The following is a 144,179-nucleotide window of genomic DNA, read 5'->3' as shown; positions in this document are numbered from 1 at the left end:
TTAAGCAGCAGTATCTCGCTTCACTTCATCCTTCCCATCCCCAGACTGTGGCAACATTAACCTCTTCTTATAAAAAGGCACATAAAATTATTATAATTACAGAGTTATTAATTTTAAAAAGAGGGTTAGCAGGATTTTTTATTATTATTAATAGAGCTCGCACACTACCCCTAGAAGTAAATCCCTCTGTGAAATGATGGAACCGATTGCTAATTCTATTATTAGATATTGCCTAGGAATTGCCTTTCGGGTTTTTAATTAGAGCCATTGAAACCCAAAGAGGGTGGGGCTAATTATTTTTATCCCCCCCTTTGTTGTTATTTAAAAGCCACTGATAATTCTCCTGCACTCAGAGTTTAGTGTCAGAAACAGATTTCCAGCAAAGGGGAAATCCGGTATAAAGATCGCTGCGTTTGTAGGTTTTTCTCCCAAGCAGCGTGTGTGGATTGCGTTAATTGGGTTCTGTGGGATCGCCTAGACAAAACTAGTTGGGCCAGGGATGCCGCTTTGCACCCGGCTCCGAGTGCCTCTGATCTGGGCTGAAATTTCACATCAAAAAGTCAACCAAATAAAAAAAAAGCCTCACCACAACTTTGGTAACATGAAATCAATGACCTGGCAGTTACACTCCAATTAGCGCCTCCTGCGAAGCAGCCCTGAGCCAGTGCAAGAAAATCAAACACAACACAGAACTAACATTCTTCAAAGGGTCTAGCCCCCAGTCTGGGCAACCCAGACTCAGCCAAAAACTCTCCGGATTCCTTTAAACTAAGTTCGCTACCAAAAAATGTATTTGCGCACACACAAACACACACACACCGAGTATTCAGCGCTATCATATTTGGGGCTGTGGATTGAAAATGAATCCGTTTAAACCAACAAAACAAGAATCAAACCCACTCCGATCCCTGCGAGGTAGCCACCAACTAGACCACGATTTTAGTGTCCTTTGCAGGGCTATTCCCCCTCGCCCCCGAAATACACAGACAAATTTTACATTCATCACGGGCTGAAATTTGGCGCTTGTGGTTAATTCAAAGTCGGATGATACAGGCCAAGAGCTGGAGACATCATTCAATATTGTTATTAGTATTTAGGGGACAAATCCCTGAAATAGGAGTTTCTTTGAGAAATAGGAGTGTTGTTTTAGCAACAACAAAATCATCTTGCGAAAGAGTAAAGAATTGTGCAGATCTTATCAATTCTTTATAGAAGACATCAAGTTAATATTTCATATACACATGCCCAGAGAAAGAGAGATCCATATAAACACACAGAGATATATACACATATGTCTATATACATGTGTACCTTTCTATATATGTATGTGAAATATTAACTTGGTGTCTTAAAATAATTGGTTATTTACAATAATACATTTATATATTAAATGTTTTATATTTTATAGAGAATTGGTTATTTATATATTGCACTGGACACATATTTACAGGTCTATACAGAGAATCAGAGAACTGGTAATACAGCGAGTTAGAATTGATAATATAAAGAACAGTCATAGATAGTCATATAAAAAGAATTGGTAATATATAATATAGTATATATATTCTAAATTCTTTATATAACTATATAAAACAATATACACAGAGACGAACATATGTATATGTATGTATGCGCGTATAATATATAAACACACACATATATAAAAATATATATTTATATATATTCTCGATTCTTGATATGACTATATAGAACTATATATACAGTTTTCCACTCCGAATTAGAGCAGTTGTAAGTTTCTGACTACTGTGCCATCGAGGCAATTACCAGAAGGGTTCAGTTGTCTGGTCACCCTCAGATCTGTATTCACGGCAATTAGAGAGCAGGTACCGCTTCAGAAAAATGGATATATTAAGGGGGGAAAGAGTTCAAATTATTGTAAAAAATGCACATAAACGATTCCAACAAAGTAGGGAAGCAGAAGCAGCTTGGCGTGCAAGGTTTCATATTGGAACTGCTTCTGCTTTAGACCTCGGGATTAATCAAAGAAATCGGTGCATTTGATGAGGAGTTATTCAGCAGCTGAGCTCTGGAAAACTGCATCCCTGCTCTCTTTATACATTTTATTATTTTCAATTGGGTTGAAAAATTAGGAGTGTTTAGAAAAAAGAAATACACATTTCTTCTTCCAGCGGGCTGGAAAGCTTTTATTTATATTCCCCCTCTTCTTGTCTTTCATTCCCTTTCTATTCCCCCACCTCCCCCTTCTTCCCTGATTGGGGGGGGGGATGCATTTGAGAATGTGAACTGGATGTTCATGTCCTAACTGATACTTCTTCCTGATTCTAGCCTCCCGCTCCAGCATTTGTTGTGCTGGTTTCTATTTAGAAGCCCAGCTCTCTGAGTGAGTAGCCAGATCTGCTTGGCCCCTCCATGCCAATGGGTGCCAGAGAGATGAAGATGGCACACTTCGGGCTAAGCATGTCAGCTTCCTTTCAAGTTTCCTTAAACTTCTCTCTCTCTTTAAAGGCTCGGGGAATATCTCTGTGTCTGGGTGGGTGAGGAATCCCTCCACGACTCTGCAAAACTTTAGTCTCAGGACTTGCCAGCAGATTGAACTCCTGGCATGGCGAGAAATTATCCCTACAGCCAGAGGTGCCCATCACACACCGCCCTTAGCAACTTTCTCTGCTGAAATGTGCTTCCAGGGCTGGTAGCCGTTGGGCGGGTTGTTTTCTTTTTCTAATGCAGCTGGTTGTTTGTGCGGGACCGCGCTCAGAAGCTGCCCCCGTCACTTGGCTGTGCTGGGGGTGCAGCTAAGGAGATCTTGGAAAGGGACACATACGAAGAGGCGATTCCTGCCGCGCCGTTGCTAAATCCTGTCCTTGCTTGCACAGGGATCGCTTCGGAAACAGGGGAGCTTTCCTATTGATTGGCTGGAGAAAAGCAGGGATTTTTTTTCCTTCCTGCTGCATGGGGGTGGGTGGAGATCTTGAGCCAATTTGTCAGTTATTAAAGGACCCTGCCTGGGCCTGGAGAGCTCAGGGGCATTTCTCATCTCAACTCCAAATAGGAGAGAAAAAAATGGCAGTCAGCTATCTGTGATCATTGACTCGAGGGCACATTTCACATCATCTCGCAAATCTGCATTTTGTATGAAGTGGCCAAAACGTGTGCTGGGTGCCTAATTTTCTCTCCCTTATAGGCGTTAAGGAGACTAATGAGAAATCGGCTTGAAATTAGCTTGTTCCTACCCCTGCAGCCTTTTCCCCCCATGGGGGAGATTGGAACCCCCCTTATATCAACTGGTTGAGAGCCGGCCGTAACAGAGTCAGGAGACAGACCTGCAACTTTCCTTTTCTCTGCAGCTCCCAGACCATAGCAGGGACACCCGGTGCTGGTCCTGGGCTAAGGTGGTTAAATTCCCCCCTGCCTCTTACAGTCTCTAGTGACGTTCTGAGCCGCCCCCTAAACACAAAAATCTTTGTCGCTCTCTGAATATGCAGAGAGGGGGTTTCACATAGCAGAGCTCAGCCAGTCCGGAGCGACCAGTGGGGCTATTATTACAATTATTTCTACTTATAATAATTTGTTTTCCTAGAGCATTTCTAATCCTCCTCCATTCAAAGCAGGCTGTCAGGGGAGGGTACATTTTATTTGGAACTTCTACAGTTCTCCACACCTCCAAATCTTCTTTTCCCCCGCTGGGAGGGGAGAATGGATTTCCGTCTATTGAAACTTCAAGTGTGGTCACATAAACCACCGAGGGTGAAATCCCGGCTCCATTCAAACCAGCAGCGGGCCCGGATTTCACCCCTGCTCTTTTAGAAATCAGTTCTCTATGGAAGGTGGCTGTTTATTCAGCTCTCTATTGTTTTTTAAACTGCTACTTCTACCAAGCTGATTTTTCCTCCTTGGGTGTAAGTCCCCTTGGGCGACTGATCTCGTAGTAGCAACGGTATCAGATGCGGGGATCTCTGTGTTAGCCACCCAGTTCTGGCTCCGGAGAGAGGCAAGCTACTGAGAAATACGAGACTGTGCCCAGCAATGTCCTCTGGTTATATGCAAAAGCAGAAGGCTGTAGTCAGTTCAAACCAAACTTCATGACAACATTTTCTGAGAGTCATACAGGGCGTTCGATTATCCATTATTATCGTGTATTATTGTTTAGTTGTGGAGGGTGGAAGAGGAGAAATGAACTAGAATAGATATAAACGGGAACTCCAGCGCTGCAGAAGGACAGTAGCAAGGCCCGATTCCCTAATCAAATCCCCAGTTCTTCTAAGAACTGTCAGGAGATCACTTTCTGGAAAAAATTGAGCGTTAAACGTGTGTGTGTGTGTGTCCCTCCCATAGGGGCGCGTGCACACAGACACACACACTCAAAGAATCCTAAACCGAAGAATAAACATTCAAGCTAAAAAAAAAAGTGTGGCAAAAAAATCTTAAACTTTAAAAACAATTTAAAACAGCGATTTAGGGGCTTCATAAAATTCCAGTGTAAAAACCACCCCGTCACGATGTGTGATAAATGTTGCTGCTTTTCCGTTTTCATGTTAATATCCACCAAGGGTTTGACTTGCTCTTAAAAAATCTCATCATGTCTCTGCTTCCGTCCTGCCTTTCTCTCGCTCCTCTTTTTCCTCATTCTCTTGGTTTGTCTTTTTCTTTCTTACAATACTCTAATCTATCCACCCTTTTTTTCATTTTCTCATTCAGTTTCTCCCCTTTTTTATTCTCCCCCTTTGTCTTTTGTTAGTAAAAAATCTCTCTCTCCTGATTTTCGTCCTATCATTCACTTTTATCCTTCTCTTATGTTCTCCTTTTCCTTTCTTTTTCATACTAATGAAATTTCCTCGCTCTCTTTATATCTCGCCCTCCTTTTGATTTTCTCTGTTTTCCCTTCCTTTTCTGCTAAGGACATTAGCCCCAACAAATTCACACCGACAAATCCAAGCTACTAACTCTATAGGAGGGGTTTCCCTCCACCCATCCCAGGCTATCCTTTACAGAGGGCAAACCCAGCCCACCCCAGCTGACAGCTCCTCACCTGGCAAACCCGATCTTTAGAAACTATTCAGAACCCACCAGGAAGAAAAATAATAATAGTTCACCAACCCATGTGCTTGCAACCCGCCCGCTTCTAGCAACTCCTCCTCACTTTCGTGCTCTGAGCAGCCACCTAGGGGAGTTTGATTGCATCTCAGAGCAACTTCGCTGGGTTTTGTTCTCGGCTGGGTGGGGGCTCTGTGCGGGGAGCGGCTGGGAATGGCTCTTGATTTATACCTGAGCTGCAGGGGGTGTCCAAAAATATCGCCCCCTCTCCTGTGCTCCAGGGCACCTGGCCTGGGAGAGACACCACAGAAGAGAGCTGCAGCCTGCAGAAGTTTCTGGGTGGGGAGAAGCTCCCCGCACAGGCCGGCTGCACTGTCCCCTCTGGTGAACGGATCCGCTCCCGTGCAATGCCCGAGCGGAGTTACTGCTGGGCGTTTTAGCCTGAAATAACAACCGGCTAGGGCAGGCGTCCTCCTCACAGTGCCTGGGTCATAATCGACAGGCATCAGGTATTGCTTTCGGTAGGAAGTTTAACCCGCGGTTGTTTCAGAAGGGAGAAACGTCTCCCTTTAGCAAGGATGGGTGGATAGAGCCGCTTCAACTTTGTGTGTGTGTGTAGGAGCTGGTTAAAATTCCCTTTGCGGGGGCAGGTGTTTGAATTGCAAATGTTCTGAACAGTTTGGTTAATCATTTCCTGGAGCTCCAAACTATGATGCTAATGATACCCGTCAGCCCAGTACTGAGCAACCTGGGCTGAATCCGCTCTGCTGTGGCTTCCAAATGGCCCTGCCCCACACGCCCATCTACTCCGACTGCAACTTTAACCCCCGGCCCAGACTGTTCGCTTTTTCGCTCCGTTTGGGTCCCTGCCTCGCACCCAGCCCTCCCAGCTATGTCACTTCACGTGTGTCTCAGGCACATCCCAGAATAATCCCCCACAGAACTCCCAGACACTCGGCCCAGCCCAGATCCTGGCCCCAGGGGGTCTAGTCACTGATCCCTGTCAGGAACAAAGCACTGAAATCCCCCCAGGCCAGGCCAGGCCAGGCCAGGCCCAGTTCACCCAGTAACCTGGCCTGCCTCGATCACATCTTGGTCCTGCCCCATGGCAGCTCCTGTACCAGTTCCCTAATCGCCCATTCCCTGTGGCTCCCTATTCCCTGGCCTACCCCAGACCCCATTGCAAACCACGTGCACCATCTCTGCATCTCTCTACAGTATCAGATGAGCATCCTCATCTATCCCACTCCTAAACCCGGCTCGCCCCACCCAAGAGCCATCCTCTTGCCGACCCTCTACAGCCCCAAAGCATTTCTATCCCTGAACCCTGGCGTTCCCCGCCCCGTCTCACTGCAACCCAAACCTTTGGCTCCATCCCAGCCCCGCAGCTAATTCCAACCCAGCCCAGTCTCGGCCAACCCAGCCCATGCATGAAGCCGGCCCAGCGCTAATCCCACAGCAAACCAGCTACAGTTGGATCCCAGTGCATTTTCACCCCCAACGGACTCCTCATCCCAAAACCCCTAATTCCACTCCCGCTGTAGGTGGGACCTACTGCAAACCTGGACCCCGTTCCCTCTGCAATGAATCCGGGGGCCAAGACAAAATCCCGCAGTTCCAGTCTGTCCTCAGCGCTCAGGAGCACCCCCTTCTTCCTTGCTACCCCCATCACACCAAACACCGCCCGGTTCACACTCAGCCCCTGAACCACAGCGAATCCCAAACCACTCTGCTCCAGAAAGCCTTATTCCAAACTCAGGCTCCTCTCAAACTACCCCTTACCCTGGGCGGTCAGTGCCCAACCCACCTTAAAGGCTCAATGGCAACCCCAGCACCCAGCTAACCTCCCTCCCTGCACCCCTGTACCAGCCCACCCCACTTCTAAACCCGGAGCCCATCCACTCTAGTCCCCTCGACCAGGCCAGCCCGAAGGTCATCCCAGTGCGCTCCAAAGCAGCGCCTGTCCCAAGCCAGCGCTCACCCCCAGCTACCTTCCTCCTCCGACACTCACTGCTCTGTGTCTCCGGGGCAAGCACCCAGAGGAGGTGGGGTGAGTGAGCCCTGGTTTGTGGAGTCTGGTTGCTAAAAGACCTATTCTGCATTGGACAAATCGGTAGGCAATGCCAGGAAAACGGAACGGTCCCGGCTTCCTGGCGATTCTCTACAGGAAAACAGGAGAGAAACCTGCATTTTTATTCTACACTAAAATGTACCAGACCCACCCCAAGGAAGCCAGTTGCTTGTGACTGTGTTGCCTGTTGCAGTGAAATCTTTCTTGACCTATGGAGAAGGTGATTTGTGCCATCACCCCCGTCTCCTCTGTTTCTTTAAATGTTGGCTCCGTGATTTATTTCCTAAAACGACCAGAGTCAGCTGGTGATCTGAGCCCGGAACTAAGGAGCAGATTTCTCCAAGAGGGGGTTTTATGAACTGAATTATCGCAGTTATAGGAATGAGTGCCAGGTGCTCACACTTTGCAGGGGAGGGTCGCTTCTCTCTCGCTGCACTTCCCTGGGAACTTTCTCTTCTAGAGTTAACTATTAACTGCTGGAAAGCAGGCAATTTTCTTCGGAATGTAAACTATTTCCTTTATACGGGAGATAGACGGAGTGACTGATTAATCTGAAAATAGATATTAAAATTAAATATGGCTAATATGTGTGTTCATTTTAGATATACCTCGCCCAGAGAAATACAAATGTAGATATATGCAGACCCCAGGAAAAGAAATTAATTCATGCATTCAAAGTGATTCTCTCTCTTATTTTTGTTTGCAGGGCGGTATTTTAATTGTTTAATATGTGCAATTACTAATGTAATTATGTACTATATGAGATTATGTACTACATGAATGTTATGACTTTTAAACTAAACTTAGTACTTTTGGATAATTTAAGCATTATACCCAGATGTACAGACACTCTTTCCTTAACCTGTGTATTAGATAATTTTAACATTAGCTTTATATTTAAAACAATATACACTTAGATAGATAAATAGATGTGTATAATACATTTTAAAGAAAAAGACTATGTATAAACGTATATAGAAATATAATTTTGTGTACTGTATGTTGCCTATATAGGGATAAAATATAGAGAATGTATATAGTACGTCTATAGTACGTCTATATAGTATGTCTGTTTCTAGCATCTAACTATATATTTATAAGCATATCGATTTGAATGTACGTATATCTATATACACACATACATATGTATATACATACATACACTATGTAGAAGTATATGCATGTGTATATACAATCTAACTAGATATTTACACACGTATAGATTTGAATGTACACAGCATATATATATTTATACATAGACACACCTGCTATATCCTTTATTTTCTTCCTATATATGAACATAGAGGGTACACACATATATATATTTATACATAGTGCGTGTATGTGTATATATATGTGTGTGTACCCTCTATGTTCATATATAGGAAGAAAATAAAGGGTATAACAGGTGTGTCTATATTTCTAGATTCTAATTAATTGTATATCCCTTTAGCAAATATAGCTGATATTTCTCTGTGTGTACATACATAGGTACATACGTACACACATACACATACGTATCTCGCACTCAGGGATTTACCGAAATTATTTCGGTAAGCACTTTTGCTTTTTGTTTAAGAACAAAGGATCTGTGCCCTCTTGCCTGACCCCAATGGGAAATGTTACATCCCGGAAATCTGGGAAGAGAGCGATCAACATAAATCCGGATCCTTCCATGTGTTGCTTTTATCCCTCCGCCAATCCCGCTCTAATTAAATGGTGCCTATTTGAATGAAGAGGAAGAAGTGGTCGCACACAAGGCGCTTTGCAAAGAAGCGCCCTGCCCCACGCCGCACCTGAGACAGGCGCGGGGCTCAGCTCCCCGGTCCTTGCCCTGCAGCGAGCTGGGACTGCCCCGGTACACAGCACAGCCGCACAGCCCCACAGCCCCGGGCGTGCGGGGACACCGCACGGGTCTCTCCGCGATACTTGGAGCCCCTCTCTCCCCTAGCCAGGCTTGGCACAAGGACTCCCCCCCCTTTGTCGTCCCATTCTGCCTACCTTTCTCCATTGCTCACCCTCTCGATCCCTCTCCCTCCTGTCCCACCCTCGCTCTTTTCCTGCCCCTGTTTCCTGTGTCTCTCCCGCGCCCTTTTATTTTTTTTTGCTCCCGCTATTTTTTTCTTTCATCGCCCTGAATTTCTCTTTCTCTCTGCCCTTGCCCTGGGATCTCCCCCTGCCCCGTTAGCCTCTCTTTCTCTCCCCCTTTCTCTCTCATTCCCCACAGACCCCGTTTCCCTTCCCTCGCGTTATTTGTGTTTCCCCATCTACACCCTCCAGAACCCCAACACACACCACACTCTCCCCCCCCCACACAGTTTGTCCGGGGGCCCGGACAATGACCGCGGTGTATGAAGTTCTAACTGGTTTGTGTCAGGCAGTTCTTTTTCACTCCGATGTAGCCTGGCGTGACGGATTAAACATCAACTAGTTAAATAAAAATTAATATCAACTGCCTCCAAACTTCTAATGTCATGTTGTTTATAACTAATGAACTGATTAGGGGATAAACACATCAGGAAGACATTTCTGCTTCCCTGCTCTTTTGAGAGAGGTTTGCAGAACTCAAAGTAAATCTCCCAGAGTCCCTTTTGTTGTTGTTTTTCCCCACACTAGCTGGGGAGGGGTATCCTTCGGCGGCTGTTGGGGGCAGGATTGGAGGAATCCGGGGTGCTTGTGTGTGTTGGGGGGAGGTATTTGGAATTATTTAAATATCTCCCCGTGGAGGCATGTTTCAAAGAAGCGGTTCTGCTTTGCTCGGAGCAGGATTCTGCCCGGGTGAGGGGAGCTGGTGAATTTCACTAGACAATGACACAAAGTAGCCTTTGTGATGATGACTTCGGAAAATAATCATTCCTGCGATCACTAACTTTTTATTGTCTCCTATTTTAATATTGAAAAGGAAACTTTTTTCTTTGCTTGAAGCTATAATCGATGATTTTTAAATGTGATGAAACCAACGTCTCATTCCAGCCCTGTATTTTATACAATCATCTACTTCGCTGCATTGTTCCCCCTGTATCTGATGTTAACATTTTCCTAAAGACGCTAGGGAAAAAACAACTCAGCCTCATTTTGGAGGGGAAAAAATCCCAAGCTTTTAAATACTGTTTGCCCAGTACTGTCGGCCCTGACAAGACAATAATATCAGGGGAAGCTTTTTAAAACCAATTTAGCAAATGCAGAAATGCAATTTTAATGAAGAATCGATAGGAGAATGGTTCATTTTTCCTGGGACTCCTTGTTGGAGCTGAGAGAGATTTTCAATCAATGCAGGGATGGAGGGGGGAAGCGAAAGAGAGAAAGAAAAATATTCGCTCAGGGGTGTCTTTACCACTGAGGATTTTTCTTCACAGCTCTTACGCTTTGAAACAGTGAGGTCTTTAGTAGGGCTTCCAAGATGTGACAATCATAGATAGATAGATAGATAGATAGATAGATAGATAGATAGATAGATAGATAGATAGATAGATAGATAGATAGATAGATTAAAACGTCTCACTGAAACACACAGCCAAAACTTCATCATAACAGACAGAGACTTTACAAAACTGCTTCTTCCTCTAAACGAGCGAGCCCCGGTATGTCTGGAGACTGAAGGGGCAGGGTAGCCCCTCAGGCCAACCTCCAGAGTTGGCCATCTGTTTAGATGAGCTGCATTGAACCCCGTCCTCCTTGTCCACTTCCCAGCCTCCCCACCCCCTTTCTCTCCGGCTGGAAAACCTGCCTGGCATCACTCTGCATTCCCCTCGCTTGGACCCAGTTCTCTCCCCTCCCCCGCTAGTCCAGCACCCCCCTGTAAACTTCCAGGAAGTTCCTCCGCAGCCCTGCCTCACCTCGCGCCCCTGTCCCTGCCCAGCCCCGCGGCTGCCCAGCCCCGATGCTGGGGTCAGGTGAGTCCTGCTGCACTTTGAGAAGCAGCAGCGCTGCATTGTCGTCGATTGTTATTTATTTCCCCCTCCTTCGCGCCTGTCCCGGCTCAGTAGAGCGGCGGCTCGCTCTCCGGGGCTGGCTCTTTCTGTGTGTGCGCGGGGCGGCTGGGTGCGCGCTCTTATCTAAACCGTTTAGTTTTGGGTGGTTGCGCCTAGATCCTGCGAGTCCGCGGGGGGAAGCGGGACACCCAAGCGGGGAGGAGACGCAGCAAGCCAAGGCCGCGGCCGATCTCCTGGGCTACAGCCGTCCCTGGGAGACGGACCATTAGGCAAAGGAGCCATGGCTCAGAGCTCAGGGAGAACAGGTAAGGGGGCGGGGGCGGGAGGGTGCAGTGAGGGGGCGAGCCCTGAATATTCAGGAGGGAGGGGATGAGCCAGTCACCCCAACTCCCTCCCTTGGCAGGAGGCAGCTGAGCTGCCTCACCGCCTGGGCCTCCTCTCCTCCACCAGGTCCCCCAACATTTCCATCCCACCTGCTAAATACCCCTTCCCCCGCACACTTCCTACAGCGTCCGCGCTTCGGACCACGTCAGGCTTGGTTTCTCACCTTGTATCTAGTGAGTGCTTTGCTGGCAACCCGCAATAGAACGGCCAGATGGGTGTGAGAGATATACACGCATGCACTCTGTGTGTGTGTGTGTGTGTGACATGCACTCTGTGTGTGTGTGTATGTGTGTGTGACATGCACTCTCTGTGTGTGTGTGACATGCTGTGTGTGTGTGTGTGTGAGAGAGAGAGAGAGAGAGAGAGAGAGAGAGAGAGAGAGAGAGAGAGAGAGATGCATGCATTGTGTGTGGCTGGCATGCTTGCACACTGTGTGTGTGACATGTATGTACTGCATGTGTGTGACATGCATGCACTCTGTGTGTGTCTGTGACATGCAGTGTGTGTGTGTGTGTGTGTGTGTGTGTGTGTGTGTGTGTGTGTGTGTGTGAAATGCATGAATTGTGTCTGGCTGGCATGCATTCACTCTGTGTGTGTGTGACATGCATGCACTGTTTGTGTGACATGCGCTCTCTGTGTGTGAGTCTGTGACATGCATTGTGTGTGTGTGTGCGTGTGTGCTCAGTACACTGCCTGGGCTCCTCGTATTTACTCTCGCTCGCTCTCCCCTTCCCAGATCAGCTGACTGCATCTGTTGCAAACTGAACCCCCGCCCTACCCCGTATATAATTTTACTTTTGAAACTTCTACTTTTCCTAGCACGAGTTTTGTCCCGCCTGGAGAAGGCTAAGGGCATTGTATCCATCTCCCCTCGGACGCTTTTCCCGTGGGCTGCTTGGTGCGTGTGTTGGGTTTCCCGCGTGTGCTGAAGGTTGTTTGCGCCTTGCCAGTGGGAGTGTGGGGTGTGAGGAGCGAGCAGTTCTCGCGTGTGTGTGTTGTGCGCCCTGGGTGTGCTGTGCGTGTTGTGAGTCAGTGCATTGGTTTGGGGGAGCGGCATTGGAGAGTCCAGGTCCCAGCGCTAGGATCTGGAGCTCGGAACAGGGATTGCGAGGTTTACACTGGGAGCTAATGATTTGGCTCCATTTAGCTACTTCACACCCACCTCCTGCCCCCAGACCATGCCCTGACGGGAAATCTCCCTTTCCCATTGACGGGTTTTTTTTTTTTTTTTTTTAATGATTTGCAAACAAAGCTTCAAACAACCCCTTCTGTGCAGGAGAATTTCCTCGGGGCTCCTGACCGGCTGATCACGGACTAGGCGCACAATTGTGCAGTTTGGTTCTTTCAAATTACATCTAGAGCTGGGATTTTTAATTTCATTGTGAAAAACAGAACCCTACTTGAGGTTTATGTGGCAAACCTTGCTGTGTGCAAGCGCTGACTCGTTTGCTGTCTTAGTGTCTAACTGCTGCTAAGAGCCGGGGGGGCGGGGGGGGATTCCATGTTACGTTTGGTAACTAATGTTTGCTGCTATGATTTTCTTTTGCCATTTCTGATCGAGTCACAAAATGCAATATCCACGAGCTAGGGACGTGGGAGTGCGCGCGCGCATGTATACAGATCTAGGCAGAGAGAGAGAGAGAGAGAGAGAGATACATATAGATATGCACACAGACATACATACATACATACATATGCACACACCCCTACCAGGCACCAGGTCTAGTACATATATATGAGTAGGGTTATATATATCCATAATATAGGCACGTTCATTGTGTATATATAGTGGATTTGATTGTGAATATATACCCGGTGTTCCTTTTCCCTTCTGTGTTTTTAAAGGGTCTGCTGAAGTCCCTTTGCATCTGAGGTTTAAGTAGGGAGATCAATAGCAAACAGTTGTAATGATCTAATTAATTATGGCAAAATTAAAAGCGAGTAGAAAATCAATCTCTGATGGTGTTGAAGATGGAATTAAATTGATAGTCCATCTGTTCACCTCCTAGACCGTATAAATATGCAACCCAAGGACGGAGCTAATGGGATCAGGCTGCCTGGGAGACTTCTCTCTCTCTCTCTCTCTCTCTCTCTCAATCTCTCTCTTCTTTTTTACTTCTCTCCTTTCTGAAGTGCAAACCTGCAAAATCAGCCTCCGCTGCGCTTTCCCCTCCGCTCTGTATTTCCACCGCACATTAGAGACTCGCAAAAGAGGCTTGTGCCCCACCACCAAAACCAGCAACAACCGCCACCGTCCCTGAGTGTAAAAAAATAAATCTCTATTTTCAGGGTGAAACCACGTGCAATAATATGAATTTTCTCGTTCGCTCCCCTTTATTAAGACAGGCGGCCGGGTTACTGTATTATTAATTATTATTATTATTATTATTATTATTATTATTATTATTATGCATTATTTATTTAGATAGATATTAGTACCCAGGTTTCTCGGGGATCTCGCGCTCTGTTTTAAGGGTCCTTTTGACTGGCTCAGGTTTGAGAAAAGTGATCAGTTCCTTTAGCACTATTAGTCTGAGTGTATGTGAGTGTTTCCCTGGAGGGAGGCGCAGGCTGGCAGGAAGGGAATATGCAGATAGTTGTTGTTTGATTTTGTTCTGGCCATATGGAGTAACCTGGAAATGAATCTAGTTAGGGGGGGCTTCACAACCCATAACTGCCCCGTAACCCACCCTCTCCCACCTCCACCACATACCTGCACCTGTCCCAGCTCCGCAATCCTCCGCCAAAGGGGCCGCTCGCCTGGCTGGAAACTTCCTGTGGCTTCCTACAGCTACACAAATATTCACAACATTTGTTTTGTTTTGCATTAGCAGCGTCATTTCAAAGAAAGGAGACCTGATGTCATGGCTACATTACAGAGCGAGCATCGAAGTCCTACGATACAATCCATTATGCGCTACGTGTAACCGTTTCTTTTAAAAATAATAATAAAGCCACTGTTTCCCTCCCATTTCCCCTCTGATTTGTATACATATGTGGAAAGCGTAGCAGCAGAAGAGAGAGCAACCCACCTAGGATGAATTGCCAGCTTGGAGGAGTTTTGTAGCTTCCTGGCCCCTTTTAATTATGAAAAATGAAACCTTGGGGCTGCAGTTCACTTTGAAATTAACCGAACAAAACCGATGATGTTTATTCCCCGGGTTAGAGTTGCGTGGCGTGGATTAGGGAGAGGGGGTGTAGTTTAAATAAGTGCAGGCTAAATATAAATCAAATAACGAGGGGAATTTACAGGCCCTGTTCTAATCGCGCATACACACACACACACACACACACACATATATACACACACACAAACAAACACAAACACACGCAGAGACAAAAAATATTCGCCACTGAGCTATCTCACTAAACTGTACTAATTTAACTACACAGGAGGCTTAGAGACACATCCTGAAGACTCCACTGAGGGAATTCTCTCTCCTTTTAATTTCCCCCTCTCTGTTTTCTTTCTTTCCCTTCTGTTCTTGTGTGTCCCCTTTTCTAACACCCGGCTTGTTTCCACAGGCCAGGGCTTTATACTGGCTCCCCAAACCTTTGCCTCGACTGAGATCTCATTCTGGTTTTGGCTGGGAGGTCCTTGTACTTATTTTTAAGCTCAGGATTTGAATGCTTCTCAGTTCATGTCTCGAGGAGGGGGGAAAGGTGTCTGGCTGCTATTTGAGGACAGTTTCCTTCTAACTTCACCGTCCCCACTCACTTACCCACCCACCCAGAGAGGTACCCTGGAGGCGCTATCACCAATCGGATTTATTAATTGGTGTATTGAAAAGGATTGATTGGCATTTCCTAAGGGAAAGTACAACCTAGTTTTCTGCCGGACGCTGCGCTCCCGGCTATCCCTTAATAAAGGAGCCCTGAAGGCGAAAGGTAGATTTTCATTTAAAGTGGCCCCAACCTCAATTTCACGGAGTAGATACATTTTAAACACACACACACACTGCAAATTAGAGCTAATTTAATTAGAAACCAAACCTGGGCATACATGTGTATTCGCCCCCAAAGATTGAATGCCAGTCTTCCCCCTCAGCCTGGTAAATTAAAGATTTCTTTCGGTTAATCACAATTTATATACATTTTTTTAAATTATTGATTCTGTATATTGTTAACAAAATCCAAGGGGCTGTTTTGTTTGCCCACTTTGGGGCGTCAAACCTGCGTGTCAGAAATTAACTGATCCCCTGCTGGTTGTTTCTCTGCCTCCGTCCCTCCCAGAGAAAGGATTCGCTTACAAAGAAAAGTTTGTATAGAAGTAGAAGGTTGTAATTCTGAACTTACAGGTAGTGAACGACTCGGGAGCAGCAGATTTGGGAGTCCGGCCGGTCAGGATCACACACACACACACACGCACGCACACACACACACACACTCAGCGAGAGGCTTATCGATTGGTGACGTTTTGTTTGCAAACCTCAGAGAGAGGAGAACGGAGGGAAGGGAGCAGGGTGCAAAGGAGAAGAGCGGCAGGCGAGGTGGGCAAAACCTTCCGCAGCTCAGTGGAGATCCTTTCTTCCTTTGCCTGGCTCTCTCTAGCCCGTGTGTTTTTCCCCCGATGTCTTTCTCGCTTCTCTGATCCTGCAGAGGCAAAGGGGAGATGGAAAGGGTTGGTGCCTGCTTACAGTTTAGTTCTGGGGAGCCGGAGTCTGCCCCCGCTCCCCCGCTTTTATCCAGTCACTCCTTTTGGGGGGTTCGTTTCTCTTTTTTCTCTCTTTCCCCTTCTCTTCTCTCCCCCCCCCCCCGTAAATTCTCCTTCCCTTTCCCAGTGGCTCTGACTAAATCCATTCTCGCCTGCTTCTCTCGGCTCCCCGCTCTCCCAGTCCTGTCCTCGGAGTCACTAGAACTCCGAGCCCGTTAGCAGCTGATGCTAAAGATGAATGACTCTCGCTGCCACTCTTTTTAATTAGGCGTCAGACTCGGGCTTTCGCTCTGACCGGTGGTGGGAATCGTCACCTTCAAAAAAATAAAGACGATCGAAAATCGTCATTTCTCGCTGCTTTCACAGAAGGAAAGTGTGTGTGGGGGGGTCCCCCCAGAAACTTACGGCCCGCTTGTGCCCGGTCCCTGAAAATGCCCCATATGCAAATAAACTCCCTAGACAAGAGCCCCTGACTGCTCCTGGCAAATTTCCCCAAGCCCTCTCCTCACCTGCGTCTCCCTCACTGGGGAGGGGGATCCTTTTGTTGGTGCATTTTCATTCTTTGTTCAGTGGCGAAAATGGGCCTTCCTTCCCCAAAGAAACTCCCTCTCAGATTCCCTCTGGTTATAAACCTAGCCAGTTCCGAAAGGGGACTGGGGGGGGGGGGGGAAGAAAAAGTGTATGTGTGTGTGTGCAGGGGGAGAGGTAGCGGCAGGGTTACAGAGAGACTGGAAAGAGCTGCTAGAAATGCCACATTTTGCAACTTTCTTTCTGTCTGATGGATTCATTTACCTAAAGAATTGGCCCTTACTTAGCTAAGAAAGAAAGAAAGAAAGAAAGAAAGAAAGAAAGAAAGAAAGAAAGAAGGAGGGAGAGCAGTTACTAGGAAATATGTTACTTTCTTACGAGTGTGAAGAAGTCTCCACCAAACTTGCCCGCCTGGCCCTGTAACATGGGGAACCGGCTGTGGTGCCGGACGCAGTCGCTGCCTTTCTGTCCTCAGGTCTCTTTATGAGATGATTTTTGGAAATGAATTCCAGGCAGTCATTACCCACCTCGGCCCCTGGGACTGCTGGAATTACCCTTTCCAGGGACTTTAATGGGAGAGCGAAGGGGTTTTCGCTGATCCGCAGCACTTTTCGCTCTCTCCCCGTTTTATGGGTGCATTATAGCGGGGTTATAGAAATGGGTTTGTGTGTGAGAGAACTGTAAATCCGAACATTTACAAATGGCCCTAAGGCAAACTAGCCTTGGACTGGCAGAGAGAGAAGGAGAGAGGAAGGGGAGAAAGGGAGGGTCTCCCCTTAGCGCTGATTAAAAGGAGACTTTAAAAAGCGTCTAATTCACTCGTCTGGAGTTTTATGGAGAAATTAGAGGAGGACAAAAAATATCTCCAGCAGGGGGGAAAAATCCCAGGCCCTACCCCTACCTCCTGCCCGGAGCAAAGGGAAACCCAGAACAGGCCGGCTTTATGGCTCCCAGAGCTCCATACCAAAATCAAGGTACATTTGGGCCCAGTTTGTCTGGGACAGCCAAGCAGTGTCCACCTCTCTCTCCCCGCACATACCTATTAAGAATCACCCTCCTCCCCCCTATGTCCCCAGGGAAAGAAGAAATGAACTAGGATTTCAAATATTCTGATATTCAGGGGAAATATGAGAGATCCGGCAGGGTTTTATCCCTACATCTCCAAATCCCACAGCGTTCTGACTGTGGCTATGCTGTCTGCCTCTGCATGCATGTTTTCTGAATGTATATGCAGGCAGGACAGGTGTCTGTCTAGATGCATGCAAGTTTGCAGTCTCTTTGCAGGTATGTCTGTTATCTGTAAACATGTCACCGCAGTCATGCTAAGTACACACGTGATCACGTCAGCACACGTCTCACATGCATGTGATGTCTGCCTGCATGTTTGCCATCTGTCCGTGTGCCGGTATATTGGTGGTGTGTTTGCATGGATGTTTGCAGTCCATCTGCATGCATGCACCATGACGAGGTGCACACGTGCATGAATATGTACAGTCTGTCTGTACACACGTGTGTTTGGTGGTGTATGTGCATAGTATTATTATCTGCAGACTGTATGCACGTTTGCAGTCTGTGTGCCTGCATGCTGGTGCTGTGCACGCAGGCATGTATTTCTGCTTTCTGGATGCATGCTTAAGAGGGGGTTATATCCATGCACGCATGTTTGCATTAAGGCTGTCCGTATGTCCATGGCCTGGGAAGCTACTTGCCGTGTTTTTTCAACTCTGGCCAGGGTCTGCCTCCAGCTCTGGACGACCCGGTGCGCTAAGAGGTGGCTTTGTTGCAAAAGAGTCTCTCCACAATGTTGGCTCTTCCCCCCACCCCCTCTCAATGAGGCTGTAAAAGGTCTCCGGCTTGTCTCGTTTTAGTGGCAAACGCTCTCTTGTAAAGAGGAGAGGTTAAAGTGTCGGTTACTGAATAAAGAGCAGCACACGTGGGCTATTACCATTCAGGGCAAACAAATGCAGAGAGGGGAAAGCCAACAGTAGCAGCGGCAGGCAGAGCAAAGGAGCAAAGCAAAGCCCCTTCCTTCCTTTTCTGCCCAGTGCCAGGATGCCCAAGGAGCCTGTCCCCCAGACATGGAATCCACCCATGAGTCACAAAAGAGAGAAAGAGAGAGGGGGAGAAACGAGGGGGTCTTAGATGGGAGGGGGAAAGAAAAAGAAAGAAAGTAGCTTTAGGGGGAATGTGCTGTGGAGTGTGAAATTGCAGCCCATGGTGCTCCATATTGTACCAGAAGCTCTCCAAAAAGCTCATCCTCCAACGTGACCAGAGGTGCTTAGAGAGAGGAGGGCTCGGAGACACACAGGGGGAGGGGCCGAGACAAATATTAGGCGTTTTTAATTGTTCGTTTGAAGCTAACTTTATTTCAAAAGGGAAAGGAAAAAAGCAGTGGCCTCTTGTCTCCCCGATGCATCGATTTCGGGGTGTGAGTGAGAGAGCGCCAGGGACTTTAACCAGCACCCCCTAATTCCTCTCCCAGCGCCCCTTCTCTGCTCGAGCTCTCCTGAAGTCCGGAGTCCTCCCTTTGAGCCGCCCTTAAATTTCGGAATTTCTTGAATGCAATACTCTCCTCCCCCCCCAAAAAAATCCCCCCGAGCGCAGCTCCCTAGTTGGGTTGTTGGAAAGAAAGAGGAGAAATCAGACAAAAAGTTTTGCGTTTGGGAGTTCTCACACACCCCTCCCCCGCATGTGTGAGGGGTATACAGGCCGCGGGGGGTATCAAGGACAGATCCAAGGTGTATCCTCATCACTACCCCCTCAAATCAGACTCTAACTCGGGGGATCAAATCCAAGTAGTCACATAATGGTTTCATAAACCCTCAAACACCTCACCTTGAGGCAACTCCCTTCCTCCAAATTGACTCTCCCCAGAAGCAACCTACAGGATCGGGTTTTCTTCTTCCTTGGGAATAAGGTTCTTGACCCACTTGGGGTGAAAGGAGTTTGCAGAGTTTGGGAGGGGGGGGATTGCCAGGGTGGATTTTAACGTAAAATCATAAGTGTGTGTGTGTGGGGGGGGGGGGCTGAAATAAACCACCTAAAAACGAAGGATATTTAGAATGAATCATTTCACAAGCCTGCAAAAAGAAAAAATGATTTTGTGACGCTCAGGAGTTAGCAACATTTTTAGATAACATAAATATGAGAATTATCCCCACAACAACCCAATTCTGTAGCAGTAGATTCGGTGCCTTTCCGGCCCTATAGATATGTATATAAAACGACCAGACAACATGGGTGCGGGCTATGGTTTTGGACGTAATGATCTCAGTCAAAACCATTTTTTTAAATAGGCCCGAATCCTAAAAAGAAATGAACATAAAGGCCCGGATCATAATTCCCACCACCCCTCCCCCTCCCCCGCTTTCAGATTCGGAAATCGCTTCCGCTCCCCACTTTTGCGGGACTGGGAAGAGGCGGTTGTTAAAACTAACATTTCATTCACTCCCTTCCAAGAGCGAATACAAACCTGTCAGGTCTGAAGAACAGCCCCAGAGCATTCAGCGAGAATTTGAGGGGAGCTGAGCAGGGCATTGGGGTGTGGGGGGGGGGGCGAGTGGGATCAATAGCAAAGATTTGGGCTTGATCAGTCGGCGAAAGGCAGCTAATGAAGCAAATCCAAAGATCGGTATCACCTCAACTCCTCCAAAAGTTTATTTTTCTTTAAATTTCCGCAGAGAGGCGGTCGCCTCTTTTGAAGTGTAAATGTTTCTAGCTGGGGGGGGGGGGATAAGGGGAAGGGGAGAGACTCTCTCTGGAATAAAAAAAAAAAGAAAGAAAGAGACAGAAAGGTTCATTTAAAGTAAAGTCGGACGGGAAAAAGCAGCCAAGCCTGACCGAATGGGAGCCGAGTTTGGGGGGTTCACCTAAAAAGAAGAGTGGGAGCTCCCAGCAGATCTTGCATTGTTCCTGATCTCGAATTATTAAGCGTGCGCGGGGAATATTCTCAGAGATCCTTGTGGTCTTGGATATTCCCCCCTCCGCCCGCAAATAGAAATTGTTCTGTGGATCTGAATGTTGACAAAGCAATTCTTCCAGGAAGCCGTGGGGAGGGAACGGGCGCCAGGTGACGGTGCGATATGGGGGGTGGGGGAGCTCTCTGAGATTATCTCCTCCCCTCTTGGGGAAGCAAAAGGCTTTCTTGTCCACATGGGAACATTGGCCCGATTTAACTGGATCAGACACTGGTTTCGTTAAACTGGGCGAGCCGCTGGCGCCGACGCGGCTCCAGAGTCATTGCGGGTTCCTGGACGCCTTTGCTAATGCGGGGACTGTAGTAGGGGAAGAGGGTCAAAGTGACAACTCCCGCAGGCTGGGGGGAAATTCGTCTTCTCCTCCCCCGGCCCCACCCGAGGAAAATTGCTGTCTCATTAACACACAACCAGGCGTTATAACGCCCCAAGAGCATCTGCGTCAAGGAAGCTCCCCCCAAAGGACTCCCCGAAGCGCTAATCTGGTCCAGGGTGTCCCCTAGCAGCGGAGGCCCCTGGGGCGGGGTAGTCAGGGAAAGGAGCTATCAGACTGGGAGCCAGCGGGCTACAGCTAGGACAGTTACTGGCTTTCCCAGTCCCCAATGCAAACCGAAGTTATTGGAGGGGGGAAGAGTTCATGGCAAATGTCTTTGTAATTGTGTGTGTTTATCAGTCTGTCTCCCTCTCCCCCTTCTCCCTTTCCTTCTGCCCAGCACTGGCCGGTGAGTGTCAGAGGTTTGTCAGCCATTTGCTAATATTTGCTGCGGCTGCTGGGTGGCGGATTAAGTTCAAATCCGGTTAATCTGAAACTTTCCCCCTGCGATAGAAGTTGATGTGTATCAGTTTGGAGCCGCAGACAAAAACCAAACCGGAGAGCGCCATCTACAGGCCTTGGGAGGGAAAGGAACGCCCGCCCCCTTCCCGCACACCTTACACAGGGTTTGATTCCGAGCAGTCAGGCCCGCTTCACCTGCAGCCGTCCAGTCCTGAACGCTGCCCCCTTCCTCCTCCCTGCCCGCCTCCCCCACCTGCTCCGTGCGTGAGCGGGGAAAGGATTCCTTTTTGATCTACCTCCTCAGCCGGGCGAGTGGAGAAAGGCAGCTAGCAAAGTAGGAGGCAATGAATAGAGGGGAGGGGGTAGGATGGATGGCGCGGGGGGTGGGGGAGGAGGTAGGTTCAGCATGGGGATCAGTGAGTTTGCCGATGGCAGACTAGGGCTATGTGAGTTGCAAAGGGGAGAAATGAATTTTCGAGAAAGGGGCACAGATGCCTCCCAAGCCCCCCCTCCCCCAAACCAGAAGCAATAATGCTCCGTACGGAGTATTTCCACACGCACACACAGGGGCTCTGAGCCAGAACCGCTCACAAGCCTCTTCCAAACTTTGCACCTGGTGGAAATTTAAAGTCCTGGGATTTTTCTCCAAAAATCAGGGAGGAAAATCACAGTCATGCCGGGCTTGATAACAATAATAATGAACATTAATAAACATTAGCATTAATTGTAACAGCAATAATAATTATTATTACAGATCCGACTACAAATACTCAAAACCTCCATTAAAAACGTAAGAAAAATGTAGCCTTCGGAGGGAGTGTTTGGATATTTTGGTTTCCACTGGCTTAGCTTTTTTTTTTTTTTTTTTTTTTTAATGTACACATTGAAAACAGGTATTGTTGTCTTTCTCTGCATTTAACCATATATAGTGTCGGGAAGATTTTTAAATCAGGGTTTGCAAACTCAGGGGAAAGAGAGAGATAAAACATCAGCTGAAGTGCCAAAATGATTTATGAGATGGTGGAAAATATTTCATAAAGATCTCTCGGAGATTCTTTACTTAACCAGTTAGAAAACAAAGGGGCTATTTTGTGACAGATAAGCAAAGAGGTGGGGAAGGAGGGACCAAGAAAGGAAGAGGAGAAACGAACAGTGTTTCATATGATGATAAACACATATGGAAACAAAATTTAGCTCACAGCAAATTGCCCCGTTTTCACGTGTGAATTTATTTATCCCCAGGTGGGCGTTTCTCTTCTGCTTTCTTGTTAGGTCAAAGCCGCCTCTTTTACTTTTCGACCCGTTTCCGAAATACTTTATAAATCCTCTGCCTGAAAACAAACAAACAAACAAACAAACGGGGAGGGGGGACACTCGGGATTATTTTATTTTCCTTATTTTGACACACGCGCGCGCAAAACCAGAGAAACTTTGTAACCCCCGGATTTGTCATCTCCCAGTCCCAAATATGCCACTTCAAAGCGATACAATAAGGAGGGTTTTTTTTAAAGTTAAACACCGAGAAAGCTTTGATGTGTATCAAATCCCAGCCGCTTTAGCTCGAGAGATCTCATGGATCCTGAAGGCGGAAAGCACTTTCATCGGCGGCTGAGGGTGCAAAAAAAAAGAAAAAGAAAAAAGGCCGATGAAACTGACAAGCGCCGTGTATGCGTGGGGGAGAGAATGTGCTTAAATAGGGGAGTTGGAGGCGCCGCAAACAAAGCAGGGAATTAGGCTGTTTAAGCTCAGCGCATCCTCCTGCGTCCCCTAAATATTTAGAGCCCCGTCCCCTCTGCAGCCCTTATCTAGAGTTTGTCTTATCTGCTAGTTTCGTTTTTCTCTGTAGTTTTAATCCCAACTCTCCCCCCCCCCCCCACCCCCGCTCCCAGCGCCCTGGCATTCCCCCCTCCCCCTCTCCTCTGCCCGAGTGACAGAAGCACGGACCTCCTCGCCCGGGCTCCGTCTCCGCGCGCTGGCGAATCAGAGAGTGTTGGAATCTATTGCCTTTGTCTGACAAGTCATCCATCTCCCGGCAAAGGGGAGGGCGAGGAGGGGTGGGGGTGGGGGAGAGAGATCTGGAGGGGGCTTTGCAGCTTTTAGAGAGACACACGCGGGGAGAGGAGGCTCCATTCTCCAGCCAAAGCTCCTCGCAAACACATCCCACCTTGCGAGAAAGTCTGCCAGGAGCGGGACCCTCTGCCTGGGGAGCAGGAGGAGGCGAGGGGACGCAGGGAGGGGGCTGCCGGTGCTCAGAGATCCCGGGGATTTCTACTCCACTTTGAACTTAAATGAACTAGCCCCAGACTTGGCGGAGGAAGAGGAAGGAAGCCGCATCATCCTCTGCCGCTGCTGCTTCACCACCGTCATCATCCTCACCTTGCTTTCGACGCGCTCTAGCCTCCAGCCCTTCACTGACCCGGCTGCCAGGGATGATCTGACCCGAGCGCTCCAGCCATGACATCCACCTGCCCCCCGGCCGCTGTCTCTCGCTGCCCGCTGGGACGCTGCTGACCAGAACCATCGGGCTCCGCTTGCTCTGCCCCAGCTCGAGCCAGCTCCCCGTCCACGGCCCCCGGAAAGTTCTCCGCTCCCCGGGCAGGGCCGAGCGCCCGCCTCCCCTCGCCCTGCTGGCTGTTTTTTTGTTTTTGTTTTCTCCCCTAAGTCTTGAAGTTGAGTTTTAGAGGCGACACGGCGGCTTCAGCCGACTTCTTCCCCTTCCTTTGCCTCCCCATGGATATGCACTGCAAGGCAGACCCCTTCTCGGCAATGCACCGTGAGTACCGGAGCCCAGCTCCTTCTGCTGCATCCCTCCATGCCTCCTTCCCCAACCCTTCTTCCTCACCTGACCCTCTTTCCAGGCCATCCTCCCAGCCGTCTGCCGCCTCCCACAGCCAAGGTGGGCTCCGAGCCCCCTGCCTTGCTTTGCCACCACCGGCCACAGCTGCTCCCTAGCTCCTTCGGGGTTAAGATCCCCATCAAAGGGGATCCGGGAGCCTGGGAAACCCCCAAACTTACTGGAGGGAATGAGTGTGTGTGTGAAAGGGAACAACAACAACAAAATCAGGTCTTGCTCCAAATCCACTTTGCAAATTGTGCCTCCGAGGGGGAGTAGTTGATTCCGACGCGTGTGTCCAATTGTATTTTTGATCGTTTATATTTTAATCTGCAACGTGGGTCAAAGCTTTATTTTTTAAAATTTAAATACATATATATGTGTGGAACCACAGTTCTCCCTGTATTTTTTTGTTTTTTAAACTGAAGAGGGGGTAAATGTCATTTTTAAATGACTGGGAAGGTGATTGTTTGTTTTAAGGATGAATTAGGGGAAGAAAGAGGACAATTACGTTGTTGGGAAATCTGGCATTTTCGAGGGTTATTAAGAAGTCACAGTCCTCCTTTTTTCTTTTTCTTTTAAATTTATTTATTTACAAGATCCCTGGGGTGCATTTTAAATACATTATTGACATACAAGAAAGTGGATTCCTGATATGTTTTCAGTCTAGAATCTCATTTCAATCGAAGGAGGGGGGAAAGGAAAAAAGAACCCATGACAATAATTGTAATAATGAAATTACAATTCATTTGAGCTAACCGCAGGCAGGAAAAATAATTCAGGGGTTTAAAAAGACAGAAAGAAAAATAAAAATCTGAGCTAGAGACCATACTGAGTCAGGAAATGAATAATTAAGAACAATTTGTAACTTTCCACGGCGAAACTTTTCAAGACGCTGCCCTGGCAGCTGTATAAAAATAACCCAATATTTAAAGGATACACTATACAATATTTGGGTTTTTAAAAATGATTTGCAAGAAGAAAAAGAGCAGAAATATAAAGCCCACGAAGAGGGTTGGCTGCAGCTTTATTTCTTTTTCAAAATTGCTGCTTTCTGAGCGATTTTGTTAGGGAAAAATATTGTTTCCCAAGTATATTCACTGAAAATACTCCCAGCGTTTGGAAATATTTTGTTTGCACCCCGGCGGCTTTCTTTTTAATTGATTGCAATACCTTTGCATTTAATTTAATTTGGAAAATATATTTAATCGATAGAAATATTTCACAACACAGCGGATGATTTAAAGAAAACCCAATGAGATTTGGGAACGTTTTATTTTTGCTGCCGAATTTTGAAAAAAAGCATGATTCAGTTTGGGCCATTTATATAATATATAATACATATATTAACAGGCAATTATAATACACATAAGCGCCGGTTTCCTCTCGCGCTCACACATGTATACAGACTATAGAATGTGTTCTGTTCAAAGGGACAGATGTGTGTATATATATATATATATATATATATATATATATATATATATATATATATATATATATATATATATATATATATATATATATATATATATATATATATATATATATATATATATATACAGAGAGAGAGAGAAATAAGGTTTGAAAGGGACCGATCTAAATTAAAACAAGCCCAGGGGGAAAAAAACACTGGGTGCAATAATTTGAATTATTAATTTTTTAATCTTTTTTGCATCTGATGCCTTTTAATATTCTGTAATGCGAGTTATCAATGGTGCCTTGAATTATTTATCAGTGAGGTGCTGAAGAAACTGCTGGCTTGTAACTTTAGAGGCAACATGTGCAAAAGGTGGTCTGGACAAATGAGGAAAAAACAGACACACGCACCATTCAAGAAAGACCCAAATGATACCGAGGGGTGGGGGGAGGTAGAGGGCAGGAAGAAATGTCCACTACCACCACCCAATAATCGCAAGCATTTTTTTCACAATGGGGTTTTAAAAAATAACGAACCGGGTCAAAAAGAACGGTCTAAAGAAACCATCCTGGGATTATGCTCAAGGCAGTTTGGAGGGTGTTTCTTAGGTGTTGGGGGTGGGGTGGGGGGGGGGGTTGTGAGAGATGAAAAAACTCTATTTGTGAAGAAGGACTTGGATCGATCGTAGGGCAATGAGAGTTCCCACTAAGTTCAGAGCCAATAAGTCAGTGTCAAAAGCAGGAGAGAAAAAAAAATCAGCAAAAATATAAACAGATCATTTTTCAGCAAACTGCAAAACCAGCTGAAGATCTCTTTCCAGGAGAAGCTGCAGCAGGTTAGCTCTGTGTGAAAGGAAGGCTCTAAACACAGTATACACACACTGCACAGTTCTATCGATACGGATACATAGGGATCATGGCAAATGAAGATATACCTTCTGTAAATATTTATGGGCACACATACATATCTACGAATGCGCATTTGTAGTATAACTCTCGCGCACACACTTAGGTGCAAGCGTCACAAATACAGCTCATATTTTGCTAATATCCGAATGAAGATATTTCCTCATTCCTGGCAGGCGTTTCCTGCCTGACAACATTTAGCAGGTGCAAAGCCCATCCTTTCCGTATTCATCCGAATTATTAGTGAAAAAAGGCAACCCAGGCGCCCCATGCAAGACAGAGCTGAAGGGGGCTGAATGGGGAATTTTTATTTCCCCTTGAACCAAATCCTTGTTTCAAAAAAATCAAGGCGAGGTTTTTTTTCTGGCGGATTTCCCCCCCCCCCCGAAAAGATCGAAAGCTTATGAGAGAGAGAGAGAGAGAGAGAGAGAGAGAAAGAGAGAGAGAGAGAGAGAGGTTTTGTTTATATAAACTGTAACCGTTTGCGGGACACAAAGACAGGTATCGTTCTTTCTTTCTTTCTTTCTTTCTTTCTTTCTTTCTTTCTTTCTTTTAGATCTATCCGAAAATAAATGGAGAAAACGAGCTAGACCAGGTAACAATTCTCCGGGGTGAGGGGTGCAGCAGGCAATGTGATGGAAAATCGTGGCACGGGAATGAAGTGAGAGAGGGAAAGGAGCAGCCGCAGAAAGGGGGAAAAATCCGAAAGGGCTCTGCCTGGAGCCGCTAGAAGCGAAACTCAGGAGTTCGGGAGAAAATCTCTTCCCAACTCCTGGAGCAGGCACGAGCCTGGGGATTGGTATTGTTCCCGTGCTCGTCCCCAGAATAATGCCCTGAAATTCTGCTGTTCCATCAGGCCGTTTTAGAGATCCTGGGAATAAAGGGGCACAATTGCCGCTGGAGAGTATCTGGGTGTGTGAAGGGAGGAAAGTGACATTCGTTAGAAATTCACTCCTCTGGGTTAGGGTGTGTTTAAGAGTCTTTCTTTCTTTCTTTCTTTCTTTCTTTCTTTCTTTCTTTCTTTCTTTCTTTCTTTCTTTCTTTCTTTCTTTCTTTCTTTCTTTCTTTCTTGTCCTTCCCCACACCCTCGCCCCCTCCATCGCCTCCATTCATAGCTAGTCACTGGAGATTTTACCCGCGGGTCGCTAACTGTCCCCGACTAACGGTCTGTTTCTGGGGTGCGTGGGTTGTTGTGTTTTTTATTCTCTCTCCCCAGCAGGGCATGGGGGAGTGAACCAGCTCGGGGGGGTGTTTGTGAATGGCAGGCCCCTACCTGACGTGGTGAGACAAAGGATAGTCGAGCTGGCTCACCAGGGAGTGCGACCCTGTGACATCTCCAGGCAGCTGCGGGTCAGCCACGGTTGTGTCAGCAAGATCTTGGGCAGGTAAGGCACGGGCGAGCAGCGTGTGCACCCCTTCCCCTCCTCCAAACAGCCTCCTCTCCCATCCCCCCGGGGTCCCCCTCTGCGCCCCCGGGTTGTCACGCAGCCCGAAAGGGGAGAAGTGCCATTTGCAGGACAACCCCTCCCCACCAATAGCCACCTCTCCCTCCCCTTTGCCTGGGAAACAACCTGAAGCAAGAACATTTTGTGAGTAGAAAAGAAAAGGGAAAAAATCCCCACCCCACCCCCACTCTGCCGAGCAGCCTTAAAAAACGGTCGCGACCAAATTTGGTGTGAAATCTCCCGGGAGGCAGATCGGGTGGGGGAACCTGCCTCAGCCCAGCCTTGGGGTTAAGGAAACAGGCTGTCTGTGTCTGAACCTCCCGGCCATCCTCCGACCTGCCCTTTGCAAAAGCGGTGTCCAAATCGTGCCGAGCTAATGGCCACGCGGGGACGTGGGGGTGCAAGGGCCAGAGATGAGCCGAGAGGGCAAGGAACCCCGAAATCCCCGCTGCGCACCCAGGCCAAGCAAATCGCTCTCCGCCTCCTGCGGCACAGCCAGGCCGTTCCAGCGGGGGAGAGAAAAGATGGGGGCTGGGGTGAGAATGGGGGGCCAGGGAGGGAGGAGAAAACATCCGCTAAAAGGGGTTGAGCTCAGCGATTCGGGCCCCTCACTGGCCCCCATCCCCCTGGATTTTATCCGGGGGACGGTTTCCGTTTTGTTTCCCCATCGCTGGCTGGGCCTGGCGTTCGGTGGAAAAGGGACCCCCCCATACACCCCGCTGCCGCACAAGGGCACAGCCCCACCTCCGCTGCCAACGAGCCCCCCAACACACCCCGCTGCCCAAGGGCACAGCCCCACCTCCGCTGCTCACACCCCGCTGCCGCACAAGGGCACAGGCCCCCCCCCTCCACTGTCCACGTCCCCCCACCCCAGCCAGGCGCCCCCGCGCCCCAGGGCGAGCAGCCCAGGAGGCAGGCAATGGCTCCCCGAAGCCGTGCGCCCACAGGCCCCAGGCGGGGGAGGCTCCGCTCGGCAGCAAGGGCAGCTAGATTTGCGGGGCTCGGGGGCGGTGCGGGGTCGCTGGCAGTGGGGAGGACATCGCATGGCAGCCGGTGGCCAGGTATGGATGAGCTCGGGCAGGGGAGCGCAGGCCCCGGGCACTGACAGCGCTCTGCTTTGGAGCAGGTATTACGAGACGGGCAGCATCAAGCCCGGCGTGATCGGCGGCTCCAAGCCCAAAGTGGCGACCCCCAAAGTAGTGGATAAAATCGCCGAGTACAAGAGACAAAACCCGACCATGTTCGCCTGGGAGATCCGGGACCGGCTCCTGGCCGAGGGCATCTGCGACAACGACACGGTGCCCAGCGTCTCCTCCATCAACAGGTAAGGGCGCCCCTCGGCCCGGCACCCAGCGCCCTGCCCCAGGGGCCGGCCATGCGCTCGCTGCCCCCGGGCCAGTCCCTCCGTGTCCGGCCCCCTCCCCTGCGCCCAGTCCGACCCACCTTTCCCACAGTTCCCCTCCCCCCACGCTACTTCCCTTTTATGGCCCCCATAAAGCTCTCCCAGCAGGCAGACAGCCAGTTCCTTTAGCCTACGGGTTACCCGGCCCTGGGGGCTCTAACATTTCCCCCTCTAAGGCGCCCGCTTCCTCTGCAGCACTGGAGTTCCCAGCCCTCCAACACGGAGCCTGCCGCTCCCCCAGGCCCGGCGTGACTGGGCTAGTCCCTGGAGGCAGCGCACCCCATCCGTGCCCCTACCCCCGCGGCGAACCCCCCCCGCCCGGGGCTTTCCTCTCCTGGGGCCTGCTGGTGTTGGAAACCTGCTTGGAGACAGCGCGCGTGGGCGGCCCTCGGAGGGGACCGGCTGGGCTGGGAGATGGGTGAAATTACTGGGTGAAAGTACGCGCCGCGGGGTGTTGCCTGGCTGTGCATGGCAGGGCTGGGAGTGCAAGGGTAGGCACCTGCCAGGAGACTTGCTTCCTTCTGTCCTGCTTCTCTAACGCTCTTTCCCTCGTGTCAGTGGATGCCAGTGTTTTCAGTAATTAAGACTGTGAGATTAAAAGCGCCCATATCTAAAGACAATCACAGCCCGCACTCCTGAGCCATTAAACCACCAAATGTTTGTTTATCTTAAACAAACAGACTTAGCTTCCCAAATGCGAGGCTCCTTCACCCCACCCCCAGGGGCAGCTGCTAAGCCAGCAAGGACGCCTCTTCTGAAGGCAGGGAAGAGCTCCATGAGGCGTCTAGCTGCTGTTTCAAACCTGCAGAGATCACAGCCCCTTGCAGAAGTTTTGATTGCAGCGGGATGAATGTAAAACAAACCACCCACCCCTCCCCAACACTTAGGGAAAGATCCTTTCTTTGGTGGCAAAATGGGGAATGCTGCAAGATGTTGTGATGCATATAAACGTGTATGAACAACACACACATTCATGTGTAGACACATGCACATTCACCTGCAGCATACATTGGCACACATTGGCAACACACAGGTAGACGCTTATGCACACACATACAAATATCACACCGGCCCAGGTAGAATAACACAAAGATACAAACATACACAAGACTGTACATACTTACACACACATATGCCACACTATTAGAAATATTGTAACACATCTAGTCAGGCACTTACAAAAACATACACATTTACACACTTGGATACAAATACTACCCCTATATGTGTATATATATATATACACTCACAAATACACACACTACATGGAGTATATATACACATACCTTATACACATGCACACTGACCAGCATGGTAGTATCTAGTGCGTGCATACATGCATATGTCTGTATATTTACACTTAGGCGTAGCCAGGATGTTGAAAAACACTGTATGTTCACACCAACATCAGGAAAAATAAACACTGGGGAAACACTACAGTATTTTTTGTCTTGTGCTATCCGTGGGAGATTTATCAAAATAAGTCTAATAACCCAGACAACCTATATTTATTGGCATCCTATATAAATAGCTTTAAATATTTTGCAAATGATATGAAATTATCCCAAATCATCTTGAAAACAGCAGGTAGAATTAGCTGGTAGAATGTACCTTGGCTAAAGAAGATTCCCTCAGACACACAGTCTCTGTAATATACTGCTCGGCTACCCCAGGAAATTATCCCTGTGTGTGCCATCTGTATTAAAATGGTTATTAAGTTATGAACAGGGTAACATAATACTGATCGGGTAATTATACACCCTCCTAAAAAACCTCCAGGTCCCTGTTACTCTCTCAGTCAGGTATTGAAATAATAACAGTTTGACATTCAGACACCTTACAAGGCAGCTGTGGAAGGACAGCCAGATATCCCTGAAAGGAATTAAGCCAATGCCCCAGAAGTCCAGAGGAAGGGTTTTAGGTTCTTTGAAGGAACAGCACATTCTTTCAGAGAGGAGCAAAGATGCAGTCTGCTTAGCTGGAACATGCATGCTAGGTTAGCTAGCCCAAAGCAAATTGACATCCAATAGCCACTGAAGGCAGGGACTTGTAACCTATTTGGGAAGAGTAGCACATTGCAGCGGGCTGCGCGGTGTCGTATTCATGCACAAGACCAGAGCCACATGCTTTCCAGCTCTAATCATATCTTTGCTGCTGACTTATTGTGCTGCCTTGACATTACTGTGCCTTAGTTTCCCCACTTCTAAAATGAAGATAATAATAATGACCTATCTCAGAGGGGTCGGGGACATTGTACTTAGCTAACGTTCGTAAAACTCTTTGGGGATGTAAATTGATTTATAAATGGTAAATATTATTATATCAAATAGGCCCAACTGTGATGCCCCAATTCTCACCACTGCGATATTTCAGTGTGAGATTGCCAAGGAAGAATGGGATCTTTTCAGTTTCTGGTGATTAAAACTCTCTTCAATCTCTTTCATAATGCAAGCATGACCTCCTTCCCGTTCACCCATTAACTTTGTGTGGGGATTCCAGAATCCCAGACTGGCAAGGAAATGATTCCTTTAATGGCTGCGGCCAATGATAGAAAAAGCACCATTTTAGGATGTGTGCTGGGGAGGAACACAGCAGTGTGTTGTGAGGGAACCACAGCAAAACAGGAAATAGAGAGAATACAAGGGCCCAATCCTGCTGCCATTAACAATGCAAGTTTCACCATTCACTTCAGTGGGAACAACACCGGGAAGATAGCAGAAAGAGTCAGGACTGCATTTATAATTAAAATGCAAATTCTCATTCTCTTCCATTGTCGAAGCAAACATTTCGAAATAACCAGATCATGTAGACATTGCATATGTGTGATAAATTGCCGAGTCATGTGACAAGCTGCATTTATCATGCATCTGTGTCCACCTCACCTGCCCTCTGATCACCAATTTGGCCCTCCCTGGATTTACTCTAACATTCCAACTCCCTGAACGGCTTCAGACAGACGCCATTTCTTAAAACCAACTTGCCACAAAAACATTTCATTACCCCTGCAATGTGGAATTTACCCCCAAAACTGTATTGGTCCAAAGTCCACCGTGGGCAGTTTTCAGACGTGCACTAATGACAGGTTTAAAGTCCAGTATCTAGGGGCTCTAGAAATGAGATCTTTGCAGAAATGGCAAAATCCCAGTTTTCTAACGGGAAATGAGAATAGCTTTTGTCCCTGGAAAGACCAAATATATTAGACTTTAAAGCCATGTGTGACATTTGTATGTATAAAAAAAAGCTATTCTAGGGCATTTTAAGAGGTTCTGAAAATGTATTAATTACATTTTGATTTTGCTTGTTCTGAATTCTGTACAGCTGGACTAAGATTAACAAAGGCACATGGGTTTCTAGGTGCAAGGATACAAAAAATAGTCAACGTGAAATTTTTAAAATCTTCCTAAAACCATTTCAAATAGATTTTCTGTTAAATGTGTGGCACCTACAGAATACATGTTGGACTGTAAAAGTTTGATCAGCATGCATTTGGGACAACACTTATAACTTACTCTCGGCTGGGCCACTTGTGAGTAACACGATCATCCTAAACGTATGCTGATGTAACCTGTATGCTGCAATGCTGTGTTTTAGCTCTACATATAGAGTACATTGAAAAACCTATTGTAACCCTCAAGACACCAGCAAAAATCATTTGCCTACCAGTTGGTGGTCTTCTGTTAACAGTGGTGAATAAATATGCACAATGCTTTAGTCAATGGACAAAATAGACTTCAACTGGTAGTCTCAAGATGGGAGATTTCTAGTACACATTTCATATATTATATAATAATAATTAGTACAGGTTTAATATATTATATACCTATAGGATAGATATTGTATATATCATTGAGAAGCAATTAAGTGACATAAAGTTCTAATTCCATCAACATAGCAAGCAATGAATGTTGATCTCAAATGACTAGAGAGAGTTTCCATTATCACATGGAAGCAGACTGGTTATCTTTGATCACTTAAACGTGGACTGTTTAAATTGGGTTTGCGTCCACATTGCTGTTAGCAGTACAGTGGCTTCTCTAGTATGAATTGGGGAGTCGGATATCACTTCCCACTGGGATCAGGCTATCTGATGTCAATAGGGATGTTGGCTTTGTTTTGCTGCTCTTGGAGAACCTTAAGAACCCAGGTTGTGCATGTTATGATAACCCACTGAGATCTGTACGAGCTATGCTGTGTGCTTTAGTGGGAACAGCACATCATGGAACCGTGTTCATAGTTCCGTAGTTAAGGATTCAACCCCCATTCTATTCTAAGCATTATTTTTTTACCTCCCTCTAACACTCAATATACTGTACAGTTTTCCAAGTGCGGAACCCAACAACCCAGCCCACAGACAAAGTGCCCCTCCATTCCAGTACTGAGGTGGCTTTCAGTACTATTAGATTTGCAGTTTGTGAGAAAACAGGCATGATCCCTATCTGAGGAATGCAGGAGTCACAGGCTTGTGGAATAATATTATAGTCAGTTTGCATGCTTACGGTTACTCTTTGGACTGTGTGTTTCTCTGATTCGTATAGCAGGGTGTGCAGTTTGCTGGACATGATAAACCTCAGTTGGGTTGTCACATGCTAGGTGGCAAGATAAAGCTTTTTCAGTCCCCTCCCAAGAAGTATCTAGTATACGTGCACTTCTAGAATTATGTGATTGGTTTTGGAAAATGTTTTCTGTTACGTTATGTAATAATTGGCCAATGATTCCTAGTTATTGTAGATCTTCACACGGCCTCCTTTTATGGTGTTCTTTTATAAATACAAATGGAAAGACAGACATTGATTCAGGTGATATCATCCCTGGAACTGTGTTTGTTGTATTGTGAAATATTGAGCATGTGGCTATAAACCATCAGTGTCCGCAGGCAGCCTTGTCTAACAGTCAGAGCAGGGGATTTCATGTCAGGAGACTTTGGTTCTCTTGCCGACTCTGCCACTGACTCGATATGTAATCTTGGGGAATTCATTTCATTTCTCTGTGTGTTAGTTTCACCCTCTGTAAAATTGAAATAAGATACTTAGTTACCTTTGTAAGCCACTGCTGTGTGTCTTTGCCTAAAACAGGGGTCGGCAACCTTTCAGAAGTGGTGTGCCGAGTCTTCATTTATTCACTCTAATTTAAGTTTTCGCGTGCCAGTAATACATTTTAACGTTTTTAGAAGGTCTCTTTCTATAAGTCTATAATATATAACTAAACTATTGTTGTCTGTAAAGTAAATAAGGTTTTTAAAATGTTTAAGAAGCTTCACTTAAAATTAAATTAAAAATGCAGAGCCCCCCGGACCAGTGGCCAGGACCTGGGCAGTGTGAGTGCCACTGAAAATCAGCTCGCGTGCCGCCTTCGGCACGCATGCCATAGGTTGCCTACCCCTGGCCTAAAAGATCCCATATAGCTCAAAGTAGAATTATTACAGATCCAATCCTGGAGTACTGCTGATTTACATCAGTCAAGGATTGATCCATCCATCCATCCCCATACACACCCATCATTTTATCTATCTATCTAATCTCTATACACACCCCTCTCTCTCTTCCTCTATAGTACACAACTTTTGTAATTCAATCTGTGAGTTATCCCAAAAGAACCCCGTACCCATCTTTGTCACTTGTGGCTGAGTCCTGGAGTCCCTGCCACCTTCCACATCCCACTAAGTAGATGTGAAATCTGGAGGATGGATAATGATTCTTCTGAGGACTCTGGATAGCTCAGAGCATCATTAATGTGAGCGAGGTCAATAGTGACCGAAAGTAACAACTATTGGATGGTCTATATCAAACGAGTTGGTGCCTCTCAGTCCAGTTCCTAATCAGCAAGTGTCCACATCACATAAACATAGTTTTGATAGCTGGTGCTTAATCCGCCACTTTCTTGGTTGTCTCAGCAGAGCGGCCAGGGATTAACCCGTCCAGGTACAGTGAACAAGCCTCTGACTCGAGGTGGGTTCCTGTAATCCAGTGACGGAGGGCATGGGTGGGGAATGCTTGCCCTAATGCTGTACCTGCAGTCTGGATAAATAGGGGCCGTGGCTTTCAGGTCTCTCAATCTGGCACCTCTCCTCACACACAAAAGAAACTCTTTCTGGATCCCAGCAAGGTGGCGGCACCTTTTACGATCTCCCCATTGATCTAATGCTGGATACCAGGTTTCCATTCAATTTTCCACCCCAGGGAGAGCAGCTCCTATTCCCAATTGCTTTCAACTGAGCAGAGAATGTGATTGGGTCATGTAGGACTTCGTTACATCCTCCTTTTAAGCCCAGATTCCCCTGTATTACCCACACAAACCCAGTATTACCTCCTTTCCATCATTGCAAATAAAGGACAGGCCGATAAAACTGAAGTCATAGACAATGTTGCTTCAGTTAAAAGACTACATTTTTGTTTGTGGCACCATTACTTGTTGTGTTCCTCACATCTGGCCATTGGCAGGTTGTATCATGATGCATGGACTGAGTTAATCATATTCCCTCTGATTTTCCTATCTGGCCCAATGAATGGGGCTGGAAAGGAGAGATCTTAGCTCCTGGCATTTATCTTCCCCGCTCTGCAACCCTATATGTTCAGAGACTGCATGTACCTTTTGCCTTTTAAAAATCCCAACCCTTTTAGTCTCGTATGGATGTCCCAGAAGGTGCATTGTTGTTGCGAGTTAAGCTTGTGCAAGTTTTTGCGTATAGCGAATGGCTGCTGTACTACACCCTAGAGGCAGCTGCATTTCAGTGCTGGGTGAATGAGTCCTATGCAGTCAAACCTCATTTATCAGAACCTCTGTTATCTGAAAAACTCATTTGACTTTGGGGGAATGAGTAAAGAAATAAGTAGTTTGGCTAAGAGACGAATAAATAGGGGGACAAGAAAATGATCTGCAAATATCTGAAGGGTTCAGACACTCTGAGGGAGAAAAGAAATTACTCAGGGTTGTACAAAGTGGTATACTAGGAGTAAAGGGATTAAATTAAGAAAGGAAACGTTTAAACGGAGTAGCAGAAGGAATTTCCTGGTAGTGAGATCTGTTAGGCTGTGGAATTGTCTGTCACAGGAATTCCTCACCGCTTAGGAATATTTAAAACTAGACGGGATAAAAACACAAGAAAATGGAGGGGACACTCCTGCCTTGGCTAGAGAAATGGACTGGATGCTCTAATCGTCCATCTGTAACCCTTATGATAGGATAATACGATTGATTCAAAAGGAAGTCATATAGCAAACACATGGAAAAGCCCCTGCTTCTCCATAACCCCATCTTACCAAATGACTTTCACGTTATAGCAAAAAAATCCAGGATTTGACTTTGAAAACAGTTAAACTAGGCCAGATCTTGACCTGAATTAAATTGGCATTGACTTCAAGGGAGAGGTGTCAGTGCTCCATCTGAGGGTCCGGCAGGCAGGGTTCAGTCAGCAAAGTACATGGGCATCCTTCTTGGTGCGAGGGGCCTCTTAAACATAAGTACTCAGCATTAGCCTAACTGTGCTCCCACTGAGGTCAATGGGGGTTGACGTCAATAGCAGTTGAGTTAAGCCAAGGTTGAATGCTGTAGAAGACCCCACCCAGAGTATGGATGATTATGACGATGATTAGGGGTAGTTAGAAAAGTTCTGCTTGGCTTTGTCAATCCATCATTCTTGAAATTGAAAAAGCTGATTAGAATGGCGGGGGAGGGTTCCCCCATCCCCAATTCATTTGTCATATGCTATCAATCTACAGGCAGATTTGTCAAGCCCAAGTGCTCAGAAATCATGAGTCAAGGCCCAAAAGTCATGAGAGTGGCTTAAAAATCCTGAGTTTTAAAAATAATAATAATCCAGTTGGGGGGTGTTTTTATTTGCCTTCTGGTTTCGGAGCCATCGGGTCACACTAGGGTCACTTTTTCAAGCTTCTCTCTGGGCAGGTCTACACTTAAAACACTGCAGCTGCCCTGCTCTAGCGCTCCAGTGAAGGCACTAGCTATGTCGGCGGGAGAAGCCCTCCGCCTGCATAGCGCTGTGTACACCAGAGGTTAGCTTGGTATAACTGTGTCACTAAAGGGTGTGGGGGTTTCGTGAGCTTATGTAGTTTTGCCGATGTAAGTTTATAGCGTAGACCTAGCCTGTGCAACCACAAGGACTAGAAACTTACTATTTTTAAAAACTGAGAGCTGAGCATCTCATGTAATCAACTGACCCCAGCAGCTGGAGCTTTAAGAAGAACAGCAAATACCCTGGCACTTCTGATAAAACACTACAGGGAGCGATTTTTCAGAAGCAACCTCCCGTTTTCACAGTGCAAATATCTGGGAGCACGTTTCATACCATGTAGACAGCCATCTACCTGATTGCAACCTGCAAATCAGATCACAGGGCACCCAAGTGCTTCAGAATATGCCCGGAAACGGTCGCACCCAGGAAATGTACACTTGCAATTATTTGTGGGCACCCAAATGTGGGTACCGAATAAGAGGCCGAGTTACTGTTATTATTTATCATTTGTATTACGTCCCATTCACAGATCAAGCCCCCATTGTGCTAGGCACTGTGCAAACACTGCATTTGCGTGGGTCTGAGTAGAGGTTCCTCTGGAAAATCAGCAAGTGGACCTCAACATTCCTCTCGCTGGCAGTCCAGAAAAAAATCTAGCATTTTAATGGTTAAACAAATATACATGGCTAGCTGCCAGTCAGACTTGCAGAATAAGGGAGCTGTTTGTGGCTAGGGCTTTCCCACCAAAGCATCATCAGCATCGGCCTATAGGGAAGAGCAAGATTGGAGGGGCCCTGCCATCCACTCCTGTTCCTGTAGGGCACATCTCAGAAAAAGATCAAAGGTGGACGTTGGCTAGTGCTACAAAATAAATAAATAAATGAGGTCCTAACTGTGCTGAGAACTCAATAAAACAATCACATCAAATACGAGGCAGTATAAATCCACGTCTGCACAGGTAACCCACTCAATTGCTTTTATTACGGCTCAGCCTGGCTCCATTTATTATTATCTGCGGTCTGGGTGAAGGATGCTGGCGTGGAGGGTGGTCTCTTTGTGCAATCCTATCCCCGGAGCTGCAACAATCAGCCCACAGAGAGGTGGGTTTCGATGGGCGACCAGGACGGATCCATCTGTCTGCATGAAAACCAATCAATAACCCTGTAACTAGACCCCTTGTCACTGGGAAATGGACAACACAATAGTTCAATACCGGGGCCATGGAGGAGATTAGCTCTTGTTGGGGGTGAGGGAGAAAAAAGAAAGAGACCATGTGTGATGTGTGGACAGCATATGTGCGTGTGTCCCTGTAGATATGTGTGAGGAAGAGTGAATGTGTGTGTGTGTGTGTGTGTGTGTGCATGCAGATGGGTACACTTGTGTATATGTTTATGTAAATTGTGGGTGGGTTTTTGGGGGTGTATGTCTGTTCAGTGAGCAGCATTGTGGGTATAGTAGACGTGTGTATAGGGACTGTATGTGGAGTGTGTTTGTGTTGATTGGATTATATGTGCGTATCTAAGTCTCTGTACGCAGGGAACATATAGTCCTTGGGAGGTATATATACATACGTATGGGGAGAGGGAGTGCGAGTAAATTGAGAGAAGTATATACCCGGGCTATGTATGCTTGTGGGGAGTGTATATGTGGCTGGATAAGTGTATTCCTTGGGGCTTTGGGTGTATGTGTGTGTCTGACGGTGGAGAATGTATGGCTGATGTTGTAGATAGTGTATGTGTGTGCAAAGCAAGAGGGAAGTGTAACTTGCTTGCAGGTATAACCCTGAGCTCATAGACTGTTACACAGAACATGCCGTTCAGAAACATCGCTGATGAAATCTTTACCCAAAGCTCTGAGTGAAATTGGGGAAAACCAGGGAAAGTAGGTTCTCATCTCATGTAATCCCCCTGTCCAAAGAGCAGAAATTTAACATTTCCTGCTGCTCTCATCCTATAGCAATGCCCCTCCCATAATCACTGGCTGTGGGCGGCATCTTCTCCCCAGGGCCCTTAGCAAGTCCCCCAACACACACATACACTGGGGTTTGCCTCCATTAGTTGTGATCTCTTTGGAGTCAATCACAGTCTTTACCTTGCATTCTCCCTGCCTTGTTCCTGGCCCCACCTGAACAGCTTTTCTTCATTTCCAAGGGTAATTCCCTTCCCTCTCTGTAGATTGCAGGGCACAGGATTAAACTTCCATCTCTGGCAGGGGGAGCAAATCCCACCAAGATTAGATGTGGGCCTAGGCCAAAACCCCAGAGCCAAACAGCCTCCAACTTTGGCTGAGGGAGAAGGTGTCCAAACTTTGCTGATTAGGCTCATCTCTAATCAAGATATAGAAGGAAAAGTGAATAAAGCAACAGAAAAAGGGGAAGAAGAGACAAAATAAACAAGCGAGGCACAAAATGTGTTAACTTATTCCGTAGCAAGTTTGCTCTACACAAAATCCTGACTCTCTGATTTAACAGTGGTTTAGCTTCTTCTGGCAACAACAACAAAAAACCCCTCCCCTTTAATTAGAAGGGTTAGCAGCTAGAACTGGTCAGAAAAATTTATTAAAACAGTTTTCCATCAGAAAATGCCATTGTTATGCAACTGACTTTTTTCAAAATTTTATTGATTTGGATGAAATTTTGTTTAGAAAAAATTGGAAAATAAACATTTAACATTTTCAGAATGAAAAGTTCCATTTGTTTTTGTTTTGAAACCACTTTTCAATTTGAAATTTACTTCATTTTATATTGGAAAAAAATAAAAAAGAAGGACTGAACTCAAAATGAAACATTTTGATTGACCCAAAACAATTTTTTTTTCAGAATTTTGTTTTGTAAAAAAATTCAAAATTTTGGCTTTTTGTCCCAAACTCAGATTGAAAAAAACCTTCAAAATCTCACCATTTTTTGTAGAACAGAAAACCCATTTTCTGACTGGGTCCTTTGACATCCCAATCCTTTGTTTGCTACAGAGAGCTCTAATTTTTGTGATGAACGATTAACAGATCTACCGTTTCCTTTGGTTGGGGCTGAGGTACAAGGCAGTGTGACCTCACACAGAGTCTAACTGATTCTCCTATGTGGGGCGGGAAAGAATTTTCCCCCAGGTCAGATTGGCAGAGACCTTGGGGTGGGGGGTTCGCCTTCCTCTGCCACATGGAGTACAGGTCACTTGCCAGGATTATCTGGGTATATCTCACTTAACCATTTCCCTGCCATAGCGGGGGCCTCAAGCACTGGTGCACCTCAGTCCCTCCTATTCTCTGTCTGTGGCGCATAATAGTCTAGTCTCCTGTGGGCTGTAAGATTTTGGTCTAATTTTAGTTGTTGGGTTTAGCATGGGGGTGATGGGTGGTGGTGGTGGCCTGTGAGATACGGGAGATCAGACTAGAATCTAGATCATCTGGTGGGCCCTCCTGGCCTTATACTCTAAACCAATGTCCATTTCCAAGCTTTTGATTTAAATTGCCATGGAACCTTCAGACATTAATATTTGGATGCCTCTTAAAGGGACCATCACCTTATAAAGAGCCATTGCTTTTCTAACAGTTTTTTAAAGGATCACTTCTGGCTTGTCTGCCTTTAGAAAACACTGCAGCCCAATGCAGCTGCATAATATTGTTTATGGCTAATATTTCCAAAGCATGGTGCCGGAAGCTAGGCTCTTAAATTCACATTTGGTTGCCTGAATATGGGTATAGAAGCCCAGCTTTAATTCTGCAGACTGAAAGTGTTGACCTTTATTTATAAAATGACCGGGGAGGCAGATGATATAGGGGGGATGTGGAGGGGGTTATTTTTGTGTGAAGAGGGATTTGTGGCAGGGGAAGAGAGAGTGTGTTTGTCTATGCACTGCCTACACAGGGACCACGCCTGTGGCAGTGGAAGAAGATTGGAATAGGAACAATGTGATGCAGGCCCTCCTCCCACTGATCAAACAGCAAATCAAAAGTTTGAAATAGACAAAGCATGTGGGGTGCTGTCCCTTTAACAGCCGCTAAATTGAACGTTGGGGTCTGATGGTTCCGTAGCAAGCAGGAGAAAGCAAAGGTGGCTGCTGGGTGGGATGGGCTGAGAGAAGAAAGAAGCATCTCATGAAGGCAAGGGGGTAGGAACAGAGTGAAAGACTAAGCAAAATTTGGCCTCATTATTATCACTGAAAATAAATCTGCGGTGTTTGTACATAGCGTTGCCGTGGCCACCATCCAGTTCATCTTAGGGATGCGTGCGATGCATAGAGGGAGTGTACACTATTGGCAAATGGAATGTTGGTGCCTGAGGGTTCCCAGGCAGCTGTAAGTGGCAGAGCTGGTGGGGACAGTAACCCTGCAGCTTACAGGTGAACATGTGTGCAGGGAATGACCCCTGAACTGGGTAGGCAGGGGGCAAAGTGATCCTTGGGAATGCAAAGGGTAAAGAAGCCCTGTAGGAGCAAGAGTGGAAGGAAGAGGCAGGGAGCATTCAGGCTAATCATTTGTATCAACTCAAAAGACCATCTTTGCCAAAGAGAAAATGCTGACTGCACCAGTCGTACATGCCACTGGGTACTTAGATGCACAGCTGACTGATCTGTGCATGCAAATGCAGCAGCGTGGGAACACGACAGACACGTGCATTTTTGAGGGCGCACCATGAGGCCTGTAATGTTTGATCAGATGTTCTTCCCTGTAATGGATATTTAGGTGAGGCATGACCTCTACACCACAACATGTAAGAGAAGGGGTGTGTGTGGGTCTATGAGGAAATGTGTCTGTGGGGGAGTGTTATGCTTGTTACTAGAATGTGACCGTAAGTATTGGGGTCTATATGAGGAATGGAGAGGATCATATCTGTGAGAGTGTATTGTGTGTCTGTGAGCATATGCCAGGAGTTGTGTTCATGTGGCGGTGCATGAATGGGCATAGATACATGCTAGGAGGATAGCTTTGTGGGGATCTGTTTGTGTTTCTGTCTGAGTATGTGTGTGATATCCTGTCATTTGGGCAGCAGTGTGAATGTATTTGAGAAGTTTGTTAGTGTATATCGGACCACAAATGTGTGTTTGGGGACAGCACATGCATAGCAGTGTACAATTAGCACTGGAAGTGTTTGGAATAGTCTCTGTGTGCATTTGGGGACAGTGTGTGCTGTAATATGGAAATCATATCACATATATGTGTTTGGGGAAAATATGTATGAGTGAGGTGAGTAGTGGGTATAATGCAAGTGTGTATGCATAGTAGTGTGTGCCTGGCAGTTTGAGATTGTATGGGTGAATTTGTGTATGCTAGTGGGCATGATAGAGTGTGTGTGAGAGAGAGACTGTATGAGTGAGTGTCTATGTATGCAGTTGTGAGCATGGTAGAGTGTGTGCATATTGAGATGATGTGGATGGATAAGTGTGTATAGCACAGCAGGTATGTATTCGTGGGAGATTGTGCATGAGGGAGAGTGTGTGAGTGGTAGTGTCTAGGACAGTGTGGGGGTGTTAGGGCATTACGTTTGGAAGAGTGTATATGTGTGGTACGGAATGCTTGTGTTGGTGGATTATTTGTGTATGGGGGGAGTGTCTTGGTGTTTGCAGGGAGGGTACAAATGAGGGTGGTGGCGGTATAAGATATATCAGACTCAGCCCCCCTCTCTCCTCTCCCCTCACACTCTCCTCCTCATTACCCAGGTTATCTTGTTTGGGTTAAGAGGCCAGTCTCAATAGACTATAATTGAAGAGTGAAGAGAAGCTGATAAGATAAGGAAAGGACATCATTCCTCAAGGGACCAATAGAGGTTTCATATTCCCCCTTTCTCTGCTGTGTCCCTAACACTGTCTATCTGTCCACAGGCCCAGTTTAATCACTCTGCGTGTCTGCAAGTCAGAGAGAGAGACATGGAAGTGTCTGTGTGTGGGGTGGTGGGGTGACTGCAAAGCCCCATCCGTCACAGAATTGGGGCAGGAAGTGGGAAGGAACAGTCAAGAATATCTGTGGCAGGTGATAAAAGGCGATTGGACAGGTGTAATACTCCTGGCTCCAGGAGGAGGCAGTGATGGTATAAGTGTGATTCCCTCCTGATGCTGGAGTGGGTCAGGGAGCATAGATTCACACAGTACTTAGGACAGGTGGAAATCTTTGACCCTTTACCTCTGTGTCTTACTCTGTCAGGTGAAGGTACTGAGCAAGGGCAAATAATCATCTATCTGACTGTCTCTCTACAGCTGGATTTCTAATGGGCCCATCACCATGGTTTTTAGGATCATTCTTCTAAAATGCCTTCCATCAGAGGATTTCAAAGCACTTTACAAACATTAATGAATTTCACTTCACAGTGCCCCTCTGAATTAGGGAAGTGCAGTTATTCCATTTACTAGAGATGGGCTGAGGAAGCAGTAACTGGACTCCAATCTGTACTAGATTTAGGTTAGGGTTTGGGGTTCAGGCAAGAGGCTGAATCAGCCCTATGGGGTTGGGAATGGATTTGATGTGCTGAAATCTCACAAGTTCTTCTTATCCAAAATGGCACAATTCTCATGAGGGGGGCTGCATTGGAAATATCTGGCCGACATTAGAACCAGAACCAGAATATAGGTCTCTTATGGTATAGGCTCCTACCTAGATCCCAAACCACCGAGCCAGGTTCAGATCCCGAGATCTGGATCCAAGATCCCCTGAAATGCAAAGGGCTTTGGATATGAGATTCCTTGTTTTGGCTCGTTTCTCTTTTAAAAAAGCACCTGGGGAAACGGACTCAGAGAGCAACTCAGTCACACAGCTAGCGTGCGGCAGAACTGGGAATATAACCCAGATCCCCTGACAACCAGCACTGCGTTTTAACCACTAGACTATGCTCCCTCCAAGCCACCTTGAACTTGTCTTGGTAAGTAGGGGCTGCTGAGCCTCTGAGGGCTGCAGTTTACCAAGCTGTCAGGAGTGTGCTCACTGGACCGCCTCACCAGAGACAGCCTTCCTCACACGCGCTAAAAAAGTTGAAAAGAAATTCATTTCATGGACGGTGGTTGCTTAAAAAAGGCGATTCCAGCATATGTATGTGATAAATGTTAACCGTGCATTAATCGCATTAAAGAGGGCCCTATAAACTTTTCATTTCTAATTAAATTCCGGCCGGTGATTCTGGTGAAGCCGGCACACACTGGGCCTTTGTTTATGTGGAAAATTAAAATGCAAATATAATGGAATTTATTTCCATTACCCGAGTGATATTCTGCGTTCTTCTGTTTAACAGCCTCCAATTATTTTCAACCAGGTCTCTTCCCCCTGCCCACCCACCCCCATGCTGCTCTTCCTGAGTGGGGTGAGGGGTGTGTGTGTGTGTGTGTGTGTGTGTGTGTGTGTGTGTGTGTGTGTGTGTGTGTGTGTGTTTAACAGGAGGGGGGGACTAAGGATACAGTTGCATGTTCAAGGTCAAATGCAGAAGGGAGGCAGGGAGAGTAGAGGCGGAAGGGAAAAAGAGAGTGGGAGAGAATGAAGAGGTGAGAGGGAGGTAGCAGAGACAGTCACAAGGACTTAGCTAATGCGAGGAGGAGTTGCCCTGTGAAAAATCTCACAGGGAAATATTAGCCAAACTTACTGGCCTGCTGAGTCCCTACACTGCAGATGGCTCCATGGGTAATCAGAGCAGGGTATAGGCTGTCTCCTGATGGGCTACCTCAGTGAAGGAATAAATCTGAGAACTCCCTCAAATGGTTTCCAGTCCTCTAATGCCCCTGTGATGACTTTGCCGCTAGACCGAACCCTGATGGCACCAAAATTAATGGGAAAACTCAGTGTCAAATGCATTGATAGTATGTAGCAAATAGACAAAATAAAAATACTCATCCTCGACATAAAAATAAACAATGGAGATCGCTCACTGATTTCCATGGGACCTAGATTTCAGCCCAGTCTGAGGCTAAGTTGTCATGGGACAATGGATCATAATATGTCTACAAAAGGGAAAACACATTGCATGCACACACACGCACACACATATCTACATTCATATATATTGCATCTTTTAAAACATACACACATACATACACACAACACAGGCTTGCAGACACAGAGACGAACACATGCATATACCTATAGTTCCCTACACAAATTTATACATATAGTTGTATATGTGTACACCCACAGTCAATCACACAGTCACTCTTGCCATGTAACACATGTGCAAACACATATGCATTCCTACATGTATGCACAGAGAAATACATATGCACGTGCACACACCGGGCCTAGAGACATCTGCAGCACGATGTACAGGCAGCCATACAGACCCACATATACACAAGACATACACACAATCATGCAGTTGCGCACAATTAAGTGACTTCACAATATTCATTGAAGCAAGCAGCTGCAAGCCATGTCCTTTCTCACACACAGTCCTATTTGTACACACATATGCAAGCACTGTAGTCCGAGCACAGCCCAATAAAGAGGACAAGTTGGGTGCTGAGGCAACATTTATACTTCATGTGAGCACCTTAAAGAATCATCTAGTGTAAATTAGCCAACCCCAGCAGAGACATGGAAACAGGAGAAGGACACATTCACTCACAGCACTGAAACGAGGCCATTAGTCAGTCAAACAACAACACAAGCCCTGTCATCATTATTCAATACACAGGAGCACCGAGATGCACACTAACTCAATCACGGAGACACACAATTACAAAATCATCCCGATCAAATCAATGAAACAGACATGCAGTCATACAAAGCGCACACCCGGGGATTAATACACAATAACGGCCGCCCAGCTGGCTAACGCGGAGCACAGCCATTCAAACACACAGTGCCAAACCATGTGGGCTACATTTTCAAAGGGAATCCTAAAGTGTGACCACAAAAGCCGACATAAGCACAGGGGCCTGTGGGTTAAAATTAGCGCCCTTGCAAAAGCAATACAAACAGTGACAGAGAGCCTGAGTGAGAAAGGTGCTGAGCACACACGACACAAACGTATCACAGCTACACCGTTATATAACACAAAAACAATCCCTCACAACACAGTAACACAGACATCCCCATGCCACTGTCTCCCCCAGGCACAACATCGGAATGCAACAGGCACCCCCACAAAACACGGTCACAATGACACAAGCCCACACTCCAATACAACAGCAGACCTCCCTTAAGCTCATCAATGCTCCCCGATGCTAACACAACCACTCGGGTGCCCTGGCCAGCGCACACCAGTGTAACCACATAACACAGAGCCAGCACATCCAGTCTTTGCAAGTCCTACATGGTCTTTGTGAGAGTGAGAGAAGGGAACCAGCCCCTGAGTCTCTTTTCAGGCACTGGACACATCAGCTGTAACCAGTTTTTGTGCATAAAAGGATTTTGCTGTTATTGGAGATGACAACAAGGACAGGGAGGAGCGGATGCTGTCGGGTGTGTGCGTGTGTGTGCGTGTGTGTAGGAATTCCCCTTCCTCTACCAAACACTTCTGTTCATAGCCATTAAAAAGCCAAGCTCCTCATGCTGGGTGTTCAGTGGGTATTGATTCAGTCTGCAAGCAATTTTAATATTTCTTCAGGGACTTTCCAGCAGCAGCACAAGTCATTAATTCACCCTCCCAAATTGCTTATTCAATAGCGGGAACATGGCTCCTGAATAAAGTCCCAGAATTTATGTGACTCGCCCGAGTCAGGAGGTCAAACAACTGTTATGGAGCGAAGTTAAAAATCCAAATAAAATATTGACACTTTTTTGGGGAGCGGGGGAGGCGTTGGGGGAGGGGAAGCAAAGGTATTTAAAATAGGGCTGTGGTGCAATGCCCCCAGGATAAAGAATGGAAGGAGATTGAAAACAAGTTGGAGTTTGTAAAATCAATGGGATTTATTGCCTATCCGCTTGGCATTTAATAACTCTTTGATTGCCATCTCCCCTTGCCCTGCACATACGCATAGGGAGATAAACACCGGCACAAAGCTATGAACACTCAGCCACAGGAATACACACACACACACACACACACACACACACACACACACACACACACACACACACACACACACACACACACACATTTACTGGTTTGTGAGTGCATATGCATTATTAGAATGCAATTACATTAGCACCTAGAGGCCCCTGTCAGGATCAGGATTCCACCGTGCGAGGCGCTGCACACGTGCAGTGAGATTCAGACTGTGCCCCAAAGATATTAGTCTACATAGACGAAAGGTGGGAGGAGAACCAGATTTGCTCAAGGTCATACAACAGATCACTGGCAGAGCTGCGCCTCCTGATTACCTGTTCTGAGCCCTGTCCACTAGGCCATGCTGCCTCTCAGAGCTGTGAAGGCTACGCAAAAACACAGAGATTAATGCAGAAGATCCCCCTCACAATACACACACCATCTATAAACCAGCAAATATAAGCCCATCCAGATGCATAACACAAGCGCACACATATACAGCTATATATGCACACAGAGAGAGATGTACACAAATATATAAACACATACATTAGCCCTATTCATAAAACACAGAGGCAGATTCCATACAGAGGTAGAAACATACACACAGATTGACACACAAACACAAATAGATGTGTATACAAATGCATATACAGATACAAATTAAATATATGCACATACAGATGTAAATACACACAAATACACTCAGATGTGCATGCAAACACATGAAATGATTCAAATACATATTTTATTTATTGCTATTTCTGTTCATGTAGATGCATATGTAGCTATAGATATATTGTACATACACATATGAACACAATGGACCAGATCCTCAGCTGGTATAAATTGGAGTAGTTCTGTTGGTTTCAATGGAGCTATGACAGTTTACACTACTCAGGATGTGACCATAATACTGAGCCTGCAAAACACACACTGGTATAAATCCATAAGCACATACACCTATAGAAACATAAGCACATATAAACATAACAACAGATATGCACAAAGGTTAATAGCCCTGTAAATAGAGAGCACATGATGGTGTGGATGATACAAAGGGTAATTTTTTCAGTCAGAGTTCAGGATGGATGCATTATTCATGAATAAAACTGGCTGACATTTTCTAGATTTTGTTTTTTAATGAAAATTTTCATTACAGTTTTGAATTCTTGATGAATTCCCTCCAAAATCCCTCTAACAGTTTGACAAAAAATTTCACGATTTGGTGGGTTTTGACCATTTTTGGAGTATGCAGAGAGGTTTTTTTTTAATTTCAAAAATCTCATGAAAAATGTCCAAAGTTTGATGGAAAAATATATAAAAAAGTGAAAATTTTTGCAAAAAAAAAAAAAAAGAAAAGAAAAGAAAAGTTTTTCTTTGTATTTCCCAACTCGCTCTGCTCATGGTTGATTTTGCACGTAAAATCTTCATGCCACCCTAGGCCATCAAGTATTCTCTTTAAACCACATATTTTGCAGAAAAAAACAAATGTAGAAATAACTTAGGGTGGTTTTACAAATGTCTTTGGCCCTGTTCTTTTATATCTCTTTACCTACCAAGCTATCTTCTCAGGGCCTGTCTACATGGTAAACGGACTAACTAACAAAATAACTAAATCAGTTCTCATTCACACCTGTAGTTATTTCAATTCAATTCTGTAAGCAAACACATATTTCAGAATAAAAGCGCCCCATTTGGAAATAACTGCATTAGGTAAAAATGACCTTATCCAGGTCCTCTACAATATCATGATTTTAAGAAGCAACTTCTTGTGACCTGTTGGGACTCAGAAACAAGTGCTGTATCCCACGGGCAATGGGACATTTTCAGCTCTTTGACAGTGAAAAGTTTACAAGCCAGATCTTCATCATGGAGCCAATACAGTCAAGATTTACACTTGTGAAGACTTAGACCCACAGAGCAGCCAGCCCATTATTTCTAGCCCTGGTGGCTTGTGACATATCAGACCTGATACCTGTTACAAGTACAGCATTGAGTATTACCTGTCGTGCGTCTCAGACCAATGTCATTTTGGGGGAGAAATGCCTCATTTTGGAGGAAGGAGGGGGAAAAGGAAACATTTTTGGAGTATGTAATGGGGTGGCCTGGAGCTGACCAGCCCAGTCTAATTAGCCCTGCCTCCATACCTTGGAGGGAGTGTGGGGCTTAATAGAACCAGTTGGGTGCCGGGGAGCTGATTACCCTATAAAGAGCAGCAGAAAGGTGCAAACCAGAGTGGCTGCTAGAAGTGAGTAAATCCTAATAAGGAACCCTGTGGTACTGGGGGGGAAATGAGAAAGGCTCTGCTGGGAGTGAGTAGGAGGATCCAGAGGTGAGCAACAAGGATGATCAAAGGGATGGAATGCAAGCCGTATGAGCAAAGGCTGAAGGAACTGGGTATGTTTAGTTTGGAAAAGATGAGATTAAGGAGGAACATGATAGTGTGAAAGCCGGCCATAAAAAAGATGGAGAAAAGTTGTGCCGTCTTGCCACAGAGGGCAGGACAAGAGGCAATGGGTCCAAACTACAGCATAGCAGATTTAGACTAAATCTCAGGAAAAACTTCCTAACTGTAAGAACAGTAGGACAATTGACCAGGCTGTCTAGGGAGGTTGTGGAAGCTCCTTCTCTGGACATTTTCAAAAGGAGGCTAGTCAGTCATCTGTCTTGGATGGTTTAGACCGGGGTGGGCAAACTTTTTGGCCTGAGGGCCACATCTGGGTATGGAAACTGTATGGTGGGCCATGAATGCTCATGAAATTGGAGGTTGGGGTGTGGGAGGAGGTGAGGGCTCCGGCTGGGGGTGCAAGCTCTGGGGTGGGGCCAGAAATGAGGAGGACAGGGTGCAGGAGGGGGCTCTGGGCAGGGGTGCAGGTGCGGGGGGTGAGGGTTCAGGGGGGTGCAGGCTCTGGATGAAGGAGGATGGGACTGAGGGGTTTGGAGGGTGGGAGGGGGATCAGGGCTGGGGCAAGGGGTTAGGGTGTGGGAGAGGGTCAGGGGTGCAGGCTCCGGGTGGCGCTTATCACAAGCAGCTCCTGGAGGCAGCGATATGTCCCCCCTCTGGCTCCTACATGAAGGCATGGCCAGGCAGCTTTGCGCGCCACCCCGTTCACAGGCGCCGACCCTGCAGCTCCCATTGGCTCCGTTTGCTGGGTTTGTGGGGGTGGCGCTTGGGGCGGGGGTAACGTGTGGAGCCCCCTGGCTGCCCCTACGCATAGGAGCCGGAGGGGGATGTGCCGCTGCTTCCAGGAGCCGTGCAGAGAAAGCCCCTGACCCCACTCCCCAGGCCATACTTTGCCCACTCCTGGTTTAGACCCAACAAATCCTGCATCTTGGCAGGGGGTTAGGCCTAGATGACTCTTGTGGTCCCTTCTAACCCTATGGCTCTATGAGGAGGAAACCCTGAGCCTTCCTGGAAAAGGCTCCATGCTGGGAGGGCCTGAGAGACTCCCAGTAGAAGCACAGACTTGATGTAGCTCCCAGAACTTTATTTTTGGGAGTGAGTTTGTTTTACTAAATCCAGCCCTAAGGAGGGGTATTGCTGAACCAGAAGAGTGTGTGTTTTGTTTTGTTGTGTGCGTGAGAGAACCATGAAGAAGGGAAACTGAGGCAGGACTGCTGTAGAGTGAGGCCATAAAGGGGTGCTCAGGAGTTGGCCAGCCCTATCACAAGGGAGGTTTTTATTTAAGTAAAACCTTGGCAACTGTGTTCAGAGGTTTGGCATTTTAGAAGTAGCTTCTGGTACGATGGCTGTGTTGGCAGAATGCAGTCTTGGACTGCAGACTCCTAGGGCTAGGGACTATGTTTATACAATGGCTAGCACAATAGGGCCCAGATCCAAATTGGGCCCTCTAGCTGCTACTGCAACTGGAACAAGATGTGATCTAAACAATAGCACAGTTGTCCAAGGTGCAAGTTGTTATATGGTTCTGCAAATTAGCAGAAGGATGCATTATATGCATACAAAAATGTATGCTCACAAATATCAGACCTTCTATATTAAGGTTCCATTTAGAGCTAGCACATAAAAGGCTAATAAATGACTTGGATGTTATAACCCTCTAGAACACTGAAATTCAAGTCTGTAACATGGTGATAAGGACGTCTGCATAAACTGCTCTTGATGATTATAAGACAGTTAGAAACAACCTATGGGCCTCTTGGACTCTGACAACTGAGCATTTAGTAAAGCATCTATTATCTGCAGTGTTGGTCCCAGGATATTAGAGGCAAGGTGGGCTTCTTATTGGACCAACTTCTGTTGGTGAGAGAGACAAGTTGGACTCAGACCTGAAGAAGAGTTCTGTGTAGTTCAAAAGCTTGTTCTTCTACCAATAGAAGTTGATCCAATAAGAGAGATTACCTCACCCACCTTCTCTGTTTAACTCTTTATAAAGGGGATTTTAATATAAAGTGTGACCCAAATGTCTAACTCTAGATAGACTTAGAGATCATGGAAATATAGGGCTGGAAGAGGTCATCAAGTCTAGCCCCCTACGCGGAGGCAGGGCTAAGTAATCCCAGACAACCCTGACAGGTGTGTTCAACTTGGAGTTGTTGTTTTTTAAACAACAGTGGTGAGAATTCCACAACCTCCCTTGGGTGCCTATTTCGAGAGTTTAGCTATCTCTAGAGTTGGAAAGTTTTTCCTAATATCTAACCTAAATTTCCCTTGCTACAGAGTAAGCCTACTACTTGTCCTACCCTCAATGGACATGAAGGAAAAAATGATCCCCGTCCTCTTTATAACTGCTCTGAACATATCTAATGACTGTTCTCAGGTGTCCCACTCTCCTCTCTTCTCCCCCCCCCCCATATCTAGTCATCATTAACCTTTTTAGTGAAGACTGAAGCAAAATAGGCATTAAACACCACAGCCTTCTTGATGCCATCAGTTTATTAGCTCTCCTTCCCTGCTAAGTAGAGGACCTTCACTTTACTTCATCATTCTTTTGCTCCTAATATATTAAGAACCTCTTCTTACTGCCTTTATGTCCCTTGCTAGGTATAACTTATTTTGTGCCTTAGCCTTTCTGACTTTGTTCCTACAGGCTTGTGCTATCCTTTTGTAAACATGTATGCCCAGATACACATGCATCCATATACACTACATAAAACACACACTGTTTTTTCTCCCTATGTAGCTCCATACACAAACACAGTGCATACTTCTCAACCTTCACTCCTACCAATGATTTCAATGGAGTGAGGCAGATTTCCATCAGCAGATGGATTTCCATCTGTCCCACAGCTATAAAAACTAGCGCTGGTTGAAACTCAGAATTTCTGTTCTGTGGGAAATTCTGACATTTCAAAATTTGTTTTTTCATTCTGAATTTTTTAAAAGTTTTCTGCAAAATGAAATTTTAAAATTTGTGGATCAATCAAGATATCCTGTTTTAAGACTATCAAAATGTTTCATTCTGATTTTGACTTTTTAAGGATAATATAAAATTTTGAACTGAATTTGTTTTAAAATGAAGAATTGACCTTGTCTAGATGCTTCATTTCAGTTATTTTTTCCCCCCAAAACAAACTTAGGTTGAAATCAACACATTCTGCATAAAAATTCTATTTTGATTTTGACAATGGCATTTTCTCACAGAAAAACACTTCATTGGAAACTCTTTGACCAAATCTATCAGTACTCAGACACGATCCCTTACATACACACAGAGATACAACCACATACAGAGATGGAGGTTACAAAATCAGCACGTGATCCAGCATGCAAAAATGCATAAACATTTATAATGTATCCACTGCCACCTATTTATAACCTGCAGTGTTCCAAACCACAAGCATTCAAAAGTCATGAGATTGGCTTAGAAATCATGAGATTTTGAACAATAAAAATTAATTTGGGTCTCTCTATCTTTGCTGTCTGGTTTGAGCTAAGTGTACCTAAGGGTACACTTAGGTCACATTTTCAAGTCTTTCTTTACAACCACGAGGGCTGGCCGTGTCTTTTCATATAATAATAATAATAATAAAACCCTCAGATTCACACAATCAGTCGCTTCCAGGGGCTGGGGCTTTATATAAAACACCAAATAGCGCGAGACTCAGAATAGAATTGCAAGAGTTGGTAGCATTTACCTGTTTCTTCCTAGTTCAGGACTCTCTTTGTAGCATGCACCTGTCTATGGTTAATCAAAATGAAATTTCCATGAGGAATTCAGCACTTTAAATGTGAACTTATTAATTGGAAATCGGTTGAATGCAAAAATATTCAGGTAATGTTCCAAGGCTCCATACCAAGGCATTTGATTTTGGAATGCCTCAGGACATCTGTAGGTCTTCTAAACTCACCTGCTGGCACAGCTACTGTCTGACACTTCCAGGCTGAGTCAGACTCTCCCAAATGAATTGACTCTTCATTCCTCAAAGACAAATCAGGAGCCAGCAAAGCCCATGTCATTTTTAAGAATTTCTTCAGTTTCTTTTATAGTAGGGATACCAACCACTCAGCCTTATGGCTGAATGCAGCTTGCTTCCTGTATTTTTGTGGCTTGCATGGCATTCTGTATGCTGTGAATATGGCCATTTATTTTTGTTTAATAGAAGTTTTCAGCATTCATGTTTGCAAAGAAAACTTCTCAAATGGGAACTGCGTGTAATCAAAGCACTGACTGCCTGAGTCTGCAGCCAGCCTGAAATAATCACTTTGAGAAGTGTGAACTCCCCTGCCCTCTATTGATCTCTGGGGTGTATCACCTCAAACCTCATCACAACACTAAATTAAACACAACATTAAAAAAAATTGTAATCGTTAACTACTGCACTGCTGGATCCTTGCACTGGATGGGGTGGGGATGGGAACTGGGTGCTGCTGAAGAGAAGGAAATGTAGACCAAAGAGCAGGGGGAATGTAAAAAGATGGGAGAGAGAGAAAACCAGCAAAAGGAATAGAGGGCAGAAATAGCCATGGATTGAAAGGAGAGCATACTTTCCCACTGAACAATACTAAAGGTACCAACCAAGCCACTAATAAGTAATGAGAGTAATTAAAAGTTAAGTTCCTGTACAAAACCAAAATATTCTATCCTGGGTCTTTGTGTAAACTACTGATTGACCCCAGTGGGAGTTCTGCAGTGGGTTGATGGACAGGGGTGGTCCTAAATTTATGTCCCAACCCATAACTAAAAATGTAACCCATCCTTCTCCCCAGAGTGACTTTGATACCCTGCTTTATCATCTGTCTTTCCCGGTAGTATCCCCCCATTGCCTGGATTCTCTAGCTGTTCTGTGTCCCAAGCCCTGGATGCTTTATAATACTTCAATGGAAATAAAGGGGCTGCTCGGCTGGTGATTCCAAGGGCTTGGTGTAGGGTGGGTCCCTTTTCCAGCTCCTGGCACAGAATTCACAGAAAATTAACCCAAAGCAAAACTACTCTGTAGGGCCAACTAGAGCCATGGGCATGGCCAGATAGGGCTGGATCCTTGCTGGTGTAAATCAGCATAGATCCATTGACTTCAGTTAGTGGAGTTATGCCTGTTTACACAGCTAAGCTTCTGGCTTATTGAGTGTATAAATACAAACATACCATGAGCTCGTCAGATAAAATAAAAAAACGTTGATGGCAGTTGTGGTAGCGAGAGCCTGTTTCCCATAATATAACACCACTGTCTGTTCAGCTAGACTAGTGGCTACATGGTGTAACCTTTACATGGCTTAGGCCATGTCTACACTACAGGTGCTGTAGCGCAGATGCTTCCTATGTGGATGGAAGGGGTTTTTCCATCAATGTGGTTAATCCACCTCTCCAAGCAGTTGTAACTAGGTTGATAGAATAATTTTTCCATTGACCAAATTGCATCTAAATCAGGGGTTAGATCATCTTAACTACGCAGCTCATGGGGGGTGAATTTTCCCTCACCCCTGAGCACTGTGGGTAGATTGATCTAAATGTGAAGTGTAGCCCAGGTCTTATGCTAACTAGATGCACTAAAGCCAATGGGATGGGCTTGGATCACTGCTCGCCCACATGAGTTAGAGCGCTCAAAATCCTGCCCTACAGAATTGCTTTCCCACCCCCAACCCCCTCCCTGATCTGGCTGCCGCTTTTCCTTCCCTCCACCAGTCTTCTCTACTTGGGGACCGCATAGTGCAGCGGAGCCAGGATGGACAAGGAGCTGCTACAAGCTGACGTTAATGCTCTGCTCAAATTAAATGAAATAAAACCGTATGGTGTCATCACGGGTCACCGATTTAAAACAACAACAAAACTCCAGCCCCTCTAAGCCCTTCAGATGGTAAAACTACTGCTGAGGATTCTGCCTGTCTCTGGCATGCCAGGAGCCTTCTCAGTCTGGGGAAAATCTCGTCAGAGACTTGCCGGGGGAGGGAAGGGATTGGGCTTCTCTCTTGCACACGGGTTGGGGCTGAGGCTAAGTTGGGAGAGTTTGGTTCCTTTTCCCCAGATCCTCAGCTGGTGTAAATCAGCGTAGTTCCAGTGAAGTCAGTGGAGCGACAGTGATTTACATCAGTCGGGGATCTGGCACCCAGAGCTTGTCTACACATTACTGTTTGCCAAGCCAGCGTGTGACTCTACAGTGCACCAGCTTGCCATGCGGTAACATCCTGTGTGGATACCGCCACAGTGCAGCGTCTTGGAGTGCAGTTCGGTGCACGACTAATTGCAAGTGTAGTAGGACACGCCGCATGGCGGGACTTTTGGTGTCCATGTGGAATGCTGCATGGAAAGCTGGTGGGTGTAGATTCACACCTTGGCTTGCCGCACAGTAACTCGCTGTGTAGACGATCCCCTAGTGTGCAAAGCAGGACAGGCAGCACGGTTTGACTGATGTGCACAAGGTAGAAGCTATGAAACCTGAGTGTGATGAACAGAGACCACTACTGAATTCCTTCCCCACCCTCAATCACCTCAAAGCTTCAAAAAAAAATCCATCCCCTCTGCCTATCCTTCCAGATCTAGTATCTAGTTACCCATTCTATGCTTACCATGGCAGTATCTGACCTCCCTTCTTTTCTCTCCCTGCCCCAAGAGTAGGAAAAGCTGTATTTGTTTTTCATTGTCAGGGAAAGTTTGGGTGAATACATGGGTCTTGTGTTTCCTCCGGAAAGCGCTGAACTTTGGGGGCATTCTGAACTCAGGGCAGGGTGCACCATAGCCTCAGGTTAGCTACCAACTTGTGTCTACTGCTCCTACCAGCATCACCCATTGTTCCTTGGATCATGGATGTCACAGTACATTTTAGCAGCAATGGGAGAGGCTATTATCCATGTCACAGGATGGTGGAAATTACATTATGGCTATAGTACACAGCAGCAAAATGGAGCAGCCACTTCTCTGGCTGCATCTACACTAGCAAATTCAAAGCCACAGTTCACCACCAATGCAGGTCCCCTACTGGGAGCTTGAGTGTAGACAGGGTGCAGATGTTCTTACCAACATCATGTCCAATCCTACCCTTAGAACACCCAAGCCCTGTCTACACTAGACATTCCGCTAAGCAGGGAAGCTACACCAATGCTGAATTACAGCTATTTATCGTAGCCTCCATCATTGTAGTATCTGAGCACTTCACAGTTTGTAATGGTATTGTGCTCACGACTGCACAGAAGCATGAGGATCTATCTATTCTATCATCTTACCCCATCTGACGTAACTGTGGATGTTTTCATTGTCTGTATAAAAGTGTAACGCATTTCTGAGTTGTTCTGTGAAGGAAAAGTCCTTACCCTCTACTTCCATAGAGCAGGGTCTCTGAGTGATGGCGATGGCTCAGTCTGCTGTGCGCTGTGTCGTACACACACAATACTGTTACACCCACCCTGGTAATAAATGGGGGAGGGAGAATGTGTTTGTTCATCCATTTTAAATCACTTAAAGGCAGGACGTGTGAGAGCTACGGTGATGTAACATGACCACAGTGCATGGCGTGCGGATTTTAGAATATAAATAGCCTAGTAAATTACTTACTTAGGCCTCAGTTTATGCAAGGTGCAAAGCACTGGCCTCTCAAGTCCTTGTTTAAAATAAATAATACTAATAATCCATAGTTGAGTGCCTAAATAAGTAAATTAATAAGCTGCTGAGTGTCTTTACTTTCCATGCAAGTAAATGGGAGCGGTGGGTGCTCACTGCTGCTGTAAGTCAGGCTATTTATTTAAATGCCTACATGAATGTATCAGAGGGGTAGCCGTGTTAGTCTGGATCTGTAAAAGCAGCAAAGAGTCCTGTGGCACCTTATAGACTAACAGACGTATTGGAGCATGAACTTTCGTGGGTGAATACATCTGACGAAGTGGGTATTCACCCACGAAAGCTCATGTTCCAATACGTCTGTTAGTCTATAAGGTGCCACAGGACTCTTTGCTGCTTTTACATGAATGTAGGCGCCTAGCTTTTGGCATCCAACTTTGAAAACATTGACCTTCAGTTCTGTAATGAAAAAGATTCTGAAGAATACTGTAGAATGTGGCACAAGCTGCAGAAACCCTGAAATTCTAGACTCCACAATTTTCTCCTGTGGCCAACGCTGTGTCAGTTTCTGGTGAGATTTGACAGGGTGTGTGTTTTCCACTGAGGCACTTACCCATTTCCTTTCACAAACCATCCCAAGCGGCAGTAAGATAGAAGTCCCAGGGCCTATCAGGCTGGGAAGTGAGAACATGTAATGATGTCACAAAACGGGGTAGGACCTTTCTTACAGTTGATCACAATCTTGGATTCTCACTGAACAGAAGGAATTTTTCAATCACTTGTTTATCAGGGGAAAAAATGCTCTGCAGGCTAAGCATGACTGCTATACTTGAGTGAGGATTATGTCCATGCTGCTAAACTTCACATTTTATACTTCATTTTTGTTGTGAAGCCTCAATCAGATAAGTGTCCTTAGCAGATTTATGTTTAATAACAGGAAAGGTGAATTTTTGTAACTCTCTGAACTCAAAATTAGCTGAAGGGACTTTCCAAAAATAAATTTAACCTAAACTTTAAACTTAAACTTTCCAAAAATAATCACCCTTGGGCAGAGGCCACACATGGAAAATTTCAGTCCAAACGATGAATGTTTCAGGAAGTTATGAGCATTTGAAAATGGGGTTGGTTTCAGTGGAAACTGTTTTGCAATATTAACTATGAGGGTGATACCAGGAACCAACTACAATAACTCACAGGTTCCTAAAAGAGACACTATTTCACAGTGTGATGTCATGTCCTGTAATGATATAATATACCATTACTTAACATAATATCGCATATTAAACTCAGTTGGCAAAATGAATTTGTTTCTTTATTGCCATCAAATGTCTTTAAATGTCCCACAATTTGAAGCTTCAGAAGCTTATATATTAAATCTTCTGCATATTCTACTAAACTCGAAGGAGCCGTGTTTTCAAAGATTAGTGTCAAAGTTGCATCTGTGCGATTTGCACACTCGCTGCTTGTGCAAAAGTCTCCCATTGGAAAATGAAAATGGGAATTTACAATAACTACCAATTTGCCCATGCACTGGTAGCCAGTTTGCCCTTAGTTAAACACAAATGCTATTACATCAGCCACTGAGTATGAGGGGGTGAAACCAGGGATGGATCTACCCCAGTGAGACATTGTCTAGATGAAAGAGCTTTGAAAGGATTCACATGTACTGCAAGGAAGTTTACTGCATTGGCTGGGTGACAACCACTGATTTGAGTTGTTGAGAATCGTGGCTTCTCCGCATTTGAGAAGGACTCAGGAAGTAGTTGCGCAAGAAGGTCAAAAGCATATCTATTTTCAACTTTTTGGCTAGGGAATGACAATGAGGCAGCAGCAGCAGCAGCAGGAGGTGAATTGGACTTCTGCTCTCCCATAGCAGTAATCCAGAAGGCCGAGGTTTCAGGGCCACCTAGGGATCACATGTGGAAGAAGTTTCAAAGTTCAGGAAAACCCTGGTGTTTGAGGGTTGCATTGTTATGCTGTGTGGGTTGCTGCAATGGCCAGGATTGGGTCAACTCTGTTCAGCTTTCATCTGCTGTTTGCCTGGGGAACATGCTTCAGGTGTTCTTGTTCACAGTGGGCTCACTTTACCTCTTAAAGTGACAGAAGTAGTTGTTAGTAGGGCTGGGCAAAATTTTTCGTACAAAAAACATTTGACAACACAAAAACATTTTGTGAATTTGTGTTCCCCCTCCCCCCCAAAAAAGTGAAAAAAGGAAACATTTCTTTATGATGTTTTCTAAATGGAACGTGTCAATGTTTTGGTTCAAGACAACTTTTTGTTTTCAAGTGTATTTCAATTTTATTAAAGGAACAATCAAAAATGTTAAAAAATGCTCCAAATCAAAACAAAACATTTTCAACACTTTTCAAATTCACTGAAAATTATGAAAAAAAAATCATTCAACCCGAGATGATATTTTCCTCCTGATTTTTTCAGAACTGGCAGAAAACTGGAAAAAAATCACTTATTCACCCAGCTCTAGTTGTTAGTGTGACTATTTAGCTCCATCCACAGATAGACTGCAAGGTAATGGAATGGCCACATTCTAAATTCCAAGTTAGAGTTACAGTCAAACCCACCCAAAAGCTCCATTCTTTCTTTTCCAACAGTGTCATTCATGATTGCAACATGAGGGTTCTTTTAGGGTGCCAGGCTGTTTTTAGCCATAGGAAATGTCTTCCATTCTGAGACTCCACTGGGTTTATCCCTTGTATGCCAATAATTATTATGTATGTAGCCTTGTTATAGCTGTGTTGGTCCCAGGATATTAGCGAGACAGGTGGGTGAGGTAATAGCTTTTATTGGCCCAACTTCTGTTAGTGAGAGAGACAAGCTTTGGAGCTGACACAGAGCTCTTCTCCAGGTCCTTCAGCGCTGTGTCAGCTTGAAAGTTTGTCTCTCTTACCAATAGAAGTTGGGCCAATAAAAGATATTACCTCACCCATCTTATCTCTCTAAGAATTACTTTGATCAGATTTATTAGTGGGTTGCAGAAACACAGCCTCAGTACTTCTACCCACTTCCTTGTGAGCCTGTGACACAAAACCAGCTTCATTCTTGAGACAGGAATATTTTCTACAGAGCCTGTCACCTTCAGGTCACTGACTGAATTCTGGTCCTGGTTGGTAGTGACCAAAAATTACCACCTGCTGGTGAGTCTAGATCCAGTTCCTAATGGACACATCTCAGCAACCACCATCCCAATTGGCCCTACTTGGCAACCTTGTAATGGCATTCCCAGTGGAAAGTCCAAGGTGTGGGTGGATATGGAGACTGAGCTTCCCTTCTCCCCCCTGCGTGGGTTGGTGGGACATAGCGGGGAATCTTGCATGGCTTTTACTCCTGTTCTGTGGATAAGGAGGCCTTTTGGCCCCTGGACTGTCAATCCAGAACCTTCACTGTGCTGAATTCACTAAAACCTCCCAGAGAGTGACGCAAATACCACATGTCCAACCAACCTACAAAGGTTGGTGTGGTAGGGCGGGCAAGGCGTAGTTCTCTGGAGACCTGGGTTCAATTCCGAGCTCTGCCATTGGTTCTGTGTGATTGTGGATAAATCACTTTGTCTGTCTGTGTCTCACTTCCCCCTCTGAGAATGGGGCTATAGCTTCCCTGCCTTCCAGGGGTGCTGTGAGGTTAAATATGCTAATGTTGTGAGGTGCCCAGGTAATATGGTGGTGAGGGAGGGAGATAAATTTCCCTGTAGAACAGCATCCCACCCTATGAGATCAGAGCTATTCACTGGTATGTTAAATGCCACCTCAACCTCATCCGCTCTTCCCCTCCACCCAGCTTTCATCAAGACTCTCTAGAGCAAGGTGAAAGTCTTGGGAATCAAACTGAATAGAAAACCAACCATGTAATACCAAGAGTTGGTGAACAGAGCTTGTGAGAGCAGCTGCCCTCAAATCAGAGGGGCTATATCTTATAACAGCAGGCCAGGATATTTCCGTTTTACATTTAATTTGTTTATATTTCTCACTTCAAAAAAGTCCTGCTGGCATCTCTGTGAATGGAAGCATCTCAGGTCATCTTAGTACAAATAAGGGCCTCTGATGTCACTTCAATGCTCTTCTAACTGTATTTAGGGTAAGACTCAAAAAGAATTGTCTTCATCTGTTCATTTCAGCACAGAATAACTTAGTATAGTATGAGGTCATCTCAAAGTATGAATGGGGATGTCTGATGTCATCTCCCTGCTAATAGGACTTTTTACAGTATGTCCTCTAAGGCTGCAGGGAATTCTTCTAACTCGCGCATTTCAATATAGTACAATACAACGTAACATAGTATAATGTGTAGGTTAACTCAGACCCCCCCTTGGGCAGAATTTGGATGGATGGATAGATGAATAGATACATTTATACTAAGCATACATACATTATATCACTCTATTGATTTTTTTAAAAAGTTCCAAGTCTGCCTGGCTGTAATGAGATTTTTTGAACTTTGTGTTGCGATCAATGAGAGGAATATTATTGGCCTGGAGAATTGATATACCCGCTCTGTGTGGCTTGTTCTGCTCCCAGCCTGCCCCTGCCCCCTAGGTGTACGATTCCATCAGACACTTAACCTCTTTTACAGTGTCATCAGGCTAAAAGGAATCTAATAGTGACACGGGACTTGTGCTCAGCTCTCTGGCACTATTGCTTTCCTGTCACAAATAATTTATAGCTTTCTATTTCCATCCCTGTGCCTGCACCCCAGCCCCACTTTCTGCTCTCTCTGGGCTGGGCTGAATCAATACACTCACACAAGCACAGTGGCACTTCAGGGTGCTTCAAGGGAATGGGGGAGAAGGGGGAAAGAAAGAAATTACAATACCTGCCCCTTCATGGACTTCTTAGGTGAGCTCCTCAGCTGGTGTAAATCAGCATAGCTCCAGGATCTGGCCCCATATGTACAAGGCTCTCAAATACCTCCTGACCAGATCCTCAATTGGTGTAAATCAGCACAGATCCATTGACATGAGTGGAGCTATGCCAGCTGGGCTTCTTCAGATACAAACCTTTACATTACCTGCCTCTACATACTTTCCAGGCACCATCCTCTGCAACACTTGCTCTTCCAGCACACTTCAGGCTCCATCACCTGCAACGCCTGAACATCCTGATGCTTCTGAGGTGCTCAGCCCTACAATACTGTTCTCTGGCCTGGGAACAGCCCCCAGAATCCCAGCCATACCTATGCTATCCTGGCCCTGGCCCTGGCCCGGCCTCCCCCAAGCCCTGTACTGCCCTGCCATGCTGGGCCGCAGAACATGCCTTTTCTCTTTGAAGTCTGGCCAGCTTGTTCTGTAGAAAGAGCTCTGCAGTGTATCTGCCTCCCACCTTAGGTGGAGCAGGGGAGGATGTCAGGCACCTTCAGTTATTTGCTTTCTCTTTTAGGAGGGACTTTAGGACAGAGCTTAAAGTGAATTTAATACAGGATTGACAGTCCTGGAAACCAATCCCTGAACAGCATGGGCAGCCCTCGTGCGGCCCCTCCACCCCATGCCTCAGCCCTGACCTGGAGGGACCCCATTTAGGGTCTGAGGGGGATTCGGCCTTCATGGCCTCTCCAATTCTTGGTGGCTTTGCTGAGCTCGCCAGCAAGAGGACTATTAGTGAAGGTGGTGCTTGGGTTGCAAACACTTGCCCATCAGCACAGGCTAGGGACCTCTCCAGCCCTTTTCACCAGCAGCCATCAGGAGGTAATGATTTTCTTTCATCACTGACCTCAGCTGGATTTGAACCAGTGACCTAGCAGCAAAAAACTTAATGTAACAAGGACAGGAACATAAACTGAGCTTTAACTTTCCATCTTCATGCTGGGATGTCTCCTCTGCTGTGTCACATTCCCCAACACACCTTCTCTATGCTTCTGAGTTATGTTAATTCACTGCCCGATAAATGCCGAAGCCGCACGCTTGTGGAAGCTTTGTCTTTGCTTATGATCTATGTCCCACTGTCAGTTCCTTCGGCTACCCTGTGCCCCCAGTTGCTCACTTATCCAGGGAAAAGTCCTTGGTAATGCTTAATCGGTTAATAAGTGCTTTACTTTCTTTAAAAAAACAAAGTGCTTTGTATTTCCAGTCTCTTGCTCTCTTGGGTGAGAGCTTCTTGATCATGTAGCATGATGTTGACACCAGTGGCGTAGCCAGGTGGAGGGAACAGGGGGAGCAATAAAAAAAAAAGGCGCCACCCGCTGCGGCGCATTTACTCACCCGGCAGCGCTCTGGGTATTCGGCGGCGGGCCCTTCACTCGCTCCGGGTGTCTTCGGCGGCACTGAAGGTCCTGCCGCCAAAATGCCGCTGAAGACCCGGAGCGCCGCCGGGTGAGTAAAATAAAAGCGCCGCAGTGGGTGGCGCCTTTTTTTTTTTATCGCTCCCCCGGGTGAGTAAAAAGGCGCCAAAAAATTGACAAGGCGCCACTTGTGCTCAGTGGGGGAGCGGCTGCTCCCCCGCTCCCTCCCTAGCTACGCTACTGGTTGACACCCAGATGGGTCATAATTACACACATTATTGGGTTCAATACAGGGGAAAGTGGGTGAAATTCTATGATCTATGACATACAGGAGGTCAGACTAGATGATTTAATGGTTCCTTCTGCCCTTTAACTCTATGAATCTAGGTCCTTGGGCCCTGTCACCCTTCACACGTATTTCCCTCTCAGTCACACTACAGATCAGATCTGCACCACTCACACATTACACAGTGATTCTGCGAGTTGCTAAGGCTGCCAAAGTCTGGCAACTGAGCTGGGTTCGTCCAACCTCTCCCAGCATCACCAGGAATAATGGTCCTGAACAGCCAGTATGTCAATGATAACCTAGCTGCTGACACATGGGACAGGCTGCTATTCCCGGTGATCGTTCTGAGCTGTGTTAGCTTTGCAGTGAAAACTCCCATCAGAGAAGGACTCAGAGGGACTCTCATTGACATGGCTGGCGAAACCCCCATGACCATGTTGTGGCCATGCTGAGTCAGAAGAAGCCATTGCACAGGGTTATTTTCTGCTGTGCTGCGCATTGACAGCAGATCAGGCCTCCTGGTTTGGCAGCTGGGGTTGGTGAGGGCAGTGCCAGAATTTGATGGGCTCTGAGGGGCTGGAGGAGCTGTGGAAGGAACTGAGTTCTGACCCAGTTTCACTCTTTTACAGGATTATCAGAACCAAAGTTCAGCAGCCTTTCCATCCGACACCAGATGGGACTGGGACAGGAGTGACTGCACCTGGACACACTATTGGTAAGAAGGCAGTGGAGGGGCTGGCACAATGAGGGATGGGGCCGTTGGATCTAGACACAAGGGAATAAGGATGAGGTTGGGGGAGTGAAGCAAGACGGACACTAGGGCAGACTAGCAAGAGAGAGGCACTAAACAGCGCAGCTAAAGGCAGAGGGTAAAATTCTCTGCTGGCCTAACTCCAATGGGGTCAGTGGGTTACGTCCAAGTCAGAATGCGACTCAGCATGTAGACGGGGTTGGAATCTCATATTGAGTCACTCTTTATCCTTCTACCTCCTTTTGTCTTTCCTCTCTCTCCTTTCCCTCCCTGTATATAAAGTGTCCATCACCAGAGTGTCCAAGCACATTTCTCCCTGTGCTTCCCTTTTCCTGCCTCCTTCACACTCTTCCTCTTCTTTCACCTCCCCCTCTCTGTTTATCCATCTCTCCCCTCCCTGGAATGAGCCCGTTTCTCAGGGACAAGGATACGCCTGTAGCAGGAAAAGACATTTCCGAGAGCTGGCCACTGAGTCCAGCAGTGCCGGGATGTATTTCACTGAGACGTTAATGGGAGATGGTTTGACTATGGTGTGCGCAGGATTCTGAGCCTGTAATAACGTCTACAGAGAGTTTGCTAGTCTATAGTGTTACAGACTCTGTGCTAAGGGCGTATAAGGCATTTTTTACTGTTGGCTCTGTGGTCTTGTGTGTATGTTCTGCTCCTGCTGGTACAGGGTGGGGTTACTAATCTGTGCTGGAAGAACAGTGCTGTATGCTGGGAAGCTGTGAAATGTGATGGCCTATCTAGGGAGGCGATTGTGGGTGTTTTGTTCCTGGAAATCAAGCACTGTACGGGGATCTCCTGGGAAGTGCTGGTCTATACTGGATGGGGCTGGTGGGTTCTGTTCTGTACTGGAAGAAAAGTGATGTGTCCTGCAATGTAGTAGAATGCATTGGCCTCTATGGAATGGTGTTTGTGGGTACTGTCACTGGAAGTGTGACACCATATTGGGCTGTACTGGGAAGTACTGGTCTGTACTAGATGGGGCTGGCAGAGTCTGTACTGTACTGGAAGGCTCCTATTGCACAGAGAGGTGTTGATCACATGAGTACAATGTTCGGGGGGGGGCAGAGGTGTGCAGGGGAGGTTGCACAGGGGAGCACCGATGTATATCTGGGCTGTGCTGCTAATTGCTAGGATGCATACAGGGATGGACTGGGAAGTGATGGCAAGCCTCCTGGAACGCATTGTACTACCCTGCACACCTGCACTTTCTTTCTTTCTTCTGAATGAGTTTTCTGAGCTGATACTGGGCTACACTGGAAACTGTTGAGAGATGATGGCCATGACTAGGTTGTAGTGGGAGACTTCTAGCCTATACTGGGAGATGGTCTGTACTGGGATGCACCACAATGGTGTTAATCTGTACCGGGATACATACTGTGAGCTCTTGATCTGCACTGGGAGATTGTAGAAGGCGTTGGCTTGTACTGAGATGCACTGAAATGCTGTGCACCTGTGCTGGGCTGTATCCTGGAGGGGAGGTTGTACTGGGAGGATGTCTGGGATATCATGTGACAGGTACCTCTTGAATGGGGCAAACTGGGAGAGAACGCTCTACACTAGGCTTTCCTGGGAGGCGCTTGGCTGAACCTGGACAAACTGGGCAGTCATTAGCTTGCGTGGCACATGCAGACCTTGCATGGGACTCCAGTGGAAGGCACTGGGGAGCTGTTGCTCTAGACTGGGATCTACTGGCAGGTTGTAGCTGCTTGGTGGTATGCACTGGGGTCTGTGGAGCTGCTGTATGGTGAGATATGTGGCAAGACTGAGAGGCAGCAAGAGGCGTTGTCAGTCTATGGAATATCAGTCTATGGCTCCTTCGCTGACACGAACTGGGGTCTGTTTGGTGCCAGAGGCTTTCCTAGGAGAGCGCGGGAAGGGGTAGCTTTCGGCTGGGTGCTCCCTGAGTGCTGTGCTGCTCTCCTCATGGCCCTTTTCCCTTTTCCTTTTGTCCAGTTCCCAGTACAGCATCCCCTCCCGTCTCCAGTGCCTCCAATGATCCAGTGGGTTCTTACTCCATTAACGGGATCCTGGGCATTCCTCGGTCGAATGGCGAGAAGAGGAAACGTGATGAAGGTAGGGGGAGGGGAGAGGCTCATCCTCCCCTTTTATATTCTTTGTCCCCATGCACAGGCTCCAATTTCAAACCAGGCCTTGCAGCTGCTCCGGGGCTAGATCAGTTTTAGCAGCAGCGGCTGATTTCTCGCACCGCCCTGCTGGCTTGGAATGTTCTTCTTCCGAGGCCTTTCGTGACAGGCTACATTCTCCAGACATCTGCTCAGCGGGCTGAGCAGCCGCTTCCATTCCTGGAGCTGATCCCAAGCCCATTCTCCACTGGAAAGGGCTGGAACCCAACTCCCCAGGTGCCAGCAGGTGCCCGGGCTTTGAACTGCGAGGAAACCAGGTCATTCTGACTCACTCGCTTCCTAACCTGACGCCATCTCAGCTCAGCACCTGCAGCGGGGTGGGAGGAAATGTGACTCTCAGGCTCTCGTTGCTAGCAGCCCTTTCCCTACGACCTGCCATCAGCCACTTATTTACAGTGACATTAAGGGCCCCGGTTTCATCTGGCCTCCTTCACAGCACCAAACAGACTTGCTTGCACAGTACAGGAGACCTACTAAGTATTTGGCCCTGGGGGTGGTATCTAACCCCCACCCCCAAACCCACAGAAATTAGGGATTAAGATTGTTCCTTCTTTTCCCCCTCCCCCCTTCCCACACCGGGGTGGAAGAATGGCTAAATAGATCTTGGAATGAGCAAAAAGCTGTAGAGCCAAGCCCACCCGCTGGCGTGTTTCCAGGTGGGCAGTGTAAGGAGTGGGAGTGGAGTCTCAGCATTCGTGGGGGTGGAGGGGCATAAGGCTTGCATACTTGTTGCCTTAAATCTGTTCTTGTATTTGGATGCACTCAAAATTGGGGAGGGGCTGTTCAGAGTGTGAGGCCTGAGTTGTTTGACCCGTTCAATCCTGCCTTCATTGAGTGGTTCTCAACCTTTCCAGACTACTGTACCCCATCAGGAGTCTGATTTCAGCCCTGGGCAGCGGGCTCAGGCTTTGGCATGTATCTTAGCTTCGTGGGGCCCCTGCTTGCCACTCCCTAATGCTGGCCCTGCACTTGAGACTCCTCTAAACCCATCCCATAACCCCGCGTTGACACCCCCAGGTGGAGAAATACTGGTATAGTAGATAGAGCAGTATAAACAAGTTGTTGTCTGTATGAAATTTCAGTTTGTACTGACTTTGCTAGTGCTTTCTATGTAGCCTGTTGTAAAACTAGGCAAATATCTAGATGAGTTGATGTACCCCATGGAAGACCTCCGCAGACCCCCAGGGATACGCGTATCCCTGATTGAGAACCACTGCCTTAATCTGTCACTTCCCACTCTTGTCTGTTGTGTGGATGGCGCCTCCTAGCAGTAGGAGGCTGACTTGCCTGCAACCCCCAGTCCAAATGGGGGTAAGTTAATGGCAGGGAGCCTGTGTTATCTGGTGGGTTAGGGGGAGGTGGAGGCTATATTGCAGCAGAAGAGCTGTATGGGGGGTTGTGCCAGCTACTTGCATGGCTTCGGTTCTCATAGGGTTCACGCACTCCTGAGTTTCACTTTGAGTTTCAGGTTCAAATGAACCCAGTAACCCCTAGCAAAACTTAGCTCCGGCAGCCTCATCCTGCCTGGTTACTGGTGAAAACCAGGGACTGCGTCATTTGGAATGCAGAGATTCAGACCCCATTAAAGCAAATGGGAAAACTCCCGCTGATTCCACTGGGAGTTGGATCAGGACCCAGATGCAGATCCAGTCCCCAGACTGATGGCAGTGAGGTCCTGGGACAGTCCCACTATGGAAAGGGGAGGACATTAAGGGAGAGGTTGAGAACTACTGCCTCAAAGTTTTGGAGTGCTAGGATCCAGGGTTTTGGTTTTGACCCATCGCTACTGGAATGCAAACCCTCCGGTAGTTTTCATGGTTACACCTAAAGCATAAATTGACCTGGTACCTTAATTTCAAGTGAATCCAGGTTCCACTATAGATTTGCAAACCTCTAGGTACACCACGGCTGTGTTTGGCATTGTCAGGAAAACCCAGATTTGATAAGTTTCACCTGTAGTGGAGTTTTGCGGTGATCTAGCTCTTGGCAGGATCCCTTAGTACTCGGTATAATGCCAACCAGATCATCTGGCATCAGTACTTTGCTCTTCAGAAACATCCCAGGAGCTTTGCCTATGACGGGCTGATCCATTCCCTAGATTTCAGTCCAAGAATTTGAGCTGTTTGGCGCAGTACAATGAAAGTACCAAAAAAAAAAAAAAAAAGTATCTGAAACCCAGACATACAGGGCAGCTTTTACTGGTTGCTCTGATTCTTCCCAGATTTGATTTATTAAGGAAAGGAGATTCTCTGCAGTCCCTGCTTCCAGTCAGGAGCTGGGTGAGTCATCGGCCGTTCCCTGTGTGGTTCTGAGCACCCTCAGCTTTCAGTGCTGCCAGTGGCCGCTGCATCTTGCAGCGTGTGTTCAGTGCCTTAGAGGAACCTGCCCTTATATGTCTTGATCCTGCTCTCCCAAGGATACCCCAGCATCATACCCCACCCACCAACAGTACTAACTGGAGGTCCCTCTGCTTCAGATCTCTTTTCCTGGCAGGAGCTCTCCCAAGGTGGTGTGTCTGCAGCCAGTGCCTTTCTCTTGTTCTCCGGCAGTATTCTCCTAGCCTGGCAGGCTCTAATTTGTCTTAGCTGCAAGGTGGGATGGGAGGGTTGGGAGGCATGGGAGACTGGAGAGGGTGATTGTTGGCAAGCCGCTGGTATTTTGTACTGTAAGGAGTCATCTTCCCCGTGTGTTCCATGGGTGCTGAATGATGTCCGTACCAGTGATCCTGGCTGGGGCTTGCTTTTTGCATTTAAAGAGCAAGAGTTTGCCTCCGAAGGCAGATCTGCAGTCCCAGCCATGCTAGGGGGCAGGGAACTAATTCCCCTCTCCCATCTATGGGGTAAATGGGAGTGCTCTCTCCGGAAGTCCCAGTCAGAGCAGAGGGGACTAGCCAGGCTGCCCCTGGTTCTGAAAACGTCGTTAGCAGCATGCGGGGCGGCTTGGAGGGGAAAGAGAGCAGAGAGGAGCCTCCATCCTTATCCCCGGCTCCCCTCCCGCTCCTCCTTGCGGCAGCTGGTGCCTGCATTAGACAGCGTGCAGATGATTAAGAAGAGGGGAGATAATTATGTGTCAGGATGATGTAGCCAAACTCCCGAGTCAGGCAGAGGTAGCCAGACGGCTGTGAGGTGGGCTCGGCAAGGGATGCTGGCAGCCAGGTGTCCCGCAGGGGAGGACTTGCAGGGGATTGATGGGGGGGCTAGGTGGAGAGTGAATAGGGAAGGGACGCTGTGCGCCCGTTAATCAGAGTCGGGAAGGGGCCAGTCCCTAAAGGCTGCATAGAGATTGCAGGGTCGTCCCCCGACGAGTACTTAGCACTTCTTGTCATTTCAGCCCCTTGTAGACATTCACAGGTGAATCCTCAGCCCTGTTGTGGGGCGGCGGGAGGAGGGGTGTCTACACTGCAATAAAAACCTGAGTCTCAGAGCCCAGGCCAGCTGACTTGGCCTCAGGCTGCGGGGCTATAAAATCCCAGTGTAGACGTTTGGTCTCGGGCTGGAGCCCCGGCTCTGAAACCCACCCCACTCGCAGGGTCCCAGAGCCCACGCAGTCAGCTGACCCGGGCCACCCATGGCCATGCCATGGGGCAGATGTATCCATTGTTACCACCCAGCTGTCCCCAAGGAACTGGGCACAGAGAGGGGAATGGACCAGCTTGAGGCCACAGAGAGCCTTGTCCCCATATCACAGCCATGGTAAGATCCCTGGCTCTTACTCCTGTGCTCCCAGACCTAGGCTGAGCTCCTCTCCCTTCTGTGCACAGCAGGTCCAGCCGGGTATGGCAGCACCACGGCCGTGGGAGAGAGGACACGAAGGCCCCCAGTGAAAAGGTGGCAAGAGCGATTGGCTATTCCCCTCCTCCTCTTCCCTCCTTCCAACAGGATCAGAAGGGGCACATGAGAGAACGGAGAGGCCCTGCTCAGACCCACCGATTCTAATAAAGAAATGAGTGCTGCTCACCTGCTACGGTGATGGGCATTATATACGAGCTAGATGGGCATGTAAGGGGATGGATGGGTGGGTGCATATGGAGGAGATGGATGAATGGATAATCAAAGCACCATTCCCAGTGCCCTCTTGCATCCCTTGGCCTCTTCAGGCTCCCAGGAGGACTTTTGCTCCATATGATAGGCGAGACCACTGTGACCGTTAGAAAACCGTCATGATTAAAGGCAGCTCTTTCTCTCGAGAGCAGGGCGTGGGCAAATTTCTTTTATAGATCCGGATTCTCATTTTGGATTCCTGTTCCAGTGTTGATAATTCCTCCACCGTAACAACGGCAGTGTTTATTTGTACTGGCCTGCGACAATAACAGCAATCAGATCTGCGGTGCTGACAATGGCAGCGATATTATCCACAAGTACTGTCAGCATTAGCAGGGATCATATCGGCGGCGTGTTATTGGCAGGAGCAGCCGTAATGTGTCTAGTATTATTAGTATCAGCAGTAATAAAACCCACAGGGCTGTTAGCATTATCAGCACTAATATCAGCAGTGGTTTTGTGGGAGAGGAGGTGGACGGGTGGTTGTTAGTCTAAGTGGCAATAATACCCAGAGTGCTTCCAGTGTGATATCCCCAGGAGGAGAGAGGCTGAATGCAGTTCAGCGTTTTCCTTCTCTTTTGTAGTCTGACATTTGGATGATTGGAATGATATACATCTAAGTGAGGGAGACAGGGCTGAGTCATTGCAGGGGGTGCAATTGTGCTGTTCCAGGCGGGGTGGTTCTGTCATTGCAGGGGGTGCAATTGTGTTGTTCAAAGTGGAGTGGCTAGGTCGTTGCAGGTGGTGCAATTTTGTTGTTCAAGGTGGGTTGTGTCATTGCAGGTGGTGTGTGTGATTGTGGTGTTCAAGGTGCATCCTGTCATTGCAGTTGGTGTGTTTGTGTTGTTCAAGGTGTGTCCTGTCATTGCGGCAGGGAGGGGCGATTGTGATATTCAAGGTGCATCCTGTCATTGCGGCAGGGGGTGGGGGGGCGTGATTGTGATGTTCAAGGTGCGTCCTGTCATTGCGGCGGCGGGTGTGGGAGGGTGATTGTGATGTTCAAGGTGCGTCCTGTCATTGCGGCAGGGAGGGGTGATTGTGATGTTCAAGATGCGTCCTGTCATTGCATGTGGTATGATTGTGGTGTTCAATCTGTCACATGTGGTTCTTCCTCTCCCCAGGGGAAGAATCATGGGTGTGGCGGAGTGGTTTGGTTTTGGAAAAGGATTTGTTTTGTTTGGTTGTATTGGTTAGTTTGGTGGTTGTTCCCGCCCCTCCCCCCCGTTAACATGGCTCCGTGTTTATGTGAGCAAAGGCCTCTTGAAGATATGTGCCTTGCTCTTAGAGCAGAAAGCAGGGAGGTTTGGGCAGGCCCTTAGCTCCTGGGGGAGTTCAGTCCACAGTCCAGAACTGGCAATCGCTGCACAGATGAGCTTTACCATTATTGTAGAATTCCACTGGGTCAAAAGAGTGGAATTGACGACCACCATGTCCATGCAGGAGCTCTGGGCTCTTACATATCCTGGGCCCATGCCATGAAGATCAGGATGGAGACTTTTGCACGATGACAGGTGTGATGTGTGTGCAGCAGCCTGTGCTTGTGATGTGCTTGAGAAGACTTGCTGCAGCTGGTTGTGTCATTGACGGTGTGGTACAATAGTATTGTTCGAGGCAGCGTGGTTATCTCACTAGCGGAGGTATGGTTGTCATTGCAGGTGATTTGATTGTGTCATTGCTGGCAGCATGGCCACGGTGCTCATGTTGGGGGGCTCTACCATTACTGCTGGTGGGACGGTATAGCTGCATCATTGCTTGCAATTTTGCAGTATTGCAGCTGAAGTGATTGTGTTGTTTGAGGAGGCATGATTGAATCATTCCTGATGGCGTGTTTGTGTCACTGCAGGCAGTGAGGTTGTTCCATTGTAGGCATCATCAGTACATCACTGCAGGCAGTATTGTTGTGTCACTTCCATTGAGGAGGCTGTGTCATTGCAACAGATGTGGTCATTGATTGCAGGTGGTAGGGTTGTACCATCTGGTTGTGATACTGCAGGCAGTGTGGTTGTGTTATTGCAGTGCTGGGATGATGCCATTTCAGTCAGTGTTATCATGTTGTACCATGTTTATTTTGGGAAGTGTAGTTGTGTTGCTCCATCTTCCATGATTGTGGCATTACAGGTAGCGTATTTATGTTGTTGTCTGTAGTGTGATTATCCCATTATCAGTAGTGTGGTTGTATCAGCAAAATGGGAGTGTTTGTGTCATTACAGGGATATGCCTTTGTGCTTTTAAATGTGGTGCTGCAAACAATGTGCTTGTGTCACACCACGAGATTGTATCGCTGCATCTGACGTGTGTTTGTGTGAGTGCAGTTGGATGAGTTTGTGTCTTTGTGTGTGGTTGTGTTAAAGACAACTGAGTGTGCAGGGTCACTGCAGGTGAAGCCTGGCAACATTGTCTGTGGTGTGGTGGTGTCGTTTCATGCTGTGCTTCCGTGTCAACCCAGAGGGGTGTTTGCATTATTCTGTATGATTGCTTTGTTGCAGGTGAATGGTTGTGTTCGTGGCACTGCAGATGGGTGTAGTTGTGTTGCCTCATGCGATAGCCATGTGTTCTTATTGTCGCAGGTGGGTGTTGGATGTGTCACTTTTGGCTAATCTGGTTGTGTGTGAGGTGTGGTTGTGTTGTTTCGTGCTGTGATTTTATCCCCGTCCCTATTATTGTGTTGTTTCAGGCAGCGTGGCTGTGCCTGCCCATGGCCGTGTTGTATCCCTGTAGGCAGCAGTGTCTGTGCTGAACCTACAGTGTGGCTGTGTCAATGCAGGCAAGTGTAGTTAACAGCTCCCTCATGCACCAGATGAAGTTGTAGCTCCAAGAGGCAGTTTGTTGTCTGTGAAGCCCCCTCGTCCTGACGCTGGTGAGACTCCCAACAGCAAGAGATTAGAATGTAGAAATGAGCGACAGCTGCCAGTCGCCCCGCACCTCTCTGAGTGAACTGCGGAAGGCTGGCCAGAGAGGGCAGAGCGTGCATGGAAGAAGAGAGGAGGAAGAGGTGATGGCAGAACAAGGCATAAAAGCAGCACAACACTGATGAAAAGGGGCAGAATTAGCAGGTGCCAGCGTGGCTGTGCCAGAAATATGGGTTGTGATTGCATGAGGTCTGTCTGTAAGCAAAAGAGACAGCCAGCCTGAGTGTGTGTGTGTGTGTGTGTATGTGTGTGCGCGCGTGCGCTAGGGATGGTGGGGAGGTGTGTGATGGATGTGCCGCTGCTGAGCAGAATTGTAGGTAAGACAGTTAAAAGAGTGCATCACAGAAGGCTGGTTAGGCAGAACACATGCAAAGCTGGAGTTGCTGTTTAGTTTGCCATGGATCAGTAATACTGAGGACAAGCAGATCTGTCCTGATGTGTGTGTGTGTGTGTGTGTGTGTGTGTGTGTGTGTGTGTGTGTACCTCTCTGCATTTGTATTTGTAGCTGCAAGAACATATGTGTATTTGTTTGTTATGTTTGTGTGTGTTAGTGTGACTGGTTTCCACTTGTCTGTACATCTGTCCTTGGTAGAGTGCCACTTGTGTATTTGGATTTTTGTGCATGTTGTGTGAGCACTGTGCATGTTAATCTGTGCATTGTGAGTATAGGCATGTTGTACATTTCTGTGAATGCTGTATCTGTGTGCATATTTTGAGTGTATTTGCGTGAATGCTGTGTAGTTTTGTGTTTTGTAGATTTGTGTGAGTATTGTGCATTGTTGTGTATATCTGGATTTATGTTAGTGTTGTCTGAATATATATTTTGTGAACGGGGTGTGCTTGTGTGTATATTTTTATGTATGTGGGTGGGTGCTATGTACTTGTATGTGTTTGGGGGGTTGTGTATTTGTGTGTATATTAGGTATAGGTGTACTTGTGCAAGAGTTGGGCATTTGTGTGCATATTTGTGTGCGTGTTGTGTATTTGTGTGTTAACATCAGTGGATGTGCGTTCAGGTTGACAAGTTGCTGTCAGAGCCTTGCGCACATGAAGTTATTACCCTAAAGAGGGCAGGCATTCTTTGTTGCTCTGAGCTGCAAGGTATACACAGTGTTTGAAGGGGCGAGGGGGGCGCAAGGGGTTGCAGCCCCAGCAAAAAGAGAAATTTAACAATCAAACCAGCTTGCTGAGGGGCTTTAGCCCAATCTTACCACAGCTGCAGCTCCAGGATTCTAACAGACCCCCACCCCATTTTTCAGACCGCTTCCAGCCTTGTGTATACAGAAAGCTGGAGCTGGGGGTAGCAACTGGCTCTTGTGGAGTTGTGTTGGTAGAGCTCAGGAGACCTGGACACAGGGGATTGCATGTGTCCATGGTGGAAGAACTCTGGAGACCCCCTCCTCTGTCTGTGTCTCTGAGGGTGAGTTCCCATTGACATGTCCAATGGGAATCACACAGCTAAAACTCATTGCAATGCTTCAGAAAAGCACCTTCCCGGGTCCACCTCGTGTGTCCTCTGTGTGTGTTTCATCCCAGATCTCTTGTTGGCCATCTGTCTCTTGGGGTCTCAGGGTCTTTCTGTCTGTTGCAGTCCAGGTATACACTGGTGCTGTCTGCATGCAAAGAGGTGGATGTTTGAATCTATTCTGGACTTTGAGTGGGATGGGGGCCAGGGGTAACATGGTGGTTGGAGTCAGGGCTAAGAAGGTGAGGAGGGATGGGAGAGCAGTGGTGGAAATGGGGGGTAGCATGGCAATGGGGCACCGGGTGATATTGTGACAAGGCTCAGCAGTAACATGGCAGTGCAATGCGGGGCTGATGTTGTGTTGGGGATCAGGGGTTATATGGCAATGCGTGGCAGGATGATGCAATGAGATCAGGAGTAACATGGCAATGGGGAACTGGGGTAACATGGCAATGGGGCGCTGGGTGGTGATGTGACAAGGATCAGTGATAACATGGCAATGGGGTACAGGGGGGAGGCTGCGATGGGGCATGGGGCTAACATGGCAATGGGGTGCAGGGGTGATGTTGTAACATGGCGATGGGGCACAAGGGTGAAGTTGTGATGGCATCAGGGAAACATGGCAGTGGGGATCGGGGGTTATGTTGCAATGAGGCAAATGAGAACGTGGGATAACCTGGCGATGCCCCAGTTTGATGTAACATTAAAGTACAGTCGGGGTAACAGCACTGAAGGTCAGTTTGACGTGGCAAAGGAGAACAGGAGTAACATAGTGATGAAGCTCTAAAGTAGCAAACCTGGATCTGTGTAACATGGCAATAGGATCCAAGGCTACATAGTGACAGGTCCAAATCACAGTGATGGGGATCTGTTGTAGCGTGGGGTTAGAGAATCAGGGTAGCCTAGTGACTCGGATTGGTGGTGTTAGAAGATCAGGGTAGCCTAGTGACTCGGATTGGTGGTGTTAGAGGATCAGGGTAGCCTAGTGACTCGGACTGGTGGTGTTAGAGGATCAGGGTAGCCTAGTGACTCGGACTGGTGGTGTTAGAGGATCAGGGTAGCCTAGTGACTCGGACTGGTGGTGTTAGAGGATCAGGGTAGCCTAGTGACTCGGACTGGTGGTGTTAGAGGATCAGGGTAGCCTAGTGACTCGGACTGGTGGTGTTAGAGGATCAGGGTAGCCTAGTGACTCGGACTGGTGGTGTTAGAGGATCAGGGTAGCCTAGTGACTCGGACTGGTGGTGTTAGAGGATCAGGGTAGCCTAGTGACTCGGACTGGTGGTGTTAGAGGATCAGGGTAGCCTAGTGACTCGGACTGGTGGTGTTAGAGGATCAGGGTAGCCTAGTGACTCGGACTGGTGGTGTTAGAGGATCAGGGTAGCCTAGTGACTCGGATTGGTGGTGTTAGAAGATCAGGGTAGCCTAGTGACTCGGATTGGTGGTGTTAGAGGATCAGGGTAGCCTAGTGACTCGGATTGGTGGTGTTAGAGGATCAGGGTAGCCTAGTGACTCGGACTGGTGGTGTTAGAGGATCAGGGTAGCCTAGTGACTCGGATTGGTGGTGTTAGAGGATCAGGGTAGCCTAGTGACTCGGACTGGTGGTGTTAGAGGATCAGGGTAGCCTAGTGACTCGGACTGGTGGTGTTAGAGGATCAGGGTAGCCTAGTGACTCGGATTGGCTGTATCACAATGATGGGGGCTCAGTTGTATCGTGGTGGTAGCATTGGGGTACACTGTAATGGGGACTGGTAGCATCTCAGTGATGCGGAGCAGCAATACCATGGGCGGGGTGGAGAATCAGGAGTAATGGGGTTAACACCATGATAACACCGGGGGTATCACCATGATGGAGGTCATGTACCATGATGATGGGGCAGGTAGGGGCACTATTGCCAGCAGCTGGAAAAACAAAGAACCTACTGGGCAATAAAACAAAAACAAAGGCAACTTGGAAGCACCTGACAGCCACAATTCATCACAGCCCAAGTTTTTTTTTTTTTTTTTTTTCATGTTCCCATTATATTTGTTTGTAAAAGTGGAAATCAATTTTGAAGGTAATTTTCTGGAAAGAATGGAAGGGAGGTGGGAGGGCCGGATAAGGCAGAGATGGCAAAAGGGAAAAAAAATTTAGGCCAGGCACAGCCCAGGGGCAGCTCTTGGCAAGGTGAAAGAAAATTGCATATTCAATCTCCATCCATGAATCTCCCTCACTGCCCGCCTCCTGCTCAAAAACAATGAAGGCTTTCTCCCCTATGCCATGCAGCGTCCAAGTACCCGCGCTCACTTTAACTTCAGGGTCATTAATTCACCTGATTATTGCAGGAGAAGAGAAGGCTGCAGCAGCACCCGTTCTAAAGCCCTCCCTTAAAAACAACTATCCTTTGATTAGTCGGGGGTGGGGTGAGATAATGTGTTGTCTTGGACTAGAGCTGTACATGTTTGAAATGGGGGGTGAGGTGCAGCGGGCAAGCCGTCCGGGTTGTGGCCAGGAGGGTTGGAGAGCAAGCCTGGTTGCATAGCTTTGTTGTGGTGTGATTGCGAATTAAAAGTAGCATGTTCCACTCTGCAGTTACCTTTGGGGAGGGGAGGTGCACAGCAGTGTGTGTGTGTTTAGGGGGGTGGTATGTGAACGCTGCTTCTTCAGCAGCCCAGCCGCAGTGTCACCGTGCGAGGTGACATTTGAATTTACAATTCCGCTGAGAAAAGCCATTAATTCACAAATTAACATTTCTCCCTCTCTCTAGCTCTCTCTCTCTCTCTCTCTCCCTCTCTCTCTATCTCACATGGATGTGCAAGCAATTGAAAAGACAAAGGAAATAGCCTTAAGGAAGAGACTTTACTGCTAGTCTGTCTGTGCAGAGATTGCTACCACTGCTTCTAGACAGATAAACCAATTACCTGAGCTGCTCTGTGCATGGCAGCCTGCTATTACCTCCCTTTGTAGAGCTGAATCCTTTGCCGGATTACGCTGTGTGTATCTCATTAATGTAAACCAGCAAGACACTGGGTACTGCCCCCCTTCATTCTTTGCAGCTGGAGGGGGTAGGATGGGGAGTGAGGGGCAGGTAGGATGTATCTGGCAGTGGGTAGGGTCTGGGCCTCTGACTTTGCTGGCCTGAAGAAGGTTGAGTCTTGGGAGTGTATGCCAACAGCCATGGTCAGCCTATCACAGCGTCAGTGTCTGACTCGGACAGTCCCACCACACATACACCCCTAGGTGTACATATGTAGGCAGATGCACAGGTATGCACAGGCCTTTGTTGATGCACATACACGGGGTAGCCAGACAGAGATACACACGTGTACAGCTGTACATGCTGGGGCTTATACACAAATAGGCGTGTGGTGTGACTGTAAACATATGTATGTACCGGGCCACGTTCATCTCTGTCGCAACCCCACTGACGTCAGTGGAGTGATGCCCAGGGTGAATTTGGCCCATAGAGACATGTAACTAGGCTTGGCAGAATTCAACTTTTATTTTTTTTTATAATTTCAATGGATAACATCGTTTATTTTTAAGCATTTTTTCCAATTTTGATCTATTTAAATTTCCACAGTTGCAGAAAATTGGGGAGAGGGGGCAGATAATAATTATTTAATGACCATCAACATCACGTCAAAGTATACAAAGGAAATAGCCTTAACCTCTAAGAAGTTCTCAAGCAGCATTTTTCTTACTTTGCCTCGCTGTAAATTTCAGTTATCAGTGGAAATATTGTTTCATCAGTTTGCACGTGTACAGTGACATCAATGTTCATAGACCTTCACCAGTGAAAACGGAACCCTTCCAAGCCTACATGTAACGTACAATGGCAAAGGCTATTTATGTGGGTCCACTATCATTCTCTCGTCCCTGTATGTCACACTCATTCGCATGCACATTGTCACCCTTGCCCCCCACACTTTCACACCTGTTATGTATGCAATGCGCACACACATGTGCGCCCACTCACGCCGGCACCCATGCTGCTTCTCTTGCACAAATGCTGAGGTGACAGTTACATTTTCAAGTCATGTCACTCCTCCCTTCAGAAACTTTGCACACCAGCCCAGCAGTCATGTCCCCTTGGGGGCGATGAATCTAGGAGCACACTAAGTTAGCTCAGCCCTTTATTCTCCTGTTCACACACATAGGTATGTTTGGGGCAGAGGACCCCCCTGCAATATGGTTTCTGTAGAGGCCTGCATGTCTTTCCATGCTCTCAGACTACTAAAGTCATGTGCACAGAACCGGATGGAGCTCATGGCCAACAGTCCCCCTCTGCACCCCCCTAGGGCTTGGTAAATTTTAGTTCCCGTCATTTCCATAGAGGGTGTAGATGGGGGGTGGGGGGAGTTCAGAGATCTCCAGGCTGGGGAAAGAGGACCAGGGATGTTCAGTCCCCAGAGGAAGGTGAATATTGAAAGCATAATCTCCAGCTGGGGTGTCCTCAAGAGTCATGGGATATGCATCTCTCCCCGCCTTCTCCCTGTGCGTGGAGAACGTGCTGTGGGTCCCACACTCTCTTTGACTTCGCTCTTGAAATGTGACTGAAAACTCATCTCCTTTCTGGAGAGCTCTTGCCTCTCCCACATCCCTGTGCACCGCCCCCCCCGCCCCCCCCCCCCCCGGTGCATGGCACATGGGCGGGGAACGGCATCCCACGGCCAGGCGCTGGAAGACGGATCACAATCAGCGAGGGAATCGGCAGGCAGCGCCGGTAATTCAAACCGTCCTGACCGTTCAGTGAACCCGAACCTGCTGACCTTGACGGCAGTAGACAACGGCGGCCTCAGAAATCCCAACCTTTACGGAGGCGTCGGTGGAGGATGGCTCGTGTTCTCTCTCCTCGACCACATCCAAGCAGCTCTGGGGCCTGACAGTCAATCCCCCGTGAGCCGATTCGCTCCTAATTTGGCCGTCTCTGTGCTCCCAAGCCCACGGTGGAGATGACGTAACATTAAGCGTTGTTTGTTGCCTGCAGATGGAAACCGCCCCTCCAGAGGCAAGTCTTCATCTGCTAAGGGAACGCACTGAGCACCTTGTTCTCGGTTTGAGCCGGGGAAATCCCCCGCCTCCCTCGAAGATGGGGATTTTAGAAAGGCTGGTGTTATTTGAAAGAAGAGCAGGAGCTCTTTGCTTGTCTGGGGACGGCATCAGATCCTCCAGCTGCGTTTCACTTGATCCCGGGGGAGGCGGGGAGATCTCACTTAGCGATTAGCCCACTACGAGCGGAGCAGAGGGGGGAAGGTGATTGGAGATGGGAGAGAGAGAAGGCGCTCTGGCTGAATTGTGCCACAGGAACTTGCGTTCAAGAAAGCGCAGTTTATGAAGTTTTAATTCACCTCTCAGGGAACATTGGATCCCCTCCAAACGCCGGCATTGCTGCCAAACGGCTCCTGGAACAGACGCGCCTGCTGGCTGGGTCAGCCTATCGAGGCTGGGGCGAGGTTATGATCCTGTGCATCGAGGACGTCTCCAGTAGGACCCCGGGGATGAACTACCTGCCTGTCTAATCTGCCTATAATTCTTCAAACCTCATTCTCATCTATAGGAAAACCCATTGGCACTGTTCTGGCAGCTTCAAGTGGGTCCCTATGTAATTTGTGCCCACTTTAAGGCTGCCATAGTGGTGTAAAGGGAGGGGCCTTAGTGTCAAGGAGAATAAAGGCCTCAGTAATTGCCTCTGTCCACCTTCTTACTGGTCTCTCTCGCTCTCCCTCCATGCATCTCTCTGCCGAGATGTGTTGCGTGCCGAGCTCCATGGGCTGTAGGGGTTGGTTCTCCCACTTCCCCCAAGCCGGGCGGGAAGGAAAGAGCCTGCGGGGGCTGAGAGTGCAGGGGGTAGGGTGACCAGATGTCCCGATTTTATAGGGACAGTCCCAATATTGGGGGCTTTTTCTTATATAGGCTCCTATTACCCCCCGCCCCCGTCCCGATTTTTCACACTTGCTGTCTGGTCACCCTAGCGGGGGGTGTTTTTTGGTTCAGGGAGGCAGCCCAGGCCGGGCTGAGGAGCTTCCCTTCTCCCCCCCATGCTGTGTTTGTCAGCAGCTCACAGGTGTCGTACAACTGCTGAGGCAGAGAATTTCCATGGGCGCAGCTGGTGGGCCGAGCAAGGGGGTCTGCATGTCTCCCTGGGACAGGCTCCTAATGAAGTGTCTTCAGTAAGCACTTAATTAAACTTTAACGTGACACCAATTGCACATGAAACACGCGCCAGGCTCTGGAGGACCTGCTACCCTCCCGGAGACGCTTCTCCACAGTCAATGGCGTTGCAGAAGGTCGCACAACATTTCCATAACTGGGCTCCCAGAGGAGTGAAGGCTTTTGTGGCTGCCCACAACACTGGGCTGGGGGGAAAAGGTAGGAAGTTCTAGAGAGACAGGCCACAAGCACAGAGTTTGACCCTTCATCCAGATCTGAACTTTCCCATATTTTGGAAGGATTTGGTTGAGTCCCATCTGCTTTCACCTCTATGACACTGGGTGCATCTTAGCCTCCCAGTGGGAGAAATAAATATCCTGTAAGGCCTTAAAGGTCTTTCAAGTTCTTTTCTGCCCTGCTCCGTTGTGTATCTGGAACTGTTTTGCTAATGATGAGCAGGCCTCATGTTGCTGTAAGGGACTGTTTTTCATCACTTTCATTTTACATTGATATGGCACCTTTCATTCAGGAGGATCCCAAAGCGCTTTCCCAGCAAGTTACAGGAGTTACAGGGAACTAGGGTACAGTGACACTCTGTTTATATGGTACTGAAGTAGAGTGCACATCCCAGATAGCTGCAGTGTATTATAGCATTGCATGCAGACAGTATTTCAGTGCGTTGCACTTTTCTGTGACCTTTCTGTCACAGTTCAGTTGCTTAGTGAGAGAAAAAAACAGGCTGTTTTGGAAAGTTTCACTGTATAGGAACCACTTTAGTCCTCACTGAAATGCAACTAAGTCTGGGGTGGAGCACAGCTGTTACTGAACAGTGTAGAGCAATGACACAGCAGTTTAGGAAGGAGACTGCCGAGTCCAATTGAAACTGCATGGGGGATTTAGCTAGGCAGTGTGTAATCACTCAGGTTGGAATTTGTCAGGCCAGCCAGGTTAATGTCTGCACTCTTGCAAAAAGTGCCATGGGAATTTTAACGACTCAGAGTGATCAGAGCCTTTGTTTTATGGCACATCAAAAAGATGGCAGCCTCTAACAACACCCCCTCCGGGGCACTGGTTCACTGCTGACTCAGAAGAGTGTCCAATAAAATGATTCACTGGCACCCGGCTCAGGACTGGAGTGTGCGTTTGCCCCTGCTGGTGTGTACGTGGGGAAAAGGGAGAATGATGGGGATGGGGCAAAAGGACGGGGATGTGTGGGCTCTGAGGTGACCCAGGGTAGGATGATGTAGAGGGAATGGGGTCTGGGATGGAGTGAGAGCAGAACGGAACAGATAGGGGAGAGGAAGTAAGGAGTATTTTATTGGGCGGAGAGGATGGGTGAGACCAATAAAATCTGGGGAGTGCATAGAGCTGCCTGGGGCTTGAGTCAGGTCAATTGAGTTCAGGCAGCCAACAGCTAAATCAGGCGCCAGCGCCCTGACCGGGAACCCGAGCCTCTCAAGAAGCAGGGAGACGGGGTTGCACGGGTACCGCCGTCCCCTCCTCATCTTTATTGGTTCCAGTAATGGTGTTGATTTGCATGTCAGGCAAAGCGCTGCTTGGAAAAAAAAAATCCCTCTGAGCGTGGCAGTGTCAGCGCTCGCTGTTGTTCGACAGTGTAAAATTAAATTAATAAAGCCCCCAACACAGGAAAACATAACAGGAAATTAATGGCCTTTACTGTCGGTCTGATGCAGTCATTTGCAACCCTGCTTTCCGCACCAAAGGCTTCATAAATGCAAGCAGTTTCTCTAAACAAGCATAGTTAGGGCTGCATGCAATGTAATTTTTTGCCTTGCTTGTGTCCTTTTGAGCTAACAAAAGCCACCATTTTTTATAAACTCACCAAGGGGATCCTCAGCAGGTCCAGCACCATGACACACAGGCTCAAGATCTGAAGGGAGAGAGCCGTACCCCATGACAAAGCCAAGTAGGTCTTCTGTCCTGGGAGACGGAGCTGCAGTAGCCCTGTTTGCTCTGCATTAGCTAGGCAGCAGCATTCTCCCTGCCGGCTCCGTGCTAGAGGAAATGTGTGCACCAGCTGGGGAGAGGATTGGAGGGCCAGATCCTCAACTGGCATAAATCAGCATCGCTCCATTGAAATGAATGGAGCTACACTGACTTATACCAGTCGGGGGGGTTGGCCCATTTTGTAGTACCATTGCTGCTGCTCCACTGATATAAACAAGGCAAATACGCACACCAATGACAGCTGCATTTCTATCTTCTAAAGGGTCAAACCCAACACAGCAAGAGTTACTGGATTCACATTCTGTTTTCAGTGACACTGGTATAAACCCAGAGTGACTCCACTGAGGTAACTGGAGTCATTGCAGGTTTACTACAGCAGAATTGAGAGCAGAATTTGCCCAGTCGGCTCCAATACAGCGCACAGAGCCATCATGCTGCACTGGATACACATAAGCCAGCCACCAGTACACCCTACACCAGGGATAGGCAACCTATGGCACCTGTGCTGAAGGCTGCATGCGAGCTGATTTTCAGTGGCACTCACACTGCCCAGTTCCTGGCCACTGGTCCGGGGGGCTCTGCATTTTAATTTAATTTTAAATGAAGCTTCTTAAACATTTAAAAAACCTTATCTACTTTTCATACAACAATAGTTTAGTTATATATTATAGACTTATAGAAAGAGACCTTCTAAAAACGTTAACATGTATTACTGGCACGCAAAACCTTAAATTAGAGTGAATAAATGAAGTCTCGGCACATTACTTCTGAAAGGTTGCCGACCCCTGCCCTACACTGAAATAGCACAGCCACAACCACCAACACTACACATCAGCATGTGCATGCTCATTCAAACACAGCCATGTAGCATGGTTATACATGTTGCACATGTGCATATGGCAGCTGTGTGCATGCTGACACAAAAGTGCCTTTACTCATGCACACTACAGCTGTATTCAGTACAGATGAGCATGCTCACTCACAGCCTCGGGCATACAACCAGACACAGAGACCGTGTTCAATACCTGTAGTGTCCCACAAACCCTGTGCTGAATTTGAATTTGTACATTTGCAAACTGTATGGATTGCATATTATTTGTGCATGCACACACCCACTTCATTAAATGCACATTTGCATACTCCATAATAATCCAATGCACATTTGCCCACAGACCTTAATACATATGCATTTGCACACCTAAACATGACATTAACTGCATGCTATTTGTATGCGCAGACTTCATCCAATGCACATTTGCACACTCACACAATATTAAATGCAACTTAGCCTGCACAATTAAGAGTAAGTTTGCACCTCCTGTATTAAATGCCCAATGCACATACCACATTATCCATTCTGTACCCAGGCACATATGTGTATATGCAGTCTTCCTCACTCATAGATTCATAATCCTAGCTATACATTGATGCCAGAACACACGACCTTGCTGCCCTTCGTCCCTCCACCTGTCCAGATACACAGCAAATGTGCTCAGTTTGTATGCTGATTGGTGATAGAGATCCCTAGTTACAAACTGACATAGGTTTGTTGACGTGGGGTTTGCATAAAGAGGTTCAGACACATAGGTTTACCCGATGCATATGGACATGGGGGTTTGAATACATATTTGGTTCTTGAAGGCTAATATCCTACCAAGCTGCTATCCCCCGACCCACTATCCCTGCTACATCCCCCACTACCTCAATATCCTTAACACACCCCTTCACCACCTCATTACCCACTGCACCTTCCTGGCACCCTTCATACCTTGCTCCCATCCCAGTGAGCTCCTTCCCAGCTGAATCCCTGCCCTTCCCTTCCACCCTGTCCAGGGCCGGCTCCAGGCACCAGCTTAACAAGCAGGTGCTTGGGGCGGCCAAGGGAGAGGGGCGGCACCTGTGGCAATTCGGGGGCGGCAGGTCCCTCACTCCCTCTAGGAGCGAAGGACCTGCCGCTGAACTGCCGCCGCCGATAGCGGCTTTTTTTTTTTTTTCCAATTGCCGCCGCCGATTGCGATCGCGGCTTTTTTTTTTTTTTTTTTTTGCTTGGGGCGACAGAAATGCTGGAGCCGGCCCTGACCCTGTCTGCTCCAATATCCTCAGTCAAAGCCCCATGTGTTTTGGCAGCCCTGCTCGACATAGAATTGACTCACCCAGAGATGGTGGTACCCTAAATGTAGGGCAGAGCCCTCTGTGGGGAGCTGTGACCCCAATATTTCAGCCTCCCCTGCTGGGTGGGCCCAGAGAGCGGCACAGGCAAGATCAGATTGGCGCTGTTGCTTTCTGCCCCCGCCATGGGTAAAGGCCTCCTCAGGCGTCACAAAGGCTTAGTATTGATATAAGCATCGGGGGCCAAACTGAGGTGTTTGGAAATTCAGGAGCTGTCAGACTGTATCAGGCCACAGGCCCACCTCCTCCAATATCCTGTCAGTGGCCAGCACCGGATGCGTCAGAGGGAGGTGGAAGAACTCTGCAGTGGGCAGAGATGGAGTGATATGTCCTGCTGTGTTTCCTCCTGGCCTCCCATATCAAAGACTGGACTGAACCCTGAAGTAGGAGGTTTAATCTCCCTTCCAGAACTGGGGGTTTGCTTCATCCCCGGGAGAGCTGCCCTAGGCCTTTGGAGCAAAGCTCTTTGGGCCCGTGCTGAATGCAGTGAGAGCAAGGGGGTGTGCAGAGCTGGCTGCCGTGAATGACAAGCGCTGCGTATTGATCGCGTTCTGAACTCGGCCCAGCCGATGGAAGGTAATTAATGACTCCATTTGCCTCAGTACTGAGGCGAACAATTGAGTTTGAAACTGCTACAACTGGCAGTGCTGTGAAAGCCCCCTCAGGGGATGTCCAGGAAAGATACCTGACAGGCCCTGGCTGCACTGGGACCCAGCAATACATCAGAGGGGGAAAAAGAGAAGGGGAAAAGGAAGAAGGGAAAGAGCAGTGTTGCTGTAAGGGGACAGGAGTGTGTGGTTAGAACAGAGCCGAGGCAGCGGTCAGACAGAGGGCCAGGGTAGGGTGACCAGACAGCAAGTGTGAAAAATTGGGACGGGGGTGGAGGGAAATAGGCACCTAGATAAGACAAAGTCCCAAATATCGGGACTGTCCCTATAAAATTAGGACATCTGGTCATCCTAGGCCAGGGTAGCGCTGGGACAGACAGATGGGAGGGGACCACCCCCAGATTGACAAAGCTGGGGAAGAGGGACAGCGTTTCTGCCGCAGTTTCGCTTACCCAGATGCATTCCCCTCTGCATTTCTGATGAGTGTTGCTGTCACCAGGCAGGTGTCCACAGGTCAGACCCATCCATTTTTGTTATGAGTGTGAATATTATTGGTAACGCCACCTGCTAGGCGCTATACAAACACACAGTGAGAGAGTCCCTGCTCCAAAGAGAGCACAGTGTGAGTGTTATGTCATTTGTATGGATGTTTTCATGAGAGACGTAAGTGTTTCTGTGTCACCTGTAGGGCTGTTTCTATGATACAGGGGTGTCCCTGTGTCACCTGTAATATGGAAACACATTGAACTGTAGGGCTGTTTCTGTGACATCCTGGAATGTCCTTGTGTCACCTGTCAGCATGTTTCCATGTTACCTGTACGGCTATTTCTGTGACACCCATGGGGGTGTTTCTGTGTCACTTGGCAGTGTGTTTCCATGTTACCTGTTGGGGTATTTCTGTCACACACACACACAGGGGTGTTGATGTGTCTCCTGTCAGGCGGTTATGCCAGTTGTGCAATTTTTCGGGTTCTTCTGGCAGCCCGTTGGGAGCAGATGTCGTTCCCATTATGTGTGTAGGATTGGTTCTGATTGTACTGTTCATACTCTGTTGTAAGAAAGATTGTGACTGAGGTCCATGGTCCAGCTCTCAAGCTGTTCGTGCAGGCCTTCCCAATCCAACATGGGTGCCCTGTGTCACTGGGCTGGTGGGGTCCCTGGGCGAGGCACGAATGGGGGGTTCTCTTGCCAATCCCAAAAGTGTTGCCAAGTTACCTGACTGGGTACTCTCTTGCCTGTCACCTGTCCAATAATCCTACCTACAGCCTCACTTCATCATAATAACGCCCTGCTCTGTCATTCCTTCCTTTCTACCAAACCTAACAGTGGTCCCTCCCCAGCTGAACCCTGTCTCTTCTCAGAATCTCCCTGCTTCCCCTGAGCCGTCCCCATGACTCTCGCCCTCCTCCATGAGCCCTCCCACCCCCAGAAGATCTCTCACCCCGTGAGCTCTTCTCCTTGCCCTTCCTCCTTCTAAACAGCCCCAGGGTCTTTCTCCAGCATACTCTACTCCTGAGCCACCCCCTTGGACCCCCCCTCTTCTGTCTCACTCCCTACAGTCCCCCCTTGCCCATCACGATACTCATTCTCCACAGGATCTCCTCCCCTTTCCCACCCCGTACTCTTTCCCCTGAATCCTCCCTTCACTCTGACCCAGTGTCTGCCATTGCTCTGATGGAGGGAGGGGCGACTGATGACATCATAGAATATCAGGGTTGGAAGGGACCTCAGGAGGTCATCTAGTCCAACCCGCTGCTCAAAGCAGGACCGATCCCCAGACAGATTTTTGCCACAGGTCCCTCAATGGCCCCCTCAAGGATTGAACTCACAACCCTGGGTTTAGCAGGCCAATGCTCAAACCACTGAGCTATCCCTCCCCCATCCCCCATCCCTTCTCTATAGTGTCCCTCTCCTCTGTTTCTCTCCCACCCACGGTGCTGTCAACCCTGGGGATTTTATAACAATTCTCATGACATTTGGTGTTTTCTCTAAGGCCCCAGCTCCTGGAGTCATTTGATTAGGTGAGACTCTCAGCTCTTTTTTTCTAAAAACAGAAGTAAATTTCTAGCCCTTGTGGTTGCAGTTGAAAAGGAAACCTGACAGGGTCTGACGGCAGCAGGCAAACACAAAGAATTATAGAACCCCCTTTATGGTCACATGATTTTTGAGACGATCTCATGATTTTTGGGGGCCAAACTCATAATGGAACTCTGTGAGCTGGCGACACTCCACCTGGAAATCGCCAAATCTTTGACCTTCCCTGTTCATAAACCACCTCTCAGGGGCAGTGTAGGGAACTCAAAGCACTGTACTGTAGGGGTCCTGCTTCCTTGTGTGTATAACAACACACAAAGCATGTGGCAGGTTTTTGAATGTATTTATCCTGTGAAGCAGGGAGGTGGTATGATCCCCATTTTACAGATGGGAACTGAGACAAAGCGAGGCTTGATAACTTACCCCAGGTCACACAGAGCAGGGAATTAAACCTGGTTCTCCCAAGCCCTAGGCTACAGAACCATCCTTCTTACCCCTAGGAGAGTTTAGGAGATGACCCTAGGCCAGACCAGCCTTCGCTCCTCCCTCCTGCGCTGTGTTCCTCATCTCTCGTACATTTTAAGGCTAGTGGGGGCCATTCTGATTGGCTACTCTGACCTCCTGTTTAGCCCAGGCTAGAGATCCTCACCCAGCAATTGTTGCACCAAGCCCATAACTCCTCTTTGAGCTAGATCATTCTCTGTGTCTCTTTCTCTTTATAACTTTCCTTATGTCCCTGGCATAAATCCCTTTTCCCATCTAGTCCCTCCTCCTCTCTCTTGCTTTGGGCCTTCCCTCCCTCCCTTCTCCCATTCTCATCCTTTGCTCCCTCTCTTGGGGACTGTGCAGGCCCTGTCTTATCACCAGGTCTTGAGTTTACCAACAAAAATAATAAATAAATAAATAAATAAAAAGGTCAGTGAGCAGAGCAGCAATAACCCCTAAAAACAGTACTATCAGTGGGACATGATTGATCAATTGAATTCCATAGCAGCTGAAAAATGTGGGATTAAGTAGTGTATTATACGCACAATGAGTTGAGGCATGATGTTCATTTCAAGTTCATTTCGCCAGCCCTCTGCCACCAGATCAGGCAATCAATAGAGGCAGCAGATATCATATATCACCTCTCTCCGTGCTGGGGAGAGAGCACCATAATCTCTCGCAAATTTAGAGTGACAGATTTGTCAAGATCTGAAGGGCCCCTGAATAAATGAAGGAAAAGAGACTCCTGCAGCAACTTAAGAAAGCTCCTACACACACAAGCCTGGCCAGTGCCTGTGCACATACACACAGAGATGTTGGAGACACACGCGCAGAATCATAGCAGACACACAAATGTACACGCATAAATTGCAAATGCACGTGCACACAAACACACGTAAACAGCCAAGCAGAGAAACAGAGAGGGTGAAATCTGGCCCCACAGAAGTCAGTGGGAGCTTTGCCACCTAGATATACCATGGATATGCAGACACACTGGCATGCAAACACACAAATAACTGAAATAATAGGTACACGTAGAGATGCAAGCCCTCATAGGCCTAGAATCACACATTCGTACCAGTACACGCAGCACCCACAAGTAGGTGGAGAGACACACACAGTGACATACGAGGTACTGTGCACACACTCGCACAGACATGCCCACTGACTCAGACACACCCAAAGAGATACACACCTTTCTCTCCAGAGAGACAGACTGAGGCACACACATACATCAACACACACATGCTCCTCTTTCTGAGCGTGGACCCAGATTTTCCAAAGAGCACCACACTGGCTTTCCTTGGGCTCTGAGCTGGCAGCCTGCATTTTCAAAAGAGCCTAACTGCCGTTTCGGCACCTGGAGAGATGATTTTCAAGCTCCCTGAAAGCCACTGAGACTTGTGCTCCTTAATGCCTGAGGTACTTTTGAACATCACCCCCTGACATAACAGCCAGTTCACCCAAAGCTCGCCGCACCCGGCACGCCTAGCTCTTCAACAGTCAAGCCCTACACACTGAAATCCTTGCTTTGCCTGGTTAAAGACTTCAGGACTTGGCCCCATGGAATAAGACCAGAGAGAGGGGAAAAGGGCTTAGTGCCAGGAAATGTTGCCTCCCTCCCGGGCCGAGGAGGGAGAATGAGAAGGGGCTGTTGTAGGGGAAGGCTGCCAGCTGGGACAAATCAATATGTAATATTTTCTATGGTCGTGCAAGTGGCACTGTACTAGGTTACTGTATATAATGTACTATTGATTATATCATATCGTATAATCATCTATAAAGGGATACATCTTACAGCCAGGAGGGAGCAGGCTGGGCTATTCCTCCGGGCCACTGCAGTCTGGTCTCAGGTTGGGGTAGGAACTATTCCGGGGAGGCAATTGCTCCAGGGCAGGAGGGTGAGACGAGTGACAGCAGAGCTCTGGGGGGCGAGGTGCCCATTGGGGCACTGTCTCTGCCACAGGCAGGCCACCATGACACGCAGCAGGGGGAGGGCAAAGTGGGTGCTTACACCCTGCACCACGTCCTGAGGAATGAGTTTCGCTCGGGAGCCTCACAGTTTGGGCGACTCAGAGAGAGCCTCGCATCTGGGGAGGTGGCACAATCCCTGGGATGGGGGTGTAACAGAGAGGCTGTCAGGGAGGGGTTAACGAACAGAGCTGAACGCTAATGGGGGGAAAGGGAGGTGAAAGAGGGAGATCCTGACCTCGGGCGGGGAGGGGCTTAGAACGCGGACGGAGTCGCCTCAGGCGGGAAGGGGGGTTAGAACGTGGACGGATTTGCCTCGGGTGGGAAAGGGGGTTAGAACGCGGACGGACTCGCCTCGGGCAGGAAAGGGGGTTAGAACGTGGACGGACTCGCCTCGGGCGGGGAGGGGGGTTAGAACGCGGACGGAGTCGCCTCGGGCGGGGAGGGGGGTTAGGACACGGACGGAGTCGCCTCGGGCGGGAAGGGGGGTTAGAACGCGGACGGAGTCGCTGCGGGCGGAGAGGGGGGTTAGAACGCAGACGGACTCGCCTCGGGCGGGAAGGGGGTTAGAACGCGGATGGACTCGCCTCGGGCAGGAAGGGGGGTTAGAACGTGGACGGAGTCGCCACGGGCAGGAAGGGGGGTTAGAACGTGGACGGAGTCACCTCGGGCGGGAAGGGGGGTTAGAACGCGGACGGACTCGCCTCGGGCGGGAAGGGGGTTAGAACGCGGACGGACTCGCCTTGGGCGGGAAGGGGGGTTAGAACGCGGACGGAGTCGCCGCGGGCGGGAAGGGGGGTTAGAACGCGGACGGAGTCGCTCCGGGCGGGGAGGGGGGTTAGAACGCGGACGGACTCGCCTCGGGCGGGAAGGGGGTTAGAACGCGGACGGACTCGCCTCGGGCAGGAAGGGGGGTTAGAACGTGGACGGAGTCGCCTCGGGCGGGAAGGGGGGTTAGAACGCGGACGGACTCGCCTCGGGCGGGAAGGGGGTTAGAACGCGGACGGACTCGCCTTGGGCGGGAAGGGGGGTTAGAACGCGGACGGAGTCACTGCGGGCGGGGAGGGGGGTTAGAACGCGGATGGACTTGCCTCGGGCGGGAAGGGGGTTAGAACGCGGACGGACTCGCCTTGGGCGGGAAGGGGGGTTAGAACGCGGACGGAGTCACCTCGGGCGAGAAGGGGGGTTAGAACGCGGATGGAGTCGCTGCGGGCGGGGAGGGGGGTTAGAATGCGGACGGGCTCGCCTCGGGCGGGGAGGGGGGTTAGAATGAAGAGAGACTCACGTCTGGCGGGAAGGGGGGTTAGAATGCAGACAGACTCGTTTTGAATGGAACAGGCTGTTATAACACAGACAAACTTGCCACAGATTTGATGCCACACCACAACACTCCCTAAACTCCAGGTGTTTTTGGTGTGCTGTGATTTGGCTACATGTCCCCATCCCTCAGGCCCATTGCTTTGGAATGAGTTGCATCTCTGGTGGTCCCCTAGCAATGCTAATCTCTGCGCTTTGCTCCCATTTTACGCTCTGCAATGGAGATTTGGCGATTTTTAACACTGGAAATCAGCGGAACTGAAACTTATCTCCGAGCCAAGTGCCATTCTCCATGGCCTCAAGTGTGCTGGGCGGGAGCGCTGTAATGTTCCCCATGGAAGCCAGGGGTGAGGTCAGGGCACAGGGGCTCACCCCCAAGACCTCTCAGCCTTCCCTCCCCAGAGGCACAGCTCCCTCGGAGTGGGGGGGTGCTCCTTTCCTGGCCCCTTTGGGCCTTGCACTGCATCACTTGCTGATCTGAGCCAGCAAACACCTCTCCTCAGGGACTGGGTGGGGCTAACTCCCTGTTCTCTCTGTCTGTGTCCCACAGATGTGTCTGAGGGCTCGGTTCCCAATGGAGACTCCCAGAGCAGCGTGGACAGTTTGCGGAAGCACCTTCGTGCCGACACTTTCACCCAGCAACAGCTGGAAGCTTTAGATCGAGTCTTTGAACGTCCTTCTTACCCTGATGTCTTTCAAACATCAGAGCACATCAAATCTGAGCAGGTGGGGGCCTCACCCAGCAACATGGGCACAAATGGTGCTAATCAGGCACGTGGGGGACATGGCAGGGAGTGAGCTCCTTCACTCTCCCATGCACCCTTGACACCCACACCAGCTGCATGTACGCCTATCTTGGCACTTATGTATACATACACATACCCCTATACCGCTTCATGGACACATGCATGCACATGCATCCCTCTCTGCATGGACATACATGTACAGCCCTCTCCACATAGACACGCACATGAACCCCTCTGAATATCCACATCAACACGTCATTGTAAGGAAACGTGCAACTTCAGATTGCACCAGTAACCAGGGAGCTACGAGCTTGTTACAAATTCCATGGGCTTCTCTCTCATGGCCCAGCTCCCCTCTGTGCTTCAGCAGCGCCTGCCCCACACTCCGCCTTTTATCCCGAAAGCTGTTTGTCTTAATAAAATGAAAATCAAAAGTCTTTTTAAACCGCCCCAAGCCATAAACCAACAAAGGAAGGGAAGGAGAAACTGGCTGTAGACTCCCTTCATCCCCGAGTCCCTGGCTTTATTACAATGAATAACCTTTATTTACTTTCATTAGACTATTAAACACCGACACAGTCATTTTTCCCCCTGAAACTCTGAGCAGGGCCCATAAAGCAAATCCAAAGCCTAATTGAGTTCATTTTAATTTCTCTCCGATCACAGCGAATTACTCTGGTGATAAATCAGGGGGCAGGCTCACCCCCAGTAGAAGGCCTAATTTGCAGCTAATTACAAAACTGATTTCTACAGGAAGATCAATACGAGAAGGAATTGGAAATGACTAGGCAATCGTGGCCGGACAGGGACAGGAGGGGGCAGGGAGGGGGCAACTTGCACGCAGCATATGGGGGGGTAGGTGGGTTGGGGAAGCGGATGGAAAAAAACAGAGCAGAAAGAGCAGAAAATCAGTTTTAATTTAACGTAATATTAATCAGAGCAACTTTTCCTGTGTTTTTGTAGTCCCTCTGGTTTCTCTGGCTCCGCGTCTGGTCTGGAGGCTGCCACAATAAAAAGGCAATTACCAGAGCCTTTCGGACAGGACACCCTTTCAGATTCAGTGGCTCTCCCCCTCCCACCCTTCTGTTAGCCATGTGGCTCTCCCCCCTCCCCAATTTCATACCCTGATGCACAAAGTGACAGAGGTGGGGAATGAGGCTTCTTTGTTTCTCAAGAACCAGGAAAGAGGTGGGGGGAATCTCCAAGCAAACTGAGCTCAGATACAATGGCCACCGGCCTACACAGGCCCTGCCTGCAGCAGAAATGCCCCGGCATCCCTGTCATTTCCACTGCAACCTCCTGCCCCAACCATGGGGACATACGTGTTAGCCACGTCCCCAACTCTCCTTTGCCAGGGAGGCTGCCACATCCCTTCTTGATCCCCCTTGAGCTTCTACCCACAAACTTTCCCCCTCGCCCACAGGCCTGGAAGCTTGGCCACACCAGAGGGAATGGGCCACATTCTGCGCTTGGCCACAGCAGAGTAACACCCATTGTTGGTCCCTCTCTGTTGCTGCTGCCCAGATGGGGAAGGAGCCACTGCTCACAGCAGAAGTGAGGGTCTCGTCCACAGCTCCCTGCCCCCCCATCATCTTTTTCCTTCATCTGCTCTGTTTCCTCCTCCTCTCCCATCTGTGCAGGGTTTGGCGTCGCTCCTCTTCCTCCCCCCATCTGTATGCTTTTCCTTCTTCTCGGTGCATCAATAGCAAGCTGTCTCTCTCCTCTCTTCCCCAGGGTAATGAGTACTCCCTCCCAGCTCTGACCCCTGGTCTTGATGAAGTCAAGTCAAGTCTATCTGCCTCTGCTAACCCAGACCTGGGGACCAACGTGTCAGGACCCCAGACGTACCCCGTGGTGACCGGTAAGCTGCCTGCCCAAACGGCACTCCTAAGCCTTTCGTTTATTCCCTAGTCATCACCATTAGCTTCTGCTTTTTCTCCCGATGCAAGATGCAACTCTGTGGCTAACACCGGAATAGAAAGAGAGAGCAAGGGAGCCTGAGGAATATAAGAGGTAAAGACAAGGTTAAAATTCACAGCACTGGCATCCAGGGGTTACATACAGGTGTGCCCAGGTGTGACTCAGGGACAGGTCTGCCCAGCTGTTCATTGGGATAGGATAGGCAGACAGAGAAGAGAGCCTGTGTTGCTGTGTCCTAGATTTCTCCTTCATGTTTGGAACAACAGACTCTTTGCTCACACCTGGACTTCTCGGGGAGAACTAGCTGTTTAGGTTTGTATTTGGCCCTAACGTTTGGAAGGGATACTTGCAAGCCAGGACTCTCCTTTGCAAGCTAGTGCTGCTAAACTATCCTGGCTAAGCTCCCCCTCCCCTCAGCACATGTGCCTCCTACAGCATCTGTCAAAATAGCTCAGTTCCCAGCTTCCCCTCTCCCTCATAGCAGGCACATTAAAATCAGGTGTTTGTGGGAAGCCAGAGGGAGGAAATGAAACCAAATGCGAGACAGCTGGGGGACCAGAGCACAAAGGAGCAACGGACAATTTCTGAGCCAGCAGGCTCTTTCGTTGTTGCATCCACATGCCGTGGATGGCTCAGAAGATGCTAGTGCTGGGGGTGGCACCCTTGTGCCGGAGTTAGACTGTCTTGATCCGTAGCAATGTAAGATGAGGAACGGCTAAGGGGTGGCTTGATTAGTCTATAAATACCTACATGGGGAACAACTACTCGATAAAGGGCTCTTCAGTCTAGCAGAGAGAGTTCTAACACCATCCAATGGCTGGAAGATAAAGCTAGACAAACTCAGGTTAGCAATAAGGCGTAAAAGTTTGTTAGTGAGGGTAACTAATCATAGGAATGATATACCAAGGGGCATGTTGGATTTCCCATCGCTGGCCATTTTTAAGTCATGATGGGATGTTTTTCTAACAGATCTGCTCTAGGTATTATTTTGGGGGCAGTTCTCTGGCCTGTGCTATACAGGAGATCCCAATGGCCCAGGTATCTATGAATAGCACAAGCCAGGGACACAGGTCCTAACTCCCGTAGGTGAAGCATTTGAGGCTCTAAGAGAAAGGGGCAGCTCCCCAGGAAACAGGAAGACTGAGAATGGTGGAAGATGCAGAGGTATCCCATGACTGAGTGAGGAATAGAGGAGGTACAGGGAGATGCAATGACCTCAAGCACAATGGCAGTAAGGACTGGTGGTAATGACGAAGGAAGCAAGGTGGAGCTGAGCCACCTTCCTCGCTAGGGAAGCAGCTGGCTGGGATCTCAGGCTGGGCCCAGACACTCTTGCTGATCCTTCAGAGGAGATGCACGAGTGAGCCATGGGACATAGCCTGTCTGTGAGGGCCAAGGCACTGCTCTCCAGCCTTCAGAGGCAGCTGAGCCAGTGGGTGGATGGCTCTAGTACCCCAAATCTCCAAGGTTGCATTTGCCTAGGTGATTTGTTTGGGGAGTAGTCCCCTGAAATGGAAAATGCTCTGTGGCCAGTCAGGGGACAGTTCCGGGGGGACCATGTGCTCTCACTCATCCTCTGTAGGAGACTCCCACATTTTCTTGCAGCAGCCTTGCCTAGTAGCCCACAGGGTCAGTGTCGCTGGTGGCTGAGTTGGGTATGGCTCCTAGGCAGCTGGCGTGGCTGGCTCCAGTATCACTCAGCTTCCCCAAGAGTAGTCACTGACCACAGGGGTTTTGCACGACACCATGTTAGGATTTGGAGACCTCTGACCTCCAGGTGGGATCCAGGAGCGTAGGTGAGAGTCACCCACAGATACATGGGCTATTTGGCCAGAGGCCTGCAAAGGGTTACTGGGCACTGGGGCAAGGTCAGGGGCTCGGTTTGAGGGAGCCAAGCGATGTGAGTCCTGAGACTTCCTGGGGGATAGGTTTTGGTTTGCTGATATCAGAGCCTGACCTGGGGTAAGTACGAGGCTGACCCCGCCCAGCACTACAGAGGTACTTAGACAGCTGGAATTTGTGGAACAATTGTGCCTCTCCTCCTTCCTGCTCAGATATATATGGCTGGAGATGCGCCTCCGGGCACAGCCCAGCTGCAGGGGCCGGACACACCTCTAACAGAGGGTGCTTCCCTGACAAAGAGCACAGGATCTGGGGGACCTCACCTCGCTCACCTATGGGGCAGTGCCAGAGGAATAGGGCACCCTTATCTCTCTCACAAGAGGCACCTCTCTGACCCGGGGGCAGGATCAGACACAGCACATCCCCTCTTCTTCCTTCTACTGGCCTGTGATGAGGGAGGGGAGCAAAGATTCATGGCTGTTAAGGCTAGAAGGGACCATCAGATGATCTAGTCTGACCTGCTGCACAGCACAGGCCAGAGAACATCATTCAATGTGGGACTCGAGCAGAATCCCAGTAGGCCTGAGACTCTGCACACGTTTTGGATCTGACCCTCAGGAATGGGTTGGAGGAGAGGGGGCTGCAAAGGAGGCCCTGAACTGCTGCAGAAACTGAGCTCAGTGCCTCCCCCATCCATCCACCCACCCTGCACCATGGAACACTCCCAGCTCAGCTTGGGAACATCCCCGCCTGATCCATCTGGATCTGAGAGTGAGAAAAAGTTCATTTCAGGCCCAGCTTGACATTCCCAGGTGGCAACTTAGCACTAACATCTCAATCTGTATGCGACATTTCAATCAGGCACAGAGTAACAAAAGCAGAACCATTAACATTGGGAGCTGTTTGCCAGCGGTAATGACGGAGAAACTCAGAAACTGGAAATGAAAAGAGGATAAAACCCAACCCAAGAGGCGTGGGGAGGGGCGAAGAACAAGGGGTGGAGGATTATTCCTCTGCACTTAGGCCGGGATCCAACGTTTGGATTAATGGTGCCATTACCCGAGAAAGGGCTGCAGATAATGCTCATTCTTAAAATGTTTTTGCTGGCAATTAAATGGCTGCAGTTATTGATCTTCATTGATTTGATGTCCCCCCTGATTTGCATAAGCCATTAAAGATGAATGGTTCACAATGTGTTTGTTATGGGGACAGGCAGAGTTTTCTGGAGGGGCTGTCAAGGTGAGGAACGGTGAATCACTTCCTGATCATCCATTGGCCAGGAGCTATGTGGGGGCAGGACCATGGGGGTACTCTGTGATAAAGCAGGTTCCCCTCCAGCAAAGGGACACTGGATGTGCCTGCCTGAAGTTCAGGGCTTTGGCTGCTCTGGGTGCTTGGAGGAGGCAGTGTGGCATAGTGGATGCAGCACTGGACAGGGACTTAGGAGAACTGGGTTCTGTTCTTGGCTCTTTCTCACTTGGACTGAAATTCTGGCCCCTATGGGGTTTTGCCATTGACTTCAGTGGAGCCAGAATTTCACTCTTGGTGTGTAACATTGGGCAAGTCATGTGACCTTCCAGTGTTTCAGTTTCCCAGTGTGTTGCATGGGGATGACCATCACGACTGAGCGCTAGGATGAGGGCCATGTCTTATGAGGCTGGGAGGTGAGATAAAGGGGCTTCAGGGTCACCCATACCTATGGTACCCTTTTCTTCTGTACTGTTGGGGGTCCCTGTGACTCCCAGCAGTGCGCCATCTCAGCTTGTGGAAAGGGCGACACCTCTGAACACTGGACACGCTACAATCTGAGACTGTAGAGTGCTGCCTATTGTCCAAGCTCTGGCCATTTTAGGAGGGGGCTGGATGGGGGGAGAAGCTCTCCAGGGGCTCCAGCCAGCTCGGGCCAGAAGGAAGGGCTCTCTCTGAAGTCTCCAGAAAGAATAATATGGTGGTTGGCTTTACTTTGGCAGCAGTTGATGGTGTCTTTTCTGTCTGTGAAATCCGATTGGGAGGTGTGTAAGTTAAATATTGCAGCCCATAACCCCAGAGGGATTGCAGAGCATGGCTTGTGTTCCTCTGGTGTCCCAAACAAGGGCAAGTTCACCAGTGGGCTCCTTGATCCACAGAGTGCTCTAGGGAAATCCTGAGAGCAAAGGTAAGTGTGTGGTGCTGAAAGTCAGGGTTAGTGGTCACCAACACTGCATGATGTTACTGGAAGCAAAGAAGGCAGGGGCCTCCCCACCACGAATGGAAGAATCTGCCAAGAGCAATATCACAGTGCATATTCCAAGAGCAGCTGCAGTGGTGTGGTTACAAAAGGCAGAACCTTGCTTAGCATGGCCAACACTGAGGATCAGCCTCCAAACAGTAATCTGGAACACCTTTGATGATCTGTTTGCCCCATCACCTCCTGAAGAGAGACCACCTGACGCCATTCATTCACAGTGGAGTGGACGGGCCACCCTTATGCTTCCTCTGGAACAACAGCTGGTCGTTTCCTTCCCAAGTTGATGCCAGTGGGCTAGAGAAGTGCAGTTGTGTAGTGTGCTGCTGCTATCCCCCAGGTGCCAGAGGGTGGCCTCAGAACCGCTAGAAGCCCCATTTCCTTCAGCTCATCTTCTGCATGCATAGGGGGATGGGGCAGTTTCCTTCATGCCAGCGAGCTGAGTGCTTGGGAGATGAAACTTGGGGCAAATCCCAGATCCCTGGGAACCAAACAGCTTTCTCAGAAACCAAGGCCAAGCCTGGGGGCCTCAAGTTAGGCAGCTGCAGCTGTATCTGAGAACCTAAGAACGAGCGAGGCTGGATTTTTAAAGGTGTTTTACACTGAAGTCAGTAGGAGCTGCAGGTGCTCAGCCTCTCTGAAAATTGGGCCCCTTACCTAACTAGGAAGTGAGGAGACTAATGTTGGGCCACCCACGTGTGCCAATTTTTTTAGATTTCAAGGCCAGAAGGGACATTTCTGATCATTTAGTCTGACCTCCTGCATAACACTGGCCAGAGAATGTCTCCCAGTGATCCCTGCATCCAGCCCATATCATGTGGCTGAGCTACAGCATTTATTTTAGCAAGGGTTCCCATCTTGATTTAAAGACTTCAAGTGATGGAGAATCCACCATGTCCCTTGGTTATTTTGGCCCTGAATACTCCTACGTGTTTTGATAGTCCCCATAGACATGTGAGCGGGGAGGGTATGTAGTATTGGGAAAGCAAAGAGCAACACTAATGTGACAATATATACAGTGTGAGCTGATTTTCAGAGGTGCTCAGGGCTTGCAGTTCCCTCAATAGGAGTGCAGCACCCCAAAAGTCTGAGAAATAATAACTCAGGAGCAGCCAGAGTGAAATGATACAGAAAGTTCTTTACCTGCTGGTGACAACCAATAAGAATATTGTCCTCCATGGGGTTGTGCCCTATCCATGGGATAGATAGCATAGTTGGAGCCTAACCCAGGTTTTGGGTCTCAATGCATGTGCATGGAGGTGTTGACACCTTGGGTGCAAGGACAGCCCGTCTCCCTTGTTTGTAACTACCAACCCAGCTCTAAAAGCCAGTAGGCATGGAGAAGAGATGAGTGTGCACCTGGAGGGGGAATGTAAACCCAAAAAAGTTCAGCAGCTTGTTCTCATCTGTCATCAGTGGCTTCACAGATCCCCATTCTTGAAAACTAACAAGTAGTTATCACACAGAAGGGAACAGAGGAAAGCCGCATGTTTCCAGGTGTGCTGGTAATGGGATGTGGAACTTTTCAACGAACTAAGGAGGCTTAAAAAAGGCCTTAGTCCTACTAAAACAAAAATTAAGGGCCCTCCTTAACATCCACCATATGGAGGAAAGTCTCCCTTTTTGGAATATGCACCTGAGAACAGAAGAGAATATTGAGATGGAATTCTGAAGTGGCTTTCAGTAATAGCTTGGTATCAGGATGGAGGTCCTTCAATTCAATCAAGGAGGGTTAGCCAACAGGATAGCCATCAGAAGGTTTGAGAAGGCCAATCTTGAGGAAAATAAAACCCAGTGAACACTCACAATTGGCTTGCAAGCTTATTTGAGAACATTCTGTTTCACAGGAGGCTGTAAATGGAGACAGCCCTTTGAGAAATATTTGTCTGTAGGCAAGGGAAAATTTTGTTTCCCTCAGTTCGCTCCTAGAAAGGTGTAGTATCAGCTAAATGAATCTTGACTGCAGCCACCTGCAGTCCAGACCAATCTATGGTCCAAGCAAACAGGCAAACAGGTACTTTAAAACACTTTGCGATCAACTGAAATGGAAAAGGACCTCCATTTGTTTTCCGACGCGGAGGATTCTGAGATACTGTAGTGAGCTGGTTAGCGGGTATGGACAGGAGCAGGATAGTCTTCACATCATGGTTCTCACCAGCAAAGCCACCAAGTGCAGGGGGGCTGGCTCTCATGGAAAACCCTTCCCTCTCCCAGAGAAAGAAGGCCTGTTCTTAGAAGAACAAATAGCATCCAGAGCGTCAAGGCCTGAGAACTAACCCATGATGTGCCCAAGCAGAGGCTACCAGAAATGTGCAAGTGCCCTAAAGTCTCACCTTCCTAAAGACCTTGTGCATCAGAGGAAAGGGAAAGAGGATTTCCTCATGGAGAAAGGATGGAATGAGTGTAATAGAGAACCAGGATCCTATCCCATTCTGGAGAAAAAACACATGCATTTGAACTAGTTCCTGGAGGCACAGCAATGTGCTTGTGATGATCCACATTTAAGAAAATAGAATTCACCACCTGTTGCAATGGTGACCTCCTCTGAGGGTCTGTTGACTACAGCACACACCTTCAGCTGCTGTCTTTGCCACTCAAGCAAGTTGCAGTGAAACAGTTTAACAGTGAGCTCCAGTTAGAAATAGTCTCTCCAATGGCACGGTGAGAGCCCCAGTACTTTGGTGGACTGGCAAAGAACTTAAGACAATACTATAGGCACGGATTAAAATGAGGCAGAACACTCCCCCTCCTCTCCTTGGCTTGGGATTGACGCAACCTCCCCTGCTCCTTGCTTGGGTTGGTGAGAATTCCCCTCTTGCTCCAATCTTCTGTAACCGCTGACTCTAGAGAACAATTCTGCTCAGGGATTGAGTGAGCTGACCTAATAGTTCCTCTGCAGTTAACTACTGGGAGTTAGGAATTTGCTTCATAGATGGTAAAGACTAGAGAAAGACAGACCTCCAAGCTTTTACAGGTCACTTGCTTGGCTGGAACTTCTTACAACAAACACTCACTCCTGCATACCCAGTGCCTCCACTGAATGGCTGTCACCAAGAGGCATATGACAAATACACATGGTGCTGCCGCAAGCCCTGAGAAGATCATTTGTTACTGGGAATGATTCTGGTCCTCCAGCAGAATGGAGATACTTTCTGTGAGAAGGACAGACTGCAGCATGGAAATATGTCAAATTAGGTCAAGTGCACAGAGCCAGTGTAGATTAAGGCGGAAAGGGAAAACTGCATTGAGGGTGAAGATTCACAACTGTATCCTTCCAAGATACCTGTTTAGACTTTGGAGAGCTAAGATGTAGCATAAGCTCCTTCTCTGTTTGTGATCAGATGATAGTAATAGATCTCATGGCACGTCTGCAGACAAGGATTGACTTTCCAGCACCAGGAGAGATGTTATCTCCTTATCTCATCAGAAGAGGTGGGAAAGCAAAAGGCATCACTCCGCTCAGTGACTTCCAGGACCAAATGGCCCAAGGTGATGGTTGGCCAGACAGCTTAGCAATAGCAGGGAGAGGACAGGAATCAGAGGAGCTGGTTCCAAGCTTTCAGGGGAAGGTTCATTGAGGATAATTGTGAAGGCACAGAGGAGGGAATAGACAAGGATTTTGAAGAGGAAGGACTTAGTGAATCTCAGGCTTGAATGAGCATGAAAGGCAGATGGGTGTGATAAGCTGGATGTGGCTGGACCTGCAAGAAATGATGCCACCTTTAAATTAATGTTTACGTTGGTGCTAGAGATAGTAGTGAATTGACATTCCTAGATCTGTTTGGCCTCAGTGCAGGTATGACCTTGCAATTGTGCCTCAACCCTGACCACAAGGGGCCACCTCTAGGGAAGAAGATTATGTAGTCCCCATTCCCCCTCAGTCCTGGGATTTAAGAGGCTGCCAATGAGTGCCTCTTGTGATGGCGATTTCTGTGACATGGACCCACCAATCTATTTTACATCAGTCAGTCAACAGCCATCATTAAATGCATGCCTTCAGAGAGCTGGATAGTGTGTGGAAGGCTCTGGCCTTCTCTTATCAGTGTAGAATGGGGGAGAGATTCTCCAGGAAAATTCATTGTGCCTCAGTATCAATAGAAGAATATCTCTACAGAGGAAAGACTGCACATGCCTAGGATGGCCCTGGAGCAGGGCCGGTGCTACCATTTAGGCCAACTAGGTGGTTGCCTAGGGCGCCAAGATTTGTGGGCACCAAAAAGCGGTGCCCCCAATTTTTTTTTTACAGCGGCCGCTGCGCTGGGAGGGAGAGGGAGTCTGAGCCGCCGGCAGGCAGCCCAGGGGTTCCCCGGGTCAGCGCGCCGCCAGCAGCCTAAGCGTTCCCCGGGTCAGCGCGCCGCCGGCAGCCCAGGGTTTCCTCTGAGTCAGCGCGCCGCCGGCAGCCCAGGGGTTCCCTGGGTCAGCGCGCCACCGGCAGCCCAGGGGTTCCCCTGGGTCAGAGCTGCCGCATGGATCCCCGGACCAGGGGGGTGGGGAGCTGCCGCGGGGGGGGGTGCCTCAGGGTGGAGGGGGGGCGGGGAGCTGCCACAGGGCTGGGGGGGGGTGCAAGGTGGAAGTTTCGCCTAGGGCGCGAAACTTCCTTGCACTGGCCCTGCCCTGGAGTATACTGGAAACTGACATGTCTCCTGCTCTGACAGTATTTCTGAGCATACTTTGAAGGCACCTTCATGTAGTTGGCCACATTTAAGCCCCAGTGCAGCAAAGCACTTAAACATGTGCTTCACTTTAAGCATGTGAATATTTTCATGTGAATGCAACATCCCAATGAACTAGGAGTCAGCAAATGGGGCTTCACTGAACTAATGCATTTGCCAAATTTACCAGGCACATCATTCTTTGTCCAGGTTTTAACTGTTGTACCTGCAGATAAATGTTCCTAGAGCCATGTAGACTTGACTTCAATGGGGCTACACAGCTGATTAAAGTTAAGCATGTTCTGACAGAATGCATGCATCCACCCAATATACTGGAAGCTTCGTGCTGTACTGTATTTGAGGACTACAGAGCCTCGTTTTTTCCAGTAGGGGAGGAGGTGAAGATAACATGTCTGTTTATTTATAGAGCTACTGTCAACACCAAAAATGTAGATTTTGTAAAATACAGTTTTAAAAAGGAAGCTGCAAGGGCATTACAAAACCTGATATAAACATCAATAAAATCACAACAGCTTTGACTTTCAAGAAAAACCAGGTCTGGGGTTGTTCCTTTGCATATGTATTTCAGCAATTCCCTGCAGTGCTGAGAACTCAAAGGACAGCATCGGGCTAGGGCTTGGAAAATGGTGAATGAATCGGAGCAGAAACAGAAACTAGCTCCACACGGTCCGCTGTCCACCCAGAGTGCAGTGCAAACAGAAAGCAAGAGCAGTTGCCCTGAAAAGCAGATTAGGGTCTTTGCATCCTTTCCATTGTTATAACCAAGGGAATGTTAGCAACACAGGGAAAGGGGGAGAGAGTTTTAAATACAGGATGATTTTTAGCTTGAGCATGATTTTCATAACGTTCTTGCAAAAGGAAGGTCAAAGAAGGAGTGGAAACAGCCACAGTGCAAGATACAGTATGTCACACCTGCAGGACTGGTAAGACCTCTGGAGCCAGATCCTGACTAGATGGAAATTGACTTTGGTGGAATTGACTTACGGCTCCATTGACTTTGGTGGAATTTCACCAATTTACAGCAACTCAGGATCTGGCCCTGCCAGTTTGCACTGGACAATCTGTTCTAAGTGAGGGGGAGCTGCCATGGGGAAGGCGGCTGGTTCGATGGTTAGAGTATTAGCATAGGACTTGGGAGAGCTGGGTTCAAGATCCTGCACTGCTACAGACTTCCTGTGTGACCTTGGGTGAGTTACTTAGCCTCTCCGTGCCTCAGTTCTCCATCTGTACAATGGGGATAATAGTGCTCCCTACCTCACAGGGGCAGTGTGAGGATAAATGCACTAAAAATCAGGAAGTGCTCAGATACAATAGGAGTGGGGGCCAGATAAAGACCTTAGATAGACCAGGGAAATGCTGAGGGACTCATAAATATTGGCAAGACAGTGCACAGCAGTGCATTAAGAGGGTGTGCCTAGTGACCCCTTGAGTAGGGACCTGCCATCCAGGAATTCCCTTCCTTGTTTTGAGTAAAGAAAAGAAACCCTGAATGCAGCTAGTTTGTCCTCCAGGAAACGGGCACTGAAAAACAAGCAGCTTATCCCTCCTGCAAACCAACCCGCTTCCCCCGCCTCCCCATCAGCCACAGAGAGGGCAATAAATGCCGAGATGAGTCTCCGAAGGAACCCAAAGCTGTGAATCTTCCTCTCGCTCTGTCTGGCCAAAATCGTGGGGGGAATTTAGGCCAGAGATCACCAATTCCACCTGCCCGCCAGGATAACAGAGGAGAGTATTAGTAGGGAAGGAAAACAGCCATAACTCAGCCAGTGCAGGGGGGAGAGAGGAGCTGAAAGTGGGGAAGATATTTAGTCCTCTGCAGCTCTGTCACAGATGAGTGTCATAGTAGCTACACCCCCCACACCTCTGGCCCCCCAAAACTTTCCCCAACTTGACTGTGGGCAGCATCAGGACACCGAGCGCCCTTTACAATGTGTAGGGAACCTAGAATAGGATAGGATGAGGCTCTCCACTTCTTGGGAGGGGTCACAAGCTGTTCCATTTCTGATTCAATTGCTGGTCGATTTCCATAGTAATAAGACATTGACAGATACTGCCAGGGTTCCCTAATGCAATCTTACCGAGGGACGCCCCTCCCAATGAGAAAGAGACAAGCCAGCGTATTGCAGTGCCATGGCTCGTTGGACTGATGCCACTTCCAGGATGTCTGTGCGTGGGGGAGATGTGGGGAGAGGTCTGCCTTCCTTTACCTGAAATACCACAGGATTAAAGAGCTACAGTGAAAAGGGACGACCATCCAGACTGAATCTGCAACTGAAGTTTGGGATGAGTTAAAATGAAAAATGGGTGTCTCTTCTAGCTGCTTAGGTAGTGTGTGTGTGTGTGTGTGTGTGTGTGTGTGTGTGTGTGTGTGTGTGTGTGTGAGAGAGAGAGAGAGAGAGAGAGAGAGAGAGAGAGAGAGAGATTCTTAGGAGGATGGGATCGATTGATCAATCTTGTCTACATGGCACACTGTGTAGCTGTACTTCACTACCTGGGTAGCTCTACCAGTGGTAGCAATGGGGAAAGCTATGTTGCAGACAAACATAGGTGCTTTTACTCAGGGCAGGGTTAGATAACATGGTGGTAGACATGTTTATGTGTTGTCCACCAGTGGAGTTGTCTTGCAAGTGAGTTACAACTATGCAGTTTCCTAGTGTAGACTGACAGACAGATGCTCATCTTTGGCCCTCTGATCATGCACTCTTTGCCCACCAGAGGAAGGTCTTTGGTATATCTGCATCCCTGTCACCCATGCTGTGTTGCTCTCCACCCCTATATCCCCTCCATTGAGTTCGAGGTGCTGCCTTTGAAAGGTGTGAGGAATTTTTCTTCCTAAGCCCTGATGTGTGCAAGTGGGGACTGGGATCATCTCCACTGCAAATCTGGCAGGTGCTTTAACCACCTCAAAACACTGGGACAAATAGCTTCTGGTCCCTTAACCCTGCCCAGCTTTGCAAGGCAAGGCCTGGCGCTGTTGTTCCCATTGCGAGGGCTTTAGTAAGCCTTTCAAGCTGAAATCCTCTCTGTGGTGGCTGGGCAGAGAGGAAATCCAGGGGCTGGATCAGATTGGCCTAATGCTGCAGCAGCTTAAGCAGTCTGTTTTACCAGAGATTATGGTTTCACTTACACAGAGCGCCTGAAAAATGTTGCGGTTTAGAAAGGATTAGAGCTGAAAATTCAATGCTTTAAAAGAGAAATAAAGCAGAGGAGGGACTGGAAAAACCCCATGTGCCTGGGGGCTGTGCAAACAGGATTAACCTCTGCCCATACCACCCCTCACTCCTGCCCACCCACGATTCCCTCCTTCTGGGTGCCAGCCAGACCTGCTGTGCTACGCTGGGATATAGAGACCTGCAACTGCCTGAGGCTAATCTGTCCTGGGTTGGTTATTGAACCCCGGTTTGGAAGGGCAGCTTCTCCCCAGTTATGTGGGAGATGCTCAGCTTCTACGCTGCTGGGTGGCCATGCAAATCTCCAGGCTACAAAGGTAGGGAGTGATCACGCTAGACCACAGTGCATTTGGTACAGGTACCTGGGCACTGATTCACCACATTTGTCATTTTGCACTGAAATGTGTCATATACTTGTGTCCTCACTGCAGACAGACTTGTTGCAAAGAGGTCCCAGTGCTCAGAGTTCTTTGCTGGCCGTAAAGGTTCCAGATCCCTGGAGGAGACCACACATAGTAAATTTACCTTTTTGACTGCCAGCAAACCTATCTGAGACAGATATGCTAGAGGCAGACATGTTGGGGATTGTATGGTGCACTCAGAATAAGCAACACTCAGACATAGAAACTCCCCTCTCTCACCACCTAGACAGGCGCTACAACCTAGCATCGATTCGGGCACCTGAAGTTGATAAGGCCCGCCCAAGTGATGAGAGAGTCTGAAAGACTTTGCCATCTATCACATGCCTAACTCTATACAAACCAAGGTCACCCAAGCTGACTCACCTGTACGCCCCTGGCAATACCTGCCATGATGGCAGAGTGATGCCATTCATTGACGTGAGGGTAGAGGTTTGCCATGTCAAACTTGGATTGGGCCTGATCCCACCATACAGTCTTCTCTTCCATATTTTCTGACACTTGCCTCATTCTTGAGGGCACAAACGACCATGGGTGCTAGTCAATAGCCACATTTTAGATCTCTGAGCTGGGTGAGTCCCTGACATAGACACCTAGGTTGGGGGCCCAGGGTTTCTGTCTGGTAGCCTACCTCCCTGAGAACTAGGTTCTACTTGGGTCTTCACTGAGTACTCTGATGGCCAATTTGACTTGGCCCAATTCTGCCACATCTGGGTTTCCCATTCAAAAGTATCTCAATGGAGATGTACCATACTCCTCCACCAAGGAACCCTAGCTTGGGTCTGAGATGACACAGCAGTCACTTTTCCTAGGGAAAAGAGTTTTGGCACCACATTACTATGCACCCTGACCCCACAGAGAGGACGGAGGAGCAGAAAGGACAGTCCAGAAGCTTCAGAGCATCCTTCTCCCATCCCTGCCCCCTGCACTGCTTCCGCCCACACCCCATCCTGTTCTGCTTGCCTCTTCTTGCATCCCACTCCCTGTACCCTCCTGTGCATCCCTCTCCTCCCCACTCTGTTGCACTGCTCCCTCCCATCCCAGTAGAGGCATCACTGGGATCAGAACCTGGGCCCTTGCATATATTCCCTGCTGTTATCTCAACCCCTGCTCCTTGGATCTGCCCCCAACCTTTGTCATTTTTTAAATTAATCTCCCTGTTGTTTTTTTAATCACTCCATTTTCATTCACCCATTTTGTTCTCCCTGTGCTCTGTCTGTCTATCTCTGTCCATCCCTTACCCTACCAAAGAAAGCCTCTCCTCTCCCCTCGGGATAAAGCAAGAGCCTCAATGAGCCTCCCTCACCCCTTTCACCTGCACCTCACCGGCCAGCTGTGGGCAGGCTGACTTCCAGCCCTTCCTCATGACCTTTCACCATGGCGCCCCTTCTGGGCAGTCCAGCAGCCAGCCTTGGATGGCAGGGAACAGGGATTATTCATGCATACAGGGAATGCTGCCGGTGAGGGGCTCAGTCCCATCTGAGGGAGAGATTAACTGCACACTCCTGAAATGTCAGTTAGAAAAGTGAACAGAAGCTAACAGAGCAAGCCCCAAAGCCAGCGTTATCCTCAGGGCTGTATCTAAGGCGTGGGTTCTCTATGTGGGGGGGTTCTCTACGTGGGGGGGGGGTGTCACAAAGAGGTTTCAGGGTTGTATGTAGTTAAATGGGAGAAGGGGTCACAACTAGATGGGAGTGGGAGCTGGGGTGGAGCTCAAGTATGGAAAAGGTTGAGAACCACTGGGACTGGGGAATCCTGGGATGAACTAAAGAGGCTGTAGTGCTGCTGTGCATTGCTCTGGTGCATGCATCACCAGACTGCTGTGAGCAGTCCTAGCCCCCAGTTAAGGAAAGAGATCAAGAAGCTGCAGCTAATACAACAATGGTTCAAAGGCTGAAAGATAAGAGGTGTGGTGGGGAGAGAGCGGAGGTGATAAAGTTATGTAGTCTTCAAATGGGCCAGCCTTAGAGCTAACAATAGAAATGAAGAAAGAGGCTTCTTCACAGTGTAAGAAGCTGCTAAGACAAGGAGCAGAAGCCTGAGGTCAAAGAAGGAAAAATCTGAGCTAGATACTAGGGAAACTTTTTACCTGCCAGGGCAGTTGGACAATGGAACAGACTCCTGTGGGAGGTAACTGAGGGACCAACACAGCAGAGATTCACAGACAGGTTAGATGAGCAGGAGCAGGTAGGTTATTTTACCTCTGCTGGAATCCTATGTCCGGTTCTGGTGCCCACAATTAAAAAAGTATATTGACAAATTGCAGAGGGTTCAGAGGAGAGCCACAAGAATGCTGAAAGGTTTAGAAAATCCGCCTTATAGCGATAGATGCAAGGGGCTCAATCTATTTATTTTAACAAAGAGGCGATTAAGGGGTGACTTGATCCGTCTAGATGTACTGACATGGGGAACAAATATTTGATAATGGGCTCTTCAGTCTAGCAGAGAAAGATCTAAGACCATCCAACGGCTGTGGAAGTTGAAGCTAGACAAATTGAGACCAGAAATAAGGTGTACATTTGTAACAGTGAAGGTAGTTAGCCATTGGAACATCTTACCAAAGGTTGTGGTGGAGTCCTTATCACTGGAAATGTTTAAATCAAGATTGGATGTTTTTCTGAATGAGTTCAAACCGGAATTATTTTGGGGGAAGTTCTCTTGCCTGTGCTATACAGAAGGTCAGACTAGATTATCATAATGGTCCCTTCTGGCCTTGGAGTCTATCAAATAGTAGGAACTCCATCCTGCAAAAGTGTGTGGTGACTCAGACTGGATGACCCAAGGTGGCGGTTCTGGCTCTACCATCTAGGGAATGTGTTTCATGTCCTTTCAGTGCATTAAGCTTTTCAGCTCAGGGCCCATGACTACTTTAAGTTTGGAAAGTGCCCAATGCAAACAGTGCCACCTCTACCTTCTACTTCCTATGTTGTTGTTATTCCCTCTAACGTCTCCCTTTTCATTGAGGTTTGCATTGTTAAAATCTCTATTCCTCATTTTCTGGCTCTTTTGAGAACCTCCCAGTAGGAGACCAGGGAGCAAAACAGTATTGCGAGCTCTCTTGGTCCAAACTTTAAGGCAGCGTCTTGGTGCTTCTAAGTTCTGTGTCTCGCCTAGCCCAAGCTATCTCCAGCAATGTTCCTCTAATTCCACATTCGACAAGCAGCCTCTGGAGCAGAGCACGGTGAAATGTTTCAGGAGATGCAGGTTCCTTCAGTATCTCTCTGCCTTCAGGCCAGGGAACTGTAGATGGGAGAAAGCTCAAGGTTCCGTTCTCTAGCTCAGAGAGCCACAGTTGAGTCGAGGGCTCCGTTTTGATCACTCAGGAGGTTCCTGGGTTGCGGGAATGACCTGGCAATGGAGGCTTGTCAGAAATCAGACAGCAATCTGGCTTTGTCATTGACCCGTGAGCTCAGGTGGGTGATGAGCAGTGTTCCCTCTAATTTTTTACATCCATGTGCGGAATGAATTTTGTTCTGTGCACCAATATGGAGGTGATGTGTGGCGGGGGTGGGGCCAAGGGGTTCAGAATGTGGGAGGGGGCTCAGGGCTGGGGCAGAGGGTTCAGGTGTGGGGGGGTGAGGGCTCTGGCTGGGGGTGCGGGCTCTGTGATGGGGCCGGGGATGAGGGGATTGGGGTGCGGGAGGGGGCTCAGGGCTGGGGCAGAGGGTTGGGGTGTGGGAGGGGGTGAGGGCTCCAGCTGAGGGTGCGGGCTCTGTGATGAGGGGTTTGGAGTGCAGGCTGCCCCGGGTCTGTGGTGGTGAGAGAGGACTCCCCTCAGCCTTCTCTCGCGGCAGCAGCTCGGGGCCGGATGAGAGGTGCCTCTCCCCGGCCATGGCAGCTCCGGTGGGCATGGGCTGGGCCGGGCTGGGGGAGGGGATCCTCTCCCAGGCAGCTCCAGAGGGCCTGGGCTGGGCCAGGCCGGCAGACGGGCTCCCGCAGCTCTGGTGGCGCTGGGCTGGGCCGGGCCGACAGACGGGCTCGTCTCCCCGGCAGCTCTGGTGGGCTTGGGCTGGGCTGAGCCGGGCGAAGGGCTCCTCTCCCTGGCAGCTCCGGTGGGCCTAGGCTGGGCTCTCCCTGCCTGCATGGTGGCCATGCAGCTTACAGGGAACTTATGTGATGAGCCTGTTTGCGCACTGACACTGAAAGAAGTTTGTGTGCAGGGCATGCTCCAGGGCTCCACTGCAGAACCCTTATTCCCCTTGTCGTTCTCTTTCTTATTTGAATAGTCCCATTGATGTCAGTGAGTGTTCACCACCCTGAAAAAATGTTCCTCAATGAGGCCATTGATGTTTTTTGAGAGGCAACCAAAACCCCATTTAAAGAACTAGGCAGCTTTACCCCCCGTGACTCCAGAATGTCACAGGTTCTACCAAACTACAACCAAGTGAAACCCCAGCAAAGTAAAGCAGGGCCCCCATGTGATGTCAGCAGAGAAACCCATGGAGAAACTCTGATGTGTAATCTGGTTTGATTCCACCACAGCCAAGATGGTGGCACAGTCTGCATTGCCACACTGACCCAGACGGAGGAGAGCTGTCACCTTCTTTTTCCAGGCTGGCACTGTTGAAGGAGCCTTAGGGAATTAGGTGTCCAACTCCAACTGTATTTTCCACATCTGGGTGTGAATGTAGGGTGGAGGGTGTGCCTACATCTGGGTATGAATGTGAGGGGGGGGTGCCTATACTTGGATATGAATCTGAAGGGGGTGTACCTAGATTTGGGTGTGAATCTGAAGGGGGTGTACCTAGATCTGAGTGGGCGTAGATCTGGTGTGATTTGTGTGCATGTGCCTGCGTCCCCACATTTGAGTAGGAATGTCAATGTGTATGTACTTCACCTGCCACAGCAGCATTTCAGTACAGGGATATCAAGCCGAGAGGTCTCCACCACTTTTCAGTGACATTTTTCCCCACTTGACACCTGCTGTAATGTGCCAGGCTGCTCAGCCTGGGAAAGCCCAGCAAGTCCGAAGCATGGACGCTCCACTGTACACATAATTCTCCCCCGAGGGAGAGGATGAAAGAAAGAACAACCCACACATGACAGATGTTAGTTACGTTGCTTAATGGATGACTGGAAATCACTAAGGTACCACCGTGATGAGGGTGGGATAAGAACCTATAGAATAGAATAGAATGGCATGATGCACTCTTAGGCATCACCTCTGGGGGATGGACAGAGTGCAGCAGAACCAACCCACCAATTCCCACCATCCAGGGTGAGGAGAGACGGCAATGGGTGGGGACCCTCTCAAGGGACAGACCAAGGCTTGCATTTCTTCTTATTTTAACCAGTCTGGTTCACCAATCACTAGTCAAAGTCCAAAAGCTGTGACACTGATTCTACCCACCACCCCCTAGAGAGAACTCACCCGTTGCTGGGAGGTAGGGTTCATTTACCCTGAGTGCTGAGTGTAAGGCTGGTTCCAGGGCCTAGTCCACAGATTTGATTTCTCCCATAAGCTGAGCTGAAACAGTGGGCCTGGTTTTCCTTACATTTACATACACCAGTGCTACTCTGTTGACTTCTGGGGGGTGGCTGGTCCTGATTCACATGGGCACAGATGAAGGAGAATTGGGATCCAGGTCTCCAAACAGAACAGAGAATGGATTTAACAAGGCAGCAGCCAACGGCACAAGCTCCATGGCAAGCTACAGCTCAGCAGAGGAATCTGGAGGGCTGGTGTGGGCTGAGAGCTCAGTAGCAGCATAGGAGGTTGAGCTGGGAAGATCCCAGCAGCGGTGGGGAAAGGATTGTCTTAATTTATTTAGAGGGGTTTTTATTTTGGTTTTGGCTTGAAACTCCCAGCAGCTTCTGAGATGATTTTAGTTCATTTAAATGCAATGAGCACTCACAGCAAAATGCCCTCCTCACTGGCCCGCTTTCAGGTGAACCCATCCCAATGAGGACATGCCTCTGGCAGCAGGCAAGGAGCCTACAGCTGCACTTACTCAGTGGTGAAAAATAAACCCCTGTCATCTACCGGCCTGTGCCCCTCTCCTCCCGCACCCATCCCCATGCCCATCCCCTGCAGGCGAAGGCGTCCTGACTCTGGGGCTTGCAAAAGAACCAGTGAAAACTTGTATCTGTGACAGAAGTAAAGAAGGGATCAAATTAAAACCCCAGGTCCTATTTTTTATTTGTATGACAGCAGCACCTAGAGGGGCCCCATTGTGCTAGGTATTGTGCACATGTGGGAAGAGATACTCCCTGCCCCAAGGAGCTTACAGCCTAGACCGACAAATAGTGGGAGGGGAAACAGACACAGAGAAGTGAAGTGATTTGCCCAAGGATGGACAGTGGCAGAGCTAGGAATGGAAGCCAGGTCTTCTGACAGCACTAGGCACTGGACCATGCCGCCTCTCTCTGCCTGCTCCACATGCAGGAGCTCAGCTACTCCAGTGATGAATGTGGTAGAACTTCCTATGCAGCTTAGATTTGCTTCTATTAGGTTAAATAGATCCAAGCTGCCCAACTGGCTTCAGTGTATACAGTGGGACGAAATGAATGACTCTGAGCCTTAAAGAGGCTCCTTTTCAGTGTCCTCTTTGCAGCTTGGACTCAAAAGCATCAAGGTCTCCAAACGAAAATCTTCCAGTGAAAAGGAAGGTCAGAGGTCCCAGGCAGAGTCTCAGAGTGTTTGCCCAAGAGGCTCCTGGCCACTTGGAAAGAAGGAGACACCAGGCTCTGTGCTGAAGGATCTCAGTTCAAGTCACTGCTCATCCTCTGTCCCCACTTCCTTCTCTCTCCAGGTCGTGACATGGCGAGCACCACCTTGCCCGGTTACCCACCCCATGTCCCGCCAACTGGACAGGGCAGCTACCCAACCTCAACTCTCGCAGGAATGGTACCTGGTAAGTCAATGCCAAAAGCATTTGTGTTGTGCTTAGCCAGTGTATAGGCCTTGATCATTCTGCTCAGGCACTGGAGTATTCTGCTATAGCTCTAAGTCCCTTCCCATCAGTGTCTCTGCTGCCCTTAAAGCCCTGCCTGCTACCCATGGCTCACAGTCAAACATAATGCACTACCATTGCCCATGAAAACTGATTCATCACAGCTAAGGGCAACTAGCTATCTATAACCTATGGTAATTAATTAATCTTAGTATTCATTAACTATCGTAATTAACTTCCAACTGTCCATGTAAATTATTATCCACTGTTCATGGCTCAGGATAATTAACTACCCACCCACCTAGGGTAACAAGCTGTCTTTTGTCCAAAGGACAGCTAAGGACCAGATGCAAATGGTAACTTAATATCTACAGCCATGGGTGGCTACAGTGCTACCCACAGCCTAGACTCACTAAGAACCCATTGCCCACATACCAGGAATAAGTAGCACAACTCAAGGAAAACTACTTATTACAACAACCCAAGGGCTAACCAGCCACCCACAGACTGCTTGCTCTTATACACAGCCACTGCCCACAGAATAAGGATATCTAGCTACCTGCTCCATGCATCCAAGAGACAAATGGCTCTCTGCTACCCATTGGCTACGGATAAATATCTTCACTCAGCACAAGTCTGACTAACTTGTACTGCCTGCTGCTCACAGAAAGGCCAACTAGCCATTGCCCAGACCCCAGGAATAGCTAGCTAAGGGTCTGATCTGGTAAACGTTATTGAGCATACTGCTAGTCAGTGGGGCTATTCACAACAGTGAACACTATCACTGACGATAAATGTGTGCAGGTCTGAGCCCTAATATCCTTAACTGACTAATCCCTGATTACATCCCTAGAGGTACTGGCTAGTAGTAGTAGTGTTCTCTGCCCAGGGCTAACAAACTACCCACTGCCTACAGCCCTAAGATAACTGGGGATATACTTGTAAGGTTATAGGATCAGGAAAAGTGATAGGGCCAGATTCTGGCTCCCACTCCAGCCCCTTGCACCACTCCAGCCTCTTTCACCACTCCAGCAGTGCAGAGGGGCTGCAAAGCTTGCCCCGCCGCTATCTGTGTGTTGAAATCTCCAAGTGGTGCAGAGTCAGCATTATTTAGAGCAGCCCCAAACCTGCTCTAAGTTGTGCCAAGAGCTGGCTTGGCCCCCAGCTGGTTCGAGGGCGAGGGGAACACAAAGGTGATGTATAGCAGTCAAAACCCAGTCATAATGGGTGAATTCAGGTAATCACATATTTAAAGCTTATAACCTGTTTATGCTTAAAGCAGTGTTGCCGTGCCTTCTCTGCTATTTTAACCCAAATTAAGAATACACCTCTTTTTGAAGTGTAGACATACGCTTAGTAACCCACAGGAGTCGATTTAAGAAGTAATTCTCCTTGAGGCACTCGATACTAGTGACCACTGTATAATGAAGTTCATCATCCCCATGGCAGAGATCATACCAAAATCTAGCTCTGGGACAGTCCGCTTTAGAAAATGTGACAACAATGAGGAAGCTAATCAGAGAGACCCTTAAGTCAAGGGTAAGGGAATTCAGCTTACCCATATGACAACAGAGTTAACACCCAGGGCATGCAGACACCCAAAACAAAGAATGGAAGCAGGAAGGTAAGGAAAAAAACCAGGCTAGTTAAATTGCAATGTGTAAGAAATTATTCAAGCCAAATAGGTGTCCTTCTGAAAATGAAAATCCAACCACGTTGGGGCTTAAGCCAACCTGAGGGTTAGGAGGACATTTTTCCTGGGGCCTACTTGGACATGCTGTGGTATTTCTTACACCTCCCTATGAAGTGCCAGGTGCTGGCCACTTTCAGTCACAGGATACTGGACTGGATGGATGGACCACTGGTCTGATCCAGTCTGGCAATTCCTGTATTCTAGTCCAACTGGAGCCATCATAACTGTGTTCCATAGAACATAAGATAGACGTTGATAGGCCCAATGGGGAATGTGAAATGCAAACATCCAGACACTTAGATACAAATAGCAGGAAACTCTTTAAATGTATCAGAAACAGGAATTATGCAAGAGAAGGTTTCTTGCTGACCAATCTGAGAACATCTTCCTGGGATGTAATCAAATGTACCGACATGCCAGAGAGCTGCATCGTTCAGTTGCTTTGAACGTCCACTCCACTGCAGGGATCTTGAGACTAGGTCCTCACCACTGGAGCCTCTTTGGGTCCTCCCTGATTTACTGGTTCCTGTGTTAAGCTGCCATGATACAGATGCCAGAGCATAGATGTGACTCTGTGGTTGGACAGGAGGTGCAGATGTATGGCCTAAAGAACTGAATCATAAGACAACACAGACTCTGTGAAGAAAGGTTCAGATTCAGGGGATTTCATTCAGGATCCAAAGGGACACACATGGAATTTCTGTCCTGCAGGAAATTCCAACATTTCAAAATTTGTTTTTTATCTCAAATTGTGACAAAAAATCAAAATATTGAAATATTTGGTACAGTAACATTGAAACAAAACATTCTGATAATATCAAAATGCTTAGTTTCAATAATATATGTCAAAGCAAAATAAAACAAAAGAAGAAAGTTAAACAAAACAAGAAAGTTAAGATGAAATGAGAAAGTTGAAACAAAACAAGGAAGTCTAAACGAAATACTCAATTTTGAATAATTTTGAACTTGTCTGTTGAAAATTAATAATTAATGGAGATATCCCATCTCCTAGAACTGGAAGGAACCTTGAAAGGTCATCGAGTCCAGCCCCCTGCCTTCACTAGCAGGACCAAGTACTGATTTTGCCCCAGATCCCCAAGTGGAAATATTTCAATTTAGTTGAAGCAGCATTTTGAGAAGGAAAATTATTCCCTCTAAAACATTTTGACCAGCTCTAGCCAAATGCATCTCTGTTACATCAGTAAAACCCCACTGACATCAATGGGGTTGCACTGGTGTAACAGAAAGGAGTTTGTCCTCCTTAGAGACACACAGGCATGTGCAAAATGGGTAATCTGCAGTGCAAGTATCCCTTTGGCTCATACAGATGCTGCCTTAAGATGTGTCCGCATTCACAGTCACCTGTTTGCACACATTTCACAGCTGCAACTTAGGCTCACTGGCTCTAGAGATGGATGGAAGCTACTAGGTCACTGAGTGCATCTTCCTGCAAAGGGCAGGAATTGGTCACTCAAAGGAGGATTAATCAGACATTACTTTAATGTTATGCTGGATCTGTGCATGTTCCAGGCTTGGGAGGCTTGCTGCTCAAGTTACAGGACACTTTCAATCCCTGACTCCCTTCCCCCTCTTTCTTAGAGAAGCCGGCAGCCCCAGCCTCAACCCCTTTGCCTGCTGGAGTCACTCTGCAAACCCTCTGGAGGACTCTCCAAAAGGAGAAGGGGTTTAGAGAGAGCAGCATGGAGCCTGCAGAGGGCTGGTAGCAGCAACGGGGGGAGCATTAAACAGAATCCAGTGCTAATGAGGAAATTACACTTGTTTCATTAGCGATCGGGAAAGGCAATAGCTCAGTTCCTCTTGGTCACAGTTGAGCTCAAAAGCTCATTATCCTACTGCATGCATGCTTTCACTCCTCGTCAATAAACACCGTTTCCAATGGCTGCCCTCCATCCTCCCCAGCTCCCCATGGCTGCACCAGAGTGGGGCTCTTTCTCCTCTACTTAACCTGTGGTTTAGGATCACTGTAAACAGTTTAGGATGACAACAGAGAAGGGAGAGAGAGAGAGAGAGAGAGGCCTTGAAATATCAGAATTTTGCTCTCCCCCGCAGCCATACCGAGACATGGGCTATTCTATATGAGCCAGCTCGGAGCAGAAATGCCCATCTGGTTGGCCTTTTCCTTCTCTCTGGGCTAGGTTTCTCCCCGGTACAACTCTGCTGAGCAGCACACTTCAGTGGTGTTACAGCAGGGCCATGCTTGGTACTCTGCCTCTGTGTAGTCTCCCTCTGCCTGCCCCCCAGGGCATCCCGTGTTCTCTCTAGCAGGGATGTTGTGACTGTCCCCCATCTATCCATCAGGGTTTCCAGGACTGGATGTTTCTGGATTGGAAGCACATTCAGTGGTTGCCATTATAAAGTCAACATTTGCCAATGGCTCCAACTCGGTAGAATCTGAGAATCTGATCTATTCCCCTCTACTCAGGCCTACACTAGAAAATTAGGTTGTTTTAACTACATCAGTCAAGAGTGTGAAAAATCCACCTCCCTGAGCAACATTGTTAAGCCGACCTAAGTCATCATGTAGACCGCACTAAGTTGACGGAATAATTCTTCCATTGACTTAGCTATCACATCTCGAGGAGGTGGATTACCTACACTGATGGGAGAGCCCCTCCCGTCGGCGTAGGTAGTGTCTACACTGAAGTGCTACAGCAGTACAGCTGTAGCATTTCAAGTGCAGACAAGCCCTCAGAGTAAGAACTACTGTAACTGCAGTACCTCAGACCCCAGAGAGGGGAGGATGGAAGGGGGGATGTAGCTCTTGACAAAAGTTGACCTTTTTATGGTGACTAGTTTATGCTATTATTCTAAATTCCTTAGAAAACCCAATAGAACCTTATCAAGGGTAAATCATTGTAGCTGTGTTGACTCCATGGACTCAGTTTCCACCAGCAGAGAATATGGCCTATTGGCTCTAATGCTCCTGAGAAGGAAGCACTGGCAGAGATTAGAGAATAATGAATTGAAATCTCTTTGGTAATTGTGTCTGAGGCATTCCATGTACTTTGCTTTATTGCCTTTAACCTCCATGCTGTGGATCTCTATTAGAAGGCCTGGATGCTTTCTACACTCATTGTTTCTCTACCAAGGACTCTGGTCCCTACAGAGAATAGCTGGCAAGTTATTATCAGACTGTACAGACCAGGCACCATGGCCACTTTGTTCTTTTCCCACTGTCAAAGTTCAGACCTATGTTCAGTGACATTTGAGTGCATTACATAAGCTCTCGGCTGGCATTGCTCTTTCCCAGCCTGCCTGCAGTTTCATTAAAGAGAGGTGATGATCAAACAAGTATCTATTTAAAAATGCCATCTCCTTATTCAACAGATTCATAGATTTTAAGATCAGAAGGGACCATTATGATCACCCAGTCTGACCTCAACGTTTGTCTTCCAGTCATATTTTCTCAGTTGCAAGTTCATTAGCCCTGAAGAGCCCATATAGCTAGGGAGGTGCACTGGGTGCTCCTCTGAGCCGAAGCTGCAAAATTTGGATCCTGATCCAGATTTCCAGCATTTCACAGAGTTCATAGTCATGTTGGTTTGGGCCCATCTCAGGCAAAGATGAAGAGACAAAGAGAACCCAGAGGCAGAAAGAACCCAGTTCGCCTTTCAAACCCAAGCAGCATCCGTTGCACTAGCAATTGGAAAAATCACCTTTTGACTTGTAAACTGAGCAAGTTTTGTATGGAAGTCATAGAATCATAGGACTAGAAGGGACCTCGAGAGGTCATCTAGTCCAGTGCCCTGCACTCATGGCAGGACTAAGTATTATCTAGACCATTCCTGACAGGTGTTTATCTAACCTGCTCTTAAAAATCTCCAATGATGGAGATTCCACAACCTCCCTAGACAATTTATTCCAGTGCTTAAGCACCCTGACAGTTAGGAAGTTTTTCCTAATGTCCAACCTAAACTGCCCTTGCTGCAATTTAAGCCCATTGCTTCTCGTCCTATCCTCAGAGGTTAAGAAGAACAACTCTTCTCCCTCCTCCTTGTAACAACCTTTTATGTACTTGAAAGAGTCATTGAGAGAATATCAATGGGGCGCCCATAACATCAGAGCCACTCTTGTGTCTTGGACGATGCTATGGAGGGGGGAGGAAAGAAAGGGCTGTGCATTCATATTCCACTCTGCAGTTCATATATAGCATTCCCCCTCACTTCCCTGTGAAGTGCTTCTGATGACCACCACCCACGATTTCCTCCTTAACAAACCTTCCCTATTTCACAACCCCCAGCATCCTACTAAGAACAAAACTGACCAACGCGAGTTGCTATTGACAGTGTTGCCAATTCTTGTGGTTTTATCATGAGTCTTGCAATATTTGGTGTTTCTTTTAAAGGCCCAGCTCCTGGAGTCATGGGATTAGGTGTGGATCTTGGCTTTCATTTTTTTTAAAAAAAGCAAATTCCTATCCCTCATGGTTGCAGAGCAAAGCTTGAAAATATGACCCCACAGTGCACCCTGCAGATCTGGAAACCAGGCGGCAAAGAAAAAGAGACCAATATTTTAAACATTTTAGAAAGATCTTGTGATTTTGAGGGCCTGACTCATGCTTTTTGACTGTCCAGGGTCGGCAGCATTGCACTGAAAATTAAAGAATTGTATATCCTTAAGTTGCACTTCCAGGTGGGTGAAGAAACTACATAAACTGGTATGGCCTGGGTCAGATGAACCTAAGCACCAGCTCAGGGGAAGGGTAGAGACATGTCTTTCCCACTGTGTTTCACTTCCCACTTTGTTCCTTGCAGGGAGCGAGTTCTCGGGGAACCCTTACAGTCACCCTCAGTACACGACCTACAATGAGGCCTGGCGATTCAGCAACCCCGCGTTACTAAGTGAGTACCTGCCCGCCCGCACACACACACACCCGCCTCGCGCTCCTTCTGTACGTCTCTTTGTTTTCTTTTCGTTTGTTCGTTTGTTTTCTGAAATGGGTCTGCAAGTATCTGGCCAGGCTAAGAGTCCTTTCCCTCACTGTCCAATCTGGCCTCTCAGTGAGTATTTTCGTGACATCTGTTTTTTCTCCGGCCTGAGGCTGCTCCAAGACTCTACTTCAGATTAGGTCAGAAATCCACTTCAGGTTCTCCTTTCTCCATGGGTTGCACCCAGAGCCCATTCCAAGGGTGGTCAGCAAGTTCTCCACCCAGGAGCAATGCCCACAATGCCTGGGTAAATTTGGCCAAGTTTGTCGGTGGCTGGTGGAGTCTGTCCAGCAGGGTTGGAGCCCCACTGAACCTAATGTTCACAGAAAAAGTAAAATCTGTTGGGGGGGAGGGAGAAAAGCCCTAAAACTCTGTCCTCTCACACAGCATTTCCTTGTAGGGGAACAGGAGGAGATTTATTGTATGTAAAATAAATTAGCTGTGATTATTAACTACATATTCACTAAGGTTTAACAACTGAGTAATAGATACAAATTTTATTCCAGTGTTGTTAAACCTCAGCAAATGTGATCTTAATAATCAATCACTATTTAACTCCCATCCAATAACCGCCCGGAGAGCTTCTCTTCCAAGTGTGACCAAAATCCCAAGCAATGAAACAACGGACAATTGTTTTGTTTCTCCCCCAGCTGCGTTTGGAGATGGCTCGCAGCTCCATATCACATCTGTTCAGTCAACCCAACCCCTAGAGGCCTACAGCAGATGAATTGCTGTAGCTCAGGTACAGGGTGCTGCCAGAGTGATACTCACACACTGACCTCTCAGCCCCTGTGCAGAAGGGCAACAGCAATGGGTCCCAGATGTTTTGCCTGCACACCCCCATTTGGAGACTTATTGATTCCCACAATACCAGAAAGCAACAAAGCAACCAAAGAATCCAGGACAGGGTGCTCATTTTGCAGCGCCTCCACAGGGCCCCAGCAGAAATAGGTGTGCACTCAAGGTGCATGCAACATCAAGCAGAGGGCGCCATTTGGCGGAGGTGCCATCATATTCAATTGGGATCGCAGTCTCATCTGCTGATGGCACAACCCCAAGTGGGGGTGCAGCCCATAGCATGGGAACCGCTGGTCTACAGGAAAGAGGATTTCCCAGCCCTGGCGAGACCAGCTCTGCCAGGAGCATGATGTGTGGTAATGTATCCTCAGAGAAATACAGCAGTTGGGTGGAAGTGTTGGCCCACCTGCTCCTGGCCACAGGTCCTTCCTTTGGTCCTTCTCCTTTTGTTCTTTTCTTTTGTTTCATTTTCTTTTCTTCTTTTTTTATTTTTATTTTTTTACTGTTTGTCCTTTCAAACCAGTCCATTCTTCTCCTGTGTTAACTTTCAGGTTCCCCTTATTATTATAGTGCCACATCCCGAGGCGCTGCACCTCCCACTGCTGCCGCTGCCTATGACCGCCACTAGTTACCATGGAAACCACATGAAACTGCAGGGCGACAGCTTAGGCCTTCATATTGTACCTGTCTGATCAACTTTCTCCATGCCCGGGAAGGGTGAAGAGAACTTCTCCGTCCCCCTCCACGCCCAGCTATCCCTCCCCTTCCCTGCAGAATGTGCTGGATCGAAGCACTCGCGACATCGGACTGAGAAATACGCATCCCCTGCACTCTGTCCCTTGCCCCAACTCAACTACTTCCGTGGACAACAGGAAAGGCCTGTGGCCAGCTCACCTGCTGCTGTAGACCTTCAAACCATCCCAGGCACAGTTCAGCCATGCAAGGCCTCCCTGATTTTGAAGACTGAGGGGAATTCAAGCAGTGCAACCCGAAACCCTTGTTTATACAGGACCCTGTTCTCCAGGGAGCGGTAGAGGCAGGGTGAAGTGGGGAGGAAGCCACCTGCAACAAATTGTTCCCTCGAGAAACTTTCTTCCGTGGTGGATGCTTCAAAACGCTAACCAACAAGCCTGTTTCAGAGGCCTGAGGGACTGGTCTGGCTAGCATGGGGATGGCAGCACAGAGAGGCAACCCATCTGGCAGTGAAGGAAAGGCCCAAGTGCAACACTCTCCATTCCTCCTCCTCCCTCCCCCCCGCCCCAGGTCTCTCTGTGTGCTCCATCCCCACTCTTCTCTTCATGCCTTGGCTTCCTTCAAGGTTCCGTTTGAAGGCCACACCCGGCGTGTTGTGACCTCGCAGGCCGGAGTTGGGTTGAAACACACACAAACATGATTTCTGTGACACACAATCAGCTCAGACAGGAGGATGGAGCGACATCAACCAACCGACCGATGAAATGAAGAAATATATAAATAGATATATAAATATAACTGTGTTTTTATGCTTTGTCATGAAGGTCTGTAAAAAGGAAAAAAAATGAACAAATCCCCAATTTTCTAAAAAAAAAAAAAAAATATCAACAAAAAAACAAAATAAAAAAAACCCTACAAAAATAAACCCAAACCCCCTCGCCCGAATGGCACACAAGTTCCTCTGATGTTTGATGCTCCCCTTTCACTCTTGGGTTTCATTTCCTTTCTGTTTTGCACTAGAATGTGATGGTGGAGAGGATTGGAGGCCCCATCACCTCCTCTTTTCCTAATCCCAATCCCATTCTCTGGGGAGCAGTGTGGACAATTCACATCTGGCAAAAAAAAAAAAATTATCAAACAAACCAGCCAACTAAACGCACCCCGTGGGAAGTCAGCTTTTTCCGTGTCAGTTGTCATCAAACAAAGAAAACAAACCCAGTCTCTTGCTCTATCCGTGCTTGTGGTAGAAAGGAATGTGTGGGGTTTCATGCAGGTCCATTAGATCTCCCTTCAACCAGCAGAGCTGAAACAGACAAATTCAGAATTGGCTGGGATTGTTGCTTGGTTCCCTACACTTGGTTCCCATGCACTTAAACTTGCACCTACTCCCTTCACCCACACCTGCCTCAGTCAACCTGACATCTTAACTCCCACACCTTAATACCTGTGCCCTACACCGGTCCCTGAATACCTACATCTTAATCCCTGCAGCCCCATTAAGTGTTTTATTCTCAATTCCCAAACCCCTACAGCCTTGCTATCTATGCCCTATCCCACTCCCACGGTCCCTTCACCCTAATCCCTACACTTAGTTCTCTGTGTTCTGCACCCTAACATCTATCTCCTATACCCTCATCCTTGCACCCTCAACCCTATATTACCCCCCATAATATTCACTCCCTGATTCCTGAATGCTCTTGTAATGATTCTGTAGTGATTCTCTGCTCTCTTTGGTTCCCCAGTGATTGCCAAGCACTGTTTTGCAAAAGGCTGATTGTCAGTGGAAATGCTTATTACTCCTGTATTGCTGGCAACTTCAGATGCTCCTGTTCTTTGGACTGACACTCCCAAAAAGCTAGTCAAAGAAAACATGAAGGCTAGAGCTGGTCTCCTGGGCAGCAAGAGGTAGATTCTCATTGTTGGTTTAGAGAGAGGATTGGGATAAGATGAGTGGGCCACTGTCCATGAATAAAGGCAGGATAAAGTCAACCCATTGAGGGTGGAAATGTGAACCGTGGAGCAATTTCCAAAACTAGCATTTGTATAAAGCCCATGGTTCCCAGCCTCTGAATGAAATGTGCATATTGACTCAGCTTTCTGTCTCCAGGGTTAGCCTGAAGGCAAGAAAAGTCCATCGTCAGCAACTGGCTGTAATGGTCCCAAAGACCCCACTCACCCAGAGCTCTTTTCAGCACTTGCATATCTCAGGGTGACCATATGGGTGCGTTTTCTGCAATGGGATGGCACAGAATGCTAAGAGGGAGTGTTTTTGTTTACACAGAAGATAAGGGCCTAAAATTTGTTCTGGTAAATCTTGAGTAACTCCAGTGAAGTCAACAGAGTTACTCCACCCCCACTAAGTCAATGGAGTTGCTCCAGATTCATTACTGTGAACCCACTGAAGTCAATGGTTATTGGAATTTATCCAGATTTATGTCATTGTGACTGGGTTGAGAATTTTGCCTATTGTCTCAGTCTATGAAAAAAGAGACACTGGTTAATCATTTTTAAAAACTCACCCTTATCATCCCCTTGGTTTGTCCCCCACATACTAGATAAATGCTGGACCATAAGCCGTGATGTCCCCATTTGATTCTCTCAGTAGTACCTCTGCTCTCCTTGTCCAAAATCCAGCTTCACCCAGCCTGACAACTAGAATAACCCAAGGGGCTAGAAAACATGAGACTGACACACCTCACATTGGACAACATGCAGTTCAGGAAGCCTGTTCCAAAGCAACTAGCCATTGAGAAAAGTCCACTCTTATGATGGCATTTCACAGAGAGATAGTACAGGCTGAGAAGGCAGGATTTGGTTGGCTCAGTCATGGCTGGTTTAATTTGATGCTCAGAGGGCCAAATTCATAGTTGGTTTAACTCCATTGATGCAAGGGGATTTCCCCCATGCATTGATTTGGCCTGGAAAGTTTAGAAGAACAGCAAGTGGGTTTGATCAGGAAAACAGAAGTACAGAGTAATATGCAGAGGACCAGGCATTCTTATCCTCTTCCATCACCTCCCCCGTAAAGCCCCATGCGAATGTACTGAATTACATTTGCCAAAGAGTTTCTTGTGTTGGTTGTTTTGAGTTACAGTCGATGGATGCATTGTAAAGCAGTATTATAGCTAAAGTCTAGTAGCTGACACGGGGATTTATGTGGTGATATTATGCAGAAGAAAACCATCAATATTCATATAGATTCCATTAGATTGGACTATGCAGGAAACACAAAAATTCTACCAATTATTTAATATTATGTTATTTGCAAAAACAATTGCTGCTTTGTAGGAAGATAATGTGTGTAATGTGAAGGCAATTCCTCTTGTATATAAGTTCATCTCCATCTTCATCATGGTAGTTATTAAAACAGCCTCGTCTCATCCTGTACATAAGGAACGCGCTGTCTGTACTGTGCAAGTCTCGTTGTGCTCACTGAAAACAAAACTATCTGTTCAATAAAGCACAGCACAAACCCAGAACCTGAGGGAACAGCCAAATTGTAGAAGGGCTCCTTCCCCAGGAGCCTGGGAGTTGGTTTATTTTAGGTGGATTTTTTTTCATTTTTCTTAAAAAAAAATTACAACAAAAAACAAACAAAAAATAAAGTTTGGAAGGAAAACAAAATCACTATGCAAAATCCAGCTAAATCTGTCGCTGTGTTTCACGTCTCTCCTCCATTCTGCTCTCTTTCCTTCCCTCGCTCTCCTTTATTTTCCTCTCCCTCCTTTCATTTCTCCTCTTTATCTTCCTCCCCAACACCCTTTATTTCTTCCTCCACTACTCCTTCATTTCTAGCCCACCATCACTTCTGGAGAGGGGATTGATGTTTCCAGTGGTCAGACCAGATGACAGAGCTAGGACTCCTGAGTTTTCTTCTTGGCTTTGGGGAAACATTGTCAAGTCACATCATCTCTCTGTACCTCAGTCCCCCACCTGTCAAATGGGCATGATCATACTTCCCTACTTTACAGAGTGGTGCTGAGGCTGCATTTGTTACTTTCGCCAACTGCTTTGAGGTCCTCGGATAGAAAGCTCTACAGAAGTGTAAAGTATTATTAGCAATAGCAATGATTTCCACTGCCCTTCCCTCTCATTTTCCTTTCCTTTTTCTCTCTCTCTCTTCTCTTTATTGTCATTCTTTTCTTTACTCTTCTTCCTCGCTCTCCTTGTCTTTTCCATTCATTCTTTGCTCCATCGCCATGTTTGCTCTCTCTAACGGACCAAGCAGAAGGGTGGCACAACCCATTTTTTTCTCTTTCGGGGGAAAGAATCCCATGAGCTGTTGCAAATGACGTGCTTTGCTGGAAGGAACAGGAAATGCGGCATTTGGAACCTGGTGGCACTTGGGGCCTGTTCTCTGAAGTTCCTGTGTCCTCTCATTAACTGACCTCTTGTTTAGCGGCCTTGCTGGGATGTGGGAGCAATGGGGGAGGGAAGGGAGGGAGGGAGGATTCCATTAAAGCGACACCTTTTATGACCTGTAAATGTGGTTTTTTTTACCTCGGCGTGCTGAAACGGGGCCATGTCTGCATGCTTTCTGATCCATCAATAGTGCTGAGTCAAATTCAGAGCAAGGCTTCAGAACTAATCACAACATGAATGTGAGGATATTAAACAAACAAAACCCAAACAACCCTGCACCCATCTCTCATCGCGAGTGTTATTCTGGATACATTTTCTCCCCAAAAGGAATCTTGTTTTACTGAACTGTTGAAAAAAAAATGATTTTTTTCGCCCAAAGGATCTGCAGTCCCCAAGGGAAAGAAACAACAGCCAGACCTGTCTTGCTCAGGACTGACTGGATGAGGGTTTCTGTAGGACCCACCCATGCTACTGCAATGTGCTCCCCGCTCAGGTCTGGGAAGGTGACAAAGATTTGAAAGGCAGGAAAAAGGGATCAAATAACAATTCTAGAACCGACGACACAATCAAACCAGAACTAGCAGCAGCCGTTGGGAGGAAGCTGGGTGGGAGAGGAGGGCATTGTCAGGCGTAGGGTCATACCTGTTCTAGGCTATTGCAGCCATTCTTGGCTTTTCCTCATTGCTTCAATTCTGTTTGAATCTTTTCTTCTTTCTTCCTCCTCTTCTCCCTTTTTTTTTTTTTTTTTTTTTTTTGTGTGCGCACATGAGAAATAAAAACAATTTTTTTTTGTATGTCACCCTGGTGGCTCCTGGCTTGTTTCTCTTTCTCTCTCTCCAGTAGATTCACCCCGGGGTTTCTGGGTTGTCACAGTCCCTGCACCTACACCCTTTGGACACCCTGTAAACAATAAACACCACTACTTCTAACTGTCACTCTGCTTGATAGAAGGCGCCATATGCATTATAGCAATGCGTCCCGCCTCTGTGAGCTTCCACTAGCCCAGCTTCCCAGCCCTGTGAAGTGCCAGTGGAACTCCCTCTTCCACTGATCTCTCTCAATGGACTCCCAATGATACACTTACATCTGGTGTCTCCCAAGCAGTCCAGATGTTACTGGGCTAGCCAGTGCATTACAGTGACATAGGGCACTGCTCCCATTTCACCCCTCTCCAGCCTCCTTGTAGTCTCATTTGGGGGTTAGCATCATTTGCTCAAGGTGTCTTCCGGGCCTATTTTAACCTTCCAGAGTTAGTCCCAATTCTCAACCAAAGTGATTGGACAGAATGGGTGTAGTTTGCAAAGCCTCAACAGAAGGGAGGGTGATTGACAGCTGTCAGAGCTGACCCCTGCCACTCTGCTACACTTACATACATATGCTTTATTTCCATGAGTGGAATCCCTGTAACCTGGTGCTTTACCGCACCCTCCTCTCTACTCTGAATCATCCTGGTCAGTTGAGGGGCAAAACTTAATGCAACATCATTAATAGCCCAGTCACCAGCCTTAGTATGCATCCTCTGCATAAGAAATAGCTGTATGTTATTTTAAGGAGCACCGTAAACAGGCCAGATCCTGAACTGTTTACTCAATGTTTCCTCAGGCATCAGCTCAACATGAAGTCCAAGGGAGCTTAACTTAGTACAGGCCCAGTGAAACCCTAGCAAGGTACTCGCAATTTGGCCAAACTAGGTTTGCATCCACATTTTTCATGCTTCTTTAAATTGTTTTTACACAAAATCAATGGGCCAGATCCTCAGCAGATGTAAATTTGCATAGTTCCATTGACATCAAGGGACCAGATCCCCAGTTTATGTAAAGCAGCATAGCTCCTCTGAAGTCTGGACAGAAATGCTTCCATGAAATTGTTTTGGGTTTGGTTTTTGTAATCAAAACAGTTGGTTCAATTTAAATTTTGTATTCTCCAGAACATTTTTTTCTTTTGGAGAATGCTGATTCGTCGAAATTGACGAAGTTGCAATGGAACCATTTGGTGGACTGCCTCAGAGCTGCAGACCCCAGTGCCTCCAGCCAGCGTCCACGGCAGCTCCCCCAAGCAGGCAGACAGGCCCAGAGCCAGGACTCCAGTCCCTTTCACAAAGAATTTTGGGGTTTTGTTCCAAATCAGAACAAGACCAAATTTTGAAATATCAATATCCTCTACAAAACAAAACTACCTTTCTCTGCACAGCTGCAGGTGTTAGGAATCCGCCCAGGAATAGGTGCTGGAATTAGGGTTGCAGGGGGTGCTGCTGCACCCCCTGGCTTGAAGTGGTTTCCTTCATATGCAGGGTTTACAGTGTGGTTCGATGACTCTCAGCTCCCACACTATACAAATTGTTCCAGCACCCCTGTGCCCAGGACAGCAATGGGCTGATGTGTGAGAACTGGGAAGTGAACCTGACTACAAACAAAGGAAATTGACCAATCTACATTCACTGTCAGAGATGAGTATCTCACTAAGAGTCAACAACCAGTGTCACTGGTGGAAAGGAAAATGGATTTTCAAATTTCATTCCGTTTTAATAATAGTTACATTGTTTTTTAAGGCCAGTCTGTTCATCTAGTCTAATCTCCTGCGTAGCACAGGCCAGAAAATTTCACTCTGTAATTCCGGCCTCTAGCCCTGTAATTCATGGTTGAACTACAGCATAGTTTGAGAAAACATCCAGTCGCAGGAGCTGTTGTAGCCTGGAAAAAAGAAATAGTAGAGAGCACCAGATTCTGCCATCCTCCTGCACACTCTTATTCCTCTACTAATCCTACTTCAGCCCATGGCCATTCTCAAGGGCAAGGTACTATGCAGTATGAGTAAGGGCATCAGAATCTGAGCCTCAACAAGGAGAGGGATGAAATAAGGGATAGCACAACAATGGCCAAGACAATGAATTCCTTTTTATAGCTACTTGGATAAGAAAAAGAGGCATTTGAACTATTCTGACATGACAAAGGCCCTATAAAAAGAGTTTTGAATAAGGAGCAGGTAACAGAGCCCTTGGAATCCATGAGCGTGTACGGTCCCAGCCAACCTGTCCTGATGATATGCATCTGAGGATATTGAGTTAGCTAATGAATTCTGTCCCCTGGCAATCAGTTCTGAAAAAACGTGGTGACTGGGGAGGATGGAAGAAAAGCAAATATGGTACCCATCTTCTAAAGAAAAGAAGAATGATCCTGCTAATTAACAGCTCACGTGTCTACATATTGGTCCTTCTATCCTGAGTAAAATACTGGGGAAATATGGGGGTGAGGGGAAGACTCACGGAACAGCTAGAGGCTAATGGAGACATGGACAATAAACTGCACGGATTTGTAAAGAACAAAAACTAGACTGCATTGGCATGGCAGCTGGAGGCAGTGTCTGGCCAATTAATTTCCCATGATTCAGCACAGAGAAGCTGCCCTCGCCCCCCGTGATGCATCATGGGAAGTTTGTCAAACCCAGGATTGCCAACCCCAATCATTTTAAAGGCACGAGTCCGGCTCTCTGAAAATCATGAGCTTGGGTAAAAACTCAAGAGCTTGGGTAAAATCATGAGATTTTTTAAAACCTACATATTAAAAGGAACCCAATATTTATTTGCCTTCTGGTTTTGGAGGCTTTGGGAGCACTTGGGGCACATTTTCAAGCTTTTCTCCAAACCTTGAGAGCCAGAAACTTCTGGTACTTCTCTTTTAATGAAAGCTGAGCTGCTCAACTCATTGCAGCCCCGCAGGGCTTGGGGCTTCCGGAAGTGCCCCAAATCTCACAAGACACAGGATAATATACTGAGTGCTGACAAGGCTGCAGACCCAGGAGCTGAGACAGTACGGAAGCTGGTGGTAGCTGGCCTATCAGTTCCTTGCCCCCACTCCTCCCTAGAGCTTCCAAGGGCTGGGACAAGGGGGGAAGAGGAGAGTGGGGACTGCAGTGGGAGGGGAAAGGAAGAGCAGTGTTGCCAAGCATAAGTGTTGAAAAATCACGAATCAGACACACACACACAAATCATGAGACTGGCTGAAAAATCATGAGGTCTTGGGGTGGTTTTTAAAAACAAAAATATCCTTTTTTCCCCTGCTGCTGGCTGATGTTTGAGCCTGTAGGAGAAGCCACCCTTCCAAGATGTGTTTGTCACTTCAGGTTCCAGATTCAATGTAAAATTCATAAACATAAATGTAGCCTCCTCCCCGGCTGCAGAGAGGGCATTCCACTTACCCTAGCCTTACCCCTGGGATGAGGGATTTGCCAGTCTGTCCCGCTCCATCCCCCGCTCCTCTCACTATCCTGTGGCCCTCCTCAGCAGCTCTGCCTCTCCCCTCAGTGGCCCCCTCCTTTCCCCCACCCAGTCTTCTGTCCCACTCACATTGTCCATCCACATTGTACATGACTTTGCCAAGCACATGGTCCCTGTGTTTCTGCCCCTTTCTTCCCCCACTCTCCTGTCCACTCAGAGTCCCTCCTGCATCCACCATGATTCCCTGCGGGGTTTTTTCACTAAAAAAATGCGGTTTTGGATTGAGAAAAATTGTTCATGAATTCGGGTTGAATTTGGCAAATAGTTTCAGCTGGGGAAAAAAATGGGGAAAAATTCTGAAAAAGTCACAATATTTTGTTTCCACATTTTCTGAATGAAATAGTGCCTCTCAATTTAGCCAGATTTAACTACAAACAAAAATGGTTAAAAATATTGAAAACAAAACATTTGGTTTCATGTGAAACAAAATGTTTGTTCGTCCTGAAATGACACCTTTTTGGGAGAGGGTTATTATTTTGGTGAGAAAAAAAATGAAAAATTGTTGTTTCGTGTCAAATTAAAAAAAAAATTTTTTTGAGATATTTTGGTTCGACCACAAACCCCCCCCCCCCAAATGATTTGCCCAGCTCTTGTCTACATTACCCGCAGGATCGATGGGCAGCGATTGATCCAGTGGGGGTCAATTTATCGTGTCTAGTCTAGACGCGATAAATTGACCCCCTAGTGCTCTCCCATCGACTCCGGTACTCCACCGGAGCGAGAGGCGCAGGCAGAGTCGACGGGGGAGTGTCAGCTGTCGACTCACCGCAGTGAAGACACCGCAGTGAGTAGATCTAAGTACGTTGACTTCAGCTACATTATTCATGTAGCTGAAGTTGCATAACTCAGATCGATCCCCCCCAGTGTAGACCAGACCTAAGAGTCCTACGTCACAGTCTCCCTCCACTTCCCTGGCTGGGTTTTAATGACTAGCCCACACTTTCAACCCCTGAACAAGGAATAAAACCCAGGAATCCAGATTCCCAGCATGCTACTGCAGCAAATAATTGTGTGTAAGTCACATCTCCCTAAGTGGCTTGTGCACAAAGAGGATAACAGCCTACTACAGCTATCAGCTAACAGTGTTATTCCTGTAGTTCAAGTGGTAACGGCTCTGTTGTTAACCTGAAAGGCCTAGGCTGATGACCTATGGTCAGGACCATTACACTTGCACATGATGGAGATTTTTTATTTATTTTTGTGATCTATGAAGTTCCATACAAAAAATGAAATTAAAATTAGGCTGCAAAACCAAGCACTCAAAAGTTAGCAGATGGCAGAATGAAACGAGACTGGACAGAACCCTAGACAATGTCCTCTAAGGAACAGTCCAGCATTGGCAGGGAGATCAATTAAACCACTCTGTAGTTCTTTGCCATCTTTAACTTCGATGATGCTGTCAATAACGCAGCTCTGGATTACCTGAATTAGCAGGGAGAAAGGGATTAGCTGCCCCCAGGCTAGGGTCTCCACTGCCATGCATCTTTGTGCAGCCATGTACATCAATGCAAATGGATGCAAACGGCTAACAAAGCTACTTTACACTGACTTAGCACTCACTTTGCCCTGATGTAAATGACTGTGAAGGATCAGGCCATCTCTCTCCCTCTAGCACTCCTGACTCTCAGCTGATTCTAATTCAATTTCTCTGCCTATTGTTTATTTCACCGCTCCCCTGTGAAGTGTCAAATGCTGATGTTCCATCAGCCTCGAACTGTCGTTTATATTTGTCATTCAGTCCTTGTTAAAAAATAAAACAGGACTGCGCCTGCCTTGGTGTGCTCTGCCTGGGAATTCCCTGTGGTAAAATTAGTCCATTTAGATGGAAAGTTTTGTGTCACTCCCCTGTCTAAATTGGCAGATCTGGCTCTTTTGCAAAAACCAATAAACTGTGAACCTTGATGCATCTGTCAATCAAACGCATCTTTTGCGAGCAAAGCCAGATGACAACAAAAGCTGAGCAGGCTCTTCCCATTGGCTCTTCTCATTTAGGCATATCAGGAGGCACCTGTCACTCCTCCAGTTCAGCCCTGTGCTCAGAGGGACTCTTCATGGAGCCTTGAATCCCTATTGGCGGCTGGGGCTTCGGAAGAGGGGGGGGGGAGTTTGCCTTTTTCAGTTTCAGATTTTCAATAAAATCCACAGCTCGTCCCTTTCCTCCTGGCTCTGGGAAAGGCCTGGGGCTCCCATCGGCTTTGTTCTGTACATCATTTCTCATGTAGTGAATTAAAGCCGCAACCCCTCAGTGCAGGCAGATTTCCCGATGACTGGAAAGGCGTTGTGAGACTGTTCGATCTGGCAGATTATGCCATCGGGGTTCTGGGGGATGAGCCACAGCAGAGCTGGGGTGGGAGGTGACACCACCAAAGTCCTTCCCTCCACTTTTCTGAGCACCCCGCCAAGGTCCAATTGCCCATCCAATAGAAGACACAGGGTCCTGCCAGCCAGGACCCTGGAGAAAGGAACTGTGCAAGACCCTGGATGTGAGAGGGAAGAGGTGTTTCAGACAACACAGGAAGGAGAGGTTGGGTAGCAAGCAGCAATAATCTACTCCACACATTCCATGGAAGTTAGAGCTGTGGGGCGGAGTTGTTCCTCATGGAGATTGGAGTCCAGGGAACTTCACACCCTGTCCATTGAAGCTGTCACCTGTTTAGAGGGGATTTCAAGTGACATCCAAACAGGCACCGTGAGGCTGGGCAGTGCTTGGGTCTGCCAGCAATGAGTGGCCTGTCATGGCTGTAGGACTTAGCCATGGTTCGTGTGAAACTCTCCACTTATGGCCCCGCCTTCTCTCCACTATGGCCCCACCTCTTCCCCACTGTACTTTCGGCATTCTGCCCCCAGGAGAAGAGCAAATGTGAGCACTCCACAGAGTTCATGGCCTGCTGGTCTGGGGCAGTCCCCGGGCAGCTGCAGTAGCAGGGGAAGCCTTCTTGATCACTACGTCACCCCCCATGCAGCTGCAGATGGACCACTCGCAGCCGTGTTGCTAGCTCTGATGGTGAATCTAGTGATGTCTTGTGTTTCTCTTAGACCCCCAGCTCCTGGAGTCAGGTTGTTACGTGGGAATCTCAGCTATTTAGAAAAAAAGTTTGTAGCTCTCCTGGTTGAGGAGAAAAACTTGCAAATGTGACCGTTTAAAGGCTTCAGAACCAGATAGCAAATAAAAAGAACCCCACATTTGTTAGTTTGAATCTAATCTCAGGGTTTGTTTGCAGGCCTGCGTCCTGATTTTTGGACAGGCGGAGTTGGCTGCACTGTCACAGTCTGGGCCATAGCATGGCAGAAGGGCGTAGTTGAGGGCTTTCAGTATCAAGGGCACCCAACAGATGTCTGATGCTGCTGATTCCTTTCTGCCATCACTGAGTAAGGCTAAGTTTACAATACGGACCTTACAGCACTGCAGCTGTGCCACTGTAAGGTCTCCCGGGTAGCCTCTCTATGCCAGCGGGAGAGAGCTCTCTGGCCGGTGTAATTAAACCATCCCCAACGAACGCCGGTAGTTATATTGGCAGGACAGCGTCTCCTGCCGACATAGCGCTGTCCACACCGGCACTTTTGTAGGTCGGGGTGTGTTTTTTCACATCCCTGATTGACAAAAGTGCTAGTGTAGACAAAGCCCAACTGCTCCATCCCTTCCATGCTGGGATCTTAGGTGATGCAACAATCATGCCGACAATTGCTCCTTGCTGTTCTTTTCTTTCAAACCTGTAACTAAGGGTACGTCGCCGGCCAGATCGGCGGGTAGTGATCGATCTATCGGGGATCGATTTATCGCGCCTAGTGTAGACGCGATAAATCGATCCCCGATCGCTCTGCCATCGACTCCGGAACTCCACCACGGCGAGAGGCAGAAGCGGAGTGGACGGGGGACCGGCAGCCGTCGATCCCGCGCCGCGAGGTCGTGAAGTAAGTGATTCTAAGTCGATCTAAGATACGTCAACTTCAGCTACGCTATTCTCGTAGCTGAAGTTGCGTATCTTAGATTGATTCCCCCCTAGTGTAGACCAGGCCTCACTCATTGCTGCTTCCTTCCTGTTTAGTCTGGTATTGCAGATTCTTAGCAGCCAGCCCCTTTGAACTGCCCCACCAGTTTCTGCTATAAGATTCTGTACTCTGCTGCCCACAACAAAGATGTCTGACTCATGGTTCCTGGCAGCTTCTTTAGCCCTCAGCAAAGATGGCAACGGCACTCCCTGCTCTGGAGCTTTAGCACAATTTGGCTGGAAGTTCTGAGCGTGTCAAAACTGGAATGTTTTCCTCACACTAGCTCCTTGCCTTCCAAGGCATCTTGTTCCCCCTGCCATGCTGCCACCTGACTGCAGATCCGCCTCTCAAGCCACCCCACAAACCCAGCCCCACTCACTTTTTATTTTCTCTTTCCTTCTGTTTTGGTTCCATCCCCCACTTTGTCTCTTGTACTGTCTAGTGGGTGTTGCTGCAATTCGTTTAGCCCAGCTGTAGCTAGCCACTTCTCTCAGAAATCGATTGTGTGGCAGCATTGCTAACTCGCACGATTTGAGCACAGGACTTGTAATATCTGGCACTTTAGACCTAGTTCCTGGAATCCTGGGATTAGGGGAGAATCTCAGTTTTTAGCCGCCCTGGTTGTAGAGAAAAGCTTGAAAATGTAAATGTGACCTACAGGCACAGAACCTGCAAGGCAAAGGGAAAAAAACATTAAAAAAAAGCTCATAATTTTTAAGCTGATCTCAGGGTTTGTGGAGTCTGACTCTTGATGTTTGATGCTTGGATTTGGCAATATAACGCATCTAGAACATATGACTTCAGGCAACTGAGACATGCACCAGCTGAGACCCTGGCTAGTTTCTATGCTAGATTATGCCAGCTAACACTCACGTGGAAGCTTGCTGGCGTGGCTTGTGAAATCAAGCTGCAAACTGTGCATCATGGTTCATTGGTCAAGCTCTGGAAAAGAGCTTGGAGAAAGTCAGCGCTTATAGCAACCAGCATTGGGGTACTGGATGAGCCTAGAAAGTGGTGAAGTTACAGGTGCCAGGCATGGAAAACAACACACAATCTATGTGCATTATTATTCATATAACAGTAGCACCTGGAGACACCATCTGAGATCAGGGCTAATGTGCTAGATGCTGTACAAACACAGAATGAGAGAGAGTCCCTGCCCCAAAGATTTTATACACTACATCAACATGATGGAGAGGGAAGTGACTCAACCAAGGTTATTCAGCAGGTCAGTGGCAGTTCCAGGAGTAGAACATAGCTCTCCAGACTCCCATGCTGGTGCCCTAGCCACTAGGTAATGCTGCCTCTTTATAAAGCCACACAAGTCTCCAGAAGAAAGACTAGGTCTCCAACCGCTTGCAGAAAGTCCAGAGGGTCACACCTCCAGCCTGGTGGACATTTGGAAAGGAGCACAGTCTGGGGCAGAGTCTAGAGAAGCCCAGCTCCCTCTTAGACACATAAAGAAGTGATCAGATTTTCATAAGAGGTCAGGACATTGGGTGCACGTTGGGTGCGGAGCCCTTTTGACAACCAAGCCATAGGTGTCACCGTGGCAGTTGCTGGGTGCTTTGGAAAATCTGGCCCTTCTTTTGGTGCCTAAATGAGAGCTGGGCATTTGGCTCCCCCCAAAATTCTGGCCTTGAATCCTTATGAAAAATCTGCTCCTAGTTCTCCAACCAGCAGGGGTATATGGGACGTTTCTCATGCTCCACCCAAGCCCTTTTTTGGTTCTGCTGTAAGTTCCTGGGATGAGTTGTGTATCCCACACAGGTAATGCAAGAGTTAACTGGAGGTCACAAGCAATTAGTGCACCTGGTTGCACCTGTCGGGAGGGCCAGGCCCAACTGGAGAGGAAGCCCGGCTGGGGGAGGAGCTGGTGGTGAGTATAAAGGGAGGTGATTGGGAAGGAGGCTACAGTCCTGCAGACTGCTAGGGTGTGAAGGAAGGGCCTAGAGAGAGGTGAATGTACAGCAGGCCCACAGAGGAGCTGTGGGAAAGGACCTAGAGGCAGGCGAAGGAAGGAGTCATGGGAGACAATTAGGAGTTTGAGGGAGCAGGGCTTAGTTGCTTGCTGTGGGGTCCCCGGGCTGCTCCCAAAGGAGGGGGATTGCCTGGGTTCCCCTACTGCTCCTCTAGAAAAAGTGGTGCAGAAATACCCTGACACAAGGCGAAGATGGACTGTTGTGTTTGGAGCTGGGCCCTGGAGGTGTCACTTGATGCAGCTGTGGGAGGCCAGCCCTGCAGAGCCTGGAAAGGGGTGAAGAGTTCAGCTGATCTGAGTTCAGTTTATTGCCTTCTCTGTTACCCCAGAAGGGGTGGGACTGAAAGTGACCAGCTGGAGGGCTGAGTTGGGAGAAGGGTAGGCCCACTGCTTAGTGAAGAGGGAGAAACAGTAACAGGAAACTTGGAAATGGCAGAGATGTTTAATGACTTCTTTGTTTCGGTCTTCACCGAGAAGTCTGAAGGAATGCCTAACATAGTGAATGCTAATGGGAAGGGGGTAGGTTTAGCAGATCAAATAAAAAAAGAACAAGTTAAAAATCACTTAGAAAAGTTAGATGCCTGCAAGTCACCAGGGCCTGATGAAATGCATCCTAGAATACTCAAGGAGCTAATAGAGGAGGTATCTGAGCCTCTAGCTATTATCTTTGGAAAATCATGGGAGACGGGAGAGATTCCAGAAGACTGGAAAAGGGCAAATATAGTGCCCATCTATAAAAAGGGAAAAAAACAACCCAGGAAACTACAGACCAGTTAGTTTAACTTCTGTGCCAGGGAAGATAATGGAGCAAGTAATTAAGGAAATCATCTGCAAACACTTGGAAGGTGGTAAGGTGATAGGGAACAGCCAGCATGGATTTGTAAAGAACAAATCATGTCAAACCAATCTGATAGCTTTCTTTGATAGGATAACGAGTCTTGTGGATAAGGGAGAAGCTGTGGATGTGGTATACCTAGACTTTAGTAAGGCATTTGATACGGTCTCGCATGATATTCTTATCGACAAACTAGGCAAATACAATTTAGATGGGGCTACTATAAGGTGGGTGCATAACTGGCTGGATAACCGTACTCAGAGAGTTGTTATTAATGGTTCCCAATCCTGCTGGAAAGGCATAACGAGTGGGGTTCCGCAGGGGTCTGTTTTGGGACCGGCTCTGTTCAATATCTTCATTAACGACTTAGATATTGGCATAGAAAGTACACTTATTAAGTTTGCGGATGATACCAAACTGGGAGGGATTGCAACTGCTTTGGAGGACAGGATCATAATTCAAAATGATCTGGACAAATTGGAGAAATGGTCTGAGGTAAACAGGATGAAGTTTAATAAAGACAAATGCAAAGTGCTCCACTTAGGAAGAAAAAATCAGTTTCACACATACAGAATGGGAAGAGACTGTCTAGGAAGGAGTACGGCAGAAAGGGATCTAGGGGTTATAGTGGACCACAAGCTAAATATGAATCAACAGTGTGATGCTGTTGCAAAAAAAGCAAACATGATTCTGGGATGTATTAACAGGTGTGTTGTGAGCAAGACACGAGAAGTCATTCTTCCGCTCTACTCTGCTCTGGTTAGGCCTCAGCTGGAGTATTGTGTCCAGTTTTGGGCACCGCATTTCAAGAAAGATGTGGAGAAATTGGAAAGGGTCCAGAGAAGAGCAACAAGAATGATTAAAGGTCTTGAGAACATGACCTATGAAGGAAGGCTGAAAGAATTGGGTTTGTTTAGTTTGGAAAAGAGAAGACTGAGAGGGGACATGATAGCAGTTTTCAGGTATCTAAAAGGGTGTCATAAGGAGGAGGGAGAAAACTTGTTCACCTTAGCCTCTGAGAATAGAACAAGGAGCAATGGGCTTAAACTGCAGCAAGGGAGGTCTAGGTTGGACATTAGGAAAAAGTTCCTAACTGTCAGGGTGGTTAAACACTGGAATAAATTGCCTAGGGAGGTTGTGGAATCTCCATCTCTGGAGATATTTAAGAGTAGGTTAGATAAATGTCTATCAGGGATGGTCTAGACAGTATTTGGTCCTGCCATGCGGGCAGGGGACTGGACTCGATGACCTCTCGAGGTCCCTTCCAGTCCTAGAATCTATGAATCTATGAAAGGGGCAGACCACTGCAAGGCCAGAGCGGTTGTGATCTGGGGGTGGTGAATGAGGAGAACCTGCCATGCCTGGCCATGAGAGGGAGTGCTAGTGGTGAGTCACTTTTCTGTTCCTAAAACACTTAAGCTTATACAACATTGTATACAATGCTATACAATACTATGTTTCCTTGTGCTCCCTTGTCTGCCTTTGTCCGCCTGTTATCCCTTGTCTTACTAAGATGATAGCTTGCAGTGAGTGGTGGTCCCAGGATATTAGAGAGACAAGGTGGGTGAGGTAATATCTGTGATTGGATCAACTTCTGGTGGTGAGAGAGGTTCTTTGGAGCTCCCCAGACCTCTTCTTCAGGTCTCAATCTCTGTGTAGCTTGAAAGCTTGTTTCTCTCCAACAGGAGTTGGGCCTGTCAAAGATATCACCTCACCTGCTTTGTGTCTCACTAAGCTTGTAAATTGTTTGGGGCCAGGGACCATCTCTTTGTTCTGCCTGTGCTGAGCACCATGGGACCTGGTCTATGACCGGGGCTCCAGGCAATACTGTAGTAGAAATAATCACTTTTCACTTGGTAGAGAAGCTCCCAACCAAAAGCCTTGATCCTGTGGCTGGACAGAGCCCTAGTGAAGTCCTACACTTTTATTCCTTGAGAACAACTTTTCTGAGTTTACTCCCTTTCCAAAATAAGGCTCTCCTGGCCTGAGACTCCACATGAGACGCTTCTGACCCAAAGGGGGTGGGGGTTATGGACAGTCTGGGGGGTGGGGTGTTATTACTGGCAGTAAGGCAGACCCTTAACTATGCAGCTGCCACTGGGGTTTCCATAATCATCCAGGGTGTCTCTTTGATTTTTATCTCTGGGTATGGATTGCCTATTTGGACCTGTTGGTGGTTCATATTTTGCATGGCTGATGTAGCAAAAGCCAAAAATCAATGCCATTGTGATTTGATTCGAGACCTCTTTGCCCCCGAGACCAATAACAGATGTCACCTCCTGTGTTGGAGAGGGAGATGCAGGGCATTTGGGGGCGGGGCGGGTGGGGGGGGGGAGGCATGCATGATTAAATGGTAGGCCTGGGATTTCTCAGCCTTCTGCTCAAGCCAGAAGTAAATGGGGTGGCAGGGGATGTTTTGACCAATGTAGAACCAGCTACCCCTATGGAGGTGTCAAACATCACCAAGGAGCTGGATTTGTGTAGCCCTTGAGCTAAGAGGAGAGAGCTCCTTGTGCCAGCTTGCCCAGCCACCCAGAACAAGGTGCAATCAAGTTGGGAGTATATTTGTATCAGCTCTACAAGGGCCTGCTCCACAACTTATTGAAGTCAATGGAAGTCTTTCTATGGGGCTTTGGATTAGGCCAGAGGGCTGTGAAAACTTTCACCCTCTCATAACTTTCCCAAACATTCTCCTGCTAGAGTCATGCTTCTCTCTTTCTCCCCCCCCCCCCCCATGTGATTTCTATTGTTGAAAAGTTGACAAAAGCCCTGATGGCACTTCTGTGTTATCTGAGCCAGGGAAGGATAGACCTTTGAGTTTGGGGGGATTTCCCCCCATGCTAATAACTCACAAATGGCTGAACTCGAATTGCCAGATTTAGCGGGGGGGTTTGTGCTCTTCATCTGGTGTTGTACAAAGCACTTTCATGATGGAGAAGAATGTTGTTGCCCCCATGTTACAGATGGGAACTGTGGCACAGAAGTGAAGGGACTTGCACAAGATCACACATCTGGTTTGAGATGAAGATGATAGCCAGGAATCTGGGCCCAGTTTCACCCTGGTTTAAGTGGGCATAGCTCCTAGAGACTTGTGCCTCTTACGCCAGGGGCTATATGGGGTCGGAGGTTTGGGTGCAGGCATATGGAAGCATAAACTTGTTCATTAGGTCTTTGTTTGGAGGTCAGAAGAAGCTCAGGGGACTGCCATGTAATAGTGGAGCCTTCCTGGGGGAAAGGAGGAGGCTACTTCCATGAAGCCCTTCTGACTGTCTGCTTTGCTCTGTGTAGGAGGGAGGTGTGTGGTGTTTTGAGGAAAAATTACAGGTGTCCAAGTGTCCCCCTCTCCTTCCACTCCCATCAACTCTCCTGGCTCTTCCCTTGCCCATGAAGCATGCCCTGTGTCAGACTCCATAATGGCCAGAGATGTGGCTTCTGGCTTTTAAATAGGGAAATCATTCAAAGAAAGGGGGGTAATGGTATTGGATGGAGTTGGAGTTAGGACGAGCTGCAGTGGGAAGGGGCTGGAAAAGATCCACAACGACCCCTCATCTATAGTAGCGTGTGAGCTACTGAGTACAGAATGCAAACTGGAGTCATCCCCTGATGCTAGCCCCAGCCTTTGCCAGCTCCCATCAGGGTGGATTCTCCATTACTTCAAGTATTGACATACAATTGGGTATTTTTCTAAAAGACATGCTCTAGCTCAAGCAGAAGTCCTGGCTTGATGTAGAAGTTACTGGGGGAGGTTCTCTGGCCTATGTTATGCAGGAGGTCAGGCTTGATGATCCGAATGGGCCCTATGGGTCTTAATCTATGCATGTGTCCTGCTGTATTGCTGCCCGTTTCATTGACCTTCCCTGGACCTTTGCAATCTCTGCTGTGTTAAGCTTAAAGTGAGCTAACCGAAACAGGGCCCAGTTGGTCCTACATTGAGGGATGGTTGCCCACAACTGGAAGGCCAGGATAATCTATGTATTGTCTCCTCCACCAACCATCCCATTTGCTTTAGCTGCCGCTGCACCCTGGGCAGAAACATTATCTGAACCATCCACAATGACGCCAGGGGGTCCCTTCTCAAAGAATCCTGGAAGTTCAGGGGCCATCAGTGTCTACAAGGACTTCAGCTCAGTTATGCCCTAGAGCCATTTCCTTACCTCTATCCATGCTGCATTTCATCGGCCATTGAGCTGGTTAAGCTATCTGCATAGCCCTATGTTTCAGGGACATTCCCTGGCCGAGGAGGACTGATTTGTCAAGCAATACAGGGTGCCTCATTCTCCAGAGGCTGAGCCTGCAGCCTCCTTAGCATTCCCAGCCCTGGCAAGTCACCAGAGCACAAGGAGACTTTCAATGAAATTAAAGGGCGGCAAAATTCAAAACTGATCAAACTTTTTCATACAACACAAAACTAAACTGTGGAACTCACTGCCACAGGATTCCCTTGAGGACAAGAAGTTACCAAGATCAAAAAGGGATTGAATATGGATAACAAGAATATCCAGAGTTGCCAGAATTAATGCCAACAAACTTTGGCAGGGATATTAAATCTTGTGCTTCAGGGCTTAAGTCAATCTCTAGCTATTAGTGATGAGAAAGAGAGTCCTAATGCAGGAGGCAGGTTATTCCACATCTGCCTACTCTAGGGTTCTTGCACCTTCCTCTGAAGCATCTGGTGCTGGCCACTCTTGGAGACAGGATAGTGGGCTAGATGGGCCTCAGGTGTCATCCCACCTGGCAATTCCTATGTTCCTAAATCCACAGTGTGAGGGAGTGTGTGGAGATCTCACCAGACCTCTTGCATTAAGTGCTAACAGCAATCAGTTCTCCAGCCCATGCAGATTGTGTTGAATAATTTGTTAATCTTCTGTCCTACTATCTTTGGCTATTTGTCCCTCATATTCTAGTTTCAATGTGCAGCTTACTTGGTATCTGTGCTATTAAAGCACAGATTTTAATGGATGCTTTTTTCAACCCTAAAACTGATGTTCACCTCCATTTCAAATTATAGGTTTTACTCACCACTTTAAGAACATAAGAACGGCCATACTGGATCAGATCAAAGGTCCATCTAGCCTAGTATCCTGTCTTCCGACAGCAGCCAATTCCAGGTGCCCCAGAGGGAATGAACAGAAAGAGGCAATCATCAAGTGATCCATTTCCTGCCGCCCACTCCCACCCTCTGGCAAACGGCACCATCCCTGCCCATCTTGGCTAATAGCCATTGATTTCTTATAGGGACTCTTCTTGTGTATCTCATAAAAAATCGGTGTTTATGACTCAATGGACCAAATTCTCATGTGGCTTAAATTGCTGCATTTCCATTGACTTCAGTGAAACAATGTCCTTTTACACCCAATGTTCTCCTGGCTGGTTCCATACAGTCCTCTTTCTCAGAAGGACTGATTCTCCTTCAACTTCCACCATGTAAATAAGATATCTGAAGTCAGTGGAGTTGCACTCATGTAAAAGGGGGCTACATGAGATTAGAATCTAGCTTAAACTTTTCAAGTTCATTGTCACTGTTATCCCAGGGCAGATTCATAATCGGATATTAAGGCCAGAAGGAACCACTGGGATCCTTTACATGCCACAGGATTTCCCTGCATTAATTCCTCTTTCAAGGGCTGTTTTTCTGAGATGTTCTAGTTCAACCACAGCCAATCTTGATTGTAAAAATCTCCAGTGATGGAGAATCCACCTGTGACGTTCCCCTCTGGTGTTATCCGGACCGATGATCTGCTAGGTCACTCCACTCCTTGACTCTGGGAGCCAGCCTTACCCTGCTCTGCTGTGAGAACCCCCACTCCTGGGCTGTTCACGCACAGCCTCTGGCATGTAAGCTGCTCCTTGAATTGTGCAACCAAGTGACACTAGCCAATATCTCCGGTCCCAGACACAACCCTAGGAACCTCCGTCTTGCAGTGTCCAGTTATGCCCGCTGGATGCTGCAAGCTTATATGAGTTCGTCAATTTAACAAATAAATTGATATGTACCAGGCTTGTATCCCAAGAGGAGTCTCTGACACGCTTTAAACCAAATGCACTGTTTCAGGTAGAATAAACAAACAGATTTATTAATACAAAGATAAATTTTAAAGTGATGATAAGTCAAAGCATAACAAGTCAGATTTAGTCAAATGAAATAAAAGCAAAACGCATTCTAAGCTGATCTTAACACTTTCAGTGCCCTTACAAACTTAGATGCTTCTCACTACAGGCTGGCTGGTTGCCTGTCAGCCAGGATCTCCCCTTTGATCAGCGCTTTAGTCGCTTGGTGGTGATGTCTGTAGATGTAGGTGGAAGAGAGAGAGAGCATAGCAAACGTCTCTCCTTTTTATCATGTTCTTTCTTCCCTCTTGGCTTTGCTCCCTTCCCCCCCCCCCCCCGAGTCAGATGAGCATTACCTCATTGCAGTCCCAAACTGACCAAAGGAAGGGGGGGTGACTCACTCGAGTCCAAGAGATCCTTTTGTTGCTGCCTACGCCAGCATCCTTTGTTCCTGTGAGGCTGAGCTAGGTTTGTCCCATACATGCCCTGATGAGGTGTGAACTGCCTCTCTGCTCTTGGAGAGTTTTTGCCTGGGCTTATTTTAAGCCATGAAGACACAGTTTCAGCCTCATAACTATATACATGAAATTATAACCTATAACATTACTGTAACAATTACTATAACAACAATGCTCAGTGCATCATAAGCCTTCCGAAGACACCCAACATGACAAACTTTGCATTGGATACCACACAATCATTTTGTAAGGATGAACATGGGGGTGCTGGGTGTTCTCCCAAGGTACAGAGCGTCACACCGCCACCTCTTGGTAAGGTGTTCCAGTGCTTAGTTATCCCTACTGTTAACCACTTGGGCCTTATTTCCAGACTGAACCTATCTAGGTTCAACTTTCAGCCATTGGATCTCATTATACCTTTGTCTGCTAGACTGAAGAGCCCTCAACTATCAAATTTTTGTTCCCCACATAGGTACCTATAGGCTATGATCAAGTCACCCCTTAATCTTCTTTAAGCTAAACATCTATGATCTGTATTCTGAGATCAAA

The 144,179-nt window shown here is 47.8% G+C and overlaps 1 protein-coding gene across 4 annotated transcripts; it reads left to right on the top strand.

The window, feature by feature from the left end:
- Positions 1-24,061: 24,061 nt before the first annotated feature.
- On the top strand, positions 24,062-121,682 carry PAX2 (paired box 2). Of its 4 annotated transcripts, none has more exons than XM_065407228.1 (11): positions 24,062-24,104; positions 27,706-27,874; positions 29,061-29,258; positions 64,292-64,377; positions 66,376-66,495; positions 75,107-75,190; positions 92,214-92,389; positions 94,144-94,270; positions 113,410-113,511; positions 120,019-120,105; positions 121,561-121,682. In XM_065407228.1, the coding sequence occupies exons 1-11, from the start codon at positions 24,062-24,064 to the stop codon at positions 121,680-121,682; spliced, it is 1,314 nt and encodes a 437-aa protein (XP_065263300.1). The 4 variants fall into 4 exon arrangements, with proteins under 4 accessions (XP_065263300.1, XP_065263301.1, XP_065263302.1 ...); XM_065407229.1 differs by having other exon boundaries at positions 121,542-121,618; XM_065407230.1 differs by lacking the exon at positions 75,107-75,190.
- The last annotated feature ends 22,497 nt before the right edge of the window (positions 121,683-144,179 follow it).

Source organism: Emys orbicularis, chromosome 7, assembly GCF_028017835.1.
Source record: "Emys orbicularis isolate rEmyOrb1 chromosome 7, rEmyOrb1.hap1, whole genome shotgun sequence".
Classification (NCBI taxonomy): Eukaryota; Metazoa; Chordata; order Testudines; family Emydidae; genus Emys; species Emys orbicularis.
Note: the sequence above shows the minus strand (reverse complement) of the source record. Positions and strands in the feature narration are given on the sequence as shown.

Coding starts and splice junctions, on each gene's coding strand:
- PAX2 (XM_065407228.1), top strand. CDS start 24,062: ATGGATATGCACTGCAAGGCAGACCCCTTCTCGGCAATGCACC. Junction 75,191..92,213: donor GAGTGGGATGGGGGCCAGGG/GTAACATGGTGG, acceptor TGTGTCCCACAG/ATGTGTCTGAGGGCTCGGTT. Junction 94,271..113,409: donor GACGTACCCCGTGGTGACCG/GTAAGCTGCCTG, acceptor TTCTCTCTCCAG/GTCGTGACATGGCGAGCACC.